Below are 144,179 nucleotides of genomic sequence, written 5' to 3'. Positions count from 1 at the left end.
TTTCAACACACTTTGTGTGTGCACCCCCTGCTTGAACAACATGGAGGATCGTGATGTGGATTCACCCACTTTTACCTACACGCCAGAGGAAACATCCAGAATCATGGCACAGGTGTCTACTGAAGTGGCTTTTTTGAACAAGGCCGATGACAAGATGCTTCGCAAACAAATAATTAAGGCAGCCAAAACTCACATCACTCTGGAACTACATGCCAAAACCTTGGCGGAGTATCACCGCCAACAAAGGATACCGAGAGGCATGAGGTCTAACGTGGCCCCGATTATGTTCCCGACTGATCAGCCTTTCTGCCACAAATGGAGCCTAATATGGAACAAAGCTGCATTTGATTCCATAACACTGACTATCCAGAGAATTCAGGAAGAGCTCCCTAAACTTGAGGCACAACGAATACAACTCAAGGAGAAACTCAAATCACTCATAACTTTTGAGGCTTACGATCAATTCTCGACTGAATTATTTAATCTATTGGAGACTCATCAACATCAGATAGAGGCAATCAAACGAGATAAATTCCATCGAGATAAAAAAGATTACAAGTCAGGTTATGTATATCCGTGGCAAAGACCCATACAGAGACCTCGGGCACCACGGGCACCACGAAAGCCGAGACAGGGAGGCAGAGGTGGCTCCAGGCCACAACCTTATGGTAACCCAAATGAGTCTTCGGATTTACCACTGACATCTTCTCAGGAGGGCCTCTCGGACCAAATGTCCAGTCAGGACGGAAGCGGAGGGGTGGACAGAGGCGAAGGAGGCATAAGAGAACGCCTACGATCACGCCAACCACGCCCTACGAACAGGAGAACATAGTTGTCAATCTCTCCGCTGTCTCGTTGTCCAGTCATCAACTGTCAGTCCTCAACAAGGGACTTTCCTTTGCTCCAACACACACACCAGACCCATTAGAAATAGATGTGGACTTGCAGAGATTTTTCCGTACCATAAAATTAAAATATTTTTTCTCCATACCACGCCCCTTTGAAAGAACCCCCGATGAAGAACCGGGTGACCTGCTGAAATTACAAGACAGTGGGCTACGCATCAAAAGCAGATTCCAGCCACCCTCATGCCAGATCATCGATATCTACACGAAAAAAGTACAGGGCGAAATAGACTCTTTGCTAAGAAGAACCAACATGTTGGGTTTGAAATTCCACAACAACATCTCTCCACAGGAGAGACTAGCTATTAAACAGCTGGCAGAGAATACAGCAATTACCATTAAACCTGCTGATAAGGGCGGAGCCATAGTAATTATGGACACAGTGTCCTATCAACAGGAGATTCTGAGACAGATATCCGACACGTCCACTTATCAGCTCCTTGAGAAGGATCCCCTTGCCGACATCCAGACCAAGGTGGAAAACATCGTCTCTGCCGCCAAATCAGCAGGAATAATTGATGATAAACTTGCCAGATACCTGATACAGGACTTTCCCATTACTCCCGTCCTTTACGTATGCCCCAAAATACATAAAAGTTTAGTCAATCCCCCAGGGAGACCCATAGTGGCTGGCATAGACTCTGTCTTTTCACCGATAGCAAAATATTTGGAGAGAATATTGAGTCCCTTTGTCGTGGCTCTTAAGTCCTATTTGAGAGATACTCAGATGTTTCTCAATATTATACGCAATCTTCCCCCTCTAGAGGGATCATGTCTACTCGTTACGCTTGATGTGGAGAGCCTCTATACCTCCATCCCTCATGATGGTGGTATGGAGGCTGTCCGCTTTGTGTTGGAGACCTCATCTGATTTTTCTCGACAGCAGGTGGATTTTGTTTGTAAACTACTTGAAATTGTGTTAACATTTAATTATTTTCGTTTTAAAAATAGGTTCTACTTACAGAGGAAAGGCACGGCGATGGGGTCGAATGTGGCTCCGCCCTACGCTAACATCTTCATGGGGGTCTATGAGGATATGTATGTATACACTAATGATCTTTTTCAGAAACATGCCAAATTATGGTATCGCTATATTGATGATGTTTTCTGCGTGTGGGCGGGGCCACACTCGACCCTAGAGGCCTTTGTCTCTGAGCTCATGACGAGGTGCACTGATATACGCCTAACTATCCATCATTCTGAGCAACAAATTAATTTCCTTGACACACTTGTCCAGAGACAGGATGACAAGTTAATGACAGACATTTTTGTTAAACCGACTGACGTCAATTCACTCCTACATTACGGGAGTTTCCACTCCGAAATGACTAGGAGAGCTATACCTATTGGACAGTTACGTAGGGTACAGACGATAGTTGATGACGGGACGACTAGGCAGCGGAGGATGACACAGATGACACATAAATTCTTCCAACGAGGCTACCCAACTGGAGTGTTAGAATCAGCACATGACAGATTACAAAGGGGACTGGAGGGAAGACAGAGACGCACCAGGACAAACACAGCAGATCGTGTTCCCTTTGTCACGAGATACAGTACACAGAGTGAGGAGATCAGCAAGATCATCAGGAAGCACTGGTACCTGTTGGCAGATAGCTTTCCAGAGATACCCCATTTTCAACGCTACCCATTGGTGTCTTATAAAAGAGCGCCTAATTTGAGAGACCGGTTGGTACATGCAGATATGGGTGGCAGTGACATGGGTATAGTAGATACTAAACATAAGGGCACTTTTCCATGCCTCAACTGTGTACACTGTGCCTCTGTGACTAGGGGTGAATACATCAGTCATCCACATACTGGAAAAAAATTCAGAATTTATGGCCACTACACTTGTGATACAGCTTACGTAGTATATGCTCTAAAATGCCCATGTGGGCTGTTATATGTGGGACAGACCACACAGAAGTTTAAAAAAAGATTATCCTCACATAAACATGCTATCAGGGAGAAATTAGTAGATCAGGCTGTCCCATATCACTTTGTGGCAGCTAATCACCATGTTAGCCAACTCAGGTTCCAAATTATAGAGCAGGTGCGCCCCTTAAGAAGGGGTGGGGACAGGGAGAGGAAGTTGCTGTGGAGGGAGGCCCACTGGATTAAGAGACTGGACACCATGGAGCCGAGAGGCCTAAATAGAGAGCTTGATCTCACGCCGTTTGTTTGATTACTCGCTGCTCCATGTTGTGCAGCCTCACTGAGATGTTCTTTGTTTTTTGATTTGCCTAATATTGTTTGGCCTTTTACAGTGGGTCCCCAAGTGGCTGCCTCCTCTCCAATTCCCCAACCCCTATTACCTTCCTTACTCCCTCCTCCTCCCATCCCCCTCCCCCCTTTCCCCCCCCCCCCCCCCCATTCACCTTTCCTACCCGTCCCCTTGCTTCTCTGTCTCCGCTCCTCCCCTATACAGTTTTATATACTAACATCTAATTGGCTGCTGCCATCTAGGAACGACTATCAGTAGCATCTAGAGACATAGCAATGTGTTTACATGACACACTGTATGTGTTGCTTGGCAACAGACACACGCTCTCTTTCCCGAGTGGGGGCGGGCACTTAGGCTCTCTATTTACATCTGCATGGCGTATAAGCGGATTTTCTTCCGCATACGTCACGCGTTGCTGGGCAGAAGGGGAGTGGACGGCTGGTTGCCGCCCTCTCCCCTACGTAGTGCGGAGTGTCCCCTCTCAGGTCCGCCGATGGGTGTGGCCGGATGGAGACGGATCTCCGCATGATTCTGCCCAGCAATGAGTAGCCGTTTGCCCCCACCTGGGACCGACGTGGATGAGAGGGTGGGACGTCTCCATTTCAAAAGATCCTATCAGACAGGCAGCTTGGTGGTTTTCTATCAGGTCCACTAGGTAGGACCTGATTTCATTGGTTAATGATGTAGCTTAACGCTGATAGGCTGCCATATGTCCGTGTTGTGTATATATAGGATTGTTTGGTTACTTATGTTTTGTCATGCACAGCTTAGCTTGAAAAAGAGGTTGTGTCCTCGAAACGTCGCATATCTGCTGTCTGCATGTTTTTATCTGATTAAAAGAGCAAATACATATCTGATGGTGCCGGCTTCGCTTCCATTCTGCTACGTTAAAATTATGGAATATCCGACAATTGCTACTCTACAACCAACATGCCAAGTTTGTTGTTAAACCACTTCATAAGTTTTCAGCTTCCCCTGTAAGGAGTGTCTGTATTTTATCCTGATGTGACAAAATGCCTATGGCTAAGTGATGTATGTTATCTATATGCACCCTTTATGGGATGTCATCTACACTTTGTACTTTTTCTTGCTGCTGAACTGTCAAATAAACTTGGTATGTTTAAAAAAAAAAAATGTATCTATCTAAACTTCGGCAGTTCTCTCCACTAACTTTAAAGCTCGGTGTGTAACCCTTCCAATGCTGGTCTAGTAAAAAAAAAATGCTGGTTGCATATAATATGCTGTAAATAATGTTTTAGAGCAAAGTTGAAATGCAGGGTTATATTCCGCTTTAAGTAACTCAATAATATTAAAAGAATACTAACGACAATACTAAAAGATTTAACGTAACGACAATGCTTCATTTACCTGGCTACTTCTCAGCCCACCAATCAGATTTCATTGTTCAGCAGTCTTGACCAATCATGAAGAATGAAGCTGATATGTAATTGGTCCTTGTGCTGTGTTCTATGAAACAAGTCATTAATTGTCTGCATAGATCTCCTCTGTGCAGGTGCAGTCCTATCATATAGCCACTTTATGTCAATCAATGGTGCAATAGCTTAAATTCCAATAAACATAATGCTTTAGGAATGCCATATTATATTAGGCTCATTTTAATAATCCAGCCACTTAAGGTACCAAGCAAATTAATTGTTCAAATCGTTTTCCATAACGAAAAAAAAAAGTCACATAATTTTTTTTATGCCATTCAAATCAATTGAAGCATTGATTTTAATTCAAATTGCAGTGTGCATTAATTCAGGCAAAGTAATCGGTAGACTGTGTAATCGTGATATTTTAAATATGGATGTTGCCGTTTCAATTCTGTCATCCGTTTTTAAACATTGGTATTGATATTTGAACAGCTGCAACAATACAGTAAGGAGAGCACGCTGCTTCCTGTATTAAACATGACAAGCTAGAGTGGTGTGAACATCACGGCTTTCCTTGCTGCTGGAGTGCTTTACTATAATCCATTAATGACAGCATCACTTAGAGCCCGCTAGATGTGTCCGGATCATCCTGTGTGCTATTCTCTATGTGTGGGACAAGTAGCAGTAGCAGGGAGATCTGTCTGTCTATCTGGATAGTCTGGGGAACTGATCGACTCAAGTAATAGTTTTTTTTACTCTTATTGCTGTTCAACTTGGAACATTTCTTTTATTTTTTGTATGTTAACCGCAAAAAAAAGTAAATAAATAATCACTTTTGATTAAAATAACAATAATAATAATAATAATAATAATAATAATAATAATAATAATACATTGCCATATAATACCCTTGGCAAGAAATATGGAATTTGTACTCTTGGAAGATGTTCAATCAGTTATTTTACCTTGCAATAAAAATAAAAAAAATCACAGGTAGGACATAGCTAACAGCTGAACATTTCTGGCTTTGTAAAACAGACCTACAAAAAAAATTACATTGTACATCTTTTTATTTTATTTTTATTATTTTTTTTCTTATTATTTCAGATCAGGTAGATCAAAAAATATGGAATCACTCTATGTTGGGGGAAAAAAAAAAACACAAACATTACTTGCACCTTATCTGACTTTAATGACAGCTTGAAGTCTTTGGCCCATAGGCAATTCACTTTTTCTCCTGAGTTTTCTCCTAGGAGATAATGTTTCAACTTCTTTTTAAAATGTCAGCACTTTACAATTGAAAAAGTACTAAACAGTAGATAAAAGCTTGTTGGAGGTTTCAAAAGCATTTTGTTGTGAAATATCACCTAGGAGAAAACCCAGGAGAAACATAATGCTGAGAGTGAAAGCACCACCTAGTATAGTATTATGCAACTTGACTGGGGAGGCGCATCTCTACACCTGTGCTACCATTGGTTTCTATTCTAGCAACCCTGTTTTGTGAGTACTGTACCTCCTTTTTTTATTCAGTGTTATTATACTACACTATATTTGCTCCAGGTGTTCCCTAGTGTCACTTTTTTCTCCGAAGGTCAAGATTCTACCAGACTCTGCCCTCACCTCTCAATGCATTTGCAATTCAGATTTGCGATTCTGATTTTGCCTGGATGCTTTCACGAGAAAAAACTCAGCATGCAGTACTGATTAAAAATTGCAAATCAGAATTGCATGTAAAATCACAAATCGGAATCGAAATGTAGGAACCCTAGTTCTATGTTGATTGGGACTGCACATACACATGTTTATCTTAGCACTTGTCACTTTAGGGTTCCTTTAACCACTTGCCGACCGCACACTCATAACGTGCGTCGGCAAAGTGGCAGCTGCAGGACCAGCGACGCAGTACTGCGTCGCCAGCTGCAGCCTAATTAATCAGGAAGCAGCCGCTCGTACGAGCGGCTGCTTCCTGTCAAATCACGGCGGGGGGCTCCGTGAATAGCCTGCGGGCCGCCGATGGCGGCTCGCAGGCTAGATGTAAACACAAGCGGAAATAATCCGCTTTGTTTACATTTGTACGGCGCTGCTGCGCAGCAGCGCCGTAAGGCAGATCGGCGATCCCCGGCCAATCATCGGCCGGGGATCGCCGCCATGTGACAGACCACATCCTGTCACTGGCTGCACAGGACGGATAGCGTCCTGTGCAGCCCGGAACACCAGGGGGAGGCAGCAGGTAGGAGAGGGAGGGGGAATTTCGCTGCGGAGGGGGGCTTTGAGGTGCCCCCCCCCCGCCACCCACAGCAGGCAGAAGAGATCAGACCCCCCAGCACATCATCCCCATAGGGGGGAAAAAAGGGGGGCAATCTGATCTCCCTGCCTGCACCCTGATCTGTGCTGGGGGCTGCAGAGCCCACCCAGCACAGATCAATCAAACCAGCGCTGGTCCTTAAGGGGGGGGTAAAGGGTGGGTCATCAAGTGGTTAAGGAACAACTGAAGAGAAAGGTATATGGAGGCTGCCATGTTTATTTCCTTTTAAGCAATACCAGTTGCCTGGCAGCCCTGCTGATCCTCTGCCTCTAATACTATTAGCCATAGCCCCTGAACAAGCATGCAGCAGATCAGGCATTTCAGACTTTAAAGTCAGATCTGACAAGACTAGCTGCATGCTTGTTTCTGGTGTTATTCAGATACTACTGCAGAGAAATAGACCAGCAGGGCTGCCAGGCAACTGGTATTGATTAAAAGGAAATAAATATGGCAGCCTCCGTATACCTCTTACTTCAGTTCCCCTTTAAATTGTAAGGGCAAGCTGCAGTGATTGCCTTTCTTACAGTAATCACCATTAGCCCCAGCCATAATGTGTTCTTTTTTTTTTTTTTTTTTTTTTTGAGGAGGTGGAAATTGAAATGTTCCTGTACCTAAATGCATAATGAATGTGTCCCTCCTGCCCTTTATGGAAATTGTGCTTATACAACAGAGAAGGCAGCAGAGCAGTCAATAAAGGACAAACACGATACTTCCAGAGGCACGGGAGAGCAATGCGAAGCCACGCTGATGTTCAACTTCGAACCCGAGACCTCTGAAATGCAAAGTGACAGCTTAGCAGCCTCCCTTCCTCTGTGTGAATGGAGCCCTCAGTCCATTCTGTTTGGTAAAGTAAGCTGACTCTAGAGGTAGATTGTCCTGTGCTGTACACCTTCCAGTGATACAATTACTGTCCTGTATTCTATATCATTTAAGTATGTTTGCACTAAAGATGGGATTTCCAGGGTGGCTGAAAAATAGCTGAAAAGGAATACCTCACACGGGAAGACTTCAAAATCAATTTGTGTTGAGGAAATAGAGCTACGCTGAGAGTGTTAATTTATTTTTACTTGCTTAAAATGGTATAGCGGTTGTATCTTTCCATTATCCAAAAGGTTTGCATGAAAATTCTGTGCTTATTGTAATAAAGGACACTTGACCCGTTTTTTGTAATTAAAGAAAAATCCAGGCATTTGTTATTGTAGTCAGAAACCTTTGAGGGTATTATTGCTGTCTATGTCTCCACCACAAAATTTCCAGCTCGTGGGACTTCCACAAAACTTTGTAGGTTCTCAGGGACAGGAAATGAAAGACAGAAATAGGAATTTTGATAGCGACCTTAACTATTCCCCACTCAAATAAATACAATATTTTTTTTTTATTGTCTGTGACCCCTATTCAATTAACTTTTCTCACGCTTTTTAACACTATAATATACCCAAATACCTTTTTAAGCCCCCAGCAATCAAGAACAGGTAACTTTGCTGTTACATTTGTACATACTTTTAAGTACTTTTTGTTTAGATGTTGGGTGCTGAGAAGTTATTTTTACAGACTAGTGGGAGGGGGGGGGGGGGGGGGGCTGGGAGATAACTAAGGAGAAAAGATAATTGAATAGAGACTTTGGAGATTTATGTTAATGTCCTGTCTGGATATAGATTTCACCTCACTTTCAAACTATTCAGAAAATGTTTTTTTCCCTGTACATATGATGTACCGTAAGTGACTGCAATATATAGATGGAGAAAACAAGAGGTCCAAGGACAGAACCTTGTGGTACACCAACAGCACCAGACAGGTAGGAGCATATCCAAGAATGTGCTAAGCTCTTGACACCCAGTGTGGAGAGTGTCTGGAGAAGCAGAGAATGAACATCAGTGTCAAAGATAGAGGAAAGGTCGAGGAGTATTAGCACAGATGACAATTGGCCTTTGAATCTCGCAATGAGGAGGACATTTGCAACTTTGGTAAGGACTGTTTCAGTGGAAGGGTGAGATCAGAAGCCAGGCTGGAGGGGGTCTAACGAAGAATTAGTAGACAGAAGGTCAAACCGTTCTGAAAAAAATGAGGCGTTCCAGCAGTTTGGAAGCTAAGGGACGATGCATAAGTTTACTATGGCTTGGTTCACACATAAAAGGTCTACAGTTCCAATCCCATCATGTACAACTGATAGAAAACTAATGCAAAACTAACAGGACTGGAACAGGAATGTACAAATTTATGTGTGAATTCAGAGTACACCAGTTTATGTATTTTACGTAAATTTCCACCACTTCGGTTTCCTCCTACATCCCAAAAACGTACAGATTATTTAGTTGGCTTTCCCCTAAACTTGGCCCTTGACTATAATGGAAATATACTGTAACTGTGGCAGGGGTTGGATTCTGAGTTCCTCTAGGGAACAGTTAGGGACATGACACTGTACTCTGTAAAGTGCTGCAGAATATGTCAGCCATATATAAATACACAATAATAATAATAATAATATCATCATTGAATGTTAGGAGAAAGGGGGAAGCAGGGCAGAGGAGCACAATATCTGACATTGTAAAGAAACTTTAAAGTGCATGGAAGGTTTTCAGGTTCACTTTACTTCTCTAAAGTTCTCCAGCCCTCAAAGAAGAATATAAGTAAACGAATAACTGGAGTGACTAACTTTCCTTACTTTCCTTACTCCTAATCAATATTGTTCTGCCACTGAAAGAAAATCATGATCGTGTATTTGTTGAATATTAACATTAGATGTATACATGTGGTAGAAGTACAATTTTTTTTAAATCTCAAATGATGGCGTTTTGGGGCCCAAGGGAATTGATAGCTCTGTCAACCTCACAGAATGTTACTTGGCAAAGTTAGTCTAGAGGTTTGTGCTTAACATTGGCTGGAGTCTTTGTGCCGGCCTCCCTGGGGAGATGAGCAATCACTTCCAGAAAGGTCTATGAGAAATATCACACATCACATCTGAGGTGAACTCTTCCCTGGATGATAAGGATAAAAGGTTGGAGAGTCAAGCAAATGTTATAGTTGGGATATTAAAGCACTAATTACTCTGTTAAAAGAGTGAAGTGACAAGCTGAGTTCAGTAGCAGCTTTCTGAGCTGTGCTGAGCCTGCCTTAAATAGAAATTAGTACATTTGCTTAATACTATGTAGTTAACCAAAACAGCTCTGAAGGCGTCCTGTGATATCTGGCTACATTAGCAGCAGTCTGTAGTAGTGAGCCTCCATGGTTCACAGACTTTTTACACATCCCACCAATGCTATGAATTGGTGCTGCGGGTATACTACACAATAGTTTAAAAGATTAGGCATAAGACTACAAAAAAAATAAAAAAATGGAGGCCCTCTTGATCAATGTTTGATCATTTGATTGATTGATTGATTGATTGATTAGGAACGTCTTTCTTTGTTATGCTGGGAATATACAATGAGATTTTTACTCAGCTTTACTGTCCGATCGATTTTCCGATCGTTTTTCATTCACTTCTATGAGAAAATCGATCAGAAAAATAATCAAAATCAGATTGAACCTGCCGGAAATGATCTATCGAACCATCTATCTGCCAAAAAAACTCATGGTGTATTTCTAGCAATATATCAAACAGCTAGGAGAGTGGTGGGAGAAGGTGTGGCCAGGTCAGGGTTAGTGAGTGGTGCTACTACCCTGATATTAGATCAGAATTCTAGTGAGACCCGATATAATATTGTATAGGGAAAAGTGGTAAATGAGCAGTATCAGGTAGTTATCAGATATATAAATATATATATATCTATAGGAGACCAATCTGGTGTAGTACGAAGTAGTGCACAAAAATAAGTGTGTCAGGAACCGGCTCCAAGGCAAGCCTGCAGAGACAGTTCCCGACTGGGGGTTTGACTAGATCGAGAGGGGAAGCTGCCTTATTCAAGCTAACACAAGGCTGTCACCCCCTCAGTAACACTTCTCACTCTCTGCCACCACTACCACCTGCTAGACACTTCAACAATTCCCACTCTGCTGTCGAGTGGCCTGCACTTAGGCCAAAATACAGGAACGCCACAGACACAATACAATCACACAGTAGCAAGGCACAATCCCAGCAGTACAATCAGGCACTGAACTTGTAACGCAAATTACACTGAAGTCTCTCTCTAGGTTATGAGCTGTTAGTACATCAGAAGTCAGGCTTATTAAATAAATATTTATTATTCTAAAAAGTCGAACAGTGCAAACAGGAGTATATACAAAAAGATTTACAAAAACAAAGGAAAAATTACAAAGTCACAGCAAGACAGTTTGCTAATAAACAAAATAAAAACGGGATTAAAACATTACCAGCATACAGATCAGAGCGTTGGTTACGAGGAGCCCGCGGTTCCGACCAGTAGCCGGGGCACTTCTAGCATATTGCTAGTTCCTGGGGAAGTACAAGTGTTGAGTCCCCTGAGCTGATTTTTTATAGGAAGACCGGTAGCCCGGGGCTAATCAATATCCAGAAATAATAAATAATGGGCAGCACGGTGGCATAGTGGTTAGCGCTATCGCCTTGCAAGCGCTGGGTCCCTGGTTCGAATCCCAGCCAGGTCAACATCTGCAAGGAGTTTGTATGTTCTCCCCGTGTCTGTGTGGGTTTCCCCCTGGCACTACACGATACATACATATGACTATGGTAGGGACTAAATTGTGAGCCCCTCTGAGGGACAGTTAGTGACAAGACAATATACTCTGTACAGCGCTGCGTAATATGTCGGCGCTATATAAATACTTAAATAAATAATGTGATTTCACCAGATGATGACACCATGGTCTTCAAAGATCTCTGTAATCCTCGCTTGCTGTGACTTGCAAATTTCAACGGTTTCCTGTGCCTGTCTCCAGACTCTAGATGAATTGTATATTCAGAACAACAGGTAGCTGTTTACATGTATAGACTTCAAAGCGATGCAACCACTTCCAGCCCAACTGGTTGGGTAATTGTCTAATTAAGAGTTTCCTTGCTAGATGCTAGGTCAGGCATGGGCAAACTTGACCCTCCAGCTGGTGAGGCACTACAAGTTCCACAATGCATTGCAGGAGTCTGACAGCCACAGTCATGACTCATAAAGGCAAATGCATTGTGGGATTTGTAGTTCCTTAACAGCTGGAGGGCCAAGTTTGCCCATGCCTGGGCTAGGTAGATATTTCCTAATTAAATGTCCAGGTGTCTTTTGGGCTATTCAACTTTGCTCTATGCAAATAAGATTTACATTCCTTTTTGAGAGGTGTAAGCTGACAATTTCCAGGTGACCATTCTTTCAACCTCAGCAGCCAAGCTGTCTCTAACGGACCTACACATATGACATAGTACACAGCAGACATAAAAATGAAAAATATGGCTTCTGTATTATATGCAGTATCACAAATAAGTGCTATATTATGACAAAGTGAGGTACTCACAAGTCAGGATTGCCAACCTAGCAATCACCGTATGAGCATGTAGGGAAGTACCGACCCCACTCGGCCTTTTATGAGTAGACTGGTCACAGCTCTCAAAAGGGGTTTCTGATGATGAAATCAAAACCAAGTCCTACCCTGGGGGTGAGGAAGTAGACCCTATGACCTGCAGTCCGTCATGAATGCGGCAGCCAGAATTATCCACTCCTCCCATCGCTCCACCATGGCGACTCCCCTCTGCAGTGGCATAGCTTAGGAGCTGTGGGCCACGATGCAAGTTTTACATTGGGGCCCGTTATGCACTCTATACATAACAATTGATACGGAGCACCAAAACCTGCCAATGGCAACTACAGTGTCAGAGGTGCAAGAAGGGGATGGGGAACAGTTTGTTAATGATTACTACTATTCAAAGTATCTATAGAAGTGATTATTAAAAGCACCGGACCAATAGAGAGCTAATATTGAATAGGTTGAGGCAGGGCCCCTTGGGGCCCCTCTGGCCCAAGGGGCCCAAATTTGGTTGCAACCTCTGCACCCCCTATTGATACGCCCCTGCCCCTCTGTGAATCCCTCCACTGGCTTCCTATCCAGTCCAGAATCAGATTCAAGATACTGTGTCTGGCCTACAATTCTGTCCATAAAACCTGCCCAACCTACATTTCCAATCTCATCCAGAGGTACTCACCTAGCTGCTCACTCCGCTCCTCCAATGAACTTCGCCTGACTTCCCTCCGCATCACCCAAACCCATGCACAGACTTCTCAAGAGCTGCTCCAACACTATGGAACTTTCTGCCTCCCCCATTAGGGTTTCCCTCTCCTTCAACATCTTCAAGAAGGCCATCAAAACCCACCTTTTCATTCTGGTCTACCCCCCCCCCCCCCCCCACTAGTGCTCTAATCCTGCAGCTGAACACTAAACCCCTGCCTTTCGTGTTCCTACCTCTCCCTCTAGATTGCAAGCCTTCAGGCAGAGTCCTCCTCCTTTTGTCTCCTACCTGTTCACGCACCTCCATTACCGTACATCCATCCTATGAATCTGAGTGAACTCTTGAGTGAACTCAACTTGCCTAATCTCCATGTTCTCATCCAGTGACTGACTAATCATTACCTTGTACTCATACTTTGCTGCATGATCTGGTTTTCATGTATTCCTGTATTGTCTTATTGTTGTATGTCACCCCTAAATATTTTCTGTAATCTTAACTTATGTCCAGTGCTGCATAATATGTTGGCGCTTTATAAATACAATAAATTAATAAATATATAAAATTGGTGGTGCCCAAATAAATATCCAATAATACAGTCAAACCTCTGTTGTAAAAGAGTTTGTATCAGCCCACTTTTTATCACAGAAAATAAGATTAATTGCCTATTTTATTGCATTATCTATGCATTATTGATTTCATGTGAACCCTGGATATGTCCATTTACTTTTAATGCACGTTACTGACCTGATGAAATGGCATTATAGCCATGAAACGCGTTGTCTACTGTGCCAAAATAAAATTCAGTTTACTATGTTGCCTAAGTAGTCATCAATTGAGGTAGGCAGTAGTCATCATTGCGGTAGGCTGATAGCCACTCTTTTATCACAGAGGTTTGACATTTATTATTGGATTATTATTTGGACTCCTTCTATTTTGTTTGTCTACTTCAGGGCTCCCCATGACACTTTCTTTCTCTACAGTTGCACTTTCATTGGTCTGAAGCATAACGCATGCTAATAACTAATTACATGTCATAAAACTCCTGTGTGCCCCCCCCCCCCAAAAAAAAAAAAATCTTTTAAGAGCAAGAAACACATATACAATTTAAATGTTTTAAGATTTATCTGGTAAATATTACGAATAGATATTAAAACATCTCCATTCACTACGGCCAGTAAAACTGAAACTTACATTTTTAACCTTCCTGGCGGTAACCCCGAACTACGTAAGCCACGCAAGAGAATTTCTCAGGCCCTGCTGGGCCGATTTGCATAATTTTTTTTTGTTTTGCTACACGCAGCTAGCACTTTGCTAGCTACGTGTGCACACCGTTTGCCGCCGCTCCACACCAATTCGCCGCTACCCGCCGCGCCGCCCCCCCCCAGACCCCTTGCGCAGCCTGGCCTATCAGCGCCAGGCAGCGCTGAGGGGTCGATCGGCACTCCCGTCAATAACGTCATCACGACCGTTGCCATGGCGACGGGAAAAGCCCTCCAGGAAATCACGTTCTTTGAACGGGATTTCCTGAGCGCAGATCGCCGGAGGCGATCGGAGCGGGTGGGGGGATGCCGCTGCACAGGGCTCGCTACATGATTTAAAAAAAAAAAAAAAACTGCTGCGCTGCCCCCTGGCGGTTTTTAATAGACCGCCAGGAGGGTTAATTTTTAGATACAACATAAGCGTATGGGATACCGGGAAAAACCTATTTAGGTTTTAGTACTATAGATCCAATTGTTTATTTCACCAGCTTATTTTCTCTTTAGGTCTACTTTATATCCTGAAGTTAAAGAGGAACTTAACTGAAAGATGGTGGAAAATAAATCAATACAGTAAAAAAGTAAGACGTAAAAAATAGAAGGCAGATCAAGAAATGATTGATACTTGCCATATAATATGTTCATGTTGTTTGAACCTCCTTGAGCGTACAGGTAATCAACTTTACAGCTGGCAGACAAAAAAAAAAAAAAAACACCAGACATCACCAACTGCCATTATCTATAAACTCGCCCACTAACAATATGATTGGCTATTTAAAACAATATATATTTATATGCACAGAAGGAGATACTGCTTTCTTGGCAGTTGGAAACAGCAGTTTTGTACCCACAATGCAATGAGTTTCACAGACAGGAAACTATCAAGGCCATGGCACTGTGGGAGGGGTTACACTACAATAATTATCTATCTATCTATCTATCTATCTATCTATCTATCTATCTATCTTCCCTGTCCTTCTGCTCAGAATGCCTTACTAACCAGCTCATCTCTATACTGTCTTTATGCTGTGAGAATAGTATGCAGACTTCTTCCCTGGGCTTTTTTTTTCTTTTTGGGAGATGTTAATGAGAATTCAAGAAGACATTCAATATTCCCTGTGGTTCCGTCTATTCTCTGGTTATGTTTCCTCAATGTCTCCTGGTCTTCAGCTTCTCCTATTGAAGCCATCGATGTGATATATTCCACACCGCAGCCCGTTTTCTGCACACTGTTGCATGGGTGCCAGCTTTATTGCTTAACAAACATTTTCCCGACTGTGCCGTCATTTATAACTCAGTGATTTATGGTATGTGTGCCACGGACTCGGCTAACTCTGTCACTCTGATTTCTCTGTGAAGCGCTTGAGCGAGAACTGTAGTAGAAACAAGTCGTCTAAGAGCTAACTCGCTTAGCGTGCTTCATTGTTACAGACAGGTAAACTGCCTGCTACAGTGTGGTGCTTTGTGTACGGTGCATATGGGACACATCATTACTGTCACTCATACATCTGGGCCCTGAGCAAAGAAGCTAAAATACTACCAGACATCTGTGCGGCCCATTACACCCAATCAAATTCCAGATGCCATTATTTTTTCTAGAGTAGCATATAAAAAGAAACATCCGTTTAGCTTCAGTTGTTGTGGACACTGACAGTATTTATCATTCCTCCGGTTTTAAAGATATGCTTCATTTAAAAATAAAAGTGTTGGGTGCTTATTTATAAAGGGCAATGTAAAGACTGAAAAAGTACTTTTATTTCCAAAGCCATAATGGCACATTTCTGGAGAATGCTGCAGTTCTAAAGTGAGGGTTGGCATAAATCAGTGCTGTTCAACTGGTTCCCCGTGAGGCGATTCTGGCCCACAGGCCGAATCACGCCCGCAGGCCGCACTCGCTTGCCGGGACTATTTGTTTGTGTCAGTCCCCCTCTTCTGGCAGGCTCACGTCTTGTTCCTGCTTGGCTCGGCCCCCAAAGCAGGGACATTGATGCTTTGCCCCCTCCAACTGAAAAATCAGATGCTAGCCACGCCCCCTGCCCAGAAGTTGGACAGCACTAGCATAAATGATTGTATTTTTTTTAAAGGTTTACATGCTTCCTGTGATTATCTTTAGGGATGAGCTTCCGAATTCTGTGGATTTCCAAATTCCAAGTTTCCAATCACAAACTGGCTTTCTGTCTGTGTTGTAAATCGGTATATGGAAATGGGTATTCGGAAATACGCAGAATAGCGCATTGCCAAGACTTTGAAATTTTAGGCCAATCAGAAGACTTAGTGTATAAGGTAGGATCAACTGATTGCCCCTTTACTGTCTGTTGCAGGCATTTTCCATATTTACTACCTCTGATTAAAGCCAATCTTGATGTAATTTCCTCCCTTACTGTTTTTTTTTTTCCTCCTGCCTGAAATGGTGTATATATTGCAAGCCCTCCTTCCCACAAAGCTCTGTAGAAAGTGCACCGTCATATCTAGCTTGCTTTGTAAACACATGTGAGCACAGCATAGATCGTATTTCAGCAGCTTCTGCGGAGGGGTGAAGTGTATTTCCCTTCTCAGCTACATGTCACACTGGCCTGCCCTCAGATAATCAGTGAGGAGCAGGAATGTGAGAGGAGAGACAACCTTCCCTCTCCCCAGCAATGTACCAGAATAGAGCCAGGCTGACTGAGATGAGAATCATTTCAGCAGAAACATTTATGATTATATTGGAATGCTTGCAATGCAGACTGCATGTTGTGTACATAACAATCATAGAGCAGTGGGTAAAAGGGATTTGATTTCATGACTGATAATCCCGCTTTAACTGTATGTTTCACTGTATGCGCCACATGGTGTGCGTAATGCATGATGGGATTGTGATTTTCTTTTTCAGGATGTGCAATGCAATGCCCCAGTATGAACCTAGCCATGTGGTTACTTTTATCTTTCTGCTCCTTGATGTAAATATTCCCACACCTTACAATACAGACTGTTCACAGGCAATACTCCCCGGACGTTAGGCAGACCTGATACCCGATGTATTAGCCAGTACATTAAACACTTGCAAGCAGTGGGCTCTGTTCTGGTTCTCTCTAGTCAATTTTACTGTTATTGTATATTAGTATTAACAGAGGTTATGGCTACAGTGCCTAAGCTGGTAATGTGTCACTTGAGAACTTAGGACCAAATTAGCTCTTATATTTTATGAAGAATGTAATCACTTTTCTCTTGATTGTGGTTGCAAATGTTACTGTTATTAAAGGGTTTATTAATCCTGGGGGAGGAGTCGGCTTCTTTCCTGATGAACTCCATGCCGACCAAAGCACATCCTATCTGCGCAACCTCTCCATTACAATAACACCACACAGCAAAACCCTGGTATATTATTGTTAGCAATAAACACTAAAACAATACAAAGGCCAGTTGCTGCTTAAAGTATTTGGGGCTTGAATAAAAGATAAGGCGATTTTTTGAGTTTGTGGGGTAAAGAAAAACTCTTCCTCTAATGGTTTCAACACCCAGCCTTTAAAGAGGCGCTGTCAGTCATACTATCTCAGGGGAAAAAAACAGATATATAAGTAGATAAATACTTGCTCTACTTACATAACATATGTATTGCACTGTCCACGTTATGATTCCTGTGAATTTTATAAAGGAATAGTAGAGAATCCTTTTCTAGACAGTTTCCATATTTACTGTGGCTAATTTGAAGCCAGTCGTGATGTAATATCCGCCCTTAGTCTCCTCTGCCTGATTTGCCCGCCCTTCACTATAGGAAGTGCATTGTTTCAGCCTGAGAAATTTTGGCCAATCAGAGAGGAACAGAGGTGTGGGAAGGGAAAACAGGATGGAAAGAGGCTTCAGCCAATCAGGCTGCATTAGTTAAGTCTGAGGGGAAGTAGGGAAGCAAAAAAAAGACAACCCAGCATGCCCTGCAACTTCTCTTTTGTGTCCCAAATTTTCTGTGTACCAAATAAGAGTCATATAAACTGGGGAATGATCATTTATCAACAAGAAAAGTAATAGTGATTTTAACTTTTGGATTGCCTGATTAGCATCCTTATTACTTGTTTACCAGATAAAAATAAATAATAGATTTTTTTATTTTATGCCCGACAGTTACTCTTTAAGTCAAGAGTGAGAGCTGGGTGCTTGTTTTTTTTTTTTTTTTTTTTTTTTTTTTTTTTTTTGCAGAAGATGTGCTCCCATTTTCAAATGAGTGGGCGCACTGTGTGTTTGTGCAAAGCATGACTTGACTGTGCACAGCGGGCATGCTGACTACGTATAGTAGATCCCGACTGCTTCCTTGAAAGCGATCCACCAGGTGGATCAACTTAGCCGAGCAACAGCTTACGGGTTAGTAAGTGCTTGCTTCCTTTTTGCCGCCACTTGTACCACCCACCGGGTGCCTTCACGTATGCACCACTCCGTCAGCCCTCTGCCCCCCCCCCCCTCCGCCCACATAGCAACAGAATGCATTGTCAGCTGTACAACTGACTTTGTGTCCATACGGTGTTTGCTCAGCGATGTTGCCTGAGGGATTAGGTCCCGATCCCCAAAGGGGGACATCAGTCACAGGTGTGTACAGGCCTTTAAACTTGGCCAAGGCCATTAAGGACACTTTAAACTGAGAATCTAGCATGTTTACAGGTTGGCACATAGCGTTCTAGTATGCCGGATCTTCAGTGACTTTCAGCACTCGACCTCTCAGTGTATTATTTTTCTACTTACCACGCCTGCTAGAAGGCACTCCGTTATGCGCCATCATACGTGTGTACAAGGCTTAAGACTATGACAGGGATATTAGACAATGAATGGTAGGAATTAGATTGTGAGCTACTCTGAGGAACGTTAAAGAGTAACTGCATACAATCAAAAGTCAATTCTTTATTTTTATCTGGTAAACAAGTAATAAGGATGCTAACCAGGCAATCCAAAAGTTAAAAATCTTATTTTTCTTCTCCATAAAATATCACTCCCCAGTTTCCCTGGTACATCTGCTGCACAAAGGAAGTTGCAGGGCATGCTGGGTTTTCTTTTTTCTTCTTTACTTTCCCCTCAGACTTAACTAATGCAGCCTGATTGGCTAAAGCCTCTTTTCCTCCTGTTTCCCCCCCCACACACCTCTGTTCCCCTCTGACTGGCCAATGTTTCTCAATGCACTTTCTACTGCAGATGTGGGTGGTAGTGTCTGAAGACTGGGAGGGGGTGGTCAATGATATACAGACAGAGTAAGAGAGGAAATGATGTCAGGATTGACTTCAAAATAGACACAGACAAAATGGAAAATCCTAAGAAGGATTTTCTCTTTTTTACTGTAAAAAAATGTGGACAGTGCAATACAGTACAATACAGTACATATTTTATGTAAGTAGAGCAAGTATTTATCTACTTATATAAAGTGGGTTGCAAAAGTATTCGGCCCCCTTGAAGTTTTCCACATTTTGTCACATTACTGCCACAAACATGCATCAATTTTATTGGAATTCCACGTGAAAGACCAATACAAAGTGGTGTACATGTGAGAAGTGGATCGAAAATCATACATGATTCCAAACATTTTTTTACAAATAAATAACTGCAAAGTGGGGTGTGCGTAATTATTCGGCCCCCTGGGTCAATACTTTGTAGAACCACCTTTTGCTGCAATTACAGCTGCCAGTCTTTTAGGGTATGTCTCTACCAGCTTTGCACATCTAGAGACTGAAATCCTTGCACATTCTTCTTTGCAAAACAGCTCCAGCTCAGTCAGATTAGATAGACAGCTTCTTATGCTTTCTGTTAACAATGCCTTTCTTCTTGCCACTCTTCCATAAAGGCCAAATTTGTACAGTGCATGACTAATAGTTGTCCTATGGACAGAGTCTCCCACCTGAGCTGTAGATCTCTGCAGCTCGTCCAGAGTCACCATGGCCTCTTGACTGCATTTCTGATCACTGCTCTCCTTGTTTGGCCTGTGAGTTTAGGTGGATGGCCTTGTCTTGGTAGGTGTACAGTTGTGCCATACTCCTTCCATTTCTGAATGATCGCTTGAACAGTACTCCGTGGGATGTTCAAGGCTTTGGAAATCTTTTTTGTAGCCTAAGCCTGTTTTCAATTTCTAAATAACTTGATCCCTGACCTGTCTGGTGTGTTCTTTGGACTTCACGGTGTTGTTGCTCCCAATATTCTCTTAGACAACCTCTGAGGCCCTCACAGAGCAGCTGTATTTGTACTGACATTAGATTACACACAGGTGCACTCTATTTAGTCATTAGCACTCATCAGGCAATGTCTATAGGCAACTGACTGCACTCAGATCAAAGGGGGCTGAATAATTATGCACACACCACTTTGCAGTTATTTATTTGTAAAAAATATTTGGAATCATGTATGATTTTCGTTCCACTTCTCATGTGTACACCACTTTGTATTGGTCTTTCATGTGGAATTCCAATAAAATTGATTCATGTTTGTGGCAGTAATATGACAAAATGTGGAAAACTTCAAGGGGGCCGAATACTTTTGCAACCCACTGTATGTGGTTTCTTTTTCTGAGATAGTATGGCTGACAGATCCATTTTAGGGGCTTGATTAACTAAATCGTGATAACTCAAATATCACACTTTATCAAAGATATCACACGTTATCGAATTAGCACACGTTATCAGATTTAACACGCCTTATCCGAGTAGCATAGTGAGTGCTACGAACTTCTGCCTGCTAATTGGCAATGGCACTCGTCCTGCCCTGAGCCCCTGCGGGTTTATAGCGCTCGTTTGATTCACTAAAGTGTGATAACTGTTATTACGGGCGCGCTATACGATTCACGTGAGTTTGCTGCGATTTTCATGTGAAAACGTTCGCATTCACGCGCTAATGAGAATTTTAGCACGCGTTAACCTTTGCGTTCAGGCAAAAATTTGCTTGCAAAAAAAAAAATTCACGCAAAAATTGCGGCAAACTCACGCGAACCGCATAGCATGGCCGTGATAACAGTTATCACACTAAATCGACCCCTTAGTGACAACTCTATGTAACCTGTAAAATGGTGTAGAAAATACCAATGATCCATAAATGAAAAATAACAATGAATATCAGACCTTGGAATAGTTTCCCAACAGTCCTCCCACCCTGTGGCCGCTATATACAGTATTCATGATGAGGAAGAAAACCACTCATATTTTCCTTGTGACAGGTTCCCTTTAAAGACATTTAACACTAAACATGATAAAGTTTCCCTCTTAACAACTTAGAAACTAATCAAAGGAAATGGACAAGTCGTCAGAAATCCACCAGAGACCATGTGGGCCACAGAAAAAGGCCAGATCTAACTATAGATATAGCTGTTTCAGAGATAATTGCTGTCAAAATTAATATTGCACTGAAGTTACTGTATCTATTTTAAGCTGTAAAACACTGTGAGCACTGTGAGCTACAGTGAGGAATAAATCATTTTCAGCTATTTACATTGATAACTCCGCAAGTCATTTTTTATTGGATGGGTGCTGAACTCACAGAAACTAAACAAGAGGCAGAAATGTCCTGTCTGTTTTTTCTTATTTTTTAAATGTTTCTAAATGAACCCTGACTGCGATCCATTTACTCAGTGAAAAAATATGTGTACAAGGGCAAAAAGTGACCGAGGAGGCTGCGTCCCAGAATAATGCGGATTCCAGCACACGCACGTTCTAAAATTAGCACAGCACTACAGGAAGTCGTTTTGTCTCATTTATATTTGTGTTAAAACCTTGAAGTCTTAAAGTAGACCTGTCACCTACACACAAGGTGTGAAATAAGGCTTTTTCTCTCATCACCTGAATAGAAACAAGCATTGTTTCATAACTAAAACAGCTCTAGAACAGGTACAGGGTTGATTATAGGAATCTATAACAACACTGCACACCGCCATCTTTGTTTTTGTAGCCCAATAGTGTAGCATGTCAGTACAACAAAGCAAGGTTTAAACTAAACAGATCATTACTCGCAAAACCAGGTTGCTGCCCAAGCAACCACCCCTGAATGAGTCATCATGTCGAAACTTGTCGGGGGATCTAGGCAGCACGCTGACAGTCCGGAAGTACAGGCATACCCAGTGAGGACGGATTGCCCTGTGTCCGCGGCCAGGGATCTCGAAGTCTGCTGTACACAGGATTGCCTTGATGAGTCGATTATATTACACACTCAGAATAAAGGTGTCATCCGGTGAGTTGATTCGCAAAGGGGGGGAGATCTTTGTGATCCCGGTGGTGAAGGCACGTCCCCCTGGAGTGCAACACGAGGTGGAAATTGTACAGTGTATAGACAGTGCTGAGCACTATGTGCGCTCTCTTTGTTTCTATTATAGGGTGTCATATCTTTGTTGAAGATTAGGACTACTTATGCGCAGCAAGTGACTTTGAATTTGTTTTTACCGATTGGAGTAAGGTGATTCTATACAAGCTGCAATCCCCTATTGTTTGTTCTTATCTGTGGAGCGCAGTATTTTCTCTATAGTGCATGAATAGCATATGGATAGAGGCTGTCCCCTCTTGGGTGACAGAACCCTCCTTGTGATTGCACTCAGGAACAGAAAAAGGTCGATATGTAAAATATTCCACCTCCCCCCAACAGGGGTTACAATTTAAACTAGAAGGAAATGCCCAAAGAATATAAAACAATTACAGGTTAGTAAGTGTTGGCTTGCCTACAGAGTTTGACCAATTGGTAGATTTTCAAAATAATTGGTAGATTTTCAAAATAATTTATTGAACATTGTAAGACAACGCGTTTCGTATCAGACTGGCTTCCTCAGGTCAATACAAGGCCAATAACTGGCAGCCAGGGTTTGAGGTGCACAGCAACCCCTAGGTTTGCTTAGCAGCTATCAGTAACAGGAAATAGAGGAGTTGAACCTCTTGACACATATGTAACCTTTCTAAACATCCTGGCAGCCAGAACAGGTATTAATACTGAGATATTTGCTGCTCTCTTTCAGATGCTGGAACAGGTGCTTGGGATGTTGGGTGACCTATTAGAGCAACCAGAATGTGAGGATGGCCATGATGCTCTATATCCCAGCTGCAACGCCAGAAGAGGATAAGGAGAGGAAAGGCTCTGGGTCCTATAGAGTCTTACTGTTCCTCCTACAGTGCGGGTGCACGCTTTCCAGCGCTGGATACCACGTTGGCTGATGGGTCAGAGACTGCTCACTTCTGCCGCTGTGACAGGCTTCGGCAACAGGCAGCCTGAGTGCTCCCAAAGACGGCTACTCCATACTGCGCATGCGCGTGTGCACGAGAATGCGTAGGTCAGAGACTGTTAACAGGGATCCAGCGCTTGAATACGGGCACCGTAGGAGGAAAGGGAAGGCTCTATAGGACCCAAAGCCTTCCCTCTCCTTAGGTGACTATGGGGTTGATTCACTAAACTGCATTAGTATGTAGCACGTGAGCGCTATACACTTTACACGCACGCTATTCGCTTTTATGTGCATCAAGTATGTGCGTAATTTTTTACATGCGCTAATGCTTAATAAATGTGTATGGTCAGTAGTGCGCGGCATTTACTTTACGGACGCAAGGGTGTGCGCGTAACTTATTACACGTAATTGTATTAGTTGGCAATTGGCATTCACTAATATATTTCAGGTGTTCTTTGCCTATATAAGTATTGCACTGCAGTAGCAGCAGCAGAACAGCTTCAGACTGGTCAGGTAAGTGTGTGTATTTGTATATTTCCTTTCTGTTTGGTACACTCTGCCTTTGAAGAAGCTGGTTTAAACCAGCGAAACAGCTGTCAGGCTCTTTTTACCCCCACTGCTGTGTACCTGCTACTACCCCCACCGGAATAAAGGAATTTTAAAGAAGCGGTGCCTCCATTTTCCTTCCTTCAAATCCTTTCTGTTTGTGTGGCAATTAAATGGTGTTGGGGCCCCTTTTCAGCTGTGGGCCCCAACACCATTTTATTGTTTTTTTAGTATTGTGTGCTGTGAATGTGTACTGTGATCTTTTGTTAAAATAGTTATTTATTTATTTTTTCATTTTCATTGTGAATGAACCTAACCAATCCTTTCTGATAGTTAACTGTGGTAATTGTAAACAATTGTTTTCTGTTAAAATCATCAACACTCATCCATCCGATGAGTGTTGTCTACTTATGCACATAATTAAGTGCAGTTAATCCATATTACCACACGCTAAGTAACATACGTGCGGTATAGCGTAATGCTCCTATTGCACGCGCCTTGCGTTGTTTTTTACGGCTGTAGCTTTTCTGAGCACGTATTGCGTAACACAATACACACGCAGACAAGTTGCGTCCTTAAAGAAAAAAAAAAAAAGCAGTTTAGTGAATCAACCCCTATCTGTTTTGTTTTCTTTTTGTCACTTTACGGCTTCAGATTCTCTTTAAGAAGGTCAGGAGATGCCCTAGTAAATCAGGCTTGAAGTCTCCAATGGCGACAGATGATACAGCAAGGGATATAACCATCGTTTAATGCCAAATAAAAATTGGTGCAGAGTTTTGCTTTAATTATAGTTATGCTTTGCCAGACATTGCTCACACTGCCTCAGACTGTAAACAGTGAAAGCGACACCTGTGTATAATGTGATATGAATCATAATCCCTCACGGATATAAAGTGTGTCTGTGCGTTCTGTGTAGGCCATATGGTTTGCAGTATCCCGTCAGAGGTCTGCTGCTTCTATAAATAGTGCTCTATATTGGTGGGGTTGTACAGATCAGCATGGGATGATCAGGAGGGTTTTGGAGAGGATGTGGCTGGTGAGGTGATTTCCCTAATGTGTGGTTAAATGGGATGTAAAAAAAAAATACCTAATAATGATGGAAACAGTTTTGTGAAAGACAACAAAAAAATGTAAACTTAGCGAATGCAGAATTTCTGTTGCTCCACAATCATTAACATTTACATTTACTATTCTTTTTATACTACAGGCAGATCAGAAATATGTCAAAGATGCTATCCAAGAGCAATTCAGCTGTTGGAGTGGTGGGGAAGCAGCAGGCATGGCATTAGAATCGGTATATAGAAAAAAAGAAAACCGAGAGACAAATATAGTGTAGTAAGTATTGGAACTGGGAGAAATTGATGAATCATAAGTATTATACTTACAAACCGGGGTTACCCCTAAGGCAACCACTGTAGAGGCAGGTGGGGAGGTTTGGCCTGTCCCCACTCAGGACTAAGATGTCGCTCTCTGTGGATAGAAGAAAAGGAGGGTGTACCACCCTTCCACCATGAGTGGATATCGAGATCTGTAAAGATGTACAGAGGCGCCAAAAGAATACAATATGCTAAAAACATTTAAAAGTTCAGGAGGCTGTGGTGGACCAGCCAAAAACAGACACGATGCTGTCAACTGAGGTAGTAACAATTTATTCACACACTCCTAATAACAACTGGCAACGCATTTCACGGGCATAGTCCCGCTTCCTCGGGCAATAAAATAGCAGGAGTATCACACAGCACGGGGTGCAATATCAGCTTGGCAGAATTGGTATACTCATGTAGCGGCAATGGCAAGGGGGGAGGTTAGTGTTCAGAGAGGAGGAGAAGGGAAATTAGTGCTTCTAGAAGAGAGGGGGGAGGTTAGTGTTAGTCGTGGAGAGAGGAAGTTACTACCCCTAGTGGAGCGGGGGGAGGTTAAAACTAGGAGAGGAGACAGGAAGTTAGTGCTTCTAGTGGAGCAGGGGGAGGTTAGTGTTAGTATTGGAGAGAGGAAGTTACTACCTCTAGTGGAGTGAGGGGGGGGGGGAGGTTAGAATTAGGAGAGGAGACAGGAAGTTAGTGCTTCTAGTGGAGAGGGGGAGGTTAGTGTTATTCTTGGGGAGAGGAAGTTACTGCCTCTAGAGGGGGGAGGGGGATTAGTGTTCGGAGAGGAGAGAGGGAGTTAATGCTTCTAGTGAAGAGGTGAGGTTAGTGTTAGTAGTGGAGAGAGGAAGTTAGTGCTTCTAGTGGAGCAGGGGAAGGTTAGTGTTAGTATTGGAGAGAGGAAGTTACTACCTCTAGTGGAGTGAGGGGGGGGGGGAGATTAGAATTAGGAGAGAAGACAGGAAGTTAGTGCTTCTAGTGGAGAGGGGGAGGTTAGTGTTATTCTTGGAGAGAGGAAGTTACTGCCTCTAGAGGGGGGAGGGGGGGATTAGTGTTCGGAGAGGAGAGAGGAAGTTAGTGCTTCTAATAGAGAGGGGGGAGGTTAGTGTTAGTAGTGGGGAGAGGATGTTACTACCTCTAGTGGAGTGGGGTGGTTAGAGTTAGGAGAGGAGAAGGGAAGTTAGTTCCTCTAGTGGAGTGGGGGGAGGTTAGATTGAGGAGGGAAGACAGGAAGTTAGTGCATCTATTGGAGAGGGGGGAGGTTAGAGTTAGGAGAGGAGAAGGGAAGTTAGTGCCTCTAGTGGAGCGGGGGGAGGTTAGAATTAGGAGAGGAGAAGGGAAGTTAGTGCTTCTAGTGGAGAGGGGGGAGTTTGGAGGTAGGAGAGAAAAGGGGAAGTTAGTGCCTCTAGTGGCGCGGGGGAAGGTTAGAGTTACGAGAGGAGAAGGAAAGTTAGTGCCTCTAGTGGAGCGGGGGAGGTTAGATTTAGGAGAGGAGAAGGGAAGTTAGTGCTTCTAGTGGAGCGGGGGAGGTAAGGGTTAGGAGAGGAGAAGGGAAGTTAGTGCTTCTAGTGGAGCGGGGGAAGGTTAGAGTTAGGAGAGGAGAAGGGAAGTTAGTGCCTCTAGTGGAGCGTGGGAGGTTAGATTTACGAGAGCAGGAAGGGAAGTTAGTGCTTCTAGTGGAGCGGGGGAAGGTTAGCGTTAGGAGAGGAGAAGGGAAGTTACTACCTCTAGTGGAGCAGGGGGAGGTTAGATTTACGAGAGGAGAAGGGAAGTTAGTGCTTCTAGTGGAGAGGGGGAGGTTAGTGTTATTCTTGGAGAGAGGAAGTTACTGCCTCTAGAGGGGGGAGGGGGGGATTAGTGTTCGGAGAGGAGAGAGGAAGTTAGTGCTTCTAATAGAGAGGGGGGAGGTTAGTGTTAGTAGTGGGGAGAGGATGTTACTACCTCTAGTGGAGTGGGGTGGTTAGAGTTAGGAGAGGAGAAGGGAAGTTAGTTCCTCTAGTGGAGTGGGGGGAGGTTAGATTGAGGAGGGAAGACAGGAAGTTAGTGCATCTATTGGAGAGGGGGGAGGTTAGAGTTAGGAGAGGAGAAGGGAAGTTAGTGCCTCTAGTGGAGCGGGGGGAGGTTAGAATTAGGAGAGGAGAAGGGAAGTTAGTGCTTCTAGTGGAGAGGGGGGAGTTTGGAGGTAGGAGAGAAAAGGGGAAGTTAGTGCCTCTAGTGGCGCGGGGGAAGGTTAGAGTTACGAGAGGAGAAGGAAAGTTAGTGCCTCTAGTGGAGCGGGGGAGGTTAGATTTAGGAGAGGAGAAGGGAAGTTAGTGCTTCTAGTGGAGCGGGGGAGGTAAGGGTTAGGAGAGGAGAAGGGAAGTTAGTGCTTCTAGTGGAGCGGGGGAAGGTTAGAGTTAGGAGAGGAGAAGGGAAGTTAGTGCCTCTAGTGGAGCGTGGGAGGTTAGATTTACGAGAGCAGGAAGGGAAGTTAGTGCTTCTAGTGGAGCGGGGGAAGGTTAGCGTTAGGAGAGGAGAAGGGAAGTTACTACCTCTAGTGGAGCAGGGGGAGGTTAGATTTACGAGAGGAGAAGGGAAGTTAGTGCTTCTAGTGGCGCGGGGGAAGGTTAGAGTTAGGAGAGGAGAAGGGAAGTTAGTGTTTCTAGTGGGAGGTTAGTGTTCGGAGAGGAGAAGGGAAGTTAGTGCTTCTAGTGGAGAGGGAGAGATTAGTGTTAGCAGTGGAGAGAGGAAGTTACTTGTCCTCCAATAACAATAAGAGGCAAGCAGCTGCTTATATCATGTGAAACCATTGTAAGAGTCCAGTAGTAATAACTCAAGGAAAAAAGGCATACAGAACCACGTGCAAGGTACTATCTGCTGTACCACGTGCAAAGATCTGCTGTACCACATGCAAGGAGCTGATCTAGGGAACAATAGCCAGAACTTGCCTGTTATACGTCTATTCTTTTGCACGCCTTGATACTATACAATATACTCAACTACGGCATGGAAAACAACTGTGTGTCTTTTCAAATTTGAACTACAAATGTTGTTTGGTCATTACATGTGGACAAGGTTGGGAGACACTCATTAGATCACTTTTACACTCTGACACGATATTTTAATTAGCTCATCAGCAACAGCGTTGGTCAGTGTGTAGATCGTCGTTTTTATGATAAGTCATTTCTTTTTTCCAGGCAGAAAATCGATGGTCTTTAGTTGGTCATTTCTTCATTACGACTTTTGTATAGCGTGTGTACGAGCCTTAAAGCAGACCTACGTAAGCTCAGAACTTCCTCTCTGCTCTAAAAGAGAAGCAACAGCATAATAGCCTTCAAAGAAGAACACTTCTTTGTTACAGCTGATACAAATCCTGCAATAAATCTGCAGTGTGTCTATTTCCTGCTTTCATGGAAGCAGACATAGGGTTAACACACTGTGTTTACAAATTAGCTTTCTGCCAAGGCAATCAGCTGACACAGCTGAGAGATCAAATTACAGTTGTGATTAGTCACAGATGAGGGCAACTTAGACAGGCTAAACTCTCCATATACATACAGGGTGCATTTCTTTCTCTTTTCCTTCTGTCCTGTGCAAGAGTTCAGGTCCAGTACAAAACATGTGGTCAGCATTTCCTTAAAAATCTTCTGAAGATAACTTTCGAAGAACAAAAAAACTTCAATTTTTTTTAGATCATTCTTCTTAATTGCACAATTCAATAAAATAACAAGGCGTTCTCTTTTAGCTGTAAAAAAATATATATATTCTACATGACAATGCTTTTATATTTTAGTTTCTAATTGTTTTCATATTTTAACATATGTTTACTGGATTTGATTTTGCCTAATTGGAATTATGTCTTAACAGACTGATTTGCATCCAGTAACAGGTAAGTAAGTAGATGTGCAGCAGATATTTTATCATTAGAGATGAAACGCGTAGCAGATGGAATGTTCATCGCGGTGATCGGCCTTCAGCACCAATCACGTCAGCTCCGGCAAAAGTCCTTCCGCAGGTGACTGCCATTCGGACAAATCTGATGAGGCAGAAGGCAATGCTCTCACAGAATGAAACATGAAGCCATCTTTATTAGCATTACAATCTATTAGTACTACGCAGGGAGGATATTTCAAAATGGTTATCGATTGCCATTTTCACTTGGCATGAAATAAATATTGACATGCGGACTAGGCACAAAAATTGCTGCCGTGAGTCCAATTTCTTGATAAATTTCATGTATGAAGACACCAAATCCTGTCGTAGTGACAGATTATTAAGAATGATGGAATGGCTGTAGGCACCAATATAACGTTAACAGAAATGTTCATGTCATGTTTTGTAGCTGAAAAAAATTAGACAGAACTTTGATGTGCTTTTTTTTTCTCTGTCATACAGTAATAGGTATCATAATTCAATGTCACCTGTAGCTATGGAAAGGTAAATGACCGTTGAGCATTTAACCTTACTTTGTAATGCTGTCAGGGCTCTGTTGTTCCTAGATGATGTGAGCTCCTCCAGGGTGTGGAGTCTAAGTAGTCATTGGTCTTCAACAGGGTGTCCCATAATGGACCGCTATCTCTTACACGCAGCAGATTACTTTGCTATGACTGCCAGGTTGCACTTGCAGCCCTCAGGGTTACCCTAATGGAGAACAATAAAGTAGGATGGGGAACCTTGCAGTGTGGATAAAACTCAGTAGAGGCCTAGCCTAGTGCTTAGCCTAGGGCTGGCAAAAGGAGGGGCAGGGCCAGAGTTGTCCACTGGCAGTACAGTTGTCACAGGCTGGCATTGGGATTGATAGCCAGAATAACGGGTTAAGAAAGCAGGTTTTAGGAATCATGTATGGCCTTCTCTTGCCTGAAGAAGAGGGTCACTCCCGTGAAACACGTTGTATCATTCTCTGTAGTGTGTAAATAAATTGCCTTCTTGAAAAGTGACTGGCATTATCTTGTGTTTGCTTGGAGAAGGTAAGTCCACCACTGCCTCCTCAACTTTTAAACATTTTAGATCCTTTTATCCTTTTGGCGCCTCTGTATCCATACCACGTTGTATAAGTCCACCCTTGTTGGAGTGGTGTTGCCCCTTTTTTCCTGATCTACAAAGAGTGACTTCTTAATCCTGAGTGGGGACAGGTCTAATCTCCCCACCTGCATTTACAGTGGTTACCTATGTGGTGACCCTGCATTTACTCTTCCTACACACCTTCATTTATCAGTACATACGACACTAAATTGGGCTCTTGGTGTCCTTCATTTTTGTGTTTGTCAGATAGACTTTACCTGTTGGAAGGCAGTTGATGCAGTCTTAGTTGGGACCTGAAATTAAAAGAGCCTTTAGTCTTCACCAACACACTCTACACCAGTGTTTCTCAAACCTGTCCTCGTGGCTTCCCAACAGTGCATGTTTTGCAGGCAATCTCACCTATGCACAGATGGGGTGATTAGTGTCTCAGCTACATGGAATCCACCTAGCTAAGACACTAATTACCCCACCTGTGCAAAGGTGAGGTTGCCTGAAAAAACATGCACTGTTGGGGAGCCACGAGGACAAGTTTGAGAAACACTGCTCTACATTACCCCTAACGGACACTGTATTCTTTGCTGTGTGAGAACTCCCATGCTGTGGCATCCAGTCACTAGAAGTAGGTTGGGTTTCAGTGTGGTAAGAGCGTAGAAGAACGTCGAAGAATTGAAGCAAATGTAAAGTATGTGTCAGGGCAAAAGTCTCAAACACAAGTTAGATGAATTTTGCCCAAGGCAGAGTTTTGGAGCCATCTTGGTTTAGAATCTAGCATATATACTGGAGCTTCTCAGGGCCAACTAGCCACCTGAAAAGCCAGACTTTTAAACAAGTCTGACAAGAAAGGCCAATGTTCTCGTGCTTACTACACCCACCAGAAGTAGATCCATTATGTGCAACCCAGTTGTCCCTCATCCCCTCTTCATAAAAATAGCATACCATCTCTTGGCTATACCCAAGTGATCAGGGTTGAGCAGAAATTACGCCAGTGCGAATTTACGCATCATAGTTTGCATCTACGCATCGTAGTTCGTAGGTGAAGTTTCAAAACTACGCTTACGAATTTACGCGTAGCGAAGTACCTCTACACGTAGCTTACGCCCACTATACGTAGTTAACATGTGTATTGCGTAGTGAACTACGAATGCATTACTCGCGTCTAATTTTCCTCGTGCGGTTGCATGCTTACAAATTTACGCATTGGAAAGGGGAATGTACGCATAGAAGAGTTACCGGTAGAAGCATTTCATGAAGAATTAATGCGTAAAATTTTCTGCATACGAGCATAAGCATCCGCATCCGCTTTACACTACGCGTAATTGCGTATTTTAACGCGTAGTCTACAAAATGCATACGAAGCGAATATTTGATTTCGAAGCCGTAGTTTGGTGAAGCGAAATTGCGTAAAACTATGCGTAGTTCCAGCGTAGCGAAGTTGGCTGACTACGATCATCCCTGCAAGTGATATCCCTATATGGCACTATGTGCCTGCAGCAATCACCATTGGATACATCCATACAGGTGACACTGATTAAAGGTTTATATACACCTAATGGTCAAGGTAAGTAGCAGACAGTAAGACAAGGTTGCAAAACAGGTTGCAGATTAAGTTATATAGCTTTTCTTAGAACATTTCATCATACTGTCACAGTTGTCATTTTAAAAGCACACTCTGGTCTTTAAAGCTATAAAACAAAGCAGAAATAATGACCCTTCGAACTTTCCTGCAGTAAAACCTTATCTCAAGCTGTCTCTTACTGTTTCTTGGCTGTTTAAGTGCTTCAGAAAACAACTCTGTTTTCCACCAAGTGGATTGAATAGCTCAGAGAAGCTCTTTTGCATAGATAACAACTGAAGTTTTTTAATTTTTCCTGTACTGGAAAATGATATGATACTCTTTCCTTTGCTTATAATGTTCTATTTCTTAGCTGTACTCAACATACAATTGATTATCTCATATGTTTATTTTTGCTTCAGGTTTGCTTTAAAGGGGTTCTGTGGGGGTTGTGGAAGAGAAAAACGGACAAAAAAGCGGTAATGTCCCACGCCGTCCTCCTCCCATCTGCCGTTCTCCGCCGCCGGCCCCGGTCTAAGCGGCATGGGATCCAACTGCGGCTGCGCTAGAGTGGCCGCGCACCCGCTCGCTTCCGCCTGCATCATCGGAAGCTTACTGCGCAAGCGCAGTACAAGGCTCCGTTGTACCGCGCCTGCACAGTAAGCCTCAGATGACGCGAGCGGAGGCACGGCAACGCGCATTATTCGTCTGTATGTCAGACGAATAATAGCCCGGTGCCGGCTGCGGGGAACGGCGGATGGGAGCAGGACGTCGTGGGACATTACCGCTGCACGGGGCTGATAGAAGCCCAAAGTAAGTGTCCGTTTTTTTCTCTTCCACAACGCCCACAGAACCCCTTTAAGTAAGGCTAAACAAGCGGGCAAATGTAGTTATTTAGTAAACTTGCAAAATCATAATACTTTAGCGCTCTGTCGTCAATAGTGACCGGTTCTCGTAAAGTTCTTTGGAAAACCAACTCTAATGCTGAACGTCAGCTAATGTACTGCAAGCTGCCGACTGCCTGCTCATTTCAAAATGACTTGCCCCGATGTATGATGGCTTGTTCTACCTCTTATTAAATTTAAGTGCATGAAATGGAAAATTTAGCTAAGCAAATCTAATTTAATTTGCAGAAACATTATCTAAAAGTCCCTCAGCATTAACGATCAGCATCTCACGCACAGGCCCTCTGGATAGGTGCAGCGCAATGTCTTAAGGGTTAAGCCTCTGGAATAGCGTATATAGGTAAATACATTGCAGGGTAATGGCTTTATAATAGTCATATTAATTCATACACACAATGTTTAACATAAACATTGCATCGGAGATCCTTAGAGTAATTTATGCATTCTACTTTTGCAGAATTCCAATTGAATGAATATGAACATAATCATTTCACACAAATGTTCTCCAAGGAGTGTGAAGAAAAAGTACGAAGCAATGCCTAGGCTCCCCACCGTTTTATTCATAATGGATCAGTCTATTCATTCCTTATTAATTTAATGGAGTACAACCGAGATGCCTAGCAGCCTCAGCTTATGAGTTGCTCACAAATGGGACCTTCTTTTTTTTTTTAACTAATCGTTTAATCCTACTGGCTGGGCTTCATAAATTGAATAAAAGAGGGAACAAAGTTTTAATTAAGTTCGAGAAATAAGCTTGTTGAAAAAGCTAAAGCAGTTCTGTAGTGTGTTTGTCTTGAACCATAGTAGAGCTGGCGTTAGAGGTTAGGGGGCACCCATATTAGCTGCTTTGAAGATTTGTTAACGCTTTCCTTTTTTTTTTAATTAAAAATATATTTTCCGCTATCCCCGGTGTAGAAACTGAGAGGTGTCCCATAGAGGTGGCAATGTAATCCCTGCTATTTATTTATGTTAGCTATGAAAATCTGGATGTCAAGCAGAGACACACAGGTGGTGATGATGTTCCGTAACGTAGGCAGCTGAGCAAGAACGAGGTAGCAATGGCAGCACTGTTGGGTGTATTTTATATGCAGCTATATATGAATTATTTTCAGCTGGTCGATGTGGTCAGTTGTAAGAAAATACTCTTGTACTAAGTAATGCTTTAGGTGCTTAAATATTGACTTTTAGGCATGGTTAAAGTGTATGAATAGTTTCTGCAGAGTCCCCCTTACTCCGCAATTGAGATGAAAGCAGATTTAAGCGCTGGACTGCCTGCAGGGGAGGGGGAAGCCTCATCGGGACCCTAAGGCTTCCCCCTCCCGAGGTGAGTACCCTCCAAGGGATATTTTTTTTGTTACAGAGTTACTGCGCAGGCCATACTTGTGCCTGTGCAGTAAACCATACCTGTACACACATAGGAAAGGAGTGTGGCTACAAAGAAAAGGAGGGTCTCACGTATTTAAAGCGGATCCGAGATGAAAAACTAACTATAACAAGTAACTTGTCTGTATATCTTATCTAAAGTTTAGAGCATTGTGTAGCAAATCTAGCTGCAAACAGCTTCAAAAGCTTATGATTATTTATTCCTGTGATACAATGACCGCAGCCATGTTGTTTGTAAACATTACACAGAGGCAGGCTTATCTGTATCTTGAGCACTAAGCCTGTGAAAAAAAACGAATCCCCCCTCCTCCCTCATCCCCTCTGCCTCTGAAATCAATAGCTAGTAACACCTCCTCCTCCTCCTCCTGCCTAGACTGAGCTCCCATGAGCCCTTGCTACTGCCAAGGCTCTCTGAAACCTGTGGGTGTGGTTTATTAAGTTTATAGGGAATTAGAGTATTAAAACAAAAACAAAAAAGTATTTGGCTTGAGGAATGCCCTATAAACAATAGGAAAGGAACACAATTATGCAATGAGTAAAAGTTTACCTCAGATTCACTGTAAGTAAGCAGGGATTAAACTCCTGTGTCTAATAACTTAGTTACCAAACCCTGTAATTATAGTGGGCGGGGCAAACCCTATCAATGAATTAGCAGTTTCAGCAACAATCATGGGCCACAATGCCCTCCCACCATGTTAGGCACCATAAGGGGGGGGGGTCTTAGGGTTGTGTACCACCAGGGGAGGGTTCTGTGTGAGAGTAGGGAGACGTTTATAACCCAAATCTCTTATCTCCACTATATCTGGTGCCCTTTTACAACTGAAATCACTTATCTATGCTATATCTGGTGCCCTTTTACAACTGAAATCTCTTATCTCCGCTATATCTGGTGCCCTTTTACAACTGAAATCTCTTATCTCCACTATATCCAGTGCCCTTTTACAACTGAATCTCTTATCTCCACTATATCCAGTGCCCTTTTACAACTGAAATCACTCATCTCCACTATATCCGGTTCCCTTTTACAACTGAAATAACTAATCTCCACTATATCCGGTGCCCTTTTACAACTGAAATCACTCATCTCCACTATATCCGGTGCCCTTTTACAACTGAAATCACTCATCTCCACTATATCCGGTTCCCTTTTACAACTGAAATCACTTATCTCCACTATATCCGGTTCCCTTTTACAACTGAAATAACTAATCTCCGCTATATCCGGTGCCCTTTTACAACTGAAATCACTCATCTCCACTATATCCGGTGCCCTTTTACAACTGAAATCACTCATCTCCACTATATCCGGTTCCCTTTTACAACTGAAATCACTCATCTCCACTATATCCGGTTCCCTTTTACAACTGAAATCACTTATCTCCGCTATATCCGGTTCCCTTTTACAACTGAAATCACTCATCTCCACTATATCCGGTTCCCTTTTACAACTGAAATCACTTATCTCCACTATATCCAGTGCCCTTTTACAACTGAAATCACTTATCTCCACTATATCCGGTGCCCTTTTACAACTGAAATCACTTATCTCCACTATATCCGGTGCCCTTTTACAACTGAAATCACTTATCTCCCCTATATCCGGTGCCCTTTTACAACTGAAATCACTCATCTCCGCTATATCCGGTGCCCTTTTACAACTGAAATCACTCATCTCCACTATATCCGGTGCCCTTTTACAACTGAAATCACTCATCTCCGCTATATCCGGTTCCCTTTTACAACTGAAATCACTTATCTCCACTATATCCGGTTCCCTTTTACAACTGAAATCACTTATCTCCACTATATCCGGTGCCCTTTTTCAACTGAAATAACTCATCTCTGCTGTAGCCGGTTCCCTTTTACAACTGAAATCACTTGTCTCCACTATATCCGGTACCCTTTTACAACTGAAATCACTAATCTCCGCTATATCCGGTGCCCTTTTACAACTGAAATCACTCATCTCCGCTATATCCGGTTCCCTTTTACAACTGAAATCACTTATCTCCACTATATCCGGTTCCCTTTTACAACTGAAATCACTTATCTCCACTATATCCGGTTCCCTTTTACAACTGAAATAACTAATCTCCACTATATCCGGTGCCCTTTTACAACTGAAATCACTCATCTCCACTATATCCGGTGCCCTTTTACAACTGAAATCACTCATCTCCACTATATCCGGTTCCCTTTTACAACTGAAATCACTCATCTCCACTATATCCGGTTCCCTTTTACAACTGAAATCACTTATCTCCGCTATATCCGGTTCCCTTTTACAACTGAAATCACTCATCTCCACTATATCCGGTTCCCTTTTACAACTGAAATCACTTATCTCCACTATATCCAGTGCCCTTTTACAACTGAAATCACTTATCTCCACTATATCCGGTGCCCTTTTACAACTGAAATCACTTATCTCCACTATATCTGGTGCCCTTTTACAACTGAAATCACTCATCTCCGCTATATCCGGTGCCCTTTTACAACTGAAATCACTCATCTCCACTATATCCGGTGCCCTTTTACAACTGAAATCACTCATCTCCGCTATATCCGGTTCCCTTTTACAACTGAAATCACTTATCTCCACTATATCCGGTACCCTTTTACAACTGAAATCACTTATCTCCACTATATCCGGTGCCCTTTTTCAACTGAAATCACTCATCTCTGCTGTAGCCGATTCCCTTTTACAACTGAAATCACTTGTCTCCACTATATCCGGTACCCTTTTACAACTGAAATCACTAATCTCCGCTATATCCGGTGCCCTTTTACAACTGAAATCACTCATCTCCGCTATATCCGGTTCCCTTTTACAACTGAAATCACTTATCTCCACTATATCCGGTTCCCTTTTACAACTGAAATCACTTATCTCCACTATATCCGGTACCCTTTTACAACTGAAATCACTCATCTCCGCTATATCCGGTTCCCTTTTACAACTGAAATCACTTATCTCCCCTATATCCGGTACCCTTTTACAACTGAAATCACTCATCTCCGCTATATCCGGTGCCCTTTTACAACTGAAATCACTCATCTCCACTATATCCGGTGCCCTTTTACAACTGAAATCACTCATCTCCGCTATATCCGGTGCCCTTTTACAACTGAAATCACTCATCTCCACTATATCCGGTTCCCTTTTACAACTGAAATAACTAATCTCCACTATATCCGGTGCCCTTTTACAACTGAAATCACTCATCTCCACTATATCCGGTGCCCTTTTACAACTGAAATCACTCATCTCCACTATATCCGGTTCCCTTTTACAACTGAAATCACTCATCTCCACTATATCCGGTTCCCTTTTACAACTGAAATCACTTATCTCCGCTATATCCGGTTCCCTTTTACAACTGAAATCACTTATCTCCGCTATATCCGGTGCCCTTTTACAACTGAAATCACTCATCTCCACTATATCCGGTTCGCTTTTACAACTGAAATCACTTATCTCCACTATATCCAGTGCCCTTTTACAACTGAAATCACTTATCTCCACTATATCCGGTGCCCTTTTACAACTGAAATCACTTATCTCCACTATATCCGGTGCCCTTTTACAACTGAAATCACTCATCTCCGCTATATCCGGTGCCCTTTTACAACTGAAATCACTCATCTCCACTATATCCGGTGCCCTTTTACAACTGAAATCACTCATCTCCGCTATATCCGGTTCCCTTTTACAACTGAAATCACTTATCTCCACTATATCCGGTTCCCTTTTACAACTGAAATCACTTATCTCCACTATATCCGGTGCCCTTTTTCAACTGAAATCACTCATCTCTGCTGTAGCCGGTTCCCTTTTACAACTGAAATCCCTTGTCTCCACTATATCCGGTACCCTTTTACAACTGAAATCACTAATCTCCGCTATATCCGGTGCCCTTTTACAACTGAAATCACTCATCTCCGCTATATCCGGTTCCCTTTTACAACTGAAATCACTTATCTCCACTATATCCGGTTCCCTTTTACAACTGAAATCACTTATCTCCACTATATCCGGTACCCTTTTACAACTGAAATCACTCATCTCCGCTATATCCGGTTCCCTTTTACAACTGAAATCACTTATCTCCCCTATATCCGGTACCCTTTTACAACTGAAATCACTCATCTCCGCTATATCCGGTGCCCTTTTACAACTGAAATCACTCATCTCCACTATATTCGGTGCCCTTTTACAACTGAAATCACTCATCTCCGCTATATCCGGTTCCCTTTTACAACTGAAATCACTTATCTCCACTATATCCGGTTCCCTTTTACAACTGAAATCACTTATCTCCACTATATCCGGTGCCCTTTTTCAACTGAAATCACTCATCTCTGCTATATCCGGTACCCTTTTACAACTGAAATCACTAATCTCCGCTATATCCGGTGCCCTTTTACAACTGAAATCACTCATCTCCGCTATATCCGGTTCCCTTTTACAACTTAAATCACTTATCTCCACTATATCCGGTTCCCTTTTACAACTGAAATCACTTATCTCCACTATATCCGGTACCCTTTTACAACTGAAATCACTTATCTCCACTATATCCGGTGCCCTTTTACAACTGAAATCACTTATCTCCACTATATCCGGTGCCCTTTTACAACTGAAATCACTAATCTCTGCTATATCCGGTGCCCTTTTACAACTGAAATCACTCATCTCCGCTATATCCGGTGCCCTTTTACAACTGAAATCACTCATCTCCGCTATATCCGGTGCCCTTTTACAACTGAAATCACTCATCTCCACTATATCCGGTGCCCTTTTACAACTGAAATCACTCATCTCCGCTATATCCGGTTCCCTTTTACAACTGAAATCACTTATCTCCACTATATCCGGTTCCCTTTTACAACTGAAATCACTTATCTCCACTATATCCGGTGCCCTTTTTCAACTGAAATCACTCATCTCTGCTGTAGCCGGTTCCCTTTTACAACTGAAATCACTTGTCTCCACTATATCCGGTACCCTTTTACAACTGAAATCACTAATCTCCGCTATATCCGGTGCCCTTTTACAACTGAAATCACTCATCTCCGCTATATCCGGTTCCCTTTTACAACTGAAATCACTTATCTCCACTATATCCGGTTCCCTTTTACAACTGAAATCACTTATCTCCACTATATCCGGTACCCTTTTACAACTGAAATCACTCATCTCCGCTATATCCGGTTCCCTTTTACAACTGAAATCACTTATCTCCCCTATATCCGGTACCCTTTTACAACTGAAATCACTCATCTCCGCTATATCCGGTGCCCTTTTACAACTGAAATCACTCATCTCCACTATATCCGGTGCCCTTTTACAACTGAAATCACTCATCTCCGCTATATCCGGTTCCCTTTTACAACTGAAATCACTTATCTCCACTATATCCGGTTCCCTTTTACAACTGAAATCACTTATCTCCACTATATCCGGTGCCCTTTTACAACTGAAATCACTTATCTCCACTATATCCGGTGCCCTTTTACAACTGAAATCACTAATCTCCACTATATCCGGTGCCCTTTTACAACTGAAATCACTAATCTCTGCTATATCCGGTGCCCTTTTTCAACTGAAATCACTCATCTCTGCTATATCCGGTACCCTTTTACAACTGAAATCACTAATCTCCGCTATATCCGGTGCCCTTTTACAACTGAAATCACTCATCTCCGCTATATCCGGTTCCCTTTTACAACTTAAATCACTTATCTCCACTATATCCGGTTCCCTTTTACAACTGAAATCACTTATCTCCACTATATCCGGTACCCTTTTACAACTGAAATCACTTATCTCCACTATATCCGGTGCCCTTTTACAACTGAAATCACTTATCTCCACTATATCCGGTGCCCTTTTACAACTGAAATCACTAATCTCTGCTATATCCGGTGCCCTTTTACAACTGAAATCACTCATCTCCGCTATATCCGGTGCCCTTTTATAACTGAAATCACTTATCTCCACTATATCCGGTACCCTTTTACAACTGAAATCACTTATCTCCACTATATCCGGTGCCCTTTTACAACTGAAATCACTAATCTCTGCTATATCCGGTGCCCTTTTACAACTGAAGTCACTTATCTGGGCTATACCTGGTGCCCTTTTATAACCGAAAGCACTTTTCTCGGCTATACCCAGTGCCCTTTTATAACTGAATTTATGTTTCTCGGCTGCATCAGGCACCCTTTTTTTTTCCAGGCATCCTTTTCATATAAATACAATGTCGATCATATCAGTAATATTGCTATGGCAGCATGGTGGCACAGTGGTTAGCACACTAGCCTTGCAGCGCTGGGCCCCTTGTTTGAATCCCAGCCAGGTCAACATCTGCAAGGAGTTTGTATGTTCTCCCAGTGTCTATGTGGGTTTTCTCCAGGCAATCCGGTTTCCTCCGACATCCCAAAAACATCCAGATAAGTTAATTGGCTTCATTTTTACAATAATTACAGTATATATAAATGATTTAGTCAGTGTTTGCCTATTGTAAAATATTTTAAATCCCTTATTTATATTCTGACATTTATCACATGGTGAAATTTTTACTGCTGGCAAGTGATGTAGCTGCTGCTTGCTGTTTTGGCAGTTGCAAACAGATGTAAACAGCTATTTCCCACAATGCAACAGGGTTTACAGACAGAAAACTGCCAAGAGTACTTACTCAGAATTTCTTTGTGGGAGGGGTTTCACCACAATATCAGCCACACAGCACCCCCTGGTCTGTTTGTGAAAAGGAATAGATTTCTCATGTAAAAGGGGGTATCAGCTACTGATTGGGATAAAGTTCAATTCTTGGTCGAAGTTTCTCTTTAAGCACATAAATGGATCTCACCCCTTCCATGTAGTGGCTCAGCCTCTCTTCTACATTGGGGCCTAGTAACAGCTTTTAGCTTGGCTGCAGGGAGTGGTGGCACAATGGCTCAGACGCGAAGTCACCGGATTACTGAAGCCACCAGTGGGACCATGGAAGAGACCAACAGTACGCCAGGGGACCTCGCAGGCTACAGGGGCTGCTCAGGGTTCCTTTAAGGCTCAAGTAACTCCACCCATCTCAAGAGCAGGTTACACCCACTCTGCTACCTATGTTGATAAACAGCCTCAGGGGGTGGGCTTAATTCAGAGAATGGTATTGCAGTCCAAGGAGATTACCATCACATAGGGTGCCAAACCGGGCTAGAAAACTATTTGTTGATCAATAGAAGAGATAACCCACAAACCAACCAGCAAGGTTTTAACCATAATGCTTTCAAAAAGCGATACAGGTCCATTTCTGAATTCAGGTTGGAAGGGGTGACTGTACCAAATCTGAAGATCCACCATGTGTCTTTTCAATAAAGGATCTCATCAAAGTCACTCCTCCTTCCTGACAGTCTAAGTTAGTTGCTGTGACATTACCTATAATGTTCATAGATCACACATCGCTGTTTTTGAGATTGAGATGTTCCAGTAACCGATCCTTAAAGGGAAGATCCGGGGTGTTAAAAAAGAAGATAAACTTACCTGGGGCTTCCTCCAGCCCCTGGCAGCCATCTTGTGCCCTTGCGGCAGCTTTGCTCCCCACTGGTGGCCCAGGGTCCACTCCGTTGCAGAAGCTGACCCGCACCTACTGCGCATGCACAAGCACGTGGCCATGCCACTCGCGACATCGCTTATGTAGCCTGGAGTGTTCTGCGCAGGCACAAAATTATTGCATCTGTGCAGAACACTCCAGACCACGTGAGCGCTGTCCCGAGTGTCGGTTGAGGTCTGTAACACAGGGGACTGGCTGGAGCTCCGGTGAGGGCACAGTACTGTTGCCAGGGGCTGGGAGAAGCCCTAGGTAAGTAGATTTTCTCTTTTTTTCTGCTCGGACCCTCCCTTTATGGGCCCTCTACGATTTCCCAATATATTTAAGTTTACAGGGGCATTGTATCATACAGCCCACTTTGGTGGTGTCACAATGTATAAAGGATCAGTGTCCTCAAGGCTATTTTTGAATATATTTGTATGTTCAACATAACATAACTTGCATTTTCAGCATTTAAACATACCCTGGCGGACCCTACTTTGGAGCCATGGTCCAGTCTGCAGTTCACTATGCACTAGCTGGTCACTGAGATTAAGGGCCCTCCTGGCTGCCATCAATGACAATCCCAGCGATCTCCTGAGAAGAAGAATTGGCCAGAATGTATTTAGCAAGACCATCAATCCCTCCCAATGGGCTCCATACAGGGGTGTAGCAATAGACCCTTCAAGGGATGCAGCCGCAAAGGGGCCCAGAAGCCTTAGCGAGCCCCGTGAAGGGAGAAGTTTCTTTTCCCTGTCCTGAGAGACTGACAACTAAGGGCACCGAGGGAAAAAAACTTTCTGCTCTCTGCACAATTGTTCTAATGACTGCATTTGCTCAGCCACTGATGAGGAATCATACAAAGTTTTGTAGACAAAGATTTGTAGACAGTCCCTATCCAGTGTTCTTGTAGACAGTCCCTATTCAATTTTCTGCACACCATGGGTGTCTTTATATGTGAAAACATGCACGTTTTATCACAAAAGCTAATGTAATTGATAGAGAAAAAGCATGCAATGCTTCACTGCTGTCTGTTTTTACCTGCATGGGGAAACATTCCAGTGTGCACTAGTCAGTTGAATAACATTGGTTCTCAGTTTACCTGTGCAGGAAGCAAAGGGGGGGATTAGGGGGTGGTGGGTCCCCATCAAAGGTTTTGCGGGGGACCCCGTAATTTCTAGTTACGCTCCTGGATCCATAGCTGGTAATGAAACAAACATGTCCATGCCCCTCTCCTCATGCCATCCCTCTGGGGACAAGCAAACTCTGCCTGTCCAGGTTCCATGCCCTTTTTAAAGCTTGCCGTAAGACCAAGTGCGGATAGCTGCGATCTTGAAAACGCTGGTACATGACTTTAGATTCTTTCCTGAAATCCTCATCCTTTGAACATAAACACAGGACATCATGAGGCTTTCTTATTCTTAGGTTAGTATCAAACTTGTATTTATTTACTTATTCATTTTTTTTATTTGCTCACAGATTTGCTTTAACTAATCCAGGACAAGATTGATAAAGTCTTAATATGTGTCCATAAAGCATCATTGTATTGAGAACCTACTAAAAACATTTTAATTAATACATTTTAAATATGTTTTTTTTTTTTTTAAGTTATAAAGACCAACATCCGAGTATTCCTGAAACTTGCTCTCTAGCCTACTGTCTGACTAATGCAATTAAATGAGTCAGAAAGATAACTGAATAGATAAACTGCTCAATTAACAGCTCTAACAATAAAAACAATTTCTAAAAACATGAATACATCTGGCTTTGGCCTCAAAGAAGCTGCTTATCTTCGGGGCTGGTAATCAAGCAGTTGGCTTGTCCAGCTATCTTTCTGACACATTCAAATTGCATGAGTCAGGCAGCTGAGTAAAGAGAAAGAGGCTGAAGAATGTTAGAAATTAAATTCTGAAGGACACATTTGTTGCAAATGTTTTAATTTCAAATGTTAAACCTTTTCAATTGCTAATCCAATCATACTTTGAATATGTTTTCCTTGACTTTGTCAGTGCTCTCCATCTCCAACTCCAGAAAGCCTTGGTGAAGCATGGCTAAAGTTTTCAAGATTCTTTCGGGATGTCCACTTATTGGGTTCCATTAAATTTTTGAAATCTGTGCCCTGTTTATGTCCAATTAAGCCTGCCAGGGCATATATTTTAACTTCCGCGTTCTGCATGCCTGCCATTCCCGCTGTTTGCGCTGATACTGCAACGCCACAGCCCGCTCACTCTGCTGTTGCACTGACAGTAGAGCTTAATATCTCTTTTATTGGCTCCTGACCTTGTGATTACTGTGAGCCAATTACAGTAATCACTGTTTATAAAGGAAAATGGTGGCCCTGGTCCTTAAGGCACCAGAGCCGTTTGGTCCCGAAGTGGTTAAAATTGGATCTGCTGTCTTGGATGTCCAAATACAGAGGTCTGACCATTGCAGCCTAATAGCCAATCCAGACTGTAAATATTGGTGATGTCATCCTGTCTGCCCAAAGAAGCTAGAAAGTAGACAGGAGATGGAGCTTCTGATCGGCAGGGATTTTCTAGTCAAGGAGGGGTTTCCTGCTTTACAGTCATAGTCCAGCAGCTCACATTCAGTGTAGATTGGAGAGTCACTAGGCCACAGAGGCCTGAACTCTTAAAGGGTAAAATGTCATTTTTTGAGGGCAAACAAATAACTGAATTTATGAGCATAAGCACAGTTATGCTTTCCAGTAGACTTTTACCTAATGAGGAATAAGAAGCTGGGACAAATGATTACAAAACCCTGTTTGTGTAATTCCGAATCTGTTTACCAGTTTTTCTTCCAGGTCCGTGCAATCATTCGGCATTTGATGCTAATTTACACTAAAAGACCTCCTTTTTCAGTTTAATATCGCCACGGTGTACAATTACATTTTATCAGAGCGTCAGCAAAAACTGCGTAATGAAACAGTTGCCGGCTGATTAGAGTACATTTTGTACATGGGAAAATGCATCGGACTGAGATGTTACCATCTAATTTTTCATTACATGTGTAAGGTGCCTGAAAGCCTATCTCTATTAAATAGAGAATGCCCCATAGACAGATGTTATAATGAATTTTTTATTGATATATTCATATGTATGCCGAGTAACTGCGTGGGGAGACAAGGCTCAGCCTCCACCTGAAGAACTGTATATTTAACGGTGACCTGAATCCTGGGTACACTAAGGTGATGTAAATTACAGCACTTGAAGATAACTGTCTGATTTCAGCCCACTTCAGCAGAAATAAAATAACAGATGTGTCCTTTGGAGCAAATCATCTGTAGAGAGAGGTGCATAAAAGAAAGCAGGGTCCCAATCATTATGGAATTAATTTATAATGAATAAAGAAGAGAGGAGGATAAACACAGACTTAATACTGTGGTTTAACTTTTAACATTTTAGTGTAGGCTGTAAATAGAGATAATGGGGCCTTTTAGATATTAGATTTGCATTCGTATTAAGGTCCACATCCACGTTTTAATTTAGATCCCTTTGGTAGATTTTTTGGTTTTGTTTCAGATTATTATTGCTGTTGTTGTTATTGTTATGCATTTAATATGGAAACAAGAAGAAGCAGGATCTGGGCACTGTCCAGGAAGTAGGCTTTATTAGAGCACTGTCCAGGAAGTAGGCTTTATTAGAGCACTGTCCAGGAAGTAGGCTGTATTAGAGCACTGTCCAGGAAGTAGGCTGTATTAGAGCACTGTCCAGGAAGTAGGCTGTATTAGAGCACTGTCCAGGAAATAGGCTGTATTAGAGCACTGTCCAGGAAGTAGGCTGTTTTAGAGCACTGTCCAGGAAGTAGGCTGTATTAGAGCACAGTCCAGGAAGTAGGCTGTATTAGAGCACTGTCCAGGAAGTAGGCTTTATTAGAGCACTGTCCAGGAAGTAGGCTGTATTAGAGCACTGTCCAGGAAGTAGGCTGTATTAGAGCACTGTCCAGGAAGTAGGCTGTATTAGAGCACTGTCCAGGAAGTAGGCTGTATTAGAGCACAGTCCAGGAAGTAGGCTGTATTAGAGCACTGTCCAGGAAGTAGGCTTTATTAGAGCACTGTCCAGGAAGTAGGCCTTTTAAAGAGGCATTGTAGTGACATAGTAGAATGAAATAAACTATTCAGGATAACCAACTTTTACAGTACTTTTCCTAGTTTCAGAATCAGAAACACTTCCTATATCTATGTATTGCTGTATATTGGAATGTATGCCTGCCCTACCAGTGATACTTAGCATAGTCTGTATGTATGAAGCATTTTTAGGTGACCAGGCATTATTGTCTTTGGCTTTGGAATTCTCAAAAACAAAACATTCCTCAGAGCTGCACCTGAACAATAGAGATGGCCCGAACCTCCGATTTTCGGTTTGCGAACCTCGAACTCAAACTTCCGAAAAAGTTTGAGAACCTGCAAACTTTTCGAACCGCAATAGACTTCAATGGGCAGGTGAACTTGAAAAACTACAAACACTGTTTCTGGCCACAAAAGTGATGGAAGCTATGTTTTAAGGCAGTGGTTCCCAACCCATGTGCCACGACACATACATGTGTCGCGGCAGCTTCGGGTATGTGTCGCGGCTTTCGGAGGGAAGCAGCGCAGCGGAGGTAAAGCTGTGGGCAGCGGCGGAGAAGGGGGACATCTCCCCCCCTTCTCTCACCTTAGGGTGCTCTGCCTCCCTCGCTCTCCCCTCCGATCTGTGTGTGCGGCGGCGTTTGGCAGCGGGCGGGACTTACCTTCCGTGTCACTCCATGCGCCGGCCGGAAGTTCTGGTGCCGCAGCCGCTGCTCTGGTCTGGATCAGGCCAGAATAGTGGCAAATCATCCCGCGCCGGCGACGAGACCAGACGGAGGACACGGAAGGTAAGTTCCGCCCCTCTGCCAGCCACCGCACTTCATTCCGGAGGAGAGAGCGAGGGAGGGAGAGCACCCTGAGGTGCTGCTCTCCTTCTCTCGCTCTCTCCTCCTGGGGGGCACCTGGCTACAATATACTGGGCACATATATCCCTGGCTACATATACTGGGCACATATACCTCTGGCTACATATACCGGGGACATATACACCTGCCTACATATACTGGGGACATTTACCCCTGCCTACATATACTGGGGACATATACCCCTGCCTACATATACTGGGGACATATACCCCTGCCTACATATACTGGGGACATATACCCCTGCCTACATATACTGGGGACATATACCCCTGCCTACATATACTGGGGACATATACCCCTGCCTACATATACTGGGGACATATACACCTGCCTACATATACTGGGGACATATACACCTGCCTACATATACTGGGGACATATACCCCTGCCTACATATACTGGGGACATATACCCCCTGGCTACATATACCGGGGACATATACCCCTGCCTACATATACTGGGGACAAATACTCCTGACTACATATACTGGGCATATATACCTCTGGCTACATATACTGGGCATATATACCTCTGGCTACATATACTGGGCACATATACCCCTGGCTACATATACTGGGGACATATACACCTGGCTACATATACTGGGCACATATACCTCTGGCTACATATACACCTGCCTACATATACTGGGCACATATACCCCTGGCTACATATACTGGGCACATACCCCTGGCTACATATACTGGGCACATATATCCCTGGCTACATATACTGGGGACAACTGGCTGTTTGTCATTATGTGCATTTACTGGTGAAAAGCGGTCTCTTATGTGCATTTACTGGTGAAAAGAGGTCTCTTATTATGTGCATTTACTGGTGAAAAGCTGTCTCTTATTATGTGCATTTACTAGGGAAACGCTGTCTCTCATTACATGCATATAGTCTACGTGTCACGGAGATCTGAACGTTTGGTTTGATGTGTCACGACTCCAAAAAGGTTGGGAACCACTGTTTTAAGGGGTCTAACACCTGGAGGGGGCGTGGCGGAGTTAGATACATGCCAAAAGTCCCAGGGAAAATTACGAATTTGACGCACAGCAGGGTCATAATCCCTAAAAGGCAGAAATCACATTACATTGCTAAATTGGAGGCCTAAAGTGCTTGAAAACATCTTGCGTGTGTATACATGGATCAGCAGTTAGTGTAAGTAGTGTACTGCTTCACACTGACAGACCAAACTCACTGTTTAACGCACCACAAACAGCTGTTTGTGTAGGGATGGCCGTGCTGAACTGGTGCGCACTATGGCGAGAGTGCAGGTGATGGCGGTTTTCAAACCCATATGGTCAGGCTGCGGTAGCTCAATGACAGAACAGTGACTGTCCAGCTGATTGAATTTGGTCTGTCCACAATGAAGCAACAACCTTATTATCTTGGGTGTGCCCCCCCCCCTCAACACACTCATATAGCTTATTGCTTCATTGTGATACGCAAGCCCCTTCACCGAGGCAAGGTAACGATCACGAAGGAGAATTGACACATGTACATGCCTTTTGTTTTGTTGTTGCAGCCACAGTGCAGCCAGAAAAATTAGGCATGTACACGCACCAGAAAAATTATTATTATGTTTGGCAGCAGCAGGGGCCATAAAAATTCAGCAATCCACCTGGAGTCCTGGAATCTGTTGGTGGTGGCGGAGAAGGCAGTCAAGCGGCCTGCAGGCAGAGATTCTGTGTGGGGACTGACTTAGGCCTCATTTACACTAGAGCGTTTTGGCAAAATGCTCAAACGCTAGCGCTTTTTTAAAGCGCTAGCGTAATGAAACCCTATGGGCCCATTCTTACTTGGGCGATTTGCTCTCAAAAGGGCAGTTTTGGGGTGCTTTTCATCAACAAATATCAGCAAGGAGCAAGCTAACAGACCTTCTAACTATCACTTTCCCTATCTCTCCAATGTCTCTCCCTTCTCTCACTAATACAGCAGCACACAGAGTAAGAAAATGGCCAACGCTGCTGCTTTTTTATAAGGGTGGAGGGGCTCCAGGAGGGAGTGCAGCCTGATTTGCTGCCATGTGTCTGCTGACTTTGATGTAGAGGGTCAAAGTTTAGCTCAATGATGTAGTATAGAGGGCGGGTCGAACTCACTAACCAGCTAAGTTCATGTGAACAAGTTCTCCGGCGAACCATTCGGGCCATCTCTACTAAACGTAAACAAAACATAACATGTTAGAAAAGCATATAAATAATATTATTATAATAATAATATTAGTTAGGCTAATTTAACCCGCAGTTTCCAGTGGTTTATAGAATATTATTTATATGCTTTTCTAACATCAGTTTGGGGCTATTTTATTAATTTGATATTTTATATACTGTATATGCTCGAGTATAAGTCTAGAGATTTAGGTCTGATTCACCCCATAAAAGTATAGGGGTCAACTTATACACGGGTCATGGGTAACACTGAGCACACTGAGTAACGTGTGTACTAATAGTGACATTTCCATTACCAGCAATTTACCCAGTGGTAAGTGATACTCTGAGGAAAGGAAATGCCAAGAAAACAGGTCTGAAAGTCCTGGCCAACACAATTAACAAGGAAAGGGGCAGGGGGAAAATACTACTGAGCTGCATAAAAGGGAGTAAATTATTGCAGCACTTCGGGGCCTGGAGGGAGGTATTGACTGCACTTAAGGGACAGAAGGGGTTAATGGCTGCAATACTGTATGCAGTGCAGTCATTAACCCCTCCTGAGCCCCAAGTGCAGCCATTAACTTTGCTGGGTAGACTTATACTTGAGTCGATAAAAAATCCAGCTTAAGAGGGTTGGATATTGGAGTTGACTTATACATGAGGTCGACTTGTATTAGAGTATATACGGTACATTTATGTTCTCATGCCTATGGTTTAAGGTGGGGTGACCCACGTGGTTTTATTACCTCTGTGTTCTTGATATTTTTGTATGTGTTTTAACACATGACTGTCCGTCTAAAAATTATGTGTGCAACTGGTTCTAATGTTCTTGGCAAACAAAGTATTTAAATGCACTATAGTTAATATTTGAATGTACTCTTAAGGCCCATACACACGTCGGATTTCTGCGAACGACGGGTCGTTTAAATATCCCGTCGTTCCGTCGTTCGCCCGCTAAATCGGGCGTGTGTACAGACTATCATTTGTTTGATAAGAGTGGGTTTGAGCGATCCGCCCGGTGGATCGCTCAAACTCACTCTTATCAAACAAACGATAGTCTGTACACATGCCCGATTTAGCGGGCGAACGACGGAACGACGGGACATTCAAACGACCCGTCGTTCGCGGAAATCCGACGTGTGTATGGGCCTTTAGCCTGCTGTGTTTGATCCTCCTAGTTGCTCCTTTTATTGCCTAATGAAGCGGGTGAAAGCCTGAGAAATGCACTGCCTGTTTGGAGCGTTTTGATTAAGGATTGATTTATGCTAAATCTTGACTTTTCTAAGTCTATATTGGAGGAGGTAAGTCCACCACTACCTCCTATTTTTGAATTGTTTTAGCATATTTTATCCTATTTTGGTGCCTCTGTTTCCAGCTGTTAAAATATTTCTAGATGAATAATCTGTTTGCCGTGCAATTACATTTGGAAATTGAGCAATCAATAAAATACCCCACTGAAGTAAAAGTCACAGCCCTTCCATCCTCATCATTTACAGTACCTGCTTAGCTGATCATGCGATTCAATCCACACCAACAACAGCTAGCTAGCACATTTCCCCTACAGCAGATTCTGGTATCTAACCACAAAATATGTCAGTGTGATCAGTGTGTGAGGGTTTGCTAATTAAACCAGGTGTGTAGGAAGAGTTGCAATACTTTCTACCAGATGCATAAAATCAAGGGTGACAGTTCCTGCAACTGTAGAGGGTCCCAAAACTAAATGATGCCTCTGCTGATCCCCCTCCCTCCCAGGGGCTCCTATCCATATAGGTGTTGTTGAGACCTGACCATACCTTTTATGGGTGAGGAAGGTAATGGTGACTTTACTATTGTGGGCAGAGACATAGCTAAGGAATTATTGGCCCCAGTGAAAGTTTTACATTGGGTGTCCCTCAAGCACTCTGTACATAACTATTCATATGGCGCACCAAATCCTACCAAGGACAACCACAGTATCAGAGGTGCAAGAAGGAGATGGAGGACAGTCTGTTATTGATTCTTATCATTCAAAGCATCTATATAAGTGATTATTACAAGTACAAGATCAATAAAGAGCTAATACTGATGTTGAGGGAGGGACCTACGCCACTGATTGTTGGAGCTTATGGCATTGGTGGACAACTGGACATACTTGTTATATTACCAGGGGTAGATAAGCCACAGGATCGTGGGAGTCAGCACAAAGAGATGTGGAAGAATTGTGAATTGGGATGGAGTTGGGAAATCAGAATTTGCTAGGTGGACCCATAGTTGGTGGCCCTTGCCACCTACTCTTAGATGCAGCCAGTTATCTATGCAAGAAGAGTGAAGTTAGTACTAAGGAGAATGTAAAGAGTACACCGACAAAGTACTGGTGTCATGGTTGAAGCAAATAAAATTTGAGGTCCTGGACAACACTCATAGCTGGCTTCAAATAGAAGTGAAAAGTTAATATTTAATAATATTTACTTCCAGAATGATAAATGTCACAGCATTTTTTAAGTCTTTACTGACAATATTATTTTACATTAAGGAATACATATTCACATAGAGCAGTAGGAATAAATTATTATAATTTGCAGTTGACAAAATACATGCCGCATTTTACATGTAATTGTATATAAAATTTGTGTAAAATAATGCCCTGTTTGCGATTAATTAGAGTAATACGATGTAAAAGGAGATCCCAAGGCAGCAATTTAAAGAAAAGTGACCCTCTTACATTACGTCTTTCGTTAGTATGGAAAATCCTGGCAAGTGTCACAACACTGCAACTGCTTGAAAAATTACGAAAGCTTGAGCCAAGCAGAAGAATGAGAATTTAATGACATAACACAGAAGACGTATCAGTGAGTGGATAAAATATGACTGCGCTGTGTACCCCACTAAAACGTAGCCTCGTTTTATGAAAGCTGCTTCAGATCTGAGGAATTTATGTCTGAGGAGAAGCTTGGACATTTAACCTCACAGGAGTAATGTATCAATGCAGAGAATTGAGCTCAGACAATGAATGATAAAACAGGTTTTTATTTTTTTGCTGCGTCAAATCCACTAAGAATACTCCGAAACTTTTTTGGATAATGATCTGTGAGGTCAAGTCCCATGATCTATCTCTAAGTGCTTTTTTTAAAAAAAAAGTTAAAGGACACCCGAGGCAAAAATAAACTAATAAAATAAATGATTGTTTCTATCTTACGTCTCCTAAAAATGACTTTTTAAGATACTCCACAGTTTTATTTTATTTTTAAGTCTACTTTTTAAGTTTTAATAGTTTTAATTGTTTGCTCAATGACACATTCATTGAAGTATGCCAGAGCTAAAATCTATGAAATATTGAACCTTTTTATCTCTTTCCTGCTCTCAGAAGCCATTTTCTGCTAGGAAAATGTTTTATAGTTGGAATTTCTTCAGTGAGGATCCCACTGTAGTCATTTCCTGTCTGAGTCAGGACTGAGTCAGCCTGTTAAATACCCGATACTTAACTCTTTCAGGCAGAGAAAGAAAAAAAAGGAACACAGGATAGTTAATTGTGTGCTTGGCACTGTACATACACATGTCTATCTCAACATGTCACCTCGGGTATCCTTTAACACCTATGGTCATTTTCTTAGAAATTGTTCAAAATACATTGAACAATTCTGTTTTTGAAAATATATTTAATCTTTTTCTGTTTACCATTTGGCAAATATAATTCATTATACATTGTACTACATTTTTTTTTTAAATGAAATGTAATGCCCAATGTTTACAGTCTGCATTACATTCCAGAAGAGGACACTGATGCAAATAACTGCAATGTTTGGATTATAGAAAAAAAACATACTTGGCTACTAAGTTTAAAATTGCGCAAAAGGTGGATCAGCGCAACACCAGGCAGCCTCCGAATGGCCTGCAATCAGAGGTGCGCTGAGCCCCCCCAGAAACTACAAACGCACCTTGAACCCAAACAGAAGCTCTGCATATACACCAAAAGAATGGCTGTTAAGTGGGAGCAGCTGACCAAAAACGAAATAAATTAGTACATAGCAAGGAAATGAACAGTGCTACTTAAAAACAGGCAAGTGCCTACCTGCAAAAGAGTGCAAGCCCCACTTGTGGAGTCGAATACACACCGAGCATACACATGACCTGTCTACCACTGGAGGAGGATGTTAGTTTCCTGTAACAGCTTGCATGCAACCTATTAAGTACTCGTCCCTCCCACTGCGAAGAAGTCGATCCTCCATGGGAGGGGCCTAACACTAACTAAATCCTAACCGGAGGCGGCCTGGTGTTGCGCTGATCCACCTTTTGCGCAATTTTCAATTTTTTATTTTATTTGATTATCCGCACCCAGGCTATGCATATACATAGGTTAGGATCTAGTTAGTGTTAGGCCCCTCCCATGGAGGATCGACTTCTTCGCAGTGGGAGGGACGGGTACTTAATAGGTTGCATGCAAGCTGTTACAGGAAACTAACATCCTCCTCCAGTGGTAGACAGGTCATGTGTATGCTCGGTGTGTATTCGACTCCACAAGTGGGGCTTGCACTCTTTTGCAGGTAGGCACTTGCCTGTTTTTAAGTAGCGCTGTTCATTTCCTTGCTATGTACTAATTTATTTCGTTTTTGGTCAGCTGCTCCCACTTAACAGCCATGCTTACTGTATATGCAGAGCTTCTGTTTGGGTTCAAGGTGCGTTTGTAGTTTCTGGGGGGGCTCAGCACACCTCTGATTGGAGGCCATTCGGAGGCGGCCTGGTGTTGCGCTGATCCACCTTTTGCGCAATTTTCAATTTTTTATTTTATTTGATTAGCCGCACCCAGGCTATGCATGTACATAGGTTAGTATTTAGCTAGTGTTAGGCCCCTCCCATGGAGGATTGACTTCTTCACAGTGGGAGGGACGAGTACTTAATAGGTTGCATGCAAGCTGTTACAGGAAACTAACATCCTCCTCCAGTGGTAGACAGGTCATGTGTATGCTCGGTGTGTATTCGACTCCACAAGTGGGGCTTGCACTCTTTTGCAGGTAGGCACTAGTCTGTTTTTAAGTAGCGCTGTTCATTTCCTTGCTATGGCTACTAAGTTTGCTTGTTCTACTAACTACTAGACCCTGTCCATGCCACTTCCCTGTACATGACACATTTAGGCCCACCCCTCCCCACATGTGCATCCGCCCACCTTAGTCCAGCACTATATGAACAAGACTATTGTGTTTGTAGTCATTGGAGATGATCAATAAGATGCAAATAATGTATTGTATATGCAAATGTAATGGAAATTTGTATACTAGATGAAACTGGGATGAGCACATCCAGCGGGAGGTGAATCCCACTTGCATAATTCCAAGCTCCATATAGCTTTCCAAAGCCAAAATGAATAGCATCACATTGATCATTTTCAGTAGTCATGAATGCATGCCTAAAGGGAAGCACATCCTACTGAGAGACAATACAAGAAAGGTAAGCAGGGTGGTAGGCAGCACCATGGAGAAATAAGCACAATCTACTGCGAGACAATACAAGAAAGGTAAGCAGGGTGGTAGAGTTGGGCCGAACCTCCGATTTTAGGTTCGCGAACTTCCGCGAAAGGTTCGGTTCGCGAAAAAGTTCGCGAACCGCAATAGACTTCAATGGGGAGGCGAACTTTGAAAGTTTAAAAAAATTCTATCAACTGGAAAAATGATAGAAAACATGTTTCAAAAGCTCTAATACCTGGAGCCACACCTAATTGAGTGAAATACACATCACTGCTGGAGGACCTGCCCACCCTCCCTCCCTCCCTCCTTCAAGCAAGGTCCTTTATACCATTTGCCTGCCTACACTAATTAGTTATGGGACAGCTGCTACACACTCTGCTAGGGAGATTTTAATTGGCCTCCACCCTCCTCCCCTTCTACCTATTCCCTCCTACCGGAGGGAGGAGGGTCTCTTCTGAAAGGGAATTATACTATTTTAAAAACCAGTACACATCATACCATAGCTGGGAATACATACATGAGTATACATCATACCATAGCTGGGGATACATACATGAGTATACATCACACCATAGCTGGGAATCAAACCCAGATCTCACTGTGTGGTGGGCACGTCACCCTAAGCACTGTACTACTACAGAAGTAAGTGAAGCTAGCCTAAAATTTTACATTTATGCTCAATGCAATAGAACCATTAGGTTGCTTAAAGGAGAACTGTAGTGAGAGGTATATGGAGGCTGCCATATTGGTTTCCTTTTAAGCTATACCAGTTGCCTGGCAGCCCTGCTGATCTATTTGGCTGCAGTAGTGTGAATCACCCCAGAAACAAGCATGCAGCTAATCTTGTCAGATCTTACAAAATCCTTTTAAGCAATACCAGTTACCTGGCTATCCTGCAGATTCTCTGCCTCCAATACTTTTAGCCCTAGACCCTGAACAAGCATGCAGCAGATCTGGTGTTTGACATTTTTGTAAGATCTGACAAGATTAGCTGCATGCTTGTTTCTGGTGTGATTCACACTACAGTGGCTGGATAGTGTACTGGTTAAGGGCTCTGCCTTTGACATGGGAGACCAGGGTTTGAATCCTGGCTAGGTCAAGTACCTATTCAGTAAGGAGTTCAAGGCAAGACTCCCTAACACTGCAGGGTGGCCTCTTGAGCGCGTCCCTGTGGCTTGCAGCTCTTGAGCGCTTTGAGTCCGACAGGAGAAAAGCCCTATACAAATGTTTGGATTATTATTATTACTGCAGCCAAATAGATCAGCAGGGCTGCCAGGCAACTGGTATAGCTTAAAAGGAAATCAATATGGCAGCCTCCATATACCTCTCACTACAGTTCTCCTTTAAGCAACCTAATGGTTCTATTGCATTGAGCATAAATGTTAAATTTTAGGCTAGCTTCACTTACTTCTGTAGTGGTACAGTGCTTAGGGTGATGTGCCCACCACACAGTGAGATCTGGGTTCGATTCCCAGCTATGGTATGATCTGGTGTTTGACATTTTTGTAAGATCTGACAAGATTAGCTGCATGCTTGTTTCTGGTGTGATTCACACTACTGCAGCCAAATAGATCAGCAGGGCTGCCAGGCAACTGGTATAGCTTAAAAGGAAATCAATATGGCAGCCTCCATATACCTCTCACTACAGTTCTCCTTTAAGCAACCTAATGGTTCTATTGCATTGAGCATAAATGTTAAATTTTAGGCTAGCTTCACTTACTTCTGTAGTGGTACAGTGCTTAGGGTGACATGCCCACTACACAGTGAGATCTGGGTTCGATTCCCAGCTATGGTATGATGTATACTCATGTATGTATCCCCAGCTATGGTATGATGTATACTCATGTATGTATTCCCAGCTATGGTATGATGTATACTGGTTTTTAAAATAGTATAATTCCCTGGCAGAAGAGACCCTCCTCCCTCCGGTAGGAGGGAGGAGGGAATAGGTAGAAGGGGCGGAGGGTGGAGGGAGGCCAATTAAAATCTCCCTAGCAGAGTGTGTAGCAGCTGTCCCATAACTAATTAGTGTAGGCAGACAACTGAGTCAAATGGTATAAAGGACCTAGCTTGAAGGGAGGGTGGGCGGGTTCTCTAGCACTGAAAGCAGTGTGTTTGACAATAACATGTCTGCTGACAGTGAAATGGAGGCTAAAAATTTTGCTCAATACAGCATTATGGGGCAAATCGAACTTCCGCAAAAGTTCGCCTGATGCAGGCGAACGCGAACCCCCAAAGTTCGCCTGGAACCGTTCGCCGGCGAACCGTTCGGCCCATCTCTAGTGGTAGGCAGCACCATAGAAAATAAGCACAATCTACTGTGAGACAATACAAGAAAGGTAAGCAGGGTGGTAGGCAGCACTATGGAGAAATAAGCACAATCTACTGTGAGATGATACAAGAAAGGTAAGCAGGGTGGTAGGCAGCACCATGGAAAAATAAGCACAATGTACCACGAGACAATACAAGAAAGGTAAGCAGGGTGGTAGGCAGCACTATGGAGAAATAAGCACAATCTACCACGAGACGATACAAGAAAGGTAAGCAGGGTGGTAGGCAGCACCATGGAGAAATAAGCACATCCTACTGCGATACAATACAAGAAAGGTAAGCAGGGTGGTAGGCAGCACCATGGAGAAATAAGCACAATCTACTGTGAGACAATACAGGAAAGGTAAGCAGGGTGGAAGGCAGCACTATGGAGAAATAAGCACAATCTACCACGAGACGATACAAGAAAGGTAAGCAGGGTGGTAGGCAGCACTATGGAGAAATAAGCACAATCTACCACGAGACGATACAAGAAAGGTAAGCAGGGTGGTAGGCAGCACCATGGAGAAATAAGCACAATCTACTGCGAGATGATACAAGAAAGGTAAGCAGGGTGGTAGGCAGCATTATGGAGAAATAAGCACAATCTACTGTGAGATGATACAAGAAAGGTAAGCAGGGTGGTAGGCAGCACCATGGAGAAATAAGCACAATCTACTGCGAGACAATACAAGAAAGGTAAGCAGGGTGGTAGGCAGCACCATAGAAAATAAGCACAATCTACTGTGAGACGATACAAGAAAGGTAAGCAGGGTGGTAGGCAGCACTATGGAGAAATAAGCACAATCTACTATGAGATGATACAAGAACGGTAAGCAGGGTGGTAGGCAGCACTATGGAGAATTAAGCACAATCTACCACGAGACGATAAAAGAAAGGTAAGCAGGGTGGTAGGCAGCACCATGGAGAAATAAGCACAATCTACCACGAGACGATACAAGAAAGGTAAGCAGGGTGGTAGGCAGCACTATGGAGAAAAAAGCACAATCTACCACGAGACGATACAAGAAAGGTAAGCAGGGTGGTAGGCAGCACCATGGAGAAATAAGCACATCCTACTGCGAGACAATACAAGAAAGGTAAGCAGGGTGGTAGGCAGCACCATGGAAAAATAAGCACAATCTACTGTGAGACAATACAGGAAAGGTAAGCAGGGTGGTAGGCAGCACTATGGAGAAATAAGCACAATCTACCACGAGACGATACAAGAAAGGTAAGCAGGGTGGTAGGCAGCACTATGGAGAAATAAGCACAATCTACCACGAGACGATACAAGAAAGGTAAGCAGGGTGGTAGGCAGCACCATGGAGAAATAAGCACAATCTACTGCGAGATGATACAAGAAAGGTAAGCAGGGTGGTAGGCAGCACTATGGAGAAATAAGCACAATCTACTGCGAGATGATACAAGAAAGGTAAGCAGGGTGGTAGGCAGCACCATGGAGAAATAAGCACAATCTACTGCGAGACAATACAAGAAAGGTAAGCAGGGTGGTAGGCAGCACCATAGAAAATAAGCACAATCTACTGTGAGACGATACAAGAAAGGTAAGCAGGGTGGTAGGCAGCACTATGGAGAAATAAGCACAATCTACTATGAGATGATACAAGAACGGTAAGCAGGGTGGTAGGCAGCACTATGGAGAATTAAGCACAATCTACCACGAGACGATACAAGAAAGGTAAGCAGGGTGGTAGGCAGCACCATGGAGAAATAAGCACAATCTACCACGAGACGATACAAGAAAGGTAAGCAGGGTGGTAGGCAGCACCATGGAGAAATAAGCACAATCTACTGCGAGATGATACAAGAAAGGTAAGCAGGGTGGTACGCAGCACTATGGAGAAAAAAGCACAATCTACTGCGAGACGATACAACAAAGGTAAGCAGGCTAGTAGGCAGCACCATGGAGAAATAAGCACAATCTACCACGAGACGATACAAGAAAGGTAAGCAGGGTGGTAGGCAGCACTATGGAGATATAAGCACAATCTACCACGAGACGATACAAGAAAGGTAAGCAGGGTGGTAGGCAGCACCATAGAGAAATAAGCACAATCTACTGCGAGACGATACAACAAAGGTAAGCAGGGTAGTAGGCAGAACCATGGAGAAATAAGCACAATGTACCACGAGACGATACAAGAAAGGTAAGCAGGGTGGTAGGCAGCACTATGGAGAAATAAGCACAATCTACCACGAGACGATACAAGAAAGGTAAGCAGGGTGGTAAGCAGCACCATGGAGAAATAAGCACAATCTACTGCGAGACGATACAACAAAGGTAAGCAGGGTGGTAGGCAGCACCATGGAGAAATAAGCACAATCTACCATGAGACGATACAAGAAAGGTAAGCAGGGTGGTAGGCAGCACTATGGAGAAATAAGCACAATCTGCCACGAGACGATACAAGAAAGGTAAGCAGGGTGGTAGGCAGTACTATGGAGAAAAAAGCACAATCTACCACGAGACGATACAAGAAAGGTAAGCAGGGTGGTAGGCAGCACTATGGAGAAATAAGCACAATCTACCACGAGATGATACAAGAAAGGTAAGCAGGGTGGTAGGCAGCACCATGGAGAAATAAGCACATCCTACTGCGAGACAATACAAGAAAGGTAAGCAGGGTGGTAGGCAGCACCATGGAGAAATAAGCACAATCTACTGTGAGACAATACAGGAAAGGTAAGCAGGGTGGTAGGCAGCACTATGGAGAAATAAGCACAATCTACCACGAGATGATACAAGAAAGGTAAGCAGGGTGGTAGGCAGCACCATGGAGAAATAAGCACAATCTACTGCGAGACGATACAACAAAGGTAAGCAGGGTGGTAGGCAGCACCATGGAGAAATAAGCACAATCTACCACGAGACGATACAAGAAAGGTAAGCAGGGTGGTAGGCAGCACTATGGAGAAATAAGCACAATCTACCACGAGACGATACAAGAAAGGTAAGCAGGGTGGTGGGCAGCACCATGGAGAAATAAGCACAATCTACTGCGAGACGATACAACAAAGGTAAGCAGGGTAGTAGGCAGAACCATGGAGAAATAAGCACAATCTACCACGAGACGATACAAGAAAGGTAAGCAGGGTGGTAGGCAGCACTATGGAGAAATAAGCACAATCTACCACGAGACGATACAAGAAAGGTAAGCAGGGTGGTAAGCAGCACCATGGAGAAATAAGCACAATCTACTGCGAGACGATACAACAAAGGTAAGCAGGGTGGTAGGCAGCACCATGGAGAAATAAGCACAATCTACCATGAGACGATACAAGAAAGGTAAGCAGGGTGGTAGGCAGCACTATGGAGAAATAAGCACAATCTGCCACGAGACGATACAAGAAAGGTAAGCAGGGTGGTAGGCAGTACTATGGAGAAAAAAGCACAATCTACCACGAGACGATACAAGAAAGGTAAGCAGGGTGGTAGGCAGCACTATGGAGAAATAAGCACAATCTACCACGAGATGATACAAGAAAGGTAAGCAGGGTGGTAGGCAGCACCATGGAGAAATAAGCACATCCTACTGCGAGACAATACAAGAAAGGTAAGCAGGGTGGTAGGCAGCACCATGGAGAAATAAGCACAATCTACTGTGAGACAATACAGGAAAGGTAAGCAGGGTGGTAGGCAGCACTATGGAGAAATAAGCACAATCTACCACGAGATGATACAAGAAAGGTAAGCAGGGTGGTAGGCAGCACCATGGAGAAATAAGCACAATCTACTGCGAGACGATACAACAAAGGTAAGCAGGGTGGTAGGCAGCACCATGGAGAAATAAGCACAATCTACCACGAGACGATACAAGAAAGGTAAGCAGGGTGGTAGGCAGCACTATGGAGAAATAAGCACAATCTACCACGAGACGATACAAGAAAGGTAAGCAGGGTGGTAGGCAGCACCATGGAGAAATAAGCACAATCTACCACGAGACGATACAAGAAAGGTAAGCAGGGTGGTAGGCAGCACTATGGAGAAATAAGCACAATCTGCCACGAGACGATACAAGAAAGGTAAGCAGGGTGGTAGGCAGCACTATGGAGAAATAAGCACAATCTACTGCGAGACAATACAAGAAAGGTAAGCAGGGTGGTAGGCAGTACCATGGAGAATCCTCTTTTGAACCTATTTGAGAGTAGACCTGGGCCCATATGCAATTGACATTTCCTCTTTAGTTTTCTCCTAAGTGATTTTCTCTACTTGTCAATAAAATATCTTTTTATCCACCAACAAGCAAGAATATAATCAAAATAATTTCCATAGTATATTTTCACCTACTTTTTGGTAATTTTTCAAATGCAAAGTGCTGAAGAATTATTTTAAATACAAGATGAAAAACTCAGGAGAAAAAGGGAATTGCATATGGGACCTGATTAGAGGAATGCAGATTTGGTGCTATCTATTTAATATACAGCTGTAATCATATGACTATGTTTAGGGGCTTGGCCCTCTTTTGGTCACTTTTGCCACTCCCACCCCTTTTTTATTGAGGAGATTAGTAGTATGGAGGAGCAACTGGGGATTTGTATTTCTAATCATCCATTGCTACCTAATGAGGACAGATTTATCAGTAATAAATGTATTACCATTTTAATACTATAATGCATGTATTTTATGCAAACTATCATAAAGTTCACAATTCTACAAATGAATTATCATAAAGTTCACAATTGTATTCACTCAGTATTTATATACTTTGAGTAGATTATTTTCAAATTAACTATGAACAAAAGCTATAGGAAAGAAAATCATTTTCTTGCAAAATGAAAGTAGAAAAATCAATTACTTTTGTGGCTACTAATAAGCAATTGATAGTTTATGTAAAAATGTTTTTTTTTCCAGGGTCATATTTTCCATAAGGCACTGTAGGCATGTGTCTACAGACACCTCATGTGGGAGAAGTGGCCCTTCCTGCTCAGATCAGTGACCTCAGGAGCGTATAGTCTAATCCCTGCCTTATATCACTGACCTCAGGCACTTACACCCTAATCACTGTCTCATGTCACTAACGCAGATATAAGACAGTGATTAGAGTCTGGGAATACACGGGTCGATATGGCGGCCGATTAGCCGCTGGATCGACCCCAGCCGCATCCCCGCTCGTCCCCGCGTGCGCGCGGATCGATTACCGCTCGTCCCCGCCGGCGCTCCTTATCAGCCTCTTGATTCCCTGCCATTGTTCGCCGGCGGGGATCGAGCGGGCTGGGGTCGAGCAGCATAATCGGACCAGCTGAATATTATCAGCTGGCCGGATCAGCTGCTCGATACATGAGATTCTAAGGAAAGTTAGTGACATAAGAAAGGGATTAAAGTTTAGAATATTTTTACTTTTTGGGGGTTATGGCCTGTGTTTAGGGGCTGAGTTTAGAACTCCAGACTGCCTGTGCCTACAGCAAGGCTGGATTTACCATACGGCAATGTAGCCATGCGCCTACAGGCGCCTGATGAAGGAAAGGTGGCTCACTCCCCTCTCCAAGTTTCTCCTCCTGACTTATCTATGCAGAGTCCCGAGCAGAGAGTAAATGAGAGGTCTCTCACCCAGGTGTCGGCATTCCATTCACCAGATCTCCCTTCAGTTAGGGGCACCTCTAGCTACTTAATACTTGGGGGCACCTCTATCTACTTAATACTGAGGATAGCTCTGGCTACCTAATACTACGGGGCACCTGTAGCTACTTATGATGAGCAAAAGAACTAAGGGAGAAGTATCAGCTGGGCCAGTCACCACATTTGAGGTGCGGTTCAGCGGGTGTTTGGGGTTTCATGGAGGGTGAAGTCTAAGGAGCCAAGACAGCTGTGCCTATAATCTGGCCCTGGTTGTTTCTCAAAATAATTGTGTAAAGGACATACAGATTATTGCCAGATTATTGGCCCAAACTCACTAAACCCATAAAACAAACCCTTCCTATAACAGTTTTGAGGGTTATGAATTCACTATATAAATATGTTACTGTTTATCTACGACCTGGATCTTTACAGGTTAGAATATTGTCCTGGAAAAACAATGAGGGTTTCAACAATCGAAACAGCAGTGCCCATTTAGGTGTTAAAATTACCATCTTTCCCTTTCTTAATAATTGGCCGAAAGAATTTCATAAAGTATAGTGTGCTAAGACTAACTCTGTGGTGGCCCCTCCTACAGCTGTCACTCCAGTAATCTGCCTAGTTTGCCTATGCCAAAAAACGGCCACGTCTAAGTGAGTGTTTTCTATTAAAAAGTTTGTAAGTTGAGTCTGCATACTCAGGAACCAATAAAGGAAATCACTCCCAAAAATCAATCTTTCAAGAATAAAAATTCAAGCAAATAATAATTAAAAGTAAGTATCACATACACTACTTAAAGAGGAACTCCAGTGAAAATAATGTAATAAAAAGTGCTTCATATTTACAATAATTATTTATAAATGATTTAGTCAGCTTTTGCCCATTGTAAAATCTTTCCTCTCCCTGATTTACATTCTGACATTTATCACATGGTGACAGTTTTACTGCTGGCAGGTGTTGTCAGTGGAAGGAGATGCTGCTTGCTTTTTTGGCAGTGGGAAACAGCTGTAAACTACTGTTATTTCCCACAATGCATTAAGGCTCCGACAGTGTGATGTCAGAGCTATGGTCATAACATCACACTGTGGGAGGGGTTTTACCCCCCCAGATGATCCGTTTGTGCAAAGGAAAAGATTTCTCAAGGGAAAGGGGGTTTCAGCTACTGATTGGGAAGAAGTTCAATTCTTGGTTACGGTTTCTGTTTAATATGTTGTATGTTACTGCTGCAGTAACACGGCCCAAATCATCTAACTTAGTGTTGCTTTGTCCCACTATTCCAGATCAAGACTTCCCATTCATGCTTTAGATGTCTTCTGGAGAAAAGAGTTAAATATCAGCCGCTCCGTCTCACCCCAGCAGTAGTAATAACTTGTGAAGATGTAAATGATGAAACAATAATTTGTCTCAATGTGTGAATTATTCATTAGAAAGCAAAACAAAGGTGGGCTGCTTGATTAAGGACAACACAAGCTGCTGATAACACACCGAGATGTAATTTGGTTGCTGTATAATGCAGATGAAGCAACAGGAAATGATTTAACATCTCTGTAATCAATAATATCACAGCTGCAGGCCAGGTTCTTAATGCACTTTAATAAGAAGTGCTGCTAAGTAGTGACAAAATCTTAGCATTGGATCAAATTCGGGAGAATGTTGGGGAGAAATCTGCATAGGTAGCAGAATCCCAAGTCCTACACTGAGCCAGCCTGCTAACCACTTCCCTGCTGTCATCTCTGCACAAACCTCACTGCCAACAAGATGACCTGTTCTGCTGCTATTGGGTTTCCAGGTTTCCGGCGGGTGTCTTCTATTTCAGGCAACATGCAGCCGATGCTATTAACTTAATGTCATTTAAAGGAAACCTCGAGAATTCATACTTTAGAATACATACTTTTTTTTCTTTGAATGGAAATAATCATAAAAGCGGGCAGCACGGTGGCGCAGTGGTTAGCGCTCTCGCCTTGCAGCACTGGGTCCCCAGTTCAAATCCCAACCAGTTCAACATCTGCCCGGAGTTTGTATGTTCTTCCCGTGTTTGTGTGGGTTCCTCCGGGCACTCTGGTTTCCTCCCACAACCCAAAAATATACAGATACGTTATTTGGCTTCCCCTTAAAATTGGCCCTAGACTACAATACATACACAACATGATACAATCATACATACATAGACATATGACTGTGGTAGGGATTAGATTGTGAGCCCCTCTGAGGGACAGTTAAGTGACAAGACAATATATACTCTGTACAGCACTGCGTAAGATGTCAGCGGTATATATAAATACTAAATAATAAAAAAAATAATAATAAAAGTGTAGCTGCACTTATGTGTAATGCTGGCTAAAGGACACCTGAACTGAGAGGGATATGGAGGCTGCCATATTTATTTCATTTTAAACAATACCAGTTGCCTGTCTGTCCTGCTGGTCTATTTGGCTGCAGTAGCGTCTGGATTAAACACCTAAAACAAGTTTTCGGCTAATCCGGTCGTACGTCAATCAGAAGAAGCTAATCTGCATGCTTATTCAGGGTCCACGGCTAAAATTGTTAGAGGCAGAGGACAGCCAGGCAACTTGTATTGTTTAAAATTAAATAAATATGCCATCCTTCATATTCCTTTCACTTCCCATAGCTGGGAGTGTTCTGAACTTGCGCAGTACTACCGCACAGGCCCAGATCTCTCACGGCGGCGAGAGCACGATGGGGGAGTGTCCGCACCTAGGCCACGCATGCATGACCAGAGTTGCTCGGATACCCCTGATCACGAATACAAGTGATCATGAGCATGACTCCGCCCACTTCCGAATTGACTCGTGATCACAATCACGAGTAGAAAGGGATATCTGACTCGAGTGCGGATTTCAAGTCAAATAACCACATATCTCGATTGGACTATTGCAATATATTGCTTGGTAGACTTCCAACTAACCGACTAGCACCGCTCAATTCTGTACTGAACTCTGCTGCTCGACTCATTCATCTCTCCTCTCGCTCTTCCTCTGATGCTCCTCCTCTCTGTCAAACTCTTCACTGGCTACCAATTAACAAGAGGATTCAGTTCGAACTCTTAACCCTAACCTACAAAGCTCTCCACAATCTCTCTCCCCTGTACATCTCCTCACTAGTCTCCAGATACCAACCCAACCGCAATCTCAGATCTGCACACGAGCTTCTTTTATCCTCTTCTACAATTACCTCCTCACATTCACATGTACAAGACTTCTCACGTGCCTCACCCCTCCTCTGGAATGCCCTTCCACAGCACATCCCCCACTCTCCCACCTTTGAAATCTTTAAACGCTCCCTCAAAACCCACCTTTTCCGACAAGCATATTCTCTAGCTTAGGCCATGCACCCACTAAATAACCTAATAACGTACTGCCTGTACTTATACTGTATACTTCCCCACCTCTTGTTTCCACCCCATTCCTTTAGATTGTAAGCTCGCAAGGGCAGGGCTCTCACCCTTTTGTGTCATGGAATGTTATTAATTTAATTGCTTGCACTCTGTTAGACATTTATACATTTTAGTCATCATGTTAAATGTGCAATTGTAATCAGCAGTGCTGTATTTTGTATCAGTGTTCATATTTGATGTATATCATTGTTATGTATCCCTTGTTAGTTTTCTTACATTGTACAGCGCCGCGGAATATGTTGGCGCTTTATAAATCAATAAATAATTAATAATAATAATAATTATAATGTAATCACGAATCACGAGTCAGAATTCATGATTAAAAACCCACTGACTTTAGAGGTTAACAGCAAAGCCCCCTTACATGCTAGAAACACCAAATTTGCAGGTTATGTTAAGAAGAACAGTGGGGACAAGGGGAACATTTTTTAAAAAGACCTTATCATTTTTGAGAAAATGGATTTCAAAGGAAAAAAAGTATACATTCAAACATGGTAAATGACAGTTAATGACTTGTGGTGCAGTTTGGCCGGGGTTTGTAGGTTCATGGAGCATGAAGTCTAGGGTGCCAGGACATCTGTGCCTATAGGCTCCTGTGATGTAAATCCAGGCCTGGGCTCATGACTAAAAATGTGATCAATGTGAGTCAATGAGATTGACTCACTGTGATCATAGGGTGAGGAGCCAATGGAATTAACTGACCGACATGGGGCGATTGAGCGACGGTAGAGCGATCCGATCTGCGGGAGCATGTGCGGTGGGAAAGATGAAATCTACGCCCTGGCAGGGATAACAGGTCCCAAACAGGGTGTAGATTTCAACTAGCATAGTTCAGAAGCGATTAGAGGACACCTGAACTGAGAGGGGTATGGAGGCTGCTTTTTAACCACTACAGGACCACAGTGCTAAACCTCTGTAAAGACCAGGCTATTTTTCGTTTAATTGGACACTGCAGCTTTAAGACCAAGCTGCAGGGCCGCACAACACAGCACACTATTGATTACTCCCCCCCTTTTTCCCCCACCAACAGAGCTCTCTGCTGGTGGGGTCTGATCTCCCCACCAGTGTTTATTTTTTTTTATATAAATATTTATGTTTAGTTTTCGTAATATTTTTTGCTATTTACTTTATTATTATTTTTTATAAACCCCTCCCCCCCAGCCAGCCAATCATGGCGATCAGCTCTCATAGGCTTCACCCTATGAGAGCCGATCGTTCCATTGTGCCTCAGGGGGGTCAGCTGTGTCACACGGCTGTCCCCAGTACAGCGCTGCTGCAGATCACAGTGCTGTACTTAGCAGAGAGATGGCGGTTTCGCTAACAGTCTCCCGCCACTCGGAGACTGAAGGTGGGACGGAGCTCCGCCCCCCAAGCAGGAGATGTGCGCACAGCCTGCACACGATCTCCTGCAGTAGCAGGCCCCAGGACTTGACGCCAATTGTCGTTAGGCGGTCCTGGGGCTGCTGCTGTGGCCACGCCCATTGGCATGGATCGGTCGTAGGGAGGTTAAACAATACCAGTTGCCTGGCAGTTCTGCTGATCTCTTTGGCTGCAGTAGTGTCTGCCAATTACTGGTAGAAAGCATGGACACACCCATATCACAGCACGTCTTAGGAACTCTATGGGGCAACTGTGTTTGTAACTGTGTGTGCTTGTAAGTTTTACATGCTTCTATATAAACAAGCTATACAAAGTTTGTATTAATACCTGTAATGTACAGAGCTGAAATGAAGAGACTGCATTTCTCAAGATTACAGACTTTCTCTTTAAAGGAAACCAGCGATTATCTAAAATAAAAGTTTTATACATACCTAGGGCTTCCTCCAGCCCCATCCGTTTGATCACTCTCACGCCGGCAGCCGGCAGAGAGATACGTAGAGGGCGCACTTCTCTTGCGCAGACTAGCCACGACTGGCCGAAGTTACTGGACCCAGTACCGGCAATACAGAAGGCTGAGGATGGGGGCGTGGGAGCGATCCGTGCGCATGGTGCTGAAGGAAGCCCCAGGTATGTATAAAACTTATTTTAGATTGTCTCTGGTACAGTTTAACCACTTAAGACTCACAGGCTTAAACTCCCCTAGTGACCAGGCTATTATTTACAAAATAGGCCACTGCAGCTTTAAGGGCTCGCTGTAGGGCCATAAAACTCAGCACACAAGTGATTCTCCCCCCCCCCTCCTTTTCTGCCCACCAACAGAGCTTTCTGTTGGTGGGGTCTGATCGCTATCCAGTTGTTTTTCTTTTTTATATAAATATTTTTATTTATTTTTTTACATTAAATAACACTATTTTTTTCTTAATTGTTTATTTCCCCACCCTCAGTCCCCCCGCCAGCCAATCACAGTGATCGGCTCTCATAGACATCAGCCTATGAGAGCCGCTCACTTCCTGAGCCTCCAGAGTCTTAGTTCGCAGCGCTGTACGGTGTAAACAGATGGCTTTGCCATCTAACAGTCTCCTATCAGCGATCGCAAGAAGATGTGCGCGCATCCTGAAAAACCCTGCCCCAGGACTTCACGCCAACTAGCATGGAGTGGTCGGCAAGGGGTTAAAGGACACCTAAACTTTTAAACAATACCAGCTGCTTGGCTGTCCTACTGATCCTCTGCCTCCAATACTTTTAGCAATAGACCCTGAACAAGCATGCAGATCAGATTTTTCTGATTCGAGTCTGACTAGATTAGTTGCATGCTTGTTTCAGGTGTGTGATTTAGACATGACTGCAGCCAGTTCACGTGTACTTTAAGGGTCCAAACAGTTTTGTCCATGACATATACATGTGTCCAGTTTTAAAATATCCACAAAATCGATTTTATGGATATTGCTTGCTACAAGATTCCAGCACCAGCAGCCACTCTTACTTGGTGTGTGATTGTTTTTATAAGACACCATTTTAAAGTATAGCTTAGTTGTGTTTTCAAATATTGTATTAAAATCAATACTGTAAAGTAAAGTCTGTTGGTATCATTTTGATAAATACACAATAAACAATGACTTTTGTCAGTTTAACGTTATTTCAGAGACAGATGTGTACTTTTTTTTATGGCTGGGTACTGACAAATTTGTCCACATTTGTAGCTGCCTTGATAGAACCACTTTACCTATTTACCACATTTTTAGTTCCCCTGCTAGTCAGTCAAATGATTCCATGTAGGAAGTGACATTGTACATGTAAGCAACAGGCAGGCCCGGCATATGCTTCAAGCTGGGAATAGGGCTTAATTTTTTGGCTGCAGTGTGCACTCAATTACAACCCTATCAACCCTAATCCATAGTCCCCGGATAAAGTTACTGATCTCTGGCTCATAAGGAACGACTCACTGCTCTTCAATGACTCAATTCTAATCATGTTTTGCAATGTAACAACAACGTAAACATGACGCTATGGTGCTAAATTCAGCAGCCATTATATACGGGGGTCAGATGTCTGGAGGTTTCGAACAGGTAGCAGTTAAAATGTTGGGGGAACCTTAAGTTATTATTCAGATTTGTATATGCACAAAAAATACATTTAACAATGCCATCAATGTTAGCAAGGCCAGATTTATCATAAGGCACTGTAGGCAACCGCCTACAGGCGTCTGATGATGGAATGGCGGTTAACTCCCCTCCCCTAGTGCTGCCCTCCTTCTCTATGCAAAGTCCTGAGTGAAGCATAAATGAGAGGTTACTTAACCCCGGTCACAACAGACAACTGACAAAATCTCCCTTCAGCCAAGGGACCTAATACTTGGGGGCACATCTAGCTACTTAATACTGAGGTTCCCCTAAATACCTAATACTAAGGGATACCTGTAGCTACCTATGATGGGTAAGGGAAGTAAGGGAGAAGTGACAGCTGGGCCAGGCAGCACACTTGCGGTGCGGTTTGGTGGGGTTTGTAGGTTCATAGAGGGTGAAGTCTAGGGTGTCAGGACATATGTGCCTATAGGCTCCTGTGATGTAAATCCAGGCCTGAATGTTAGATGAACATTTTAATATTTAAAAGGAACTTAAGGTGAAAATCATATGGATGCTGCCATATTTATTTACTTTTAAACAATACCAGTTGCATGGCAATTCTGCTGATGTTTCTGGTCAGTAGTGTCTAAATCACACACTTGAAACAACCATTATTTATTTATTTATTGTATTTATAAAGTGCCAACATATTACGCAGCACTGGATATTAGTTTACGTTACAGACAATATTTAGGGGTGACATACAGCAATATGACAATACAGGAATACAAGAAAACCAGATCACACAGCACAGTATGAGTACAAGGTAATGCAACCAATCTTGTCAGTTTTTTGTTAGAAACATCCGATCTGCATGCTTGTTCAGCGTCTATGACTAAAAGAATTAGAGGCAGAGGATCAGCGGGACAGCCAAGCAATGTGCATTGTTTAAAAATAAATAAATACGGCGGCCGCCATATGTCTCTCACCTTGGGTTCCCTTTAAGGTTTACCTTTAAAGAAAGTGTGAAGTGATTTAAAAAGAAAAAAACATATACTTACCTAATACTTACCTCTCTCGACCACTTACGCATGCACAGTATGAAGCCACCCGGGCTCCCGACGACTTCGGAAGCCTCCCGCAGCTGGAGATTTAAACGGGAGAGCCAGAGCTGGAATGCGGGGGCCTTGAGTAGCAGGAAGGCTCATTACGACCCAGAGCCTTTCCTCTCCTTAGGTAAGTATCTATTTTTATTTTAAATCACTTCCGATTCACTTAACGACCACCTAGCGCCGATAGGCGGCGGCTGATCGTAAGTGGTATTACATGGAAACGGCCGCTCGTCCGAGCGGCCTTTCCATGTCAGTTCACGGAGGGTGTGTCCGTGAACAGCCTGCGAGTCTCCGATCGCGGCTCGCAGGCTAATTGTAAACACGCAGGGAAGAAATCCCCGCTGTTTACATCATACGGCGCTGCTGTGCAGCAGCGCTGTAAAGGAGATCGGCGATCCTCGGCCTCTGATTGGCCGGGGATTGCTGGCATCTGATAGGCTGAAGCCTATCAGAGGCGGCGCAGGACGCATCGCCGTCCTGTGCCGCCCAGGGGAAGGAGGGGAGGGAGGGAAAGTGAGCCAGGCCTGATATCGCTGCGGAGGGGGGCTTTGAGGAGCCCCCCACAACATGCAGACAGCCGGCGGCGATCAGACCCCCCCAGTAGGACATCCCCCTGGTGGGGAAAAAAGGGGGGAAGTCTGGTCGCCCTGCTGCAAATATGATCTGTGCTGTGGGCTGGAGAGCCCACCCAGCACAGATCGTTACAAAATAGCCCGGTCCTTAAGTGGTTTTTCTGACCTGGTTTAAAGGTCTAAATAAAAATAGAAAAGGTCATTATTTCTTTGTTACGTTTTTCAACCCTGACATCACGATGCATGACAAAAGAGAGGAGGAGGGGTCACTTGAAAGAGTCAAGAGGATGAAGAAGGCATTTAAGGTGAGTAATTACCTGCGTACCTGAATCCTGCCTGAACTGGCTTCCTATTTTCCAAACCAATAACAGAATCAAAGGGAAATAAAAAGTCTGAGATTTTAGAGCCGTCCGCCTAAATTTTATATAAGCCGGTGCAAAAATAAACACAAGCTAAATCAAATATTAATAGAAACAAAATAACTTTAAAAATAAATAGAGTTCATTTTAACATTCATGCCTTTCCTGGAACATGAAATTATAGCGGCACATAAAGAACACAGCACTATGCTTTATCTGAACGGTAAACAAACTCTAACTCATCTCAAGTGTTATTAACAGAAATAGAATTTACTGGCGTGAGCCCATATTCAATATGGCTCCTTCCCTTTTTAATGAAATGTCATTATTCCAATACAAATCCTTTCACTTCTACAGTCTTGCTCCACTTTCATATTCGTATATTTCATTTCCTGCAGTTGCGTGGTATTATTGTCTTTTTTTTCTCCAGTGCTATTGATTTAGGTGCGTATGGTTATTACAATGCAAAATAAAACAGTCCCCTCATCCATTCTACCTTGTACTGTTGAACATTAACTTAATTTGTTTCAAATCTGCATTCGATTTGGCAAAGAAACCATTTATCTTTATGAAGAAGGCGCTCATAAAGTAGGGACTTTAAGAGATCACGGCTCTAAAAAATTTAATAGCCTGGTGTCTTATACACTCGAAAAATGAATTAAATCTTCAAATATTGGATGTCTCAAAATAACCTTTTTGCATTTCATACTATGTTTAATTTATTGTGTTCTAGACGCAAAACAATAGGGGGATACCCTTTATATTCAGGCTGAATAAACAGTGTAATATTGAAGCCCGTCACTAACCCAAGAAGGAAAAGTAAGTTCTCTGATCAAGAAGAGGCTTGAAGGCTTCCTGACTCACGGCTGATATTTCAAAGGGGACATGTGATGATATTATGTCAGAACTAACTTTAAAACCTCTAGATACATTATTTTTTCCCTACCATTTCCTAACAGTAATAAACTCCCATTACCCCCCCCCCCCCCCCCCCCGACACACACACCCTTCCACACTCCCTAAGTCCTAGCAATAAGGTCATGCTGGGACACCAAATGTGGCTCTGTCAACTTCTGGAGAGGGAACGCTGCGCTGCTTCATCCCAGCAGAATAGCCTCAATCAGTCACTCTGAGAGATTGTGTGATGTGTTCACCATTCACCCCATTCATTCCTCCTCCTTACTGGTCAGTGGAGGGAGGGTGTTTGTTGAAGCTTCTAACACCCCTTTCCTCTCTGTTGATTGATGTAGCATGGCTGTGGTGGGGATGATCTGGAAGGGAAGATACTGTAGGATAGGAGTGTGGGTTTATGGGAGGCACAGCATGCATGGGGTTGTCAGTGGTGTAACAAAGGAGCTTGGGGCCCCGAGGTGACTTTTACATGGGTCCCCCTCCACTGTATTGATATGGAACCCCAAAACCTACCAATGACAGCTACAGTGTTGGAGTGGTGAAATCAGACTAAGGAAACAGTTTGTTAAGGATTACCACTATTCAATGCACATATATAGAGGTGTTCATTAGCAGCATAGCACCAATGAAAAGCTAATAAGAAAGACGAAGGGCCCCAATTGGGCCCCTCCAGTGCAGGGGCCACACTGCGGTCACAACCTCTGCGTCTACTTTTGCTACGCCACTAGGGTTGTATGAGGTGGCACAATAAGTGTTCTACTCATCATCCATCATGTATTTCTTCAAACAGAACCTGAACCGAGAGGTATATATGGAGAGTGCCATATTTATTTCCCTTTAAACAATACTAGTTTCCTGGCATCCTGTTGATCTTTCTGGTTGCAATAGTGTCTGAATCACACACCTGAAACAAGCACGCACCTAATCTTGTCAGATTTTTGTCAGGAACAACTGTTTTGCATACATGTTCAGAGTCTATGGCTAAAAGTATTAAATGCAGAGGATCATCAGGACAGCCTCCATATCCCGCTCCCTTCAGGTTCCCTTTAAGGAAGGGTGGTGTGACACAGGGATGGGGCTAGTAGTAGAAGCACAATCCCAGCATAATGGCGATCAGATTCCATGCATACCACTTGGATTGTGCCCCATAGCAACCCGCCTGCCCCATACTCCTAGCCTTCCACTATTAAACTATGAGGGACACAAGTTTAGGTGTAAAATCAATCATCCCCATCTGAATGGACTACAAGGTTCACCTTTGACCAAGCATTCTTCTATTTGTCAAAATGTACCCCCTGTCCGCAGACCACACTTCACTTGACAGACCATTACTGAGGGTAAAAAATACATATATCCAGGCACATCGCCTCTAGTTAGGACATTATATAAGTTATTAAGGAAAGGAAGGTGCTGAAGGGGGTGTGGCTAGAAAACAGCAAAAATCTATTAACGCTTCGCATTCTCGCATGCAAATGTTCAAACAAATGCATTCACAGATTCACTAATCCAGGCACAACTGTTGTCCCTATAGCTAAGTTAAAAGCCGGGGATTTAGTTCACAGAAGAATGCATTCTTATGCTCAGTCACCTATACTGCGCAGAAGTACCCAGGTAAACATAGGTGTCCTACCACTGGCCCTGTAACATGCATAGTGCATGCATAGTGCATAGTGCACAGTATGTGTTTGTCAACATGCACACAGCTTATGCTGGTGTATGTGCATGGTGCACATGGATACATAACGTTAGCTCCCTTGTGCGATTGGTAACATGCACTATCTGTCCCAGGAGAGGACGTCAGGATGTGCTCCTATTCCATTGATAGGTTTGATGCAATGAATGTGTTTGCATGTCTGCACTATGCATGTTACAGGGCCAGAGTTAGAACACCTATGTTTACCTGGGTACTTCTGCGCAGTATAGGTGACTAAGCATAAGAATGCATTCTTCTGTGAACTAAAACCCCGGCTTTTAACTTAGCTGTAGGAACAACAGTTGTGCCTGGATGAGTGAATCTGTGAATGCATTTGTTTAAACATTTGCATGCGAGAGTGTGAAGGGTTAATAGCAGGGATGCTCAAATTCGGATTCAGAAGATACCCGGATAGTTGCAATCCGGATATCTCCCAGTAATGCTGTGCGGGCTGGGCGGGGGTCATCTTACCTCTCTGACGTCTTCTTCGCTCGTCCCTCGGCGCCTCCCATGATGCGGTCCACGCGGCGGTCACGTGACTACAAACACTTCCTCTTTCCGGGTTGAAGGAGGAAGCGTTTGTAGTCACGTGATGCGCGTGGACCGCATCGTGGGAGGCGCCGAGGGACGAGCGAAGAAGACGTCAGAGAGGTAAGCTTGACCCCCCGCCCAGCCCGCACAGCATTACTGGGAGATATCCGGATTGCAACTATCCGGGTATCTTCCGAATCCGAATTTGAGCATCCCTAGTTAATAGATTTTTTGCTGTTTTCTACCACACCCCCTTCAGCACCTCCCTTTCCTTAATAACTTATATAATGTCCTAACTAGAGGCGATGTGCCTGGATATATGTATCTTTTTCTTGTTGCTGACCCCTGTGGCTAGCGTCTAATTCAGTGCACTCCCTCCTTCCCCTGTATGTGTTTGTCAGCATGCACACAGCTTATGCTGGTGTATGTGCATGGTGCACATGGATACATAACGTTAGCTCCCTTGTGCGATTGGTAAGATGCACTGTCTTTCCCAGGAGAGGACGTCAGGATGTGTGCTCCTAATCCATTGATAGGTTTGCTGCAATGAATGTGTTTGCATATCTGCACTGTGCATGTTACAGGGCCAGAGTTAGGACATCTATGTTTACCTGGGTACTTCTGCGCAGTATTGGTAACTAAGCATAAGAATCCATTCTTCTGTGAACTAAAACCCCGGCTTTTAACTTAGCTGTAGGGACAACAGTTGTCCCTGGATGAGTGAATCTGTGAATGCATTTGTTTGAACATTTGCATGCAAGAGTGCGAAGGGTTAATAGATCATTACTGACGGTAGGTTGGTTGGTAGGCCATCACAAACCCTTTTACACATACCCCCCCCCCCCCAAGGAAAAATAAAGTTCCATAACTCTCAGTGCCAAGTCCTACTAGGCCATAATAGAGGTGTAGCCCTTTTGCTGAAAATCAAATACTCTCTATTTAGCACAGAACTACAGAGATGGACGGTGGTTGTAACAGCCCCATTCTCCTCCACTGAGTGTCCAAGGTCCCCCCCAAAAAAGATCTACTTACCTGGGGCTTCCTCCAGCCCGTGGCAGCTGTTTTGTGCCCCCTTGTGCCCATTGTATTGATACCAGTCACTGCATACCTGTTCAGTGCACCTGCGTGACAGCATGCAGTGTTATATTATATACCAAGCAAGGAGGAAAGGGGCGCTCTGAGACTCCTAGTACTTCAAAAGAAAGCTTTCTTTTGAAGTACTAGGAGTCTCAGAGCGCCCCTTTCCTCCTTGCTTGTCTTACAGTGAATCTTTTCAGGGAGCAGCCGAGCAGCAACAACAAGTGGCCTGATCGCACCTATTTAGAGGACTTGTCACTACCCCGTATGTAACTCATATTATATACCAGTCACTGCATACCTGTTCACGGCACCTGTGTGACCGCACTCAGTGTTGTATTCACTGTTCACTGCACCTGTGTGTGTGACAGCTGCACATTTGTAATACCAGTCACTGCATACCTGTTCAGTGCACCTGCGTGACAGCATGCAGTGTTATATACCAGTCACTGCATAACTGTTCACTGCACCTGTGTGTGTGACAGATGCACATATGTAATACCAGTCACTGCATACCTGTTCACTGCACCTGTTTAACCGCACGCTGTTTTATATACCAGTCCGTGCATGCCTGTTAACTGCACCTGTCTGACCGCACACTGTTTTATATACCAGTCCATGCATACCTGTTAACTGTACCTGTGTGACTGCACATTGTATTAGTTAAGTCAGTGCATACCTTGCTTTCACTTCTTTCCCCCTGATATGACCAAAACAGGTAGAGGCAGAGGCAGACCCAGCGGCAGGCCACCCGGCAGGTCTGTTCGAGGCCGTGCGGACGTGATTTTGTGCGACCCTGGACCAAAGTACAGTGCTCAGAAGAAGGCACGTGCCATCAACTCTCAAGATTGTCAGGACGTAGTTGACTATTTAACACAGAACACCTCATCTTCCGCAGCCACCAGCACTACTACAAGCACCACATCTGCTACATTTGACACTTCGCAGGAGTTATTTGGTGGGGAATTAACTGATTCACAGCCATTATTGTTACAACAAGATGAAGGCGCTAAGCAAGTTACACCACCTCATATGTCTGAGTTAGATGGCACTATGGACGTAAGGTGTGAGGAGGAGGAGGATGAAATACCTGCTGTTGGTGCAGTTTAGGAAGTGTCTGATACAAGCGAGGGAGGAGGATGATTATGATGATGATGATTATGGTGATATGGATGTAACGTGGGTTCCCAATAGAGGACATGAACAGGGGGACAGTTCAGATGGGGAGTCAGAGAGGAGTAGGAGGAGATGAGTTGCTGAAAGAAGCAGTGGGAGCTCATCGTCAGAAACAGCTCATGGCAGTGCCTGGCGCCCCATATATCGCCACCTATGGACAGCCAGCCAACATGCCCTTCAACGTCAGCTGCTGACGCCACCATAGTGCCATCACCCCAGGGCTCAGCGGTGTGGACATTTTTTTGTGTCTGCCAGTCACCCCCTTGCCTGGCGTCTGACAGCTGGCTTGGTGGAACTGTTAGCTCACCAGCTGTTACCATACCAGCTGGTGAACTCTGAGGCCTTCCAAAAATTTGTGGCGATTGGGACACCACAGTGGAAGATACCAGGCCGCAATTATTTCTAAAAAAAAAGTGATATCCAAACTGTACCATGAAGTTGAAAGGCAAGTGGTGTCATCTCTGGCACACAGCATTGGGTCAAGGGTCCACCTGAGAGCACGGATGCCTGATCTGCAAAGTACGGTCAGGGCAGGTACATTACTTACACAGCCCATTGGGTCAACCTGGTGACCGCTGGCAAGCAGGGAGTACATGGCTGTGCAGCGGACCTAGTTGTGACACATCCACGACTTGCAGGCAGGCCTCCTGCCACCTCCTCTCCTTCTCCTCCTACTCCTCCTGCTACATCCTCTACACTGTCGTCGTCCTCCTCCTCGGCTGAGTGGCAGTGCTACTCTACTGGTGCTGCAATCTCCTCTCCAGCTACACAGCCCCAGCTCCCCAGGGCCTATGCTGCATGCCAGGTATGACAGTGTCACACCATCTTAGACATGTCTTGCCTCAAAGCGGAGAGTCACACTGGAGCAGCTCTCCTGGCTGCTCTTAAAGAAACACTGAAGCGAGACAAAATCTCGCTTCAGGTCTTATATATAGCAGGGGCACGTGTGCCCCTGCTAAAACGCCGCTATCCCGCGGCTAAACGGGGGTCCCTTCACCCCCAACCCACCCCCCCAAAAGATGGTCGGAAAGTTGGTCGCAGGGAAAACTCTTCCTGGAGGCAGGGCTAACGGCTGCAGCCCTGCCTCCAGTCGCGTCTATCAGACGCGCATCGCCGCCTCTCCCCCGCCCCTCTCAGTGAAGGAAGACTGAGAGGGGCGGGGGAGAGGCGGAGATACGCGTCTGACAGATGCGCGTAGGGCAGGGCTGCGGCGGTTAGCCCTGCCCCAATGCGGAAGCGCTCCCCCGCATTACGGAGGGGGTCTGGGGGGACAGGGACCCCCGTTAAGCCGCGGGATAGCGGCGTTTTAGCAGGGGCACAAGTGCCCCTGCTATCTATGAGGTCTGAAGCGAGATCTATTCTCGCTTCAGACTCTCTTTAACAAACAGCTGGATCAGTGGCTTACCCCGCACCAACTGGAGATCAGCAATGTGGTGTGTGACAACGGCAGAAATCTCATTTCAGCTTTGAATTTGGGAAAGTTGACACATGTACCCTGCATGGCACATGTGCTGAATCTAATAATTCAGAGATTTGTGTGTAAGTATCCAGGCTTACAGGACTTCCTGAAGCAGTCCAGGAAGGTGTGTGGGCATTTCAGGCGGTCTTACATGGCCATGGCACACTTGGGCAATATTCAGCGGAGAAACAACTTGCCAGTGAGGTGCTTGATTTACGATAGCCTGACTCGCTGGAATTCAATGCTCCTGATGTTTAACCACCTGCTACAACAGGAGAAAGCCGTCAACCATTATCTCTACAACTACAGTAAAAGGACATGCTCTGGGGAGATGGGGTTGTTCTGGCCAAAGTACTGGATACTCATACGAAATGCCTGCAGGCTCATGCGGCCATTTGAGGAGGTGACAAACATGGTGAGTCGCAGTGAAGGCTCCATCAGCGACTTGATCCCATATGCTTTCTTCCTGGAGCGTACCGTGCGTAGAATGGTGGATCAAGCTGTGGAGGAGCGTGAACAGGAACAGGAGGAAGAGTTGTGGGATCAATTACCAGCAGAACCAGATGTTTCCTCAACACCTGCGGCAGCACAGAGGAGGATGGAGGAGGAGGAATAGTTGTGTAGGGAAGAGGAGTCAGATGAGGGAGGTGGGTTTTTTTTGAGGAGGAGGCGGCGGAAGAACAACCGCAGCAGGCGTTGCAGGGGGCTTGTGCTGCTCAACTTTCCCGTGGTATTCTTCATGGCTGGGGGAGGAGGAGAACATACTTGACATCACTGAGGAAGAACAAGAGGAGGTGGATAGTACATCTGCATCCAAATTTGTGCAGATGGCAGCTTTCATGCTGTCCAGCCTGTTGAGGGACCCTCGTATAAAAAAAACTCAAGGGGAATGATCTGTACTGGGTGGCAACGCTACTAGACCCTCGGTAAAGGCACAAAGTGGCGGAGATGTTACCAACTCACCAGAAGGCAGAAAGGATGCAGCACTTGCACAACAAGCTGGCAAGTATGCTTTACAGTCGTTTAAGGGTGATGTCACAGCACAAGGGAATAAAGGTGCCACTGCCAGTAATCCTTCTCCCATGTCCATGCAGGCAAGGACAGGATGCTCTAGCGATCTCATGATGATGTCGGACATGCTGACATTCTTTAGTCCAATGCCTCGCCTTAGCCCTTTCGGATCCACTTTCCACCAATGCCTCGACCGGCAGGTAGCCGACTACATGACCTTAAAGAGACACTGAAGCGAGAAAAAAAAATATGATATAGTGAATTGGTTGTGTACTATGAATAATTACTAAAAGATTAGCAGCAAAGAAAATATTCTCATACTTTTATTTTCAGGTATATAGTGTTTTTCTAACATTGCATCATTCTATAATATGTGCAGATTACACAACACTCAGCATTCAAAATGAGTCTTTCAGAGCAGTCTGTGAAGTAATGACCTCTCCTCTAGCAGAGGAAAAGTAAATAGTCCAGGAACAGTTGAGATAATAAAAGTCAGATAACAGCCCTCTCCACTACTAACTTAGTCGGAGAGCTTAATGGCTTGTTTGCATAGAGATAACAACTGGAGTTTCTCAACTCTTCCTGTACTGGAAACAATTACACTGATGTATCTGATCTTAATGTTTTCTTTCTTAGCTGTGCTACACATACAAATCATAATATCATCATTTTTTTTTCGCTTCAGTGTCTCTTTAACTGCGGATGTAGACAACAGCGATGAACCCCTGGACTACTGGGTGCGCAGGCTTGACCTGTGGCCAGAGCTGTCACAATTTGCCATCCAACTTCTGTCTTGCCCTGCCTCAAGCGTCCTGTCAGAAAGGACCTTCAGCGAAGTTGGAGGCATTGTCACTGAGAAGAAGTCACCTAGGTCAAAAAAGTGTTCAGTACCTCTCCTTTCAAATGAATGAGGCATGGATCCCAGAGGGCTACTGCCCGCCCGAAGACTAAGTCATTCCCCGCACACAGATTCTCTGCCTGCATGCCGTGTGACTGTCTGCTCCAAGACTAAGTCGGTCCCCAGTCCCCACACAGCATCTCTGCCTGCAGGCCGCTTGACTGCCTTCTCCGCCACTACCAACAAAGTCCAGGACTCCTGGCGGATTCCTGAATTCTGCTAACAAAACCAATAACAATTTTTTCTGGTGTGTGTAAATGCCTGCCTAATTTTTCTGGCTGCACTGCATTTGCAACAACAAAACAAAAGGCATGTACATGTGTCAATTCCCCTTCGTGATCATTACCTTGACGCGGTGAAGGGGCTTGCGTATCACAATAAAGCAATGACCGCTGGCTATATGAGTATGTCGGGGGGGCACACCCAAGATAATAAGGTCGTTGCTTCATTGTGGACAGACCAAATTCGATCAGCTGGACAGTCACTGTTGTTCTTTCTTTGAGCTACCTCAGCCCGGCATCGCCTGCACTCTCGCTATGGTGCGCACCAGTCCAGCACGGCCGTCACTACACAAACAGCTGTTTGCGGTGCGTTACACAGTGAGATTGGTCTGTCAGTGCGAACCAGTACACTAATTACACTACCTGATTGATGTATACACATGCAAGATGTTTTAAAGCACTTTAGGTCTCCAATTTAGCATGCAATGTGATTTCTGCCCTTAAAACGCTGCTGTGCGTCAAATCCTGATTTTTTTCCCCGGGACTTTTGGCGTGTATCCCACTCCGCCATGCCCCCCTCCAGGTGTTAGACCCCTTGAAAGATCTTTTCCATCACTTTTGTGGCCAGCATAAATGTTTGTAATTTTCAAAGTTTGCCTCCCCATTGAAGTCTATTGTGGTTCGCGAAGTTCGCGCGAACCCGAACTTTTGCGGAAGTTCACGTTCGAGGTTCGCGAACCTAAGATCAGAGGTTCAAGCCATCTCTACTAAACACACATGTTACCAGGTACAGGAAAGCATATTTTTCATTGCCTGTATGCTTCACTGTACCTACTTTATGCAACGGTAACACAGCATTAATGTGCGTTATAATTTTTTTTTGCGTTGCCTTGTAATGTTGCATTGTAACTTTACAATACAACCTTCTAATGTAAACCTAGCCTTAGCCAATTCGTTTAGGGTAAAAATATTGGCTTATTCATAGTCTATACAGTATTGTAAAAAATTGTTCTAGAAATAGCTCATCATAACATTTGGAGTATGGGATGCAGTTTTGGGCTCCACACTATAGAAAGCACATTTACCTTCTAGAACGGGTACAAAGACAGGCAACTAAATTAATCAGAGAATTGAAGAGCTCACTTACCAAGAAAGGTTGCACAAACTGGGCTTATTTAGCTTGGAGAAAAGGAGAGGTGACCTCAGTCATTAGAACGACTGTGCAGAGAGCAGAAAGTTTTTCCTCTCCTTGCCCTTAGTTGTCAGTCTCTCAGGGTGGGCCCCCCATTGTGGCTTCTGGGTCCCCTTGCGCTGCATCCCTTGCAGGGTCTATTTTTACGCCCCTGTAAAAGACAGTACCTATACAGTAAAGTGTTCTTGAACAAGACACCCTGACACTGCAGAGCTCTTAGTGGCTGCAACTCTCAATCATTGCATCTGACAAGAGAAAAGCACTATAAAAATGTTAGCATTAGCAGTAGCATTTATTGACTTCAGAACCTCTCAGTCGCCTTTTCTCCAAGCTAAATTAGCCCAGTTTGTCCAACCTTTCTTGGTAAGTGAGCTCTTCAATTCTCTGATTAATTTAGTTACTTGTCTTTGTACCCGTTCTAGAAGGTAAATGTCCTTTCTATAGTGTGGTGCCCAAAGCTGTATCCCGTACTCCAGATGTGGCTTCACAAGGGATTTATACAGAGTGTGTAGTATACTAGCATTTCGAGATATTATTTTGTGATCAACTATTGATGCTTTCAATGTGCATGCCTTTACATTTATCAGCATTAAACTTCATCTGCCATGTGCCTGCCCATGTGGCCATGTTATCTAGATTCTGTTGTAATATGTCACTATCCGTCTTAGTGTTGATAGTTCTGCATAATTTTGTATCATCCGCAAAGATGGCTACATTACTCTGTATTACTTGTTGACTCCAGTGCAATTTGTTTTAGAAACAGGTGAAACTGCACCAAAGGGGGTGTATAAGTCAAATCTGTTTTCAAGAGCAAAAGAAATGAGGCATGTACATTAATTCGTACTTTCTGAGCCCTCATTAAAATAAAGGAGGCTGGCTGATTTATACCAGCATGCAATCTATGTATCCCAACTGCCCGTTAGTGAGATTTCTGCTGTTGAAGGTTAGTCTGTGCCTCTAAAGTCAACAGGAACCTTTGGAGGTTTGGGCCCAGTATCATGCCAACATAGCATCTAAGCCATGTGTCCGCACAGTTTAACCAGATTGTGCCTTCCTAACTTACTATAGATCTTCCACAAGACCAGCTGGTCAATGTATGGCCACTTTTAGAGTTTCAAAGACGTTTATGGAAGCTTCAACCCATTAATGTAATGTTGGGAGCTGAGGTAGCAGATTTGGCATTTTAAAACCATACAGTGCTTGAATGACTCTGAAGATTTGTCTGTCCAAATACTGCTTGTCCACTTCACTCAAACAAAATCTAGTTGGTTTAAAATCTGTTACCGTCCTTCAGAAACAGAGATTGCTCTGCACATAGCTGCAGAGCCTGAGGCAGTGCAAGATGAAGTCACTCGTACTGGATGACTTGTACGAGGTCACACAGAGTTGACATGTGAGCTGAGCCTTGTATCCCCTTTTCATTCTTCATGTCACTTTGAGTCATCTAAGTTCCTTCATATTAAGACACAGTACTCTTAGTTCCACTGATTATTTAGTCCTGCTCCAAATGTTGCTTATCTGTACTCTGAAGGTATGTTGGCTGGTACGACCAGTGTTTTTACAAATCCCAATAAGCCCGGTGTTAATATGGTAACTACTGTTAAATGACAACAAGTACATATTTTAAATAATCCAATTTTTTTCAACATCAACATGATATTTATATTTTATTACATTAATATGGGTACTAAATGTTATGGTGTATGCTTTAAAGGGCATCATCTAAGCATTGCAGAAGGTGACTTTCCAAATAGGTCATCTGAGTACCCTTGTGCCCAACTTCTAAGTGTGGCATGTAGAGAATAGAGATACTATTGCTAATTTTATAATACATTTAAGTAGGACTGACACACTTTATGTAGTGCTCTATAAACAGTGGCTTGCAAAAGAAAATGGAAGGAGTATGGCACAGCTGTAAACCTACCAAGACAAGGCCATCCACCTAAACTCACAGGCTGAACAAGGAGAGCGCAGAAATGCAGTCAAGAGGCCCATGGTGACTCTGGACGAGCTGCAGAGATCTACAGCTCAGGTGGGGGAATCTGTCCATAGGACAACTATTAGTCGTGCACTGCACCAAGTTGGCCTTTATGGAAGAGTGGCAAAAAGAAAGCCATTGTTAACAGAAAAGCATAAGAAGTCCTGTTTGCAGTTTGCCACAAGCCATGTGGGGGACACAGCAACCATGTGGAAGAAGGTGCTCTGGTCAGATGAGACCAAAACTTAACTTTTTGGTCAAAATGCCAAACGCTATGTGTGGCGGAAAACTAACACTGTACATCACTCTGAACACACCACCCCCACTGTCAAATATGGTGGTGGCAGCATCATGCTCTGGGGGTGCTTTTTTTCAGCAGGGACAGGGAAGCTGGTAAGAGTTGATGGGAAGATGGATGAAGCCAAATACAGGGCAATCTTGGAAGAAAACCTCTTGGAATCTGCAAAAGACTTGAGACTGGGGCAGAGGGTCACCTTCCAGCAGGACAACAACCCTAAACATAAAGCCAGGGCAACAATGGAATGGTTTAAAACAAAACGTATCCATGTGTTAGAATGGCCCAGTCAAAGTCCAGATCTAAATCCAATCGAGAACCTGTGGCAAGATCTGAAAACTGCTGTTCACAAACACTGTCCATCTAATCTGACTGAGCTGGAGCTGTTTTGCAAAGAAGAATGGACAAGGATTTCAGTCTCTAGATCTGCAAAGCTGGTAGAGACATACCCTAACAGACTGGCAGCTGTAATTGCAGCAAAAGGTGGTTCTACAAAGTATTGACTCAGGGGGCTGAATAATTATGCACACCCCACTTTGCAATTATTATTTTTTTAAATGTTTGGAATGATGTATGATTTTCATTCCACTTCTCACATGTACACCACTTTGTGTTGGTCTTTCACATGGAATTCCAATAAAAAGTATCCAGGTTTGTGGCAGTAATGTGACAAAATGTGTAAAACTTCAAGGGGGCCGAATACTTTTGCAAGCCACTGTATAGTGCATTGAACTATTGATGTCACTAACTGTCCATTAAAGGGTTTCACAGTCTAATGTCCTTACCACAGACTAAAAGATGGACGCATGATACCATTTTGTATGTCTTTTCAATTTGAGAATTACATTTTTTCTGATTGTGGTATTTGAAAAATCTGACAAATCTATTACACATGTTACTCTTTTCCCCAATAATGAAAAAAAAATATATTGTAAACTTTGAAAAATTGTTTGGGTCTATAAATCAAGAAATTAACCAGTTCCGAATTTCTGGTACATATACTGTACAGTATATATGCCCCTGAAAACATCGCGTGTGGATCAGGGCGGGGCATATATATATATATATAGATAGATAGATAGATAGATAGATAGATAGATAGATAGATACTCTCAGTGTTTTCCACTGCCAAGCCAAAGGCGATCAGTATCTACTGTAACCAGGCCCGGCCCTAGACTTTTTGCCGCCTGAGGCAATTTTCGAAGAAATCGCCGCCGCCCCCCCCAAGCCGTTGTTGTGGGGGGCGGCCTGAGCTGGAGGGGATAGCGGGCAGGAAGGGGGTATTGGGCCCAGTGGCGGGGAGGGGGGTCGGACCCCCCCCCTCCCTCGCCTGGGTCCCCCGTCCTCCGCTCCCCTCCAGCTTTAAAAAGGTCCGTGCTGTGGCTGCAGCTATTCATAAGAGGCAACGGGCGGGGATTACTCACCTCTTCCTCGTTCCAGGCCAGCGTGCGCTCCACTGACGTCACTTCCTGCGGCGTAGCAGGAAGTGACGTCAGTGGAGCGCACGCTGGCCTGGAACGAGGAAGAGGTGAGTAATCCCCGCCCGTTGCCTCTTACGAATAGCTGCAGCCACAGCACGGACCTTTTTAAAGCTGGAGGGGAGCGGAGGACGGGGGACCCAGGCGAGGGAGGGGGGGGTCCGACCCCCCTCCCCGCCGCTAGGCCCAATACCCCCTTCCTGCCCGCTATCCCCTCCAGCTCGGGCGGCCCCCCACACACATGGACGGGCGGGTGCCGCCCCCCCCCCCCCAGAAGTGCCGCCTGAGGCAAAAGTTTCACCCCGCCTCATGGGCGGACCGGCCCTGACTGTAACACCATATAATGTGCTGTTATTGTTATGTTATGTACTGCTGCCTTTAGAGGGCATAGTTCCTTTAAGACTGCAGAGAATTCTGGAAGAGAGGCTGGAGTGAGCAGAGGCTGCTGGGAGCTGAGGTGTGGCTGGTGTGCCTAGGGCCTGGGAGTGAGGTCTGGAGTGACTGGGACTGGATCTTCAGGCCTAAATCCATCAGACTGGCTTCCATTTGTTTTCTGAGTGTGAAGAAGGGATCCTGTGAGTGACACAGATTGCTGCACCCTGAGCTGAATCTTGGAGAAAGGATACAGCTGCCGGACCAGAACTGTGTGAACCTGTGAGGTTGGTGGAGTCTGGATTGTACAAGCCGTGTGGACTTCAGAAGGAACCATTTTAGCTGGATTACAAAGTTTGTGAATCTCAGTCTCCTCAAAACTTCTGCCTGGGAGTTCTGCACCTGTTGAGTGACCATTATCAGGGACTGGCCCTGCACCTCATGGTAGGAACCATCTTTGCAGTGATAGAGGGTCATTAACCTGGCTGAGAGGTTTGGGAGTCATACCACTCCTCTTACAACAAACTGTGGACAGTGTATGTCAGGACTGTTTGCCATAGCCTGCCATTCTGAACTATAGCCTGGTTAACCTGTCCCCTCTCACATCACTGGCATCTATGCTGCTATTGCTGAGTGCATCGGGAGTCTACTTGCTGCTGCATCTTCTTCACAAGGCGCCCAACTGTGCACATAACATTCCTTAAAGGGGTACCCCGAGTGCAGAACTGCATTATAGCCCACTGGCCAGTCGGGAGTTAAATAAGGTTGTGCTACTGATGGCACTTTCTTAAGTTTGTTTCTTTGCTATGGTTGTGCGTCTTTCGCCAGTGTAGTGTGCACTTCTTTAAAGTGACACTGGAGGGGCGCAAGAGGTTACTACCGTGTGTTGATTGCAGTTTATTAAGCTTGTCCCTTTGCTGCGGTGCGTTCTGCGCCAGTCTAGTGTACACTTGTTTAGAGTGACACTGGAGGGGCGCAGGAGGTGGCTACTTTGGACATACACTTTTGATGCACTTTGAATGTGTAAGGGATATTACTTTTATTGTCATGATCTTGCTGAGTTAACAAGTGTTTGATTAGTGCTATATTTTCTATTGCTTACGTCAACCCATTAGATCACGTTGGTCTGTGGGGAATAAATATATTGCATTGATACTGGTGTCTGCATGATTCTGGGAGGCAGGGTGCCACTGGAGGCGGTATCCACTAAGAGGCCCCGTTACATTCATTAGCGATCCAGTCTGTCTCGCTACATTTGGCGCCCAACGTGGGGCTCTCTTTGGTTCCGCCCAGTGACGTCTACGCCCCTTATCCCTTGAAATCAGACACAGTATGGAGTCAAGAGCTGCAGGAAGATGGTGTGAGAACCACCAAGCTGCCGTGGGACACTGTTTAGTCCTAGAGTTGCCAGGGCCTGACTGGACTGATGCACAGATCAGGAAAGTGGCTGAAAGACTACCAATATCTGGTCGGGGGTTCCTGTTAGATAGTACAACAGACCCAAGTGGACCAATTCAATTTGCCCTGCTGGAGTGGAAGACCCATGTCCCCCATGACAAGATGCCTACGACCCTCACAACTCCAGGCGGTCAGTTAGTTCAAGTGACCATTCCAAAAGGTGCAGCAGAAGTGGAAGCTGAAGTTATGGGGCCATTATCTGAGCCTGCCATTGATCAAGAGAAGAACTGTATTGGACCAGAAGTCCTTGAAGCATTAAGAAACCTACTGACAAAGTGTAGATCTCCTGACTATTCGCTAGCAAGCTGGGGGTACAGGAAGTTACGGTTGTTCTCTGGTAAAGTACCCACTCCCCCTGGTGAAGAAGATTTTGAGGCATGGATGGACCAAGCCACTCAGGTACTGGAAGAATGGGATGTTCCTGAAATAAGCAAGAAGCAGAGGATTATAGAAAGCTTGAAAGGTCCAGCAGCTGACACTGTCCGAAATTTGAAGATGAGACAATCTGATTGCACTGCACAGGATTATCTTGATGCATTGCATAGTGTGTTTGGGAAGATTGATAAGCCCGCTGATTTACTGTACCAATTTGAACACACCTACCAGAGGGTTGGAGAAAAGCTGTCAAGTTATGTAAGGCGACTAGACCGCCTCCTGCATCAGTTAGTGTTAAGTAAAGGAATAGACCCAAAGCAGGTGGATCGGGCCCGAATCCGTCAAATCCAAGAGGGATCACAAGCTCTTGACCCAGTGGTGTTCAAGTTACACTTGGGGGATCAAGTGGAGGTGCCAAGCTATCCTCAACTGATTAAGAAAATTCGAGAAGAGGAAGCATTACAAGATCTAAAGTCTGGGTATACTAGTGCAAGGCCCGTGAAGATTTCTCAAGTCCGTACAGTGGAGGCAGAACCAGTGTCTCAAAACAACTTTCCGGAGGATGCATCATTAACCAGTCTGTGGAAGGTGTTGACCCAAGTAGTACAGACACAATGCGAAATGCAGAAGACACAGTTGCGAGTCCTGCAGGCTCTGACATCACAGAAGACAGGAAGGTCCTCTTCTGATGTATCCAAGTACCAGACAGAAGCAATAGTCCCGTCAAGGGGAGGACCACAAAAAAAGACTGGTTATCGTGGTGGTGAGTTGGGTCACATCCAGCAGGAGTGTAGCTGGCAATCAGATTTCAACAGCAGGAAGAGGAAGACCAACCAGCTTGTGGAAAACCACTTTGGTAACAAAATCTCCAAAGACTTTGCCAGTAAGAAAGTGACTGAGCAAAAAGAGTCATTGGGAGCTGCACCCACATCAGGCTTTACACGTACCCAATGCCAACAAATGAGGAAACGAGAGAAGAGGCCGAAAGCTTTGGCCAAATCTGCTTCTGAAGCTGGAGCCACCACATTCCCTAAAGATCTTTTGGGACCATCACCAGTGGTGCCAGTACAGATAGAAGGTGTATTCACTCATGCATTACTGGACACAGGCGCACAAGTGACATTGTTGTATAGAGACTTTTATGAGAAGCATTTAGCTCATTGTCCTTTACAGGCACTGGATAAGCTGGAGATCTGGGGAATCAGTGAGAAACAGCTACCATATGATGGATATGTGAACCTTCAGATTCAGCTGGGATATAAAGTGGCAGGAACTCAAGAAGTCCTGGATACACTAGCAGTAGTCTGCCCCCGACCGCCAGGGTCCTCACGGTACTCAGTGATCCTTGGAACTAATAATCACCTGGTTAGACGAGTATTGGAGCCCATCATGGACCATTATGGGCAGCCACCTAGTCCATTGCACCCTTTGCTTCAAGCCGCATGGGAACAACTGTTGGTGGAGCGGGAGGCCCCAGCCCATGGGGTTGGAAGTGTATGGTTATCTCAGCGAGAAGACTGTCAGTTGATGCCTGGACAAGTGGTATGTCTGAAAGCTGAAGTGAGAACGACATGGAAGGAGTCAGTCCCGTTGCTGTTGATCGAAGGGGAGGAAGGATCTGGATTGACGCTAGGGGTGGAAATTATCCCTGAGACTATCCCCGCAGAGGATTTGCAACGCAAGAATGGCAGAGTGCTTGTAGGAATCAGAAACACCTTACCACAACCAGTCATGTTAAGACCTCGGGCAAAACTGGGAACGGTGTTTGTAGCAAGCCGAGTGACAACCCCTTTTCAAGTGGGGGGAGAGGCAGAAGAGCTGGAGAACAAATTGGAGATCTCAGTTTCTCAAAACTCCCTTTTGCCTTCAGAGTGGAGACAACGATTGCTCAACATTCTGCGAGGACAAAGTGAAATCTTTGCACAACACGAATATGATGTCGGATGTGCAAAAAGTACACAGCACCGTATTCGCCTTCAAGATGACCGGCCATTCCGGGAAAGGTCAAGGCGGCTAGCCCTTGGAGACATTGAAGATTTACGGAAACAGCTGGAAGAACTCAAAAGAACTGGAATCATTAGAGAGTCTCGAAGTCCCTATGCTTCACCAATTGTAGTGGTGCGGAAGAAGAATGGTACTATTCGAATGTGTGTAGACTATAGAACTTTGAATCGACGTACTATTCCAGATCAGTATACCACACCACGAGTGGAAGATGTATTGCAATGCTTGGCTGGAGCTAAGTGGTTTAGTGTGCTGGATCTTAAAAGTGGATATCATCAGATTCCAATGCATCCTGAAGACAAGGAGCGAACTGCCTTCATTTGTCCTTTAGGGTTCTTCGAATTCAATAGGATGCCCCCGGGACTCATGGGTGCTCCAGCCACCTTTCAGAGGTTAATGGAAAATACAATGGGAGATATGAACCTGCTGGAGGTGCTTGTGTATTTGGATGATGTCATTGTGTTTGGAAGAGACCTGGAAGAGCATGAGACTCGGCTAATCAAGGTGCTGGACCGGTTGAAGAAGGAAGGGTTAAAGTTGTCGCTGGAAAAGTGCCAATTCTGCCTTCCATCTGTAACGTACCTGGGACATGTAGTGTCGGCTGATGGTGTAGCAACGGATCCTTCAAAGGTTGAAGCACTAACAACTTGGCCAAAACCTAAAACAGTTTCTGAGCTCCGTTCATACTTGGGTTTCTGTTCTTACTATCGAAGGTTTGTCAAAGGCTTTGCACAGATCGCAAGACCCCTCAATGATTTGCTCCAAGTGAAAGAAAAGGTGCAGGCTCCAGGGTCTAAACAAGATCAGAAGAATAACGTTCTGCAACGTGCAGGAAAAGAGTCTGTCATTGAGCAATGGACAGAGGAGTGTGACTCTGCCTTTGAGAAGCTTAAAAGTTGTCTAACCAGCACACCTGTTTTAGCTTATGCAGACCCTCAGAAGCCGTATGTCTTACACATTGATGCCAGCAGAGATGGGCTAGGGGGTGTTTTGTACCAGGAGCAGGAGAGTAGACTGAAGCCGATAGCCTTTGTGAGCAGGAGTCTGTCACCAACAGAGCGGAATTACCCAGCACACAAGCTTGAGTTCCTGGCACTGAAGTGGACTGTGGTAGACAAGCTTCATGAGTATCTATATGGAGCCGAGTTTGAAGTACAGACTGATAACAACCCTCTCACCTATGTGCTGACCACAGCTAAATTAGATGCTACAGGACATCGATGGTTGGCGGCCCTTGCTAATTACAGATTCAGTCTCAAGTACCGTCCAGGCATGGCCAATCAGGATGCAGATGGGCTTTCTAGAAGACCTCATGATGTGTTGCAGCCTGAAGATGAGTGGCTAGAGGTTCCAGCCCCAGGTGTGAGAGCCATGTGCCAAGGTCTACAATGCGAGATTCGGACAATCTGTGCTGCTGAAAAGCTAGGACTATCACATGAAGCAATTCCTCAGAGGTACTGCAATATGGTGACATTGAAAAGCACTTCATTACCTGCACTGAGTTTGTCAGATCTGCATCACGATCAAGCTGAAGATACACTGTGCCGGGGTGTCAAAAAGGCTCTACATGAGAATAACCAAAACCACCTAAAAGATATCAACCATCCACTGGTTGGATTATTGCTTAGAGAGTGGAGTCATCTGAAAATGAAGAATGGTTTGGTGTACCGGTTAGCACCAGCTGCTGAGAACACAGAGAAATGGCAGTTACTGCTACCTGAAAAATACAGGGACATGGTCTGTTCCTCCCTTCATGATGATCATGGGCATTTGGGTGTTGATCGCACCCTGAAGTTGTTGCAGGATCGCTTTTACTGGCCGGGTATGAGACAGGATGTGGAGAATTACTGCCGGTCTTGCTCCAGGTGTGTACAACGGAAGACACAGCCAGTGCGAGCTGCACCATTGGGACATCTACAAAGCCAAGGACCAATGGACTTAGTGTGCATTGACTTCTTATGTATCGAGCCTGATGAGGGTGGGTTTGCCAATGTCTTGGTGGTCACTGACCATTATACCAGGTATGCCCAGGCCTTCCCTACTAGGGACCAGAAGGCTATGACAGTAGCAAAGGTACTGGTGGAGAGATACTTCATACATTATGGCCTCCCGCAACGCATTCACTCAGATCAGGGTCGAGATTTTGAAAGCAAGTTGATACGTGAGTTGCTGAGTTTGTTGGGTGTAAAGAAGACCAGAACTACACCTTATCATCCTCAGGGAGATCCACAACCAGAGAGATTCAACAGAACATTGTTAAATATGTTGGGGACCTTACCCAGTGAGAAGAAGGCTCAATGGAGCAAACATATTGCTGCTGTTGTCCATGCCTACAATAGTACTGGGAATGATGCCACTGGATTTTCTCCATACTTTCTGATGTTTGGGCGGGAGGCCCGGTTGCCAATTGACACTGTTTTGGGGACTTCTTGTGATGATACAACAACAGTCTCTTACAAGGGGTATGTGGAGCGTCTCCAAAAGAGCCTGAAGACTGCTTATGAAAAAGCTCAAGAGGCTGCAGAAAGGCGGGGACAGCAGAATAAGGCCAGGTACGACCAAAGAATCCGGATTCATGATTTAAAGCCAGGTGATCGTGTGTTGTTAAGAAATCTGGGGATCCCTGGAAAACACAAGCTTGCTGATCGCTGGAGTTCGCAGGTGTATGAGGTGTGTTCTCAACTGCCAGGTATTCCTGTATATCGGATTCGGCCAGAAGGACAAAGTGGGCCTGGGAAGTCATGGCACCGCAATAACCTGTTACCACTGGGACAAGCAGTGAGAATGCCTGATCCTGTGGCAGCTGAGCATGATCAAGGTCGTCAGTTGAGGAGGTCACAGCGGTTAGCCACACAGAAGGGGAGCATGGCAGCATCACCTGAGTGTGACCACAACACTGAAGAAGATGATGAAGAGTGGGGATGGGACGCACCCCCAGTAGGAAGATTTGTTTGGGGTCCTCTTGAGAATGGCTTAGATTTGAGGCCCGAAGATGTGAGTGTGCCACAGACTAGTCCAGATGTAGTGGAGAAAGATGCTGAGGAGAGCCAACTCAGAATAGAAGCGCCCGAGTTTGTCCCATCGAGTAGTCTGGAACAAAATGCTTCAGGCAATCTAGAAGACCTGGTGACTGAAAGTGATACAGATGGTACTCTTCTTTCAGACAAAGTTGAGGAAGAATTGCTACCAGTGGATATTTTGAAGGATAAAGAACCAGAAAGTCATACAATAATAGAAGTTCAGGAAGAAAATGTCCAAGAAAGTCCATTGGAGAAAAGGGAGCCTCGACAAATTAGAGCTCCTAAAAGATTAACTTATGATTCTTTGGGGAACTGTAGTGAAGAGAGAGTATGTGCTTCACACCGAGAGATCAACGCCCATGTTCCCAAAACCATGAACTCAGGTCTTTCAGGTGGCACCCTGTGGAGCCAAAGTACCTAGTGCTAGTTGGTGGGTTCCATTTAGTTATGGTCAGTATATCCAGACCATTTAGGTATGTCTATGTCTGTGAATTAAAGAAAAGTTGTGTAACTTTCCGTACTTGGGAGGACCCAAGCTTTTCAAGTGGGGGGAGAATGTAACACCATATAATGTGCTGTTATTGTTATGTTATGTACTGCTGCCTTTAGAGGGCATAGTTCCTTTAAGACTGCAGAGAATTCTGGAAGAGAGGCTGGAGTGAGCAGAGGCTGCTGGGAGCTGAGGTGTGGCTGGTGTGCCTAGGGCCTGGGAGTGAGGTCTGGAGTGACTGGGACTGGATCTTCAGGCCTAAATCCATCAGACTGGCTTCCATTTGTTTTCTGAGTGTGAAGAAGGGATCCTGTGAGTGACACAGATTGCTGCACCCTGAGCTGAATCTTGGAGAAAGGATACAGCTGCCGGACCAGAACTGTGTGAACCTGTGAGGTTGGTGGAGTCTGGATTGTACAAGCCGTGTGGACTTCAGAAGGAACCATTTTAGCTGGATTACAAAGTTTGTGAATCTCAGTCTCCTCAAAACTTCTGCCTGGGAGTTCTGCACCTGTTGAGTGACCATTATCAGGGACTGGCCCTGCACCTCATGGTAGGAACCATCTTTGCGGTGATAGAGGGTCATTAACCTGGCTGAGAGGTTTGGGAGTCATACCACTCCTCTTACAACAAACTGTGGACAGTGTATGTCAGGACTGTTTGCCATAGCCTGCCATTCTGAACTATAGCCTGGTTAACCTGTCCCCTCTCACATCACTGGCATCTATGCTGCTATTGCTGAGTGCATCGGGAGTCTACTTGCTGCTGCATCTTCTTCACAAGGCGCCCAACTGTGCACATAACATTCCTTAAAGGGGTACCCCGAGTGCAAAACTGCATTATAGCCCACTGGCCAGTCGGGAGTTAAATAAGGTTGTGCTACTGATGGCACTTTCTTAAGTTTGTTTCTTTGCTATGGTTGTGCGTCTTTCGCCAGTGTAGTGTGCACTTCTTTAAAGTGACACTGAAGGGGCGCAAGAGGTTACTACCGTGTGTTGATTGCAGTTTATTAAGCTTGTCCCTTTGCTGCGGTGCGTTCTGCGCCAGTCTAGTGTACACTTGTTTAGAGTGACACTGGAGGGGCGCAGGAGGTGGCTACTTTGGACATACACTTTTGATGCACTTTGAATGTGTAAGGGATATTACTTTTATTGTCATGATCTTGCTGAGTTAACAAGTGTTTGATTAGTGCTATATTTTCTATTGCTTACGTCAACCCATTAGATCACGTTGGTCTGTGGGGAATAAATATATTGCATTGATACTGGTGTCTGCATGATTCTGGGAGGCAGGGTGCCACTGGAGGCGGTATCCACTAAGAGGCCCCGTTACATTCATTAGCGATCCAGTCTGTCTCGCTACACTACAATATACAGTTTTGAGAAAATTGATTTTAAAGTTTCAAAGGAAAGAAGTATTTGTGATTAAAAAAATGACAAAACCCGCCGACTTTAGTGGTTAACCTCCCTGGCGGTACAATAAACCCGCCAGGGGGCAGCGCAGCACTTTTTAAAAAAAAATATATATTTTTTTAAAGCATGTAGCTAGCCTAGCGCTAGCTACATGCTTCCCCCCTCCCTTCGCTATCCCTCCCACCCCTCCGATCGCCGCCTGCGCTTTTACCCTGCAGGGAATGCCGTTCTGAACGGAATTCCCTGTATGGGCTTCCCCACCGCCATGGCGACGATCACGATGACGTCACTGACGTCATCGACGTCGTGACGTCAGCGGGTGTTCTGATCCACCCCCCAGCACTGCCTGGCACTGGTTGGCCAGGCAGCGAAAGGGGTCTGGGGAAGAGGGGGGCGGCGCGGCGGACCAGCCCGAATGGTCCATGGTATGGGGGGATCCTGAGGAGAGGGGCGGCTAAGCCTTCCCCTCCCCCCCAGAGCCCTTGTCCAATCCATGGACAAGGGGCTCTTCCCCACTTCTGGTGCCCCAGGAGGAGGTGGGGGTGACGACTCCCTGGGGGGTTCATGGTGGCATCTGGGAGACCCCTTTAAGAAGGGGACCCCAGATGCCTGCCCCCCCCAGGAAACATGAGAATAGGGGAATAAAGTACCCATTTCCACAAAGGGTTAAATGAAAAAAAAATACAACCACTAAAAAAGTCATTTATTATTCTAAATTAATCCATTTTTTTCTTATCATTCCCATTAAAATGCATTTAGAATAAAATAATACTTAGCATAATGTACCACCCAAAGAAAACCTAATTGGTGATGAAAAAAAAAAACTAAGTATAGATAATTTCGTTGGGATAAGTAGTGACAAAGTTATTGCGGAATGAAAGGGAGAAGCGCTGAAATGTGAAAATTCCTCTTGTCCATAAGGTGAAAACAACCCGCAGGCTGAAATGGTTAAATTATCAAAAATGATGAACACAGTTGACGTTTATCCAACGTGTGTATGAAGTCATGGGGCTCGATTCACAAAGCGGTGCTAACCCAGTAAAAGACTTTAGGCGTGATAACCATTGCACCACGCTGGTGAAAAGCCAGTTTAGACGTGATCAGTTTAGGCGTGTTAATTTTAGATAAGTTTAGATCTCGTGCAAAGTCCCGCGCGCAAAGCAGCGCTATTAAATTCTATGCGATGTGCACCAGACTTTGCTAGCGCAAAACTTTTGATCAGCTTTGCACTGCGGTGCTAACCCAGTTGGTGCTTAAACTTATCACGCCTAAACTTATCATGCCAAAACTTATCACGCCTAAACTAAGTTTAGGGGCTTTTCACCAGGATGCTAACTGTAAGCACCACTTTGTGAATCAAGCCTATGGTGTTTAAAAGCTCAATTATAAAGCTTCATAATGCAAATGATCCTTTCTCCAAAATGTACAGAGAATACAAGCACTACATGACAGCAAGACATATATCTGGGCTGATGGCAGATTGTGCTAGGTGGATGTATGAGAGGTTAGTCTTGAAATGCATTACGTGGTGTTTTGGATATTATCCACCACAATTTTCCAGTTATTACAGAGATAGAGGCCAGATAGAAAAATGAGGTGCTTGGAGTCCAAAGCTGGGGCTTCCGGTACATTCACAGCAGCACATTATATCTCTGCATAACACAGGTCTCTCTGGGGATGAGATATCAAAGCTGAGATTATTAGTAGCAGCAGGTTACAGTGAGGGTAAAGGTGGCCACTAACGGTTCAATTTCTAGCGAAAAATCGTTTGAGCGAACAGAAATTCTGATCGGACTGGTTGTAAATAATCTCAGCTGATAGGCACAATCAATTACAAACGATTATAAAAATAGTCATCCGATTGGATTTTTGTTAAACCAAAATTTGAAATTTTTTTGTTGGTTGTGATAGATAGGAAGCAAAGATTGGTTTGTTAATGGTGTAGTGAACAATTTTTCGTCCGATCAGAATTTCCGATCGCTCGAACGATTTTTCGCTAGAAATTGGACCGTTAGTGGCCACCTTTAGACTAAAACCTTACCTTCTCCAGTCACCAAAAATGAGACTGCACATGTATGGTCAGCCTGAGATGCATTATTATTACATGTCATTACGTTAATTATAGCCTATGATTGGTACTGCTGTTGATATCTCCCAAGGTATGCACCAAATATTGACTTTCATATCTGCCGAAAGAGCAAGTCAGAATTCCCCTCCTAGATTTAGCTGGTCAATGTGTAAATTTATTTAAATACATCCCTTGATCAAGGGGGGCCTATAGCCAAGTGGGCCAAGCCTCAGCGGCTGGTGATAAAGGGGTCTTCCGCAGGCATCCTGGAGACGTGTGGCGGCTCGCCTGAATTGACGAGTGGTATGGAGTAGAGAGATAACTCTCCTCTCTGCAATCCAGCAGCATGATCCACCTAGGTGTCCCTGTCTCCATCAACGTCTCTCATCATGTGACCCGGCATCACCATACGTATGCTAGATTCAACTTGCCCAAGATGGCCCTGAGTGAATCTAGGGTGTGTATAGGTGTCCCCGCGAGGTTTCTTAAAGATCCATCATGCTGGATTTTTAAGCAAAAAGCAATGGCCTAGCACATTCTTCCCCTCCTTACCCCTATTGCTGAAAGAGCCTCCATCATGCAGTTTACCTTAATTTCTCTCACCCTCTACGTAACAACAGAATGTTTCAATAAGCTGTAGCTAAGCGACACTTCTTAATGCCCTCATTCTCCCACCAATTCTGTCCTCAGGATTGAGCTTGATCCTGACAGGCAACACATATTGAAGGTTTATATGCACCCTTAGATCTTCATATGTTTTCATCAAATCAAAAGTGTAATCAGAGGCAGACAAAGGCCTGTTCAGGCCATGCAGCCTCACAAGGGCTATGTGTCCTCTGGGGCACATGCAGCTGCACCACAATCAGGGCCATATTATCCTCTAGGTCATACATGTCAAACTCCGGCCCGTGGGCCCAATTTGGCCCTCAGAGACATCAGATTTGGCCCTCAGTTTCCCCACTTTGCATTGTTTGCCCCACTCTAGACCACCAGAGAAGCTATATTGGATGGTAAGACCTAGATCACCAGGGAAGCCATATGGGGAGGGGGGAAAGCACTAGATACTAGGGAACTGTATAGGAGAGGGAAGGGGGCCACTAGACACCAGGGAACTGTACAGGGAAAGGAGGGGGCCACTAAACACCAATAAACTGTAAAGGAGAGGGAGAACCACTAAACACCAGGGAACTGTATAGATGAGGGAAGACCACTAAACAACAGGGACTTGTATAGGCAATGGAGGGGGACTATTAGACACCAGGGAACTTTATAAGAGGGAGAGCTGGCCACTAGAAATTGAGGTCAGCCCGTGACTTGGTCCCAGAGCTTAATTTCAGCCCATATGTTGCTCCTTACTTGCACCCTCTGTATCTCTGTATTCCATTTGCAGCCTCTTCTTCCATATGAAGCAATCCTTCTTCCATGTGCAGCTACCCCTTGGCCAGAAGCCACCTAAAGCCGGGGCCTTGGTGGCCTTTCCAAAAATCCGACACTAACTATGGTAGGGATTAGATTGTAAATTCCTTTGAGGATAGGCATTAACATGACTGTACTCTGCAAAGAGCACTGTAGAAGATATTAGTGCTATATAGATATAGAATATTAATATTAAGAATAATCGTATAGTAGGTGTTTTTTTATTATTATTATTATTATTATTAACATTTTTACAATACACTGCTGCACGAGGAGCAGTGATAATCGCTTGTGGCCCAGTTATGCATGAGATGATATGAATCTGTAGAAAATCTTTTTTTTAATACAGTTCCTACAGAATGCAGCCTTAAGCTCAACACACACCATACAATCTTGGTTGTTAAATCTTACCACTTTCATGTAGTATAAGAGCTTATCCATTCAATCATTCAAGGTATTTTCAATCTGTTGGCCCTTATACTACATAGATTTGGTAAATCTGTACAACCAAGATTGTATGGTGTGTGTTGAGCCTTATGGTGGCCATACATGGTACACTTTTTTCATCCAATCTTACCATTTCTATGTAGTATAAGGGTAAGCTAAGTGAATACATTGAAAGGATAATTTAGGCAGTTCCCTTATATTACATATAAATGGTAAGATTGGATGAAAAAAGTGTATCATGTATGGGCACCATAAGGCTGAGTTCAACTCAACTGTGCATGTTGCATAACACATGTGTTATAATGTGTGTGAACTACAATCTCTCTTGGACTCTTGGAGGTGCTCATATTCCTACTCTACTCAACCATTGGGTGTACTTGCTTTTGCGTATCATTGACCCGAGGAAGCAGTTAAAGCCCACAAAACGCATTGTCATACATTTATTTTTTGGTATAAATAAATTATCTTGTTCAAATCAAGTCACCATTGGCTTTTTTCTTCACAAGAGGTAAGTCTTGCCACTGCTTATCCATTTTGAGCTGTTTTTAATTGTTTTACGTTGTTGGGCGCCCACACCATCTTAACATGTGAACTACAATGGACTATTAACATACAGCGTATTCGAATTACAGGATCAGTTACAACACAGGTATGTGAACAGGGCCATAGAATTGTATGGACATTGAGTTGACATGCAGAATTATTCTGCAGCACAACAAATGCAGCGTGAAAAGGTTCACATACTTTTATATCATTGACAGTTTGTGGATCCAACCATGATCCCTATATTTACCATGCAGACGGGCTCACTGTTGGCTGAGTGTAATCTATTATAAATGTCACGTAGGGTACACCTTACCTTTACACTGACAAGGGGTTCATTCAAGCAGCTATCTGCAAACACAAACACACTCAGATAATTTGGTATGCTAGGCTAACTTATCCATTTAGAATCTGATCGATAGGGTAATTACTATCTGTTGAGTCTAGCAGTGTCCATTTAGTGGGAGATGTCATGGAGATGACCCTTCTCTAAGCATTTCCTGTGACTAAATCTCCTGCTTTCATTTCATGAAAGACGTTCCAGGATCATTTTGTGAGATTAGTTAAGCAGGTTGTAGTGTGGAGAGTGCAGTGAGACGTGCAGAACCTGACTTGCCATCATCTGTAACCTCATTTTATAACACAGAGATTAGCTAGATAAACAGCCAGTGTCTGCTCTTTCCGTGTTGCAAGCACTTTAACCCCTGTGCAACCTAAATATATACTTTGTAATGCAAATGTGTATTAATGTGTAACTCTTGTGTTTTCAAGTAGAAATGATTCAAGTTTTGTCCAAAGTGAAAACTGGCTCATCTCCTAATCCTCCCAGGCAGACTTTTGTTGTATTTCTGTTCATACTATAAAGCGAATAAATTAATATGTTCCAAGTAAAACAAAAGGTTTTGAAAGTAATTAGTGACCACTGTAAAAATAAATCAATATTTCTCAACATGAGCTGACAAAATAATAGCAGGTTTACTTACCTGGGGCTTCCTCCAGCCCTTAGAAGCCTATGTGTCCCTCGCCACGGCTCCTGGCCTGTCTCCCGGGGTCCCCTCTGTAGCGACCAATGGCTTCTGCGCCTGCATGAGCTTGCACTTGCACTCCCATGACCGGGAGGGTTCTACACAGGTGCATAAGTACTGCTCCTGCGCAGAATGCTCCTGGCCACAGCAGCGCAACCACGAGCAGTTCTTCTGTGCACTCGCAGAAGCTGTCAACCCAGCTGCCTCCTAACGTGCCATGAAGACTCACATTTTCATGCTGGCTTACCCCCCCACCCGCATCAGTACCATAATAAGTTCTGCTGGGCACCCTCTAAGCTAGAGTGACCAGATTTTTGTGGGTCCAACTTGGGACAGGGAGGGGGGGCGCGCGCGCAGTGCGCCGTGGCGAAAAGTGGGGAGGACTGAGGAGCGCGCAGCAATGAAGACCGGGGGGGGGAGGAAATTGTCGTGGCCATGACATTGTATGGGCGGGGCTAACGTAATGATGTAACAGTGAGGCATAAGAAAGCAGTGTTTACGCCATGATGTGGACAAACGAGACTTTGCATCATGGGTGTGCAGAAACTGTGTGATGCTAATAGTATACCGTAACCACAAAGCAGCAAACATAGCCATCTATGACCATTAAATAATAAATGCAGTAACAGTTACCCTGGACACCAGAAAATAAACACAATGGGCAACATGTCAGCACAAAATAAACGCAATGTGGGCAACATGTCAGTAAAAAATAAATGCAATGCGGGCAACATGTCAGTACAAATTAAACGCAATGCGGGCAAACATGTCAGTACAAAATAAACGCAATGCGGGCAAACATGTCAGTACAAAATAAACGCAATGCGGGCAACATGTCAGTACAAAATAAACGCAATGCGGGCAAACATGTCAGTACAAAATAAACGCAATGCGGGCAACATGTCAGTACAAAATAAACGCAATGCGGGCAAACATGTCAGTACAAAATAAACGCAATGCGGGCAAACATTTCACCAGAAAATTAATGCAATGCAGGCAAACATTTCACCAGAAAATTACTGCAATGCGGGCAAACATTTCACCAGAAAATTAACGCAATGCAGGCAAACATTTCACCAGAAAATAAACACAATGCGGGCAAATATTTCACCAGAAAATTAACGTAATGCGGGCAAACATTTCACCAGAAAATAAACGCAATGCGGGCAAACATTTCACCAGAAAGGAAACGCAATGCGGGCAAACAGTTCACCAGAAAAGAAACGCAATGCGGGCAAACATTTCCCCAGAATGGAAACGCAATGCGGGCAAACATTTCCCCAGAAAAGAAACGCAATGTGGGCAAACATTTCCCCAGAAAAGAAACGCAATGCGGGCAAACATTTCACTAGAAAGTAAACGCAATGCGGGCAAACATTTTACCAGAAAAGAAACGCAATGCGGGCAAACATTTCCCCAGAAAAGAAACGCAATGCGGGCAAACATTTCACTAGAAAGTAAACGCAATGCGGGCAAACATTTCACCAGAAAAGAAACGCAATGCGGGCAAACATTTCACCAGAAAAGAAACGCAATGCGGGCAAACATTTCACCAGAAAAGAAACGCAATGCGAGCAAACTTTTCACTAGAAAGTAAACGAAATGCGGGCAAACATTTCACCAGAAAAGAAACGCAATGCGGGCAAACATTTCACCAGAAAAGAAACGTAATGGGAGCAAATTTCACCTGGAAAAGAAAGCATTTACTCACCTGGCAGAAGTCTCCGGCCTCTGGCGCGCTGCTCCCGGGACCACCTTCCTCCTGCTCGTCTCCCGCACTGACAGGGCTACGGCAAGATGGCGCCCGAAGCCCTGTACTGGAGACACAAATAGTCTCCAGTACAGGGCTTCGGCAGCCATCTTGCCATTGCCCTGCTCACCTGCCGGTGTCGGAAAAGACACCGGAGGAAGGAGGCTGGAGCGGGGCTGCAGGCAATGAACTGGCACGGCGTCTATAGACGCCGCTGCCAGTTCATGAGGATAGAGTGACCAGAGTCCTGAGGCCGGGACGTCCCGCTGCTGAAAGCGGGACGTTTCCCGGGACCTCATGCAGCCTGGGACAGCACCTCCCGAATCCGGGACGCGTCCCGGGCAATCCGGGACGTCTGGTCACTCTATCTAAGCAGACACACCTATTCTCTCTACCCCTACCCTTTAGATTGTAAGACTCTGGCAGGGCCCTCACTCTCAGTGTTTCCAGCTTGATTATGTAATTTCACTGACATCCCTCTAGCGGACTAGAACAGACTATCTATTTTTACACAAAACACTGAACTAATTTTATCAAAGACATTTGCATGATCTTGTTTTGTTGTGAGCTCCTTATATGTCCTACCTTGTATGTTAAAGAGAACCCAAGGCGGGGTCCTGGGAATGAAATCCCCATACAGAGGCTGGGCCTGCCTATAGAGCCCAGCCTCTGTTGCTATATACCTGTAGATCGCCGCTAAGCCCCCCCTGCGCTCTGTAATCCCCCATAAAACACAGTCGCGTTGCTGACACGCAGCTTGTCAGAGCGTGCTGTGTTTACCTCTCCTCTGTCAGTCTCGCCGCTCCCCGCCTCCTGCATCGCTCCTGTCCCCGCCCACATCCCTTCCCTCGCCGCTGATTGGAGGGAAGGGACGCGGGTGGGACGGGAGCGATGCTGGAGGCGGGGAGCGGCAAGACTGACAGAGGAGAGGTAAACACAGCCGCATAGTGCGGCTGTGAGTTATGGGGGATTACTGAGCGCAGGGGGGGCTTAGGAGCGATTTATATAGCAACAGAGGCTGGGCTCTATAGACAGACCCAACCTCTGTATGGGGATTTAATTCCCAGAACCCCGCCTTGGGTTCTCTTTAACATACAAGGTATGTCGGCACTTAATAAATACAATAAATTATAATAATAATAATACATATGAGTTAGAAGTACTCCAAAAAATTTTATTTTTTTCAAATATTTGTTTAAGATTTTCATTACCTAAAATTACATTTGTTTAAACATGATTCATAATTTTTTTTGTCTGAAAACTTACTAAAATGTATTGCCTGTGACAAGATCAAGAATCCCCAAGTGCTGCTGGTACATACTGTCCATGTAGCTGCAGGAGTAAAGAGCTACACAAAGTAGGAGTCATTAGTATTTTATTTTGTTTATTTAAGAATTTATATAGTGCTGACATATTACGCAGCACTGTACAGAGAGTATATTGTCAGTTGTCACTAACTGTCCCTCAGAGGGGCTCACAATCTAATCCCTACCATAGTGATTTGTCTATGTATGCATCGTGTAGTGTAGTGTATGTATCATAGTCTAGGACCAGTTTAGAGGGATGCCAATTAACTTATCTGTATGTTTTGGGATGTGGGAGGAAACCAAAATGCCCGGAGGAAACCCACATAGACACGGTGAGAATATAAAAACTCCTTGCAGATGTTGACCTGCCTGGGATTCATGTACTAAAAAATACAGAGGCGCTAATAGGATAAAAATAGCATCCACTAAAACCAATTAAAATGTGGGTGGTAATGGTGAGCTTACCTCCCAATAATCAACACAATAGCTTTGTGTAGTAAATAACAAATTTAATTAGTAGTCCAGGAACAGAAAAAAACAATTTGTGTGTTTCGCGGGTCCCAAGCCCGCTTCCTCAGCAAAATACATACAAGCAGGAGCAACAAAGCCGTAGGGTATACTAGTGTGGCGCCTCTGTTGGCTGGGATTCAAACTGCAGACCAAGTGCTGCAAGGCGAGAGCGCTAACCACTACGACACAATATTTACTCTAATCCAATGACTGTATGCAAACATTGACAAAGTACACACCTATATTCCAGAGTTTATTAAAAGAACAATGGAATGGGCATTATATAAACATGTATTCTTGCAATGTGTACGGACAGAGGCGTATCTAGAGGGGTGCAGGCATGGCTTGTGCCATGGGCGCCACACCACCATGGGCGCAATGTTTGCTCCTGTGCTGCAATTCCATGCCTGCCTCCATGCCTCCCTTTCATTCAGACCTCAGATCAGACTAATGCAATTATCTGGGAAACGTGGTACTTAACTTAGGTATATAGGGCACACATGGCCTAGTGTTAGAAAAGAGGACAGAGAGTGAATAAGAAGAGTGATTTCCAAAAAAGTTACCTCCGCAATATCCCGATCCAAAAAAACACAGGCAATCATAACAAAATGAGAAAATATGCTGTTTTTAGGGGGGAAGGAAGCTCTGACTGATCGAGGGGGCGCAATTTCAGTGTTTGCCATAGGCGCTATATTACCCAGATACGCCCCTGTGTACGGATTACCTAAACAAAGTCAATTTTTTTTCTCAACAAAAGTGGAATGACTTTTTCCTTCCCAACATTCTTGGCCTATAGACACCTTATATGGGAGAGGTGGCCCCTCCTCCTCAGATCACTGACCTCAGGAGCTTGCAGTGATTACCCTGTCTCAAATCACTGACCTCAGGCACTTACACTCAAATCACTGTCTCATGTCACTAAGGAAGATATAAGGCAGTGATTAGAGTGTAAGATTCTTAGGACAGTTGGTGGAATAAGGAAGGGATTAGAGTTCAGAATATTTTACTTGGAGGTGTGGCCTGTGTTCAGGGGTGGGGTTTAGAGTGCCACTGTGCCTACAAGCCTCTGATTTGTGCAGAATCGGAAATCGACATTTCCGAACTTCCCTAAAGGTAATTGAGATGTTGAGACAGGATTATCCAGATCGTGCATGCAAATTTATGCGGCTTGAAAATGGACCTATTGCATTTCACCTTGGCAGAATATGAGTGGTGGCTTTTCAAGCTGCATACGTGTGCATGCAATATCTGCATATTCCTGTATCAACTCAGAACGATTGGCAATATCAACCATTGCCACCTGGTATGCATACCAGTTTCAAGGTACTAAATAATAGTATAGAAAATATTGGGCCATATGCAGTTCACTTTTCTCCTGAGTTTTCTCCTAGGTGATATTTGCAAACTTGCCAATAAAATGCCTTTTAAACCACCAGCAAGCAAAAAAATATTCAAAATAATTTTGATAGTAATTTTGACCAACTTTTTGGTACTTATTCCACTGCAAAGTGCTGAAAAGTTATTCTAAATCGAAGATGAAAAATTATCTCCTAGGAGAAAACTCTGGAGAAAAAGTTAAATCCATAAGGCCCATTTGTCACGGACGGTTGCGGGGCCGCAGACACGTCCTGGAAAAAGTGATCGCACTCAATTCTCTGCATCGATTGCGATACAGATCAATAGAATCTGGATTGGTTGTGTAGAGGCTACCTGTAGCAACCTGGAGTTTCTCTTCCTCCCAGCTGTCACGGAACAGCCGGACGGAACTTCGGCGAATCTGGCAGATTCGCCGTCGACTTTCCGATGTCTTGGTCGGATTTGCCAGTCATTGCAGCGAGCAGAACTGACAGTCCTGGTTTTTTAAAATACAAGTTTTTTTCTCCTCTGCCTAACTTAGGTGCAGGATGTCTTTTGATGTGTTAATTAGCCTTGGCCAGGCCTGTGTCCAGGAGGATGTTTATTCTCAATTACCTCCATTTGGTGAGCCTTTCATAACAGGGAGAGCAAGGAAGCTAATCCCAGCAGGGGGCTATTCAAAACCTGCTTTCACTCCAGACTATCTGGCACCGATCACGGGCCATCTGAATGCATATGAGGTATGGTTTCTTGTCGATTCTATGGCAACCATACATTGCACAGCTATGAAATTCATATAGTCTTATTCGGTAAAATCTGGCCATTGTGCTGATATGAAGTTCATTGTGATAGCCCGTCCGGTTATTGAGGTATGACCCTTCTCAAGAACTAGGTCGGCTGCACTAGCCATGTCTGATGTCATATTAATCTGTATGAATCTGTTATCCCCCTAAATATGACTTGTATCGTTTGTGAAATACGGCAGTTTATAAGTTTAAAACCTAAAATCTCTCAGAGGAAATGAACTGTCATTGGTTGGTAACTCAGAGGGGGCCGGCACTGCCACACCCCCAAACCAGGTTCATCAAAAGAATCTGCGATGGGCTCTCCCCTCAGTCCTCCACATTCCATCTATATGAGAACGGTCTGCTGCCAGCCAGAGGACACATGGGTGGCGGCCATCTTCCTGAACTTTGAACTTTGATCAGAAACAAAGGATTTTACCAAGGACTTTATGATTCTTCCCACAAAAAGGACATCTTTCCATGAAACTAAGTATTTTTCTCCTTTGCTTTTATTTTTCATACTGGCTATTACTGTTTTAATAATTGTTGATTTTAATAATTGTCTGTATATATTAATTATTTATATTGCCCGTGAATAAAAGACTTTACCAAAGTCATTCACTGTTCCGCTACCCTATTATTCAGCATACACAGGAACTGAACTCAGACTTCTGAAGAGACGCTACTATTGTTGATATCTAGACAGAATAGAGTGTGTTTAACCGTTTTTATTCGCAGGACCAGTCAGTCAGTCAGTCGGGTCCACTGGCCCATACCAGTGGTGTTGGCAGATACCCTGAAATAGTGTGTAAAGTTGTAATTACCGTACCTCACAGGCTCCCTTCTGGTCGGCCTGCTGCCCAAATTTCTGTCTGTGATCGCGACCAAAGCTTGCATGGTCTGTGTGCTGAAACCGATTGGAAGGCAATTTGCGGTCTGACCACTAGGGCTCCTGTGACACCATTAACAGCAGGGGATCCGCATGACAGTAAGGCAAGCAGCATTTTTTTAGGAGGCCAGCAATGACAGCCGATATATTTCTCTCAGCACGAGGTTGTAAAAATATTTCATTTCCAGCTCATATTCCTATCTGTTAGGTTGGGCAGAAAAGTAGTTAACACAGCCCTGGCTGGGAGTGTGATGGACATAGTCCAGAGCTTCATCCTACTGGCTTCCAAGCCTGGCACAATAAACATTAAAGTTAATTTGTGGTGCTCTTTACTTGATGAGTGGTGTGTGTGCCTGGCTGATTCACATCTTGTGCAGTAACCAGACCTCTCACTGTATATAATTTATAATGTTTACATACTTCCTGTACAATTCTGATTTGCTGCGTGTGTCCCAGATTCCGCGGTTTCTATATTATTCCCCACATTTCAGCACCATCATTATCATTTCATACAAATGATTCTGAGTCAATCCTACACAAATAGAGCAGGCTGTGAGTTTTGCACTGAGGCTGTCCTTGGCACACCGAGTGCGATATGTGAGGTATCGGTCCCTGGGCACCTATGAGGCTCATGCTATTTTATCATGCATAGGAAGTATTTTTTGCAGAGGGAATGTAGTCTATCCAAACAGGGGCATAACTACCAATCATGGGGCCCCCAGCAAAAGTTTAATAGGGCCCCTTAATGCTCACAACCCTTCCTTTGCCTGTTCTTGGTGACCGTCACAGCCTGGTGTCCATCTTACAGGGTTCATAGAACAGGTGTGGTCATCAGGATCTTCACACCCATAACATGTAGCCACAAAAACACCTTGGGCTTGATTTACTAACCAGTGCTTACTCAGTTAGCACGTGTTAAGGCTTGGCACATGCAAACTAGAGTGCTTAGTAGTTTGCATGGGCAAAGCTGTTGCTGTACGCGTGCTATTTTAGCACGCGTACGGCGTTACGTGACGCGCACATACAGCGATGCACACTACGCTCCGTTCATGTAATAAGCTGTGACATTGCGTGCTTAGTCTCCTTAGCACGTGAAGCCATTGCTTAACACGCTGGTTTGCACACGAAGCGGTGCGTGCAAAGCTTTACGTGCGTAAACTCTTACGCGCATATTAGCGCGTGAAGAGGCAGTTTGCACGTGCTAAGGGGCTTTTTACTGGCATGCTAACACTTAGCACGCTTTAGTGAATCAAGCCCCTTATCTGGAATATCAGAGAAAGACTATGTTCACACTATAAATAGCCAGCGCTTTTGGAAGCGCTGAGCTATTTTGTGCGATTTTTTTAAAATCGCCTTTCCCTGAGCTGTATACAGTGCTTTTTTAAACGCTTTTGCAGAGGGATTTTTTTTAGCTTCCTGACATCAGTCAGGAAGTGAACTCTTTCACCCAGAAATGAATAAATACAATGGGCTTGATTCACTAACCAGTGCTAAGTGTTAGCACTGGAGTGAAAAGCCACTTAGTGCCTAAAAAGTAGCTTTGCAGGCACTAATAGCCACGCAAAGCTACATTGCGCACAGCCCAGAGCAGTGCACACGCAGCCGTTAATAGTGGGTGGTGCAGACGATAACGTTGCACCCGCTGCCCCGAAAATGGCGCATCGGGTGCCTTTCGAAGTGCTGTACTTGGCTACACAACTTCTGAGTTACTCCTATCTTTATTATTGCCTGAGGAAGCGGACTACAGACCGGCGAAACGCGTTGCATTTGTTCTGGAGTACGAATTAAATCTTCTTTAAACCATACATAGTGGTTGTGTTTGGTTTTGAGGAGGTAAGTCCACCCTTGCCCCTCAACTTTTATCTTTTTTTACCTATGATCAATTTGTACTCTGCTGGCGCCTCTGTTTCCATTGCAGCGCTTGTCAAACTCTGACACGCATGTGGGTACAAACCCTCTCCTTCGTTTGCATCATTCCCAGCATTTGAGCGGCCAAACTGTGCACTAAGTGCACCATTGGGCCATCCATGTGAAAGAGTACGTTGTGCAGGAGTAATTAACTTTATGGGGAAGGAAACTTTGATGCTCATTCAATACCTAAGCCAACTGACTGGCTGCATACATTGACACTCCCATTGCCTTGCCATTTGTCAGTCGGAAAATTGATATTATCATACCTCCCATCTTTTTCAGATAAGAAAGAGGGTCACTTTAAGACATGCCCCATGTCAAACCTCTAACCATGGAAAAAAATCAGTAACCCTTCGCACACTCGCATGCAAATGTTCAAACAAATGCATTCACAGATTCACTCATGCAGGCACCACTGTTATCCCTACAGCTAAGTTAAAAGTCGGGGTCTTAGTTCACAAAGGAATGCATTATTTTGCTTAGTCACCTACACTGCGCAGAAGTACCCAAGTAGACGTTGGTGTCCTAACTCTGGCCCTGTAACATGCATAGTGCAGACATGCAAACATTCAGTCTATCAAACCTATCTAGGGATTAGGAACACACATCCTGACGTCCTCTCCTGGGACAGATAGCGCATCATACCAATCGCACAAGGGATTGGTATGACCAGGGGCCTAACCAGACCAGAGGCCTAATTTTTTTTTTAAATACCGGTAGACAGGCTGCCGCCCCCTTTGAAGTGCTGCTAGGGGCACATGCCAGCACATGCCTCTTAATAGATACGGACTTGGCCCCCACCACACCCCTTGTCACGCCTATCACAAAGAATTCAGACTCAAAAGTGATCGTATCTATCTTCATTCGTTTTTCTTTATTTTAACATTTAGAAATAAGAAATATATCCATTTAATTGATGGGAATTAAGTTTTTAGTCAGTTAAACACATTTTTTTGTAGAAAAATACATACCGTATATCAACACAGATCTATACATCGGTCTTGAAAGAGGGACAAATAAGGAAGAAAGAGCGACAGAGGGATTTGTTTCCCAAAGAGTGAACGCCCTTTCAAAAGAAGGACAGTTGAGGGCTATGATTTTTATAATATCGACAATGCTGGTGGTACTTTTGACTACTTCATAACATAACAAGCAGGCAGCCTGGGTGTTTGTCTCAAAGGCCCACACCTATGTGGTTGTTTGTTTTATTTTTTTAATCAGGGCGTGTTATTATGATCATAAATGGGTGACTATGATTATGAGAGTTTATTAACAACCCTCATACCCTTGTATGAGCCTCTATTAGTTAACTTTGCTGTGTGATACATTATCAGGGCTCATCCTCAGCCACATGCAGTTCGAAGTGATCTTGACAGGGGATGGAAGATTGTCTTTCTCCTCAGAGAAGGAACCATGTGACCTCCTCAGACCTTGGTGCTACATTAGACTTATTGTCCTGAGAGAAGATTCAGTTATGGTACCCAATTCATTTCACATAGTGCTCTGTACTTTATGCTCGTTGGCAGCTAACTTGTAAAATTTTATTAGGAATCCCTTTTTGTTTCCTTGATGGAAAACAATTATTCTATCATCAGCTGGATACACAGCTGCAGTCCTTGATATATGAATTGCTTATTTTCTCTTCCTATATAACCAATTAATCAAGAAGAACAGCGGACAAGTATGTTCACTGCGCGGTGCATTTGTACGCCAGCCAGAGCTGCTGACGCTCTGAGGAACAAGGATACAACAAAGTGGATTCTGGAGATTTTAAGTATGAAGTTGTAATCACTTTTCAATTTATAAGTGCAGGGAACTCATTTAACGGAGAGCCCGTGACTGTGAGCTATAGCTCCTGTGCAGCCATATCAATTGTCCCCTGACATTTTTGGCTCTGACAGCTCAGCCGCGTAGGTTTTCGGCGCAAGCTGTCAGTTTCTTTTCCTACAGATTTTGCAGACAATTTCTATTTTTCATCCCCTAAATATTATTTAATTAATATTGTTCATTTTTTTATACAGGGGTCTTTTTTCCATGAAGCAACATGAATCACGGGCTTCAGGGCAGCAACACTTAGAGGGTGGCAAGAAGCGGCTCCCCTCTCCAAATGTCCCTCTCCTCCCACTCCCTATTTCCTCCTCCCTAGATACGTGGCAATGCTTCACTCACCTGCTCTCAGCATTCCAATGATGGGATTTCCATCCGCCCGACCAGCGTCCTGTATCCATAGCTATAGTGGTGTCTCATGTGACCTGTTACATGCTGCCAGGTCACACGAGGCACCACTGTAGACAGAGAGGAAGCAGGAATTCACGTGTGGATGGTGATACCATCACTAATCTGCTAAGAGCGGGTAAGTGATGCGGCGGATCTGATACCCAGCAGAGATCTAGAAATCAGATGCTGCAGTCCAGCAGGGAGGAGATACCGTTTTGGAGGAAGCAGTGGGAGGTAAACAAAGTGCCAGTGTCTGCAATGTGTGGAGTTGGCCTTTAAGCATTAGCACACAAAATGTTTAGCAGGTCTACACAACTTTTTGTAAGTTTTTCATCAGCTATGTGACTGCTGTAATTGAGGGCACATGAGAGTATTGTCAGAGAGAAGTAGCTTTTAGCAACATTGAGGTTATGTTAAATAACGAGTCTGTAAATTGTGCTACTGAGACACTCGTAAAATTATCCCTTATTTATAGAATGAGAATGAATATATATATATATATATATATATATATATATATATATATATATATATATATATATATATATATATCCATCCATCCTGTATCCCGACTGTGTCACAAACAGCGCAGGAAGCTAGGTAATTGAGAGAAGTTAATTACAGGTACATGGAACATGTATTAATAGCTAATTGACTGAATCCCTCTGGGATGAGGTAGGATACCTGTGTTATTCAGACTGTCAAATCTAATATGAGCAGGTTTCCTACAGAACTCTGCAGGGGCTCAGTCTGTCATCCTAAATCAGTGATGCAGTCTTGGCGACATTGGTAGCGATACAAGCAGGTGCATACACAATCACCCTGCTCGGGAACAGAGATGTCAGATTCACAGGATCTGACACCACAGTTAGCTGAGAGGAGGTTGAGATGTGATCACTAACCACCACATCAGTGTGAGGACGCACTGAATGTCTCAGTGTCATCATAAGCTAACAGCTAACGCTGTGCTACCAAAACCGATCCTCTGCTTTCACTATTTTTTTTCATGAAACATTTTATTGAGTTTTTAAATTGCAATACATGCAGAAAACTGTGAGATATTGTAACATTGAAAAACTCCAGTACAATAGTCATCTATATAACTTTGATTACATTAACATGTTCAAAAGTATACTCAATCCTAATCAGTTTGCTATGTAGCGTATCAACACTCGTATAAAGCCATACCCTATTGTTGTGCACATGGATATCTCTATGATATCCTGCCAACCTGGGGATAGCATTCATCTTATTGACCCAGTGGGCTTGCATGAGCCCTCAATAAGCTTATTTATTTAAAAACTGTGAGTGTTGTTTTGTGATGTTTTTTTATTTTAACAATCTAAATTCTTTACTATTGCTTGTACATGGTGATTGTTGTAGAGTCTGAGTTAGAGGCCAATGTTCTAATAGGATATAGTGAGCGGGCAGAACAGAAAATAGCAAAGAGCAAGGAAGTATAGAAGGCAAGGAAAAGATAAAGTTTAACCTGCAGGTAACCAAATATTTTCATCAGATAGTTTCTCATATAGATTGTTCAAATTTTTTAAATTGGAGGAAGGGGGGGGGGGGGGGTATGGTATAAATATATCATATACTTGATTATTACCAACAGTTTGGTAGATTGCATTTGACTACTTTCTTTGCTATTCTGCATCTAATCTTTTGTTCTATAGTTAAAGGAATACTGTAGGGGGGTCGGGGGAAAATGAGTTGAACTTACCTGGGGCTTCTAATGGTCCCCCGCAGACATCCTGTGCCTGCGCAGCCACTCCCCAATGCTCCGGCCCCGCCTCCGGTTCACTTCTGGAATTTCAGACTTTAAAGTCTGAAAACCACTGCGCCTGCGTTGCCGTGTCCTCGATCCCACTGATGTCACCAGGAATGTATAGCACAATACCAGTATGGTCTGTGTCTGCGCAATACGCTCCTGGTGACATCAGCGGGACTGAGGACATGGCAACGCAGGCGCAGTGGTTTTCTGACTTTAAAGTCTGAAATTCCAGAAGTGAACCGGAGGCAGGGCCGGAGCATCGGGGAGTGGCTGCGCAGGCACAGGATGTCTGCGGGGGACCATTAGAAGCCCCGGGTAAGTTAAACTCATTTTCCCCCGACCCCCCTACAGTATTCCTTTAAGTTTCTTTTAACCGTAGTTTTTAGTTGGGATAAAGATAATTGATCTGCTGATTTCCAGTTGAGAGAAATTGACGACACTGCTGTTATCAAGATATGGCATATTTGCAGTTGGTGTTGTTGTGGTAATTTTTCTAGCCCTATTAATAGGAGAGCCATTTGTGATATGATCTGGAAATTATGGATGAAGGACCTTCTGATCAAGACTTCTACTTGATTCCAGAAAGAACTAATTTGTGAGCACTCCCAGAACATATGGAGTAGTGTGCCAGGAGCGGATAAGCAATGCCAGCACATAGGGGACAAGTCGGCCGAGAAGGAAGCCAATCTTCCGAGGGTATAATACCACTTATATAATATTTTACGGGATTGTTCCCAGTGAGAATTGCACTTAGAAAGCTTCAAAATACATTATGTAGCTTTAATTATTTGGTTTGTTGTTATTGTGATATTCAAATCGTCAGACCAGCTTAAAGCGTATTTTTGAAGAGGAGAAGATTAATTTTTGTTCAAGGCCTCATACCAGGCCGAGATGTCCCCCCTGTGTGGGCCTTTAAAATTTATTGTAGCGAGTATCTTTGACGACAATTGAGGGAGTATTATTGGATGGGTTTTTATCAAGTGAAACATTCTATGATATGTGTATAATTGAGAATTAGGGATCTTTAATTGTTTTTGAAGAACAGCAAAGGACTTTATCTTTGAGCTCTCAAATAATACATTCAGGGAAGTAACTTGAACATTATACCGAGGGCGTAGATCGAGCTGTGGAGTAAACTGTTGTAGTACTTCTAATGGAAAGGTTTGGTATTGTTTATGAGAGTCATCCGGAGGAAATTTATGAAAATGCTCCCAGGCTAAGAGAGCCGATTGGATTGTTGGGTATTGGGAGGGGGGAGTTTTGGCCTTTAGCATTTTGCTCATCAGTATTTGTGGGCTAGTGCCTATTAGCTCTGCTTCTAGATGTACCCATGACTTTTGGGAAAGAGGGTTCCACCAATGTTTGATCATGTCTAAATTAGCCGCATAATAATACGTTTCTAAACATCGAAGTCCCATTCCTCCTTGCTTTTTTGGTAATGTCATTACTTTATGAGGAACTGCTTTCACTATTAAGTGGGTGTTTTCCAAACCCCTCTGCAGACTCAGAAGCTAAATAAATACAGTGCTATCCATTAAGATACTATCAACTCACAATAGAGAATGTAAAGTGTCAGTACACTTATATGTAGGTAAGGTATACTAAAAGAAAACTTGAGATATAAAAAAAATGGTGTATTTATACTTACCTGGGGCTCCATGAGGATTGTGGGCTCCCTCGCCATCCTCCCCAGCCACTCTGTTGTCCCAGGATCACCTCCTGTGAGATGTTCTCTAGTTTTGGTGTTCTGAACACGCACAGGCCAGCCACACACATGCCCCCGGTCATGGTCCCACAGTTGGGATCGTTCTACAATGAGAAGGCAGTAGTTGAGTAAGGCTAAGAAAAGCTACAATGAGCAGGCAGGAGTTGAGTGAGGCTAAGAAGAGCTACAAGAGAAGGCAGGAGTTGAGTGAGGCTAAGAAGAGCTACAATGAGAAGGCAGGAGTTGAGTGAGGCTAAGTAGAGCTACAATGAGAAGGCAGGAGTTGAGTGAGGCTAAGAAGAGCTACAATGAGAAGGCAGTAGTTGAGTGAGGCTAAGAAGAGCTACAATGAGAAGGCTAAGGAGAGTTACAATGAGAAGGCAACCTAACTCAAATGGAGAGCAGGAACTCTTAAGAGTTCAATCTGTGATCATATGGTCACATCACTGCACTCTATGATTGCAGATTGTAATAAACACTCTTCCTATTTTTTTAATATTAGTCTAGAGGGAGAAAAAAAAATCTGAAATCGAGTGTTATTGTTCAGATGGATATAATTGTATTACACCTGTAATTATATATCATCACACAGTATAAAAATTGTATTATTTCAGTGCATATGCTTTCTTCCTTTTTAATGTGGGGGCAGGCTGTCAAAGAGAAGCAATTTCAAGGTTAACAAGCTGGTGAATTCATCATAAAAGAATCATTATTTTTCCAAATAACTCACAAGTGAGTCACTTTCAGGAGAGAACCAAGACTGGCGGTTTTATCAGAAAATGGGCATATTTTATATATCGCTTATAAGCACCGCACTTCCAGCATCGTCAGCAGCAGCCACTACAGCGACAAACACAGCAATGCGTTTCACGTGTCAGCCAGTTAAAGACGCACTTGTTCAACACCATTACAGCAGCCCCTGTGCAGGTAATTTAATCTTACGATATCAAAGACGTTGTGATTTTCTCTGTTATTATTTTTTTTTTATCTACGAGATATTGAGGCTTGTTCCCATTAATGAGATGATATGATATAGCTTTATGTAATATAAAAAAAAAATTAAAAAAAATTCTGTGACTGCCAGCCAGTCTGTTAGCGGTAAGTGAGAAGATGCGGTGATTCTCGTCAGGGCTCTGCGCTGTTTGTCAGTGTAATAAATTGCAATTAACCTGTGCATCTGAATGTGAAGATCAATCATTGTAATGAAGCGAGACACATAGCTTAATTTCAAGTAGGTAATATCAGGCTCTGCACAGCTCCAATGAGTGATCCAGCTCCTGGTGTCTTAAGTGCCTTTTTAAAGCCCTGTAGATTTGACATGAGGATGTGACATCAAAATAATGCATTCGAAGAAATACAATGCTTCTGACATTGAGGCAATGATTCTATGGAAAGACATTAGTGGGGTAACAAAAGGCATGCTAGATTGGTTCATTTTTTTTTTCACAGACTTATCTACCACGGTGCTGAACACTTGAGATATTGGCGTGAGTTTGCATCCTTTGCAGATATACCCTTAAAGGGCTACTGTAGGGGGGTCGGGGGAAAATGAGCTGAACTTACCCGGGGCTTCTAATGGTCCCCCGCAGGCATCCTGTGTTGGCGCAGCCACTCACCAATGCTCCGGCCCCGCCTCCGGTTCACTTCTGGAATTTCTGACTTTAAAGTCAGAAAACCACTGCGCCTGCACGCCCGTGTCCTCACTCCCGCTGATGTCACCAGGAGTGTACTGCGCAGACACAGACCATACTGGGCCTGCGCTGTGCGCTCTTGATGACATCAGCAGGATCGAGGACACGGCAACGCAGGCGCAGTGGTTTTCAGACTTTAAAGTCTGAAATTCCAGAAGTGAACCGGAGGTGGGGCCGGAGCATCGGTGAGTGGCTGCCCCAACACAAGATGTCTGCGGGGGAGCGTTAGAAGCCCCGGGTAAGTTCAACTCATTTTCCCCTGACCCCCCTACAGTATCCCTTTAAAGGAAAACTTCAGTCAACACTTTTAAAGTGAAATTCCACCAGCAATATCTACAGTTCTACCTTTCATACTGCCATAATTAATGGAGAGTATCATTTCAAAATACTTGTTTTGAAACAATAGCTTGGCACAAAAAGTCCCTTCAACAAAAATTCCAGGCAGCAGGGCAACAACAGGTCAACTAAACCACACATTTCAGCAAGGCACAAGTCCAGGCAGCAGAGAGACAAAGAATGGATCAAACCACATGTTCTGTCATGACATAAGTTCAAGTAGCAGGGCAACCAAGGAGAGGACCAATCAAAACTTCCAGCAATGCACAAGTCCAAGCAGCAGGGAAACCAAGGAGTGGACGAAATTAAAAGTTTCAGCAAGGTACAAACCCAGGTAACAAGGCAACAAAGCGGGCCAAGCCAGAAGTTCTAACGAAGTATAAGTTCAGGCAGCAGAGTAACAAAAAAGAGGATCAAAAGTCACAGCTATGCACAGACAGGATCAGAGATTGTGGCAGAGTGAGATCTGGAGGGTCCTGTGTCTACCTTTAAGCTACACTCAGCAACTACAGCTTTCAAGGTACTCTCATGCAGTGGGCCACACATACAAATCCAAAAAGCTTTATTGGCAGGACCAAAGAGCTGCTGAGCTATCTGGAGGTGATTGATTAGCATTGCCAAAGCAAAACATTAGCGCTAGAATTAAAGGGGGTGGTTGTGGGATTATAGGCATGGGGAGTGTTTGGGGCTCAGTATATGGTTTATAGAGTTCATAGGGTTGGTGAGGATACATCTGACAGTATAGAGGGCTGAGGTATACAGTCCATAGGGGTCGGGAGGGTATAGGGGCAGAATAAGGGGTATACAGTCCATGAGGTATCATGTTCCTCTCAGTTGGTGGCAGGCAGTGACATATCAGGCAACTTGATGCACCATTTTTTCCTCTTCCCACATTAGGATGCAGAGTTTCCTCTCATCTATGGAGGTGAAATCAGGGATGTGGGAGGAGAGTCTCTGGAAGCGGGTGGTCCTCAAAGGTGCCACATTATTTTTCCTCATTGAAGTTTCAGTTTCCTCAATACCCATTTTACCCTAAACTTCTAAAATCTCAGACCAAGTCTTTGGAGTGCTTTGGAGGGTGCCTTCTTCTGTTAGAAACTAAAAGTAGATAACTGTTCTGGATCCTATTCTTTCTTCACGTTTTGGACAAGGACTCTCCTTTATAGTCTGGACTGCTGGTGAAGGCCCTGCACCTTCTGAGAGCCCATTCTTATATGGTTCTGTTGCCAGGGTGAAAGAGAGCAGTCCTGGCAATCTCTTTTTTTTTTTTTCCTCTCATGTCATAAGACACGACACAGCAAGGTGTTGTCTCATCATTTTGTGAGTAGAAAGAATCTGTCTGGCAACGGTCTTCACAAGACCACAAAGGGTCAGGATAGATATCAATTCATTTATTTTTCTCAGGTGACGAAATTTTGAGGATGGTAGGCTGGGCAAATTTTGAAGTGTTGCTTTTAAATTACACTACTAAGTTAAAACTAGAAAAATCAGAAATACTTTTATCATACTAGAGAGGCACAGTTTGTTGTTGTTTTTTTTTGTCTTCACAGTTACCAGTATGATCTGCTGCCTCACAGTGTGACCCAGTCTTTGAGTTTGAAGATACTTTTTCTAATTGGACTTATTTTATTGTGTTGCTTATTGGTTGTAGGCTAGCTTTGGACACCAGAGCGGCGAAATTATCAGGTAGAGCATTTATTCTTTACAAGCTATCAACTGATATGTTTATTTTGTGTGAAACGTTCATCTCTGGTTCCCTTTAATAAGGGCATTTTCACATAACCAAATCATAAAAATAATTTTGAAATTGTGTGTCAAGTGATTTTGTCTCTTATATTATTGTTCTTCCACATAGAACTGAATAACATATGTGTATTTTAGCTGCAAAATTATTAATGCCAAATACGGCTGGAGGCACCAGATACATAAATTGAGTCGGAATTGGGCTTGGAAAGTTAGTAGCCCCCAAGGTGTTTACTGAGAGCAGGCTTGATTTTTTTTCATGGTGACGTGCTGAAATACTGTATAAAGAAAAGTCTTCTAAACTGCTTCCACATTTTTATGAATTCCAAATATAGAAGACTTAACAGTTTACGGAAAATGTCTTTCCTCCCTAGTGGATTTATCAACAGATACTGCCGGCTGACGTTTTTGAAAGTTTGGGCCATGGACCAATAATGGTGCACTCCTGGCGATCTTACATACAGTAGTAATAAATAGGGATTCCGAGCGAATCAGTGTTCGAAATGTGTAATCTTGAGCACTTAAGGACCACGGGCTTAAACTCTGTAAAGACCAGGCCATTTTTTACAAAATGGGCCACTGCAGCTTTAAAGAGACTCTGAAGCAGGAATAAATCTCGCTTCAGAGCTCATAGTGGGCATGTGTGCCCCTGCTAAAATGCCGCTATCCCGCGGCTAAACGGGGGTCCCTTCACCCCCAAACCCACCCCCGCAAACCTTGGTCGTAGACTTGGTCGTTCCTGGAGGCAGGGCTAACGGCTGCAGCCCTGCCTCCAGTCGCGTCTATCAGCGGCACATCGCCGCCTCTCCCCCGCCCCTCTCAGTGAAGGAAGACTGAGAGGGGCGGGGGAGAGGCGGAGATACGCGCTGACAGATGCGCGTGGGGCAGGGCTGCAGCGGTTATCCCTGCCCCAACCAGGAAGAGGGGATGCGCTGCACGGAGGGGGATTTGGGGGTGAAGGGACCCCCTTTTAGCGGCGTGATAGCGGCGGTTTAGCAGGGGCACACATGCCCCTGCTATCTATGAGGTCTGAAGCGAGATTTACTCTCGCTTCAGACTCTCTTTAAGGCCTTGCTGCAGGGCAGCACAACTCAGCACACAAGTGATCCCCCCCCTCCCACTTTTCTCCCCACCAACAGAGCTTTCTGTTGGTGGGGTCTGATCGCTCCCCAATGTTTATTTATTTTTTAGTAAATATTTATTTCATTTTTTTTTAATTAAATTTGCCTCTTTTTTTTTTTTTTTTGTAATTTTGTTCTTCTTCCCTCCCCCCGTCAGCCAATTACAGCCATCGGCTGTGATAGGCTTTAGCCTATCACAGCGGATCGCTCCTGTGTCACACCGCTGTACCCCAGCACAGCACTGACTTAGATCACAGCACTGTACAGTGTTATTAGATGGCGGTTTCACTGTCTAACAGTCTCCTATTGGCAATCGCCGCTGGGAGACTGATGGTGGAGCGGAGCTCAGTCATCCACTTGGAGATGCGTGCTCATCGGTGTTTGTTCAACGGACGCTATTAATAAGGGCTAGTAAAATTTGCAAGCTGCCAAAAAAAGTTGCCTCATGGAAAAGGTAAAAAAAAAAAATCACATATAAGAGAAAGTTAATCTCTTCGTAGTAGTCAGTAGATTTTATATTTTGATTTATTTATTGAATTTAGATATATACAAAATATTTAAACCCCTATGAGAAGGAAATGTTCCACCTAGGTCAAAGCACATTTCTGAAATATCAGAATGGAGCCTTTTGAGGTTGTATTTGCATTTTTCACTGTTTGAGGACAGTATATTTGATGTCAGCACTCTCCAATGACCATTGTTGTCTGCTCTTCACAAACTAATAAGAGAGAAAGAACTGTTTGCACTGACAAGACTTAATCATTCAGCTCTAAAGTGACTTTGCACCAATGTCCACTCAGATTTGGAGCCAGGTTAAACATGGATTAAGGTTGTGATGTTTCTGGAGCAGAACAGCTCTTGCTTTCTTTTTTAGGAGCCTTTGCTGCCATGAACCTAGAAAGGATGAGACCTCCAAGCATTGTGGGAAGTCCTTCAAAAGTATCACATAGGTGAACTGTGGTAAGAAATGGAAATGAGGTGCACAGAATAACTTCTGTGAGGCCTTAAACCAGGTTGCACATGTAAACTTAAAGGGATACTGTAGGGGGTCGGGGGAAAATGAGCTGAACTTACCCGGGGCTTCTAATGGTCCCCCGCAGACATCCTGTGCCCGCGCAGCCACTCACCTATGCTCCGGCCCCGCCTCCAGTTCACTTCTGGAATTTCTGACTTTAAAGTCAGAAAATCACTGCGCCTGCGTTACCGTGTCCTCGCTCCCGCTGATGTCACCAGGAGCGTACAGCGCAGGCACAGACCATACTGGGCCTGCGCTGTGCGCTCTTGATGACATCAGCGGGATCGAGGACATGGCAACGCAGGGGCAGTGGTTTTCTGACTTTAAAGTCAGAAATTCCAGAAGTGAACTGGAGGCGGGGCCGGAGCATCAGTGAGCGGCTGTGCATACACAGGATGTCTGCGGGGGACCGTTAGAAGCCCCGGGTAAGTTCAACTCATTTTCCCCCGACCTCCCTACAGTATCCCGTTAACGCAGTCTTCCATCATTGTAACTGTGGCAGAGTCCTTCGAGCCCTTGATGTAAGATATCTTAGATGGTTGCCCAGAAGGTGGTCTTGTGGTACCCCAACCTTGCTGAACAGATTCAATATTTCTGAGTTATGTTTCAAATATTCTGCAGTGCACCTTGTTTTCCCATCAAAATGGCTTAATAATTTGAATCTGGTCATTCCACAATATTTTTTGAGAGGCAGCTATTGGTTTTTATAATGAATTTTCGGGGGGCATCTTGAAACAACTCAGGAACAGTAGTAGTATTTACTGTATATATAAACAATATACAAGTTGGGAGCATTTTTACTTATACGCGGCTAACATCTACAACATTATGCAGAGTGCTTTCAAACATTTGCATATTGCACTCATTAAGAAACATGAGATGCACCTGGAAAGGCTTCTTGGCAAACATTTTAAAAGTAAAGAACACAATGAATACTAACTGTACAAAGGTATAAACGTAAAACTAAAGTTACCGCCTTTTCCAATATGTCGGTAACCCTTGGCTTGTAAAGATGCTAGCTCTTAAAGTTTTGCGCCTAACACAGTAAATAAAAAAAATACATACATGAGATAATAGTATAATTTTATGCATGCCTACTCAAACAGATCATTTTTTTAAAGAATCTTTGGGCAAAACTGTGATGCCATTTTTTTCACACTATAAGAATGTTTTTACATCATACTGCAGCAGGGCGCTCGTTTAACAAGGTCTGAATGTTGAAATAGGAATGCATGGAAACTTATGAAACGCAATAAAGGGGGCATGATAACTATAGAGGTAGATATACCAAGCTGAAAGATTTTAGTTTGTGACTGATCAGTGATAAGCGATTCTTTTCACATTCATGTTTGTGAAAATAATGCAAAATATGTCTTTTGAGTGAAAATGCCATCCAAAATAATTTTGTAATAAGTTTGTGATTTTTCTCACTAAAATAATGTTGATGCTTTTTGTGCAGTTTTGCAGTACAATGAAAGATTGTCTGCGCTGTTTGTGAATTTTCGTATCGGAATGAAAAATTGGGGGGTTTTAACCCTATTGCGAGAATACAATGTATTTGCAAGCCACACCATTCTTGATAGGTGGGGAGGAAAGGCTGTGCATCCCTAAACACATGTTGCAATTGAATGGTTAATCGCACAGGCATACACCGCCTCTGCCAGACTGAAAAATGCATGCCCTGCATCCAAGACAAGTGCTAACATTTATTACACTAGGAGGTACTTTAGCTTCCAATATGGTTTGCATGCAAGGTATATTATACTAGACACTTGCGCCACGGTGAGGCAGACCTCCGGGCAAGTGACCTAACATAAATTTAAAACCTCGGGAGCAGCTAAGCAGAAAAAAATGTGTAACTTACATTTGGTAGAACAGCGAGGAGAACGCCAGCGCATACCACTAAGGCTGCATCTGAAATGAGGAGGAGGGGCTGGGAGCAGCTAACCTGACCTAAACCTGTCTTGGATGCAGGGCATGCAATTTCAGTCTGGCAGAGGCGGTGTATGCCTTAACTTTGTAACTATGTAACTGCCAGGTTAGCTGCTCCCAGCCCCTCCTCCTCAGTTTCCTGTTTGCATCATAAGTAGTAGCAGATTTGCATATGATTTGCATCTGAATTGAATGCGAAGTGTGTAGAAAGTCTATATAGGTGCTACACACTAAGCTGGAGGTCATTTCAGATGCAGCCTTAGTGGTATGCGCTGGCGTTCTCCTCGCTACACTATTATTGATACCCATAACCCCTGCTCCACATTGGTGGGCATCTTCAACCGATATGTACCATGTATAAATGTCTAATGGAGAAGTTCACTTATTCTGATCTGATCATTACTCAAGAAGAGCTTGCGGCCAAGAGCAAGCATAATTGCAGTGGACATGCGTGAGTACAAGAAATGTGCATGCCCAGGAAATGTGAATGTCTATAGCGTATTCTTGAGCACATGCTGCACATGCTCAGTCAGGGTCAGATTTACTATAAGGCACTGTAGGCATGTGCCTAAAAGCGCTTGATGATAGAAAGGCGTCTCACTCCCCTCCCCAAGTGCCTCCCTCCCTCCTTCCCTATGCAGAGTCCTAAACAGAGTGTAAATGAGAGGGTTCTCACCGTGTTCTCTGCATTCCACTGACGAGATCTCCCTGCAGTCTGGGGCAATGTAATATTGAGGATAGCTTTGGCTACATAATACTAAGGGACACCTGCAGGGTCAGACTGGGCCACAGTAGTACAGTTTTTTCCCTCGGTGGCCCCCCCTCCAGGTCTCTGGTGGGCCCCTCACTCCTTGTCTGACAGAGCTCCCATTGCTGCCTGCAGCACAAAAATTCTCTTCTCAGTGCTGTAATCACTCATGCTGAGAGCAGTGGCATAGCTAAGGAGCTGTAGGCCTCGATGCAAATTTTACAATGGGGCCCCACAAGCACTCTATACATAACAATTGATACGACGCACCAAAACCTGCCGATGGCAACTACAGTGTCAGAGGTGCAAGAAAGAGATGGAAAATAGCTTGTTAATGATTACCACTGTTCAAAGTATCTATAGAAGTGATTATTATGAGCACAGGACCAATAGAGAGGTAATACTGTAGTTGAGGGAGGGCCCTTCGGGACCCCTTTGGCCCAAGGGCCCCGATGCAGTCACAACCTCTGCAACTTCTGCGGTCGCAACCTCTGCAAAGTAGGACATTACTTTATATTGAAGGAGGGGACTCTATGCAAAGTTTTTCTGGGCAGCAATGTCTCTGAATTACAATGCTGCTAAGATCATGTACATTTGGCCCTGTCCATAATACATCATGACCACGCCCACCTTCCGGGGCATGGTCACACCCTTTTTTCACTGCAATCATGGGATGTGTGGGACCCAGGTTGAAATTTCTTTGGTGGGCCCCCAGTGTCTCAGTCCGACCCTGGACACCTGTAGCTACCTATGACGGGCAAAGGAGAGGTGACAGCTGTCGGTGCAGTTCGGTTGGGGTTTGTAGGTTTATGGAGGGCAAAGTCTAGAGTGCCAGGTCATCTGTGCCTATAGGTTCCTGTGATGTAAATCCCGGCCTGGGCTCAGTGAAAGGAATTGCTCATGCTCAAAGAAAGGTAGCTGTGCATGAGCGATTCCTTTTACTGGTTATGGTTGTTTATCAACTCATGCATTCACAGTGGAAATGAGCTCTGTCCTGGTCCCAGGTTCTTTCAGTGTATTGGAATAATGAAAGAACTTACCATATAACAGGGAACAGGAGAGACACAGGAGGCTGCACGGAGCTGTAAGCATTTTCAAAAACTTCAGGTTTGCTTTAACCCATTCGCGTTCCGTCGTTTTCACGTGAGAAATGTTCACCTCCCATTCATTAGCCTATAACTTTATCACTACTTATCACAATGAACTGATCTATATCTTGTTTTTTCCGCCACCAATTAGGCTTTCTTTGGGGGGTACATTTTGCTAAGAGCCACTTTACTGTAAATGCATTTTAACAGGAAGAATAAGAAAAAAATGGAAAAATTCATTATTTCTCAGTTTTCAGCCATTATAGTTTTAAAATAATACATGCCTCCATAATTAAAACTCACGTATTGTATTTGCCCATATGTCCCGGTTATTACACCGTTAAAATTATGTCCCTATCACAATGTATGGCGACAATATTTTATTTGGAAATAAAGGTGCATTTTTTCCATTTTGCATCTATCACTATTTACAAGTTTAAAATAAAAAAAATATAGAAATATTTCATCTTTACATTGATATTTAAAAAGTTTAGACCCTTAGGTAAATATTTACATGGTTTTTTTTTTTTTATTGTAATGTTTTTTTTTTTTATAGTAAACATTTTATTTGGGTAGTTTTGGGAGGGTGTGAGGTAAACAATAGATTTATAATGTAAATGTGTGTTAATTTTTATTTTTTCTTACTTTCAGTTGTAGTATTACTTTTTGGCCATGAGTTTGTTTACATGATGTCACTCTAAGCGTAACACATGCTTAGAGCGACGCATGAGGGAGGTGACAGCCAGAAAAAGCACAGCTTCCGAGAGAAGCTGTCGCTTTTTCAGTGGGGAGAGGAATCAGTGATCGGGCACCATAGCCCGATACATTGATTCTTGGGCTACCGAATCCGCGGCCGGGAGTGCGCGTGCATGCGCGCGACCGGCCGCGGAAGCGCGCGGTAGCGCGCATGGTTCCTGGACGTAGATTCTTCGTCCAGGAACCAAAATAGGTTAAGCATTCCTGTATTAAAGGGCCACTGTCACAAAAATCTTAAAATGTAGAATATATGTAAACATATACAGATAAGAAGTATCTTTCTTCCACAGTAAAATGAACCATAAATTACCTTTCTCCTATGTTGCTGTCACTTAAAGTAAGTAGTAGAAATCTGACAGAATCAACAGGTTTTGGACTAGCCCATCTCCTCATGGGGGGGTCCTCAGGGTTTTCTTTATTTTCAAAAGCACTTAGTGAATGACAGGTTCTCTGTCCAACTGCCATAAAAAGTGTAAGGTGAGCAGGGATGCTGGCCAGCATCTTTGTATAAATTCTTTTCAGGGAGTAACCTTATCCAATATAATAATACCTAAGTGTCTCTGCATCCGGTCCCTGTGTGTGTGTGTGTCCCAGCTCCCAGACCTGACAGTTTGCTGTCTGTGTAACTTCATTGCATTGTGGGAAATAACAGCTTTTTCCAACTGCTAAACAAGCAACATCTAACTGTGTGCATATACTTTGGACAGCGATGAGGGATAGGCAATCGGGACGCATCCATGCACGCATTGCGGGGGGGGGGGGGGGGGGGGCACTAGCGGCCGTGGCAACGGGCGGGCCTTTTTACTAGTAAAGAATAAAGGCCATACTGAGAATCCCCTATGGAAATGGGATAGCCCAAAACCTGTCGGAAGTGTCAGATTTTTACTGTAAGTGACAGCAATATGGGAGAAAAGTAATCTATAGCTCAGTTTACCCTGAAAGAAATGTACGGTACTTCTTATTTGTATGTTTACATATATTTTACATGTTAAGATTTTTATAACAGTGGTCCTTTCAATGTTTGTGCTTTATACTTAAATAATAAAATAGAAATGCAGCAATTCATTAGCATATTCTGTACTGCATGCATCTCATCGTCAGAAAAAGAATGTTCCTCTGCACATCAGCATTATATTAAATCATAGAGGCACAAGAAGAGTTAAAATTAATGCAAGCCTATTATATCTTTGGCAGCAATTAGCATGCATCATATATTAGGACTAGGTAGGCCTTTCCATGTCGGCTTAAATTATCTTGCCAAAGGCTGAAGCCAAAGAATAACATCCTCAGCAGAAGTATCACATGGCATCTTTGCATCTCCTTAAGACTTGAGACGTGGCTTTCTGATTGGGCACGAAGCCTGCATACGATATTTAAAGAAATTGGAATTAGGCAGGGAACACCAGTCTCTTAGTTTTGTCAGAGCAGAGCAGAAAAAAATAGAAAATGGCAATGTAATATTTGTATATTTATTGTGTTTGCAAAAGACTGATATGTAGGACAAATATCTGCTGATCTTAGGAGTGGGGATGGCTGTATTTAGGACTGACTGCTAGTGCTGCTCAAATATGCCTCAGTTTGGTTTAAAGTGAACCTTTAGACTAAAAATCTACTCAGCCGCATTGAAAAGGCTTGTTGTTTCTTTAACAGTTTCACAGCATCAGAACTTTGTTTTTCTTACTAAAGCATCATTTTTAGCTGCATTTTTAGCTAAGCTCCTCCCCATCAAAGAAAAAAAGCCCAGGCTTTTTTTCCCTGATGCTGTGCAGAGCATGATGGGATTACCTATGTTGTTATTCACGTTGCCTAGCAACTGGGAGAGGTGCTCAGGACAAAGGACAGTTGGAACTGTGTCTCATGCTCCCTGTCACCTCCTTTCAACCAAAAAGATGGCTGCCATCATGAAATCTAACATTTGCATGTTCTTTTAAAACAGGGTGGGTAAGAGATTATATTACCTATTTTAATTAATATAACTAATGTAACTTAATGACAGTATGTTTGCTTAGGCTGGAGTTCCTCTTTAAGTAAAGCTCAATACTCACCTGAAGATGGATCAGGGAACAGCACAGCGATGCCTCCTGACCAACGAGGTTCCCCAGTCCATCTTCCTACTCGCGGAAACACAGGACGGGTGCGGACAGGAAGTCCATTGATCGCGGTACTTTGCACCGGAGTCGTTGGGGATCCGTCATGACGGTCATTCCTGCCATGCATCAACAAATGTTCTTGTATTCACACACCTGTACCCATTTCACACAATCACTTGTCACTCAAGAAAAATCGCCAGGCATTGGAAAAATCATTAGAAATATCACCTAGTGGCTAGTAAGGGTCTTTAGGATAAATAAACAAGTGCTGTTTTTTTTGGTTTTTGTTTTTTTAAGGTCCTGGGTCCAATCACCATTAAAGTCTATAAAGAAATAGTTCTATGGTTTGTTAAAGTGGCTTAAAAACTCTGAATGTGCTGAAAGTTACCCCCCTAGGCTTATATGTGAGTCAGTGGGGCAGAATGGATGGTGAAGCAGATTTTGTTATTGGCAGAGGAGCGTTAGGATTGTGTATTAGTGATCTGCTCTTGCCAGCAGAGTGCGCTGCTCAAGACTACCTGTGTCCCCTGGCATGTGGAGCAGAACGTGCAAGCAACATGTCAGCAGTGCAGTGATCAGGGAATCTTCCTGTGAGGCAATCGCTGTGTCTCATTTATATCTGACACCATCTGCTGGCATTTTGAGACACAGCTGTATAATCCTTGGTGCACATATGGCTATGGGTAGGGGGAATGACTTGAACTGGGGGCACATCTGGCCACTGGGGAGGGTTTTTTTACGTGAGTCCATCATTTTTTCCTGGTTTCTGTGGGAAAAGTGGGTACCTCGGCTTATACATGGGTTGGCTTATATGCAAGTATATACAGTACTCACAAACAGGTTTTAAGTTTCGAAACCACAGTTAATCGCCTGTGAAGAAAGGCCTGTCTTCACTCAGGTGTGTGGTAACCTCTAGATGTAGGTGGTTGCTTAATCAAAAATAATCATAATCAAGCATTTATCAAACTGGCCCCCAAAATGAGGAAGACAAACTATGGGAGGGAGAAGGCATTCTAAGCAAATACAAAAATCAAAATAGTAAGAATAGCTTACCTCAATGACATATCATCATAAATTGTAAAAAAAGGGGTAGTTTACTAAAACTCATAAAGAATACTGTTAATTCATGTATATCTGATTTTTATGAGAATTCTCAAACTTACAAAAAAATGTCAGGAACATTTTAACTTTCACTAAAGCATGGATGGTTACACAAAGAAAAATATATATTTTCTCACTAGGCACTTTATGTAAGACATTAAAATTACAAAAAAAGGCCTCTGTTATTGTCTTTCCTGGGCCATATTTGATGATGGACAGCTAGAATTAGACACTGCAGAAGCCTCTGCTAAATAATAATAATAATTATTATTATTATCATTTTCATTCTTCTTCTTCTTATTATTATTTTTTTCATATATTTTATATGCATTCAAGGTCGGTGCAAGCTACAATGGGACCCTGGGGAAAAAATTACATGGGGCCCCCTGACCCCCCTCCTACAGAGTATGCACAACACACTCACCGATCTGGCTGGCACGCTCCTCCCTCACTCTGTGAGCTGCTGTAATTATCCTCATGTAAAAGGCAGTGGGGTCACTGAGTAGTGTCGCACTGCAAAGGATGAAGACCGAGGCTTACAGAATGAAGAAGGTGCACACCAATTGTACTGGTGACTGTGTTCCACTATGCAAACTCTGCAGGGGCCCCATGAGCAGGGGCGTATCTAGGTAGTGCAGAGCCTATGGCAAATACTGAAATTGCGCTATCTGTCCCCTCTAAAAACAGAATCCTTTCTTGCATACTTGTGTTATGGTTGCCTGTGTTTTCTAGCTCAGGATACTGCTGAAGTTACTTCTTTAGCAATTGTTTTATTATTTCCTCTCTGTCCTCTTTTCTAACACTAAGCCAATTGTGCCCTGCCTACATACATGAGTTAAGTAGTAGCCATGTTCCCCAGATAACAGGATTAATTTGATCTGAGGTCTGAGTGACGGGAAGGCATGGGGGCAGGAATGTGGCGCAGCACAGGAGCAGGCATGGGGTGCAGCATAGGGGCAGGTATGGTGCCCATGGGGTTGTGGCGCCCATGGCATGAGCCATGCCTGCACCCTTCTAGATACGCCTCTGCCCATGAGAACACTTTTTATATTAAGGGAGACGGGGGGGGGGGGGGCAGCAGCTGTCTCAGGAGCCCTGGACAATTGTCCAGTTTGCCCAGTTTGTGTACTGTCACAAACACTGGTTCGCACGACAGCCGGGGGCCCCAGCCTCTCTCACTTGCTGGGGACCCCAAACCACCATGCGATACCCAGAGGGAAATGTGGGCGAGCCCTGGCTCTCTCACCTCCAGGGACTTCACCCCCATCACCTCCAAACTGAATGCAAACTGCAACACACACAATTGCTTACTACCAGTTCAGGCATTTTCCTACTTCTATCTGGCCACTGGCCAGCAGGCGCCAGTCAGCCAATCAGGTGCACGGTCATACACCCTTTGCCTGCCCTACTGATCTAGCAGGATCTGCACAAATTAGCATTCAGGTGGGAGGCTTGGTTGGACGTAATCATTGATTACATCTTTTACAGGGACCGCCGCGTGTAGGCATCTCCCACACAGTCCCCTCCCTAACCACTCACCTGTCAACCGCATCCTGGTAGCTGCAAAAACAGAAATTTAAAATCACAAACACTGGTGCGCACAACAGCTGGGGGCCCCAGCCTCTCTCACTTGCTGGGGCCCCCAAACCACCATGCGATACCCAGAGGGAAATGTGGGCAAGCCTGCACCCTTCTAGATACGCCTCTGCCCATGAGAACACTTTTTATATTAAGGGAGGCTTGGGGGGGGGCAGCAGCTGTCTCAGGAGCCCTGGACAATTGTCCAGTTTGCCCAGTTTGTGTACTGACCAAGAATCAAACCTGGAAATCTAGCATTACAAGGAGAGCGCGCTAGTTGCTTATGCCCATGCATGTGACTGCACCTTCACTATCGGGAGATATAACCCAGGTGAAGATTGCACACCCATCGCACTTAATAACAGACAATTATAACTCCCCACCAAGTCTGCAGGGTCCAGCATGTTCTCCTGTGTTTTCCTGCCCAAGAGAATTTTAGTAAATCAATCCCCATATGTCACCAGCTCTCAGCTTATAAATGAGTAGTACAGGAAACGCTGCCAGATTATGTACATCTATATACCGTAGTACAAATGACATTGGAATGAGTTCCACTCTGCACATCATCTACACATACATCCAGATGACAGCTTTATTCTAGGTCCAGTTGTTAATGTCACTGAGCTTTCTGATGCAAAAAACCAGAGGGTGCTGGCCAGATACATCCTTCATCATTGTGACTGATAGTAACAACATCCACTTGTCCTGTCAATTACATATTTCCTGTACATGTGTTTGCACTCCAGCAAGCCCCTCATTCTACAGTTGTTATTTGCTGGATGCATCATGATCAGGAGAACACTGGATAGTATCACGGCAGTGTTCCTGTTTGGTCAGTGCATATTTCATTGGAACTCAGGGCTGCCTTCAGAATATATATATATAAACAGTCTTGGCCCTATACAAGCTACACTTAAGGGCCGGTTCACACTTGCGGTTCCCTGCCAAACGGAACGGATGACCTGACCGGATCCGGACCGGATCGGAACCGTACGGTTCTGACCCGGATCCGATCCGGATCCGGTCAGTTTGCATCAGGTGTTCATCAGGATCCGTTTGGCAAAAGATAGTAGAAAAGGAATAAAAATGTTGGGGTCTGGGAGGTCAGCAGAAGGTGGACCTGTGGAATCAGGCCCTCCGCTGTTTAGCACTCACCTCCACCTCCGACATACTGCCAACATCTCCAGCACGTTTAAAATCACTGCTGCTCCACTCCAAAATGCTTGCCCATGTGTCCCCATCCAAAATTGCCGCTTCAATACGCATAGGAAGTGGGGTAGAACATCCGGATTTTTAGCCAGTGTGTTGTGCGCTCTCCGGTTCTCATTGGTTTGTATTGGCCGGATGGTGCAGTCCGGCTCCGCTCCGGATACGGCTGCCGGAGGAGCCGGACCAAAAAATAGCGCATGTTGGGTCTTACGCCGGAGTCCGGATCCGGATCCGGTCCGGACGAAACGGACGCATGTGAACGGACGCATAGGCTTTCATTGCTATGCCGTGCGTCCGTTCCGTCCATTCTGCATGCGGTCCGGCTCCGGCACGGCGATTCCGGACGGCGACCGCTAATGTGAACCAGGCCTAAGGGTTCCTTGTAGGTCCCTGTTTAATGGGAACATTCTGGGCATGTCTCCATTGAGCTTGGTACTGCACTAACCTCATGATAGTGGCACTGCTAAAACCTGCTTGTTTTATACTTCTTTTCTAAGAGCAGTGCCACAGAAGATGATGGCGCTATAAATCATTATTATTATTATTGATTTATAAAGCACCAACATATTCCATGGCGCTGTACAAAGTAAGAAACAAATATGGGGTGCATAACAATACAAACAATAGGATACACCAATATACAAAATACAGAACTGGTAATTACAGTGACAAAAGTGTATAACAAATTCCAAGATACAAAAGAGTGAGAGAGCTAGAGAGATATAGGATATATAATAATTAATTATTATTATTAACAACAACAACAATAATAATAATAATATTAATCCCCTACTGAAAGCCGATGATTTTCAGTATGTTCCCAAAAAACATTAGTGCATTACATGAAGGTAATTTTGCATATTGTTCTGAATTCCATGAACTCCAGTTTTTTTACTTTTAAAGTGGATCCCAGATAAACTTTTACTCATTGCAGAATTGTGTGTCTTTCATATAGTTTATAGGGCATTCCTCAAGCCAAATACTTTTTTTTTTGTTTTAATACTTTAATTCCCTATAAACTAAACAAGCCTCGCCCACAGCTTTTCACAGTGCCTTGGAATTTTTAGACAGTAGCAAGAGCTTATAGGAGCTTAGTCTAGGCAGGGGGAGTTGTTACTAGCCAGAGATTTCAGAGGCAGAGGGGAGGAGGGAGCAGGAAAGGGGACTGAATTTACACACAGGCAAGCTGATAGCATCTCCAGCCCTCAGCCTGTGACAATGTGACAAAGAGAACATGGCTGTCCTCATTGTATCACAAGAATAAATATTCATAAACTGTTGAAGCTGTTTGCAGATAGATATGCTGTGTAAACTTTCTAAGCTTTAGATACCATATATATACGAGTTACTTGTTATAGTTAGTTTTTCATCTTGCATCCACTTTAAGGGCTGGTTCACATGGACGGCAGGTGGCGTTGGGGCAGCTGGAAGCCGTATCATCCTGTGACGTCTTGTTTGGGGGTGGCGGTACGGCAATCGTCGTCTTCCCGTTGCGATCAGCGTTTCTCATCCCCGCAAGTGGACATGAAGACCAGGGACTTAATTAGAAATCACTGGGCCCCCCTGCAACAATTTGGATGCCCACCCCCATAGGTGCCAAATAATCGTAATGGAGCTGCGTTTCACTATAAAATAATAGTAATTGGGCAGCATTTCATCATAAAATAATCGTAATGCAGCAATGTTTCACCAGAAATTAATCGTAAAGTGGGCAGCATTTCACCAGAAATTAATCATAAAATGGGCAGCATGTCACCAGAAATTAATCGTAAAGTGGGCAGCATTTCACCATAAAATAATCGTAAAGTGGGCAGCATTTCACCATAAAATAATTGTAAAGTGGGCAGCATTTCACCATAAAATAATCGTAAAGTGGGCAACAGTCATCAGAAAATAATCGTTATGTGGGAAGCAGTCACCAGAAAATAATCGCAATGTGGGCAGCAGTCACCAGAAAATCGTAATGTGGGCAGCAGTCACCAGAAAATCGTAATGTGGGCAGCATTCACCAGAAAATCGCAATGTGGGCAGCAGTCACCAGAAAATCGTAATGTGGGCAGCATTCACCAGAAAATCGTACAGTGGGCACCATTCAGCAGAAAATTACAATGTGGGCAGCATTCACCAGAAAATCGCAATGTGGGCAGCAGTCACCAGAAAATCGTACAGTGGGCACAATTCACCAGAAAATCGCAATGTGGGCAGCAGTCACCAGAAAATCATAATGTGGGCAGAAGTCACCAGAAAATCACAATGTGGGCAGCAGTCACCAGAATATCACAATGTGGGCAGCATTCAGCAGAAAATCGCAATGTGGGCAGCATTCAGCAGAAAATCGTAATGTGGGTAGCATTCACCAGAAAATTGTAACGTGGGCAGCATTCACCAGAAAATTGTAACGTGGGCAGCATTCACCAGAAGATCGTAATGTGGGCAGCAGTCACAAGAAAAAAATGCACCTGTAAAAAAAAAGCAATTTACTCACCTGGCAGAAGTCTCCTCTCCTGGTCGGCCTCTTGCGCGCAGCTCCCCCGACGATCCTTCAGCAGCAAATCTTCTGTGCTAACAAGCAGAGAGTAGGGCTTTGGGAAGATGGCACCCGAAGCCCTGTACTGGAGACACAAATAGTATCCAGTGTAGGGCTTCAGGCCCTGCTCTGCCTCCCAGGAGACTGCGGGCTGCGGGAATGAACTGGCGCGGCGTCCATTAGACGCCGCAGCCAGGTCCATTTCTGGCTGCGGGGTCCCACAATCGGAGGAGCGGCAGTGCCTCCCCCTGCACGCGGTGGGCTCTGAGCCCCGGGCTGCCCTGTGGCCGATGGGGTTGCATCCCCAGTAGTTACGCCAGTGATGAAGACGTGGTGGCTAGGTGACCCTAGAAGCCGCATGAAATGGCTGAAACTACGCAGTAAATCAGGATCGAAATATTGTTTTTCTGCAATCAACGGTAATCGACAGTAACCGCACGATGCTAAACGCTCCCATTCACTTGAGTGAACCAGCCCTCATTGTGATCTTCTGATTCAAAATTCGAAATTCCACAATATTAACCATGTACTCACCCCTAATTTAGTGTCTGTGAGCAGTGAGTGTGAGCAGTTTGCACAATAATGATAAGGAGTACAGAAAAACAATTTATAACAAGAGAAAAAGGAGGGAACACTTCTCAAACAGTGGGAACATTTTAAACACACATTCTTCAAATAGGGATCTGCACATAATGGGACCAGTTCCCTAAACTTCAGTCAGACTGTTGTAGTCAGTATGTAAAACACCCCTGTTCACCACAGCTTCATTTATTATAGTCGTTTAAACCTTTCTTAACAAGTGGGCAGATTTGTAATGACAGAGTACCAATTGTTATGTGCTGGTTTGGATTGATGTTACTGTTCACCTAAAGCATCACGAAAAGTTCTTCATGGTGATGAATGTGTTCTGTTAGCAAAAGCCAGCAGAAAGTCCCAGCTTGACCATTTTTCTTGAAAGAGCTCTGTGTCCACCAGTGTATGGGGCAGTGCTCCAAAATTGAGGGAGGCATTATCTGTCCATTTCAAGAGCTACAACCCCACAAAAGGAGGTATGTTCTGAAATGGAGAGCTGTCTCCCTTTCAGTGGTCTATCCCTCCACCAGTGGTGGGCATAGAGACTCTGAGAACAAGTCCCCGTACTTGGTGGGGTGCCCAAATTTTTGTGTTTATGATTATGATGCTATCCGATAGCTCCAAATTCAGAACAATCAGATAAGCAACCCCCACTCCTGATAATGGGTATAGGGATGACCAGAGAGCCCATGCACAATGACTCAGTGTATAAAAGCGTTAATGAACCACGCTATAGAGAATATTTTTTTTGTTTTTTCATTTGAACCACAAAGTGAAGAAGGGAGACCAGACAGAAATAAAGTCTTTATTAATGTTTCCCTGCAATCTAATCAGTATGTGGTACCAGACTTCCAAATATTGCATTCCAACCTTATCATAGGTCCCAAATACCGTATTATCATTATTGGTCTTTTGAAAAAGGTCTTGATGGAGGAGTTCCTTGTGATCACTACCTTTACCATTGCATAGTCACCACAAACTGACACTGAATGCTGGTTTCAGAACACCCAAATCCATATATCAGCAATAATGTCACTGGGAATCTGGATACTATCTTGTATTTGGCAAGAAGGAGGAACACTTTTATTTAAAATAATAATGTATTTGTTAGTTCCAGTTAATGAACGCTTTCTACATGCATTCTATCAAATGTTTTGTAAATTAAGTACAAAGAAAGATTAGTATATAAGTTGTAGTTTTTGCAGAATAAAATATGAAAACCTTCTGCACCACCAATTCATAGATCCTCATCTCATGCTCAACAACCTACAGACACTTGCCTCATCACTCCTAGTAAGTTTGGACCAATGCCCCTTAGTCACATGGGCATGCATCTGTCAGCTGAACCACGCCTCCCTGCTGACTTACAGCCTATCATAGAAGTCAATCTCCTGATAGGGAGTGATGGCTCCAAACTAACTAGGGGCGGGTAAGTGAACAGACAACCAGAAAAGGTTACAGAGGAGGACATGTACACGTACGAGTTGGTAAGGTTAGTATTTTTCATTTTTCTTTTGCAAAAAGTAGTTTTTTTTACAACTGATATTAAAACTCCAATACTTTGGTCACAAGATCCCATATTATTATGTGTTGAAAAGTTATTTTAAACAGTAGATGAAAAATTATCTCCTGGGAGAAAACCTAAGAGAGAAAGTGAATTGAATAAGGGCAATCATTCATTGGCGAAATATTTAATGCTTGGAAAAATTGAGGGCAAAAGAAGAAATGGTTGGCAGAGGCTGCTATGGGTCGGCAACACATGAGAAGCTATGAACATGCCTATGCAACAGCTAAAAGAAACTGAAAGAAGAAGTGATTGACAGATACCTCTGGCATGCAAAAGTAGATATGGTCATGAAGAGTCAGAGTCGACTAAACACATGAGGAAAGAGAGGATTTTACAAAATGTATTTTATGCATAATACATTTGAATTAACGTAGCAAACAACTATGCCAAATCTGGCCTTTATTTCTGAAGTTCTCAAATGATTTATGTAGTCCGTGATTTTATTGATAGGCTCCCTTTAAGCGTTGACTCTGGCAGCGTACAGGTTAAGCACCATGCTACTGAATCTGGCACACCATGTGTACATTGGAGAAAATAATGCAGCTGCTGGTAATTAATCATTAGAAAGAAACTCATTGTTTGGCTTACGTGTCTGATGTTCTAGTTCCGAGCCGGTAATGAATTATAGCACTGGCTGTATCTTGCTTGTATGACAGGTCACAGCTACCTAATCGCCACCGCACTGTACTCATGCAATCAATACAGACCTAGCAAATAAAAACCTGTGACTATCAATGTTGTTGTCATGATCACATTATGATCGCTGGCAGCTGTCGCTTACACAAGACGCAGCACCCACTTTGCTCAGACAATAGTAGTTTGGGAGTCATTGTTCTTAAATAAGAATAGATACAGTGTCACACCATTCTGTCTGGGAGCATAAATCATACCGAGAGTGAGAATTCCTCTACCGCTGTTTGAAATCGACTCGAGGCTTTTTCCTTCCATTCGTAATGAGGGGTTCCCAGTGAATGATCTACAAATGTGCTCTGCTTTCCAACCTTTCCAAATCAAACAAAACGGGTGTAGACTGTCACAAATATGCATTCGTGAGAATCAGGATAAAACGCTTAAAATGTTGCTACAAGGTGTACAGCCAGGCACAGCTGTCTTGCCTTTGGATTGATATTTATTTCCTCTCGAGTGCTGACAGTCTGCAGTGACAGTGTTGGGTCCAGAGTTATTTGCTGCCAGGGCAACTTAAAGGGAAGGTCCAAGCAAAAAAAAAAAATGAGTTTCACTTACCTGGGGCTTCTACCAGCCCCATGTAGCCATCCTGTGCCCTCGTAGTCACTCACTGCTGCTCCAGTACCCCGCTGGCAGCTTTCTGACCTCGGAGGTCAGGGCCGCATTGCATACATTTTTACGCGTTCCCGCTAGTGCAGGAACAAAAATGTATGCGTTGCACCACTAACACGTAAAAATGTATATGTTAATGTTCCTGCACTAGCGGGAATGCGTAAAAATGTACGCAATGCGGCCCTGACCTCCGAGGTCAGAAAGCTGCCAGCGGGAGACTGGAGCAGCAGTGAGTGACTACGAGGGCACAGGATGGCTACATGGGGCTGGTAGAAGCCCCAGGTAAGTGAAACTCATTTTTTTTTTTGCTTGGACCTTCCCTTTAAAAGTACTACTGAGGAGAAAAAAAAGTCAGATACTTACCTATGGAGGGGAAGACTTTGAATCCTATAGAGCCTTCCCTGTCCCTTCTCCATGTCCCCATTTCAGCATCTTTGGGAGCACTCTTGGGCAGAGTGGGTGGTCCAGGTTCCCGAAATGTGGCGGTGACAGCGATTGTGGCGGGTATGTGCGGCGATCCGTTGGTTCATCACTATTCCGCTGTTTCTTGTACTTAAGTAGTTAATAAACAGTTTCATTACTCTAAATACACCTGTCCTTGGTAGGTTTTGAGGCTCTTCATCAATAGAATGCTTGAGGCCCCATGTAAAACTCTCTTTAGTTACACCACTGATGATGGCAATTTCATGACCCTTGTGAGATGGGCCCAAGGCCAAGAAGCCACACCAAGGGGAGGCAAGGGAACAGGTTGGAACATTGAGCGGCCCATCAAAGTTTTTCTAGAAGGCCCCATGAGTTGTATTTATGCCACTGATCATAAATATCACTGTTTAGTGGACACATCCTGTGTGGTTAAAGTATTCTTGCATATACTGTATACCTTTCCTTGATTACCAGACTTTCATTCCTATGAATTTATTATTGTATGCAAATTCCATTCCCCCCAATGCTACAGAGCTCTCGGGTTCCTCAATGTCATTTTCAGTACAAAGAAGAAAAGGTGAACAAAACGCGTGGGCTCCTAACATGCTCTCTGAAATCCACAAGGTGATCATCATCCAGAAGACAAGTCCCTTCTTCCCTCTGAACGGAGCCTGTCACCAGAGCCCAGGCTTGACCTTCATTAGTGAAGCGCACCCCATGCATCACACAAGTGCCATATTAAATTATTAAAATGGAAAGTGATGAACATGAAGTATTGGGAAAGGCAATCATTTTAACAGCGGTGTTAGTAACAACTGTTAGTCTAAATTCCCAGGGCTGTCACAGTCTGTGGCTACCATTTGTCACACCTGGTTATGTCTTCATAATGTTACGTACCCAACAAAAACCTCATGGGGAAACAATTTCACAATGACCTCCAAGCAAGAGCAGGTTTTCAGAGTGTACCACATCCCGGTGCATGAAACTCTCTGATAATACATCACCTTCATAAGGCTGAAAAAAGGTCTGTGCTCCAATAGCGCTATCGGGTTACTGGTGCCGGTACAGAGATGTATACATTATTTATAGCACATCGAGCAGAATCAAATGACATAATGGAAGTAGACCTGTCATCATGAATGGACATTCACAGAAATCACTATAACCACTGTGAAATCGCAGCTAAAGCTAGCCGTACATGTAGGTGTTCATAGTCAAACTGTAAGCCAATCAGGGAGTAGCCACTGATCAATCACCTTGCTCCACTCGGTTCACTCTGCTCCAATCCAAACAGGAGCGCTGATATGCAAACTGCGCTTTAGTGTAGGTGTCACTCAGCAGATGGTGAAATGGAGCCCCTGTACCAGTTCACAAATTAAATAAATAAAACAGGAATAAAGTGCATTTTATTTTTTTAAAGTGACACTGAAGTGGAAAAAAAAACCTTAAAGATACTCTGTAACAACATTTTCATCCTTATTTCTTCTATCCTATAAGTTCCTATACCTGTTATAATGCGCTCTGTCTAACTGCAGCCTTTCCTATTTGCACAGTGGCTGTATTATCTCTGTTATATGATCTAATCTTCTCTCCTCTGTCGGGTCTGTCGGGCTCAGGCAGTCAGGCTGGAATGTGCAGTGCAGTTTGTGATTGGCTAGAAGCTATACACACCCTCTCCAGGCCCCCTGCAAGCTCTGTGTGACTCACACACTCAGCTCTTCTCAGCCTATCACTTGCTATGTCTTTTGTTTGTAAACACTGCCTAAAACTGGCAATTACAGGATTGCAGCAGGGAGTGGCAGAAACAGCACAGAGGGGCCCAGGAAAACATAATGAATAGAATGATATGCTTTTTATTGTAAGAATTTTAGAGTACAGATTCTCTTTAAGATAGAATGAATGGTGTGTGTAGTACATATAATTAATAGAACATTAGTCGCAAAGAAAAGAGTCTCATATTTTTATTTTCAGTGATATAGCTTTTTTTTTTACATCACATCATGCTGTCATATTTGCAGTGTACAAACAACACTCTATATTTTAAACTGTGAAACAGAGCAGAGCTAATGACCCTTTGAACTCCCCTGCAGTAAAACCTTATCTGAAGCGGTTTTTAACTGTTGCTTTGATGTATAAGTGCTTCCCAAAATAGGACTGTCTCCAACTTAAGTCGGTTTGGAAAGCTCGGAGAAGCGGTTTTGCATAGATAACAACTGAAGTTTTTTTTTAACTCTTCCTGTACTGGAAACAATATGAGACTATTTCCTTTGCTATTAATGTTCTATTTCTTAGCTGTACTACACATACAATTCAATATCTCATAAGTTTATTTTCAGTTCAGATTCCCTTTAAATGACACAAATTGCTCATCTATCTATCTGTGAAAAAATAGATCTTATAAACACTGGCAAAATGAAAACGTAACAAGCAGAACTAAGGCTATATTCACAGTGGGAGCTGCGATGCCTCCCCTGTACAAACAGGAATGTATCGGAGGGGGGAAAAGTCACATTGCACATCATGCAACTGTTGCGTCACATTCAGTGAAGCATACAGTCAATACAAAATATGCTTCCATACTATTGTCACCTTGTTTGCACTACCTGTATATTGGAGTCTGTTGGATTGCATTGCATCGGATGCACTCTGTACATCACATAGACTAAAGCTGGCCATACACTGGCCCGATTTGCCGCCGTTTCGACAGCAGATTCGATCACTGGGATCGAATCTGCTGCCAATCGTTCGCGCTACACGCCGAATTTCGATCCATTTCGTCCGATCCCGTCGATCGCTCCGTGCGGAAAATTACCGTCGATCGCCCGCGAGTAGGGAGCGCGTCGCTAGCGGCGTTCGAATGCCCGACGACCGACACAATAGAGCGGCAATACATTACCTGCTCCGGCAGCGCTACTGCCCCCAGTCACCGCTGCTCCGTCTCCACTCTGGTCTCCGGCATGCTTCAGTTCCTCCTGCCCGGCAGGAAGTTTAAACAGTAGAGGGCGCTCTACTGTTTAAACTTCCTGTCGGGCAGGAAGAAGTAAAGCATGCTGGACCTGGAGACCAGAGCGGAGATGGAGCAGAGGTGACCGGGGGCAGTCACGCCGGCAGAGCAGGTAATGTATGCGGGGGGGGGGGGGGGGGGGGGGAGCGGCGGCAGCACCACCACCACCACAACAGATTGTGAACGGTTTCAGGCTGAAATCGGTTCACAATCTGTTTGCAGTAAAGGTAGCCATACGATTCCTCTCTGATCAGATTTGATCAGAGAGGGATCTATCTGTTGGTCGAATCTGATGGCAAATTGACCAGTGTATGGCTACCTTTACAATAGACTTATTGTAGGATTGTGATTTTGTGCATTAAAATGCCTCCATTATACTGCATCCCAACGCTCAACTGTGAAAATAGCCTAAAAGAGTAAAACATCTTTATTTGACAAAAGGAAAAAAGTACCTTACCATGAGTACTTATACAGTAAAAATAAATGTCTCCTTTTTTTGTCATTACTACCAGTACTGGATTGGTTTAGAGGCTCAATTCTTTTAATATTACATTTTTTTGTTCTTCCAGTTATTTGCTTTTTTTTTATTCTAACGCCTGTGCTTCCTTCCTTCCTTGGATGGCTTCACACTCCAAAATGTATGACCTCACCAGTAAAGCTCACACTATTTTCACGTGTTTAACAAATCCTGATTGAGCCTGGAGGATAATCAGTCAGCACGTACGCTAGATCAGATCAAAGTCCCGCTGAATATTTACACTGCTGCGCAGAGGACTGCAGATCTTTTCCAATCAACTCAACTGGCAGTCATTTCATTATATGGACGTTATTTACAACCACAAACCATGTCCAGTGTAAATCTATTTGGAAATTTTAAAGTAAAAAAACTGACACTTTGATCAAAATATGTCTAAAAATATCTGTATGTACAAACGTTTTATTTTGAGCTATGTAGCAGGAACCCTGGTTACTGACAGATATCATATACATTTGTGTTATTATATATAACTAGCAGACCCAAGCCCATTTAAAAACGGGCTCTAGGGTCTGTGTTTTTCTCCACCACCCGTTGCATGTACTGCGCACACGCGTGCACCCGCCACACATGTGCGCGCACCCGCCGCACGCACACCTGCCGCACACACACCCGCCGCACACCTGGCTGCCCGCTCACACACTCGCCTGGCACCCTGGCCCCGTACCTGTCCTCCTGTCTCTGTGAAGCTGTGACCGTGCTGCGCACATGCGCAGTAGCAAAAAGCACGGACCCAGCTACACAGGGACAGCGTGACGCAGGGACACAGGGGTTTTATTATAGAGGATAATTATTGTGGCATTATTGTGGAAAAACATTTCTCAGCTTTTATTTATATTGAGTAAAAAGTGTCCAGTCCAAAATTATTCATACCCTTCTCAATAATCAATAGAAAACGCCTTTATTGGCTATTACAGCAATCAAACGCTTCCTATAATTCCAGACCAGCTTTTTGCATGTCTCCACAGGTATTTTTGCCCATTCATCTTTAGCAATGACCTCCAAATCGTTTCGGTTGGCGGGTCTTCTTGCCATCACCCTGATCTTTAGCTCCCTCCACAGATTCTCAATTCAGAACTCTGGCTGGGCCACTCCAAAATGTTAATGTTGTTGTCTACTAACAATTTCTTCACCACTTGTGCTGTGTATTTTGGGTCATTGTCATGCTGAAATGTTCACTGGTGCTCAAAGCAAAGTTTCTCTGCAGACTGCCTGATGCTGTTGTTGAGAATCCTCATGTATTGCTCTTTTTTTATGGTGCCATTTACTGTGATTAGGTTCCCTGGTCCATTGGCTGAAAAACACCCCCAAAGCATTAGGTTCCCACCACTATGTTTGACAGTGGGGAATGGGGATGGTGTTTGGGTTGAATGATTCTCATTTTTTACACCAAATGAAGGAAACATCTTTGTGACCAACTAATTCCATTTCTGTTTCATCTGACCATAACACAGAAGACCAGAAGTCTTCTTCTTTGTCCATCCAGATGAGCATTTGCAAAGGCCAAGCAAGCTTTTGTGTGCCTTATCTGGAGAAATAGCATCCTCCTTGGTCTGCATCCGTGGAACCCAGCAGTGTGCAGTGTCCGTTGGATTGTCTGCCTTAAGACATTGCCACCAGCAGAGCCCAAATTCACCAGGATGGACTTGGTGGTGATCCTTGGACTCTTTTTCACCCCTCTCACTATTCTCATGGCCAGCACAGGTGTCACGTTTGGCCTCTGACCACGTCCTCTGACATTTTCCACAGTGCGGAACATCTTGTATTTTTTATACTACTTTGCACTGTAGCCACTGGAACTTGAAAACATTTAGAAATGGCCTTGTAACCCTTTCCTGACTCGTGAGCAGCCACAATGCACAGCCGCAGGTCCTCACTGAGCTCCTTTTGTCTTAGCCATGACTGTCCACAATTCAACTGCAGAGAGCTGCTGTTTTTTAAAACAGCTATTCCCAATTAATCAGGGTAATTAGGATGTTTTAGAACAGCTTGGACTATTTGGAATGGTATGGAACTTTGGATTTTCCCACAGACTGTGACAGTTTGTGAAGGGTATGAATCATTTTGAACTGGACACTTTTTGCTCAAATATAAATAATAGCTGAGAAATGTTTTTTTTTCCCACAATAAGGCCTCTTGTACATCGTCTTATTATCTTTTGGGAGACACCTATGTCATTTCCCATCAAAAAAATTACTTGCTGGTTGAATAAAAGTAACTTTAAGTCAAAAATTGGCAGGGGTATGAATAATTATGGACTGCACTGTATACATAATATTAGTGTATACAAATTTTTAACTCTTTAACACATCAGCCTCTATTAACACCGGCTTTTATTTTGTGAAACATCATCATCTCCCTATGTGCTGTATTTAGCCACTTGACTTAACAGGCTTTCACCTTTCCGTAAAGATAGGAAGAGGTTACACTTACTGGGAAAAAGTGGAACTAGGCTCCTGGAAGTGTTTTTTTTTTCGGCAGGAACTTGCAAGGCTGGCATCCATCCATTTTTACATCACAGCGTCCTCTGTGAGTAAGCGCATGGAGAACAAGCTGCTGCTCCGCAGATTAACGCACTGGAAAAACTCTGTTTTGGGCTCGTTAACATTGATGGGTGTCCATGCTGTTTACATCTTTGAATTCATTAAAGTTACATGAGGGAAGGGAAAGTGTTGAAAGGTAAGATGATTGGCACAATTTTGATGTCCACAGCTGGGAGCCACAGAAAAAACCCAGCATAACCGGCTGACAGATCCTTCATGCGTCCATCCGTGTGCCTGTTTGTAGAATTACATTGTTGACATGCTAAGTGTGACACTTACGTGTCAATCAAACTGCAGCTTAAGTTGAAACCCACCTCAAATTGGCTACAGTTAGCCTTTAAAGTACACCTGCCTGCTACAGAATACTAAACCCACGTCTAAAATGACACAGCCCATATATAAATATGTATTGTGCTTGCTGTATATTATGGCTGAGTTGTCAATTGTTTCCTTTGTGGAAATGTTATCCCTGGAAGTGCAAGGGAGATTTTTGTATTAACTATTTATATCCTGATATTCCTAGTTTTTCCTGCCTATCCTACCTGCTAAAAGAGTTGTCTACAATAACCAGTCTTGTAATCAAAGTGCCTTTACTGGACAGCTGTGTGTCTCGAACCCACTGGGGATTGCTGCCATGCTTTGCAAACGTGGAAACGCGTTGTGCAATGCTCCCTGCAGCGACTTGTTGCATGATTAGTGGGCATTTGGAAGCGCTGTACAATAAACTGTACTCCTCTCCTAAGCCTCAGGGATCCAGCACTGTCTCTCTCCCCCGAAAATACAGTCGGCAAGGAGGTTGGCTGTGGAGCAGTAGCAGTAGAGTCTGCAATATTCACCTACTGCAATCCTGTTCAAGCGCAGTAGCGGTTTTCTGATCGGGCTCAGGAAAAAATAGCAGAGCCTGATCGGGTCCACTCTACTGAACAGGTGCAAGCCTGCGCAGAAGAGTGGACCTGATCAGGCTTGCCTATTTCCCCATGAACCTACTCGGAAAGCCGCTATTGCCAGGGGCGTAACTAGATTTAATAGGGCCACACTGCAAAAATGATAGCATGGGGCCCCCTTGGTCCCTGAACTGCATGAGGGACACATATTTGGGAGCCGGGGAATTGCAGCAGGAAGTGTTCTGCCATGAAGCAGTGTCTAGACTAGAACCAGTAAAAAATTACAGACGCTCCCACTACACTCTATTCTGCATGGGGCAGTTTTTTTTTGGTTTGTTTTTTGCTAATTGGCTGCACGTGTGGTTGGGGAGAGGTAGGAGGAGGAGGAGGGACCCCCCCCCCCAAAGCCTCTGGGTCCCCCTGGGGTGATTGCTACGTCAATGGCTATTGTGCTCGCCCAGGATCACAGCAGGTAAATATTTACCTTGCTGGGCTGCCAGCAGGGTTGTTCGTAAACTACGCCAGTGCTTGTAAACTATGCCATCATAGTCCGCAGCTATGCATCGTAGTTCATAGACGAAGTTTCAAAACATCGCGTACGTATTTCCGCGTAGTCATAGTATCGTCATTCGAAGCTTCGCCCGCTACGCGTAGTTGACGTATGTATTGCAAAGTCAACTACG

At 43.9% G+C, this 144,179-nt stretch overlaps 2 long non-coding RNA genes across 2 annotated transcripts; one reads left to right on the top strand and one right to left on the bottom strand.

The window, feature by feature from the left end:
- Nucleotides 1-78,878: 78,878 nt before the first annotated feature.
- On the bottom strand, nt 78,879-124,759 carry LOC137538429 (uncharacterized). The gene is made up of 3 exons (XR_011024783.1): nt 124,474-124,759; nt 113,677-113,837; nt 78,879-79,066 (listed from the first exon to the last, which is right to left on the bottom strand). It is a non-coding gene; the product is annotated as an uncharacterized lncRNA (long non-coding RNA).
- Nucleotides 124,760-124,927: 168 nt separating this feature from the next.
- LOC137538253 (uncharacterized) lies at nt 124,928-126,531 on the top strand. Its single transcript, XR_011024725.1, has 2 exons — nt 124,928-125,050; nt 126,173-126,531. It is a non-coding gene; the product is annotated as an uncharacterized lncRNA (long non-coding RNA).
- Nucleotides 126,532-144,179: the final 17,648 nt, after the last annotated feature.

Source organism: Hyperolius riggenbachi, chromosome 11, assembly GCF_040937935.1.
Source record: "Hyperolius riggenbachi isolate aHypRig1 chromosome 11, aHypRig1.pri, whole genome shotgun sequence".
Taxonomy (NCBI): domain Eukaryota; kingdom Metazoa; phylum Chordata; class Amphibia; order Anura; family Hyperoliidae; genus Hyperolius; species Hyperolius riggenbachi.
This window is presented reverse-complemented; position numbering and strand designations above follow the sequence as displayed.